Source organism: Crassostrea angulata, chromosome 2, assembly GCF_025612915.1.
Source record: "Crassostrea angulata isolate pt1a10 chromosome 2, ASM2561291v2, whole genome shotgun sequence".
NCBI classification, from domain to species: domain Eukaryota; kingdom Metazoa; phylum Mollusca; class Bivalvia; order Ostreida; family Ostreidae; genus Magallana; species Magallana angulata.
In genome coordinates, this window is record NC_069112.1 from 35,084,201 (window position 1) to 35,228,379 (window position 144,179).

General features: G+C 32.3%; 5 protein-coding genes and 1 pseudogene across 6 annotated transcripts in view; 1 reads left to right on the forward strand and 5 right to left on the reverse strand.

The window, feature by feature from the left end:
* Positions 1 to 1,000, reverse strand: part of LOC128174934 (uncharacterized) — a 4,750-nt gene extending 3,750 nt beyond the window's left edge. The window contains exons 1-2 of the mRNA XM_052840357.1: positions 943 to 1,000; positions 237 to 443 (exon numbers count right to left, since the gene is read on the reverse strand). Coding sequence (XP_052696317.1) covers positions 237 to 443; positions 943 to 1,000 — 265 coding nt within the window. The remainder of the gene's footprint in view (positions 1 to 236; positions 444 to 942) is intronic.
* A 3,201-nt stretch (positions 1,001 to 4,201) lies between these two features.
* On the reverse strand, positions 4,202 to 6,962 carry LOC128174256 (uncharacterized). Its single transcript, XM_052839851.1, has 5 exons — positions 6,941 to 6,962; positions 6,631 to 6,816; positions 5,053 to 5,274; positions 4,562 to 4,625; positions 4,202 to 4,322 (listed from the first exon to the last, which is right to left on the reverse strand). The coding sequence occupies exons 1-5, from the start codon at positions 6,960 to 6,962 to the stop codon at positions 4,202 to 4,204; spliced, it is 615 nt and encodes a 204-aa protein (XP_052695811.1).
* An 8,179-nt stretch (positions 6,963 to 15,141) lies between these two features.
* LOC128174257 (receptor-type tyrosine-protein phosphatase zeta-like) lies at positions 15,142 to 95,392 on the reverse strand. The gene is made up of 27 exons (XM_052839852.1): positions 95,231 to 95,392; positions 80,471 to 80,701; positions 57,209 to 57,454; positions 48,669 to 48,803; positions 42,256 to 42,387; positions 41,836 to 41,973; positions 40,558 to 40,695; positions 39,210 to 39,347; positions 38,643 to 38,749; positions 30,280 to 30,374; positions 29,926 to 29,990; positions 29,543 to 29,808; positions 20,797 to 20,905; positions 20,474 to 20,538; positions 20,337 to 20,373; positions 20,094 to 20,191; positions 19,859 to 19,987; positions 19,270 to 19,418; positions 18,356 to 18,491; positions 18,013 to 18,159; positions 17,440 to 17,533; positions 17,013 to 17,086; positions 16,754 to 16,885; positions 16,508 to 16,630; positions 16,271 to 16,416; positions 15,675 to 15,810; positions 15,142 to 15,333 (listed from the first exon to the last, which is right to left on the reverse strand). The coding sequence occupies exons 1-27, from the start codon at positions 95,298 to 95,300 to the stop codon at positions 15,253 to 15,255; spliced, it is 3,417 nt and encodes a 1,138-aa protein (XP_052695812.1). The 5' UTR covers positions 95,301 to 95,392; the 3' UTR covers positions 15,142 to 15,252.
* Positions 62,474 to 69,867, forward strand: LOC128173792 (uncharacterized). Its single transcript, XM_052839462.1, has 4 exons — positions 62,474 to 63,929; positions 64,617 to 64,684; positions 68,143 to 68,292; positions 68,499 to 69,867. Exons 1-4 carry the CDS (start codon positions 63,733 to 63,735, stop codon positions 68,834 to 68,836), a joined length of 753 nt encoding a protein of 250 aa, XP_052695422.1. The 5' UTR covers positions 62,474 to 63,732; the 3' UTR covers positions 68,837 to 69,867.
* Positions 69,953 to 76,900, reverse strand: LOC128173781 (putative nuclease HARBI1). Of its 2 annotated transcripts, none has more exons than XM_052839453.1 (4): positions 72,702 to 76,900; positions 72,074 to 72,168; positions 71,670 to 71,781; positions 69,953 to 71,172 (listed from the first exon to the last, which is right to left on the reverse strand). In XM_052839453.1, exons 1-4 carry the CDS (start codon positions 73,123 to 73,125, stop codon positions 70,778 to 70,780), a joined length of 1,026 nt encoding a protein of 341 aa, XP_052695413.1. In that variant the 5' UTR covers positions 73,126 to 76,900; the 3' UTR covers positions 69,953 to 70,777. The 2 variants fall into 2 exon arrangements, with proteins under 2 accessions (XP_052695413.1, XP_052695412.1); XM_052839452.1 differs by having other exon boundaries at positions 72,074 to 72,186.
* Positions 95,393 to 122,852: 27,460 nt separating the features above from the next.
* Positions 122,853 to 141,418, reverse strand: LOC128174258 (receptor-type tyrosine-protein phosphatase U-like; annotated as a pseudogene).
* Between the last annotated feature and the right edge of the window lie 2,761 nt (positions 141,419 to 144,179).

Sequence of the window (144,179 nt, forward strand, 5' to 3'; positions counted from 1 at the left end):
TACAAAGTGCCTGTTACATTACTGTATAACTGTGTTATTTTCCCCCATTTTTACTTGCAAACGGTTTCGCCCCGTCTTGAATTCGCCCAGACAGAGTTTTGAATATAGAATATCGTTTGAAACATAGGAATTCGCCCAGTGTTAAATTCTCCCGCTGTCAACTATGGCGGAAGGGGCAAAAATAAAACGGGGGCAAATATTTCCCTTTATACAGTATAAGTTTAGTTCTGACTTACCTTCGCTTCGGTAATAAATCTTAACGTTGTTTATGCTGTATTGTTCCCAAAGGTCGACCTGAAGCCAAGCTTTTGTTTGTTGTATAATAGTATATGAACAGTATTTCTCTGTTGTTTTGACATTGCCATCGTTAGCTAGATAAGCTTTGTTGTTTGCATAGCATGAACTTAATAAGATACTGGTCGTATTTTTCGTACAGAGGTTTTCTGTTAAAATTCAATTTAAAAATGTTTATAACATGTATCATCGTATGATTTACTTGCATATAAAGCACAGCTTTGTAGAATTTTTAGTGTCTTACATTTATTTAAGAATAAATTTTTTTCATGAAATGTGGATATCAATAAATAAAAAAAAGATTATATTAAAATAATATGCTGTATACATTTTAATTTATTTTTGATTGTTTAATCGATAACATTGTATTTTACCTACATGTAATAAAAACCAAAATATGTCCTATCGTGGCAAATACTGATCAGAAATTAGAGAGTTATATTAACGTCGGGAAGATGATGAAAACAACATTCACTCTCATAACTATATTTCTTGTAATGTTGTATGATATTGTATATATCATTTTACAGCTTTCAAAGATTTAACACATCATTTTTTTAGAAGTATTTCAATTTTAAGAAGCATGATGCATACAATATGCAATAAAAGTTTTTTTTTTTTTTATAGTTTACTATTAAAGCAACATACCAAAGCAATGCCAAACTTGAAAGAAAGATGTGAATAATATCCATCTCATTGCATTCATTTTTTCAGCTCAACGATCCTCAGCCGTACATTACATCTCTTTATATACATGATACTTTACATAACAACCAAATAAGGAAATAATCAACATTATTATTTAAAGAGGAAGCTTTTTACCAAGTACCTCGTATATTGCATGTAATTAAAATGCTTAGTAAATTAAAAATATTTGTTTTTAAGTGCTTTCAAGTGTTTTCATACCGGACCATGCAAACCTATTCTGGATAGCATCAATGCAGAAAGGACCTAACTGCATAAAACTATGCGATAAAAGATTAATCATATACATGTTAAAACAACGTTTTAATTTACTGGGTAAGCATAACTTGGTTGCCAAAGTTGTAAAACAATCGAAGCGTTTACTTAAACCAATGAATTCTCATGTATCATATTGTACTTCAAACAAGGGTCGTTCTCTTTGTACTGTTCGTTGTGCATAGCTAATTCTTTTGCCAGTGTATAACAGCTTATGCAGAAAGCTTAAAAATTCGAAATGGTATGCTTTTTTTGGCTTTTATAATCTTCATGTTTTCATGTAATAAACAAAATGTTAAGTTCAGCTATACACATCTGTAAATCCCAATTCAAATTCATATATCCAAAGGTTTTAAAATAAGATATGTTTGTTTGTACATGTACACTTAACATATGTTCGAATATAGATATTTGGTAATGTTTATAATCATTAGCGTGTATTGTGATTCCGGTAGGTGTATATCATATATGTTATTTTTATTTCTGTTTTCTGTATTTCTCCTTTCATAAGTGCGCAAAAAATTAATTATTCGTCAATGACGTTATTAGTAATTACATATTATGTATATATACGGATAAATTTAAAATTGATTTCCCTTCCTGAACTATAAAATCACTTGTGTTGTTAACTTTCATGAAATAAATTTCAACTTGTAATTTTTCGTCATTTGATGCCCATTACACATGGATGTGAGGGCAGTCAAATGTCAATAATATTCTGCAAACTCAAGCAAGCGTTTATTAATTACCAAAAGGAACAAAGCTTTAAACGAATTACTTAGCAAATTAAAGATATATTTAATTGATAAATGTTTTCAATTTCGACCTAGTTATGAAATGATGTATGATTTTATATAAGGCTATTTGACATTGCATTGTATTGTATCTAATATCGTGAAACTATCAGATAAATACAGCTATTTATGATCAATCATACATTGTTTAACGCTCAGGGGATCAATTTGACCTATATGCCCATAGAATATATGCTTATGTTTTTATGTTTATGTGAACGTAATGTATAGAATTTTCGCATAAATGTCAAAGACAGGAACATATTCAAGTTTCCATTTTTTTTCCGTGTTTGAAACTGTTTTTCTTCCTGTTAGTGATATTGTTATTGTTACATGTATAAAAAGTTCAAGAACAGTAACTTTTGATACAAATGCCTGTATTTCTAATAAATGCTCTTTCTCATCCTGTTTTCTATTTTTATAAATCAAAACCATAGCAGTTTAATTCAAAGGGCAATAATGATAATGATAGAACGTGCATCAAACAGGTTAGAAATACATATTAAAATCCAAAAAGCTCGGGTGCCTTAATAACAATGAATATAAAAACGAATAGTAAAGGAGAAGGAAAATTATGAATTTATAAAGAATTAATTTGTAACAAATTTTCGATATATATTTGTATTCTTATTCATTTTTATTCAGATCAAACTCCTGCTTTTTATTACTTGTTGTTTTATCATTTATTGAAATGTATAGGTTGTATGTTATTTTATCTTATATATTTTGTTTCATGGGTCGGGAGGAAGGTATATAACACTAATTACTTGCATCTTACATTACACATTTGATTTTTGCTAATACATGCACCCAGCCAGTGACTTGTTACACACAAGGTCAAAGCTTCACGACTCGGTGGCCGCGCTATTTTAAAATTTTTAATTAAGGTCATATTGGCAATGGTTGTTATTTAAGAGTACTTTGATACACTTCTAGTGCAGGCAAAAAGCACCTTTGCATCTTGGTCAACACAAATATGCAGTCAAATTTTATAAACATCCCTGCACTGTCTTTCTTAATTCCATATACACTTCTTATTTTGTTTCTATCCTTTTTTAAACATAATGGAAAATATTGAACTGTTGTGGCGCTCCTTAACCTCAGTCGTAAAAAGCAAAAGACTAAATCTTAAAAAAAGATTTCTCTTTGGATTTCAATACTATTGACTTCAAGCGGTTTTTATGCAATTAAATTAGCATAAAGAATAAATGATAGTAACATTCACCAGCATAAGCTGTGGAGAAAAATTGTCCTTCATTTAAAATGGGCGCAGTCTTTATGAATTAAAATGAAAGAAAAGAATTAAATGAATACAAAAAGAATTAAGTTTAGTTCTGTTTCTTCTGTTTAACATTTACTAAGTATGGTGTAAAACATTTTTTTCACATTTCAATCTGGTTCCTTGATTCATTCAGTAAAAAAAAGGTTTACCATCATATATCATATACGTGTAATAAATGTAATACTATATTTTTTAAGAATATTCTGAGCAAACTTTAATACCGTATATTTGGATATTAAGTTGTGTGACTTTACAGTAAGAATATCTGTATAAGTAACCAAAAACATAATTACTCTATACTATGCTATTGAAAAAGCAAAACATGACGTTTGATAGACACATAAGAACATTCCGGTCGCATGAGTTTTGATTTAACATATACCATTATTACCTACCTTTAAATTTTACTTTTTTGCAACAACATCACCTTCCTTTAAATTTTACTTTTTTGCTACAATGCATCAAATACGTTTGTTTATGTATCGTTATGTTTCGTTTATTAGAAACAAATATTGGCTTTGGAAAGATCTGAACTCGGGTCCTTTGGCATGCACCACTAGTAGCGAGCTCATCACTTTACCTGCTAGCAAGATCTAGAAGGAATAGTGTACAAGTTTGTTTTTATTTTTTGAACAAATTTGGGCCCCCAAAGGGGCAACAGAGATTAACAATCACAAGAAGGTAGATGATTCAAAAGATAAAACATATGAATACAAATATTTTTACAATCAAGTGTGAACACATATAGATACACTATAGCATAATTGTCTGGTCTTCATTCGCATGAAAAATTCAAAACACATACATTTGTGTAGATTTTTTTCAGGTTAAAATTTCATTTTATACATAAGGTTATTAAAAATACCCTTAATTACAAGATCTTGACCCTAAATTTACGCTGCAATACTCTCAGTGTTGACAAACTAAACATAAGAAACATCGCAATACCTAACAGTAAAGAGTTGTATTTTATTCTGTACTCCTCTGTGTCCCTGCCTGTGAAGAAAAAAATACATTTTTTTTTTTACAAAAAAATGAAATACTGTATGTTTTTTTGGGGTACGCTGATGAAGTATATTATTTTTCATATCAGGAGATATTATATAAACTTCAACACTGCTACAAATATATATTTACAATACTTCATTTTCCTTCGAAACTAGAATAGAAAAGTTAGAATAAGATGTATTTCTGTCTTTTTTTTAAAAAAAGAAATTGATTTATATTGCACTTACTATGCGTGACATTTTCATTGTATACACAGACTTGACAAAAGCTGAAATCAATTAAACATCCTGAAATAATAAAATAATTAACTTTTGGACCCGTTCAAAAAATTGAGAATGAAAGTAATCGTTTTAGATTGTTCATTTGTTGCACTATTTACTTAATAAAGCAATAAAGAAAATGTAATAGACTGACAAGCAGAACTGAATTGATACTTATACGTGTATCATCATCGTTTTGTTCAGTTTCTTTTTTTTTAAAAAGGATCGTGCAGACGATGAATCACACATAATTTGTTTGGTTTTTTTAGATTCTCGTTCTCAACATTTGTTATTTATCAAATAGAAAAAAGACCTTTTTTCAAGATATTTTGATTCTTACTTCGAACACATTATCTCATTAAGTCATAAACATTGTAGATAAGGATATAAAATGTCATTATAAAAATAGATGTAAAATAAATGTCAATTATGAAAGCGTTCGAATTTGTCATACCACAGATTTCACAAACTGCCTTAGATTCTGTCGAAAGACGGTCGTAAGAAGGTGTTATTACATTCGGTAATTTCGAAGACCGGTTACAAAGGATTTCTACTATACATGTATATGCAGGAAAGTATGGAACAGTTGCATTGTCAGTGTTGCACTTTCTTTTCTCTGTTGCTGTTGACAGAACGGATGGTTCTTCTAAGACATCAATAAAAACTTGTTGGGTTTCTACAACGATTTTTTTTAAGTTATAAGAAAAAATGGTTTATACGTCATTAAAGATATGTAAAAAGATATAGTAACTGATTTCTTTATTTAAGTTTTATTTCATTTCTGGCCAGTTATAGTTTAGAGATCTTTCAGTTGAATGGTCAAAATTTATTTTCTGTGTTTCCCTTAAGGACGTCGTTTACTCAGGGTTTGAGTTTTCTAACTCAGATTGTTATAAAGTTCAGTGTCATGAGTAAAATTTGTTCGAAACACAAAAAAGTATATATGAAATGAATTATTATTGACATAACATTCCATAATATTAATATATTATGGACAAAGGCTCAAACAAAGTTGGTCTTTTAGGAAAGCAGATGAAATTCGGACTAAATTTTTCAGGTTTTGTTTTTCCCTGAAATATGTTTTGTAGTGCTGTAATATTCAAGGTTAGGATTTGTTATTGGACATAATTTACATATTTTTGGTTGTTTTTTTTCTCAATTTTTCATTTAGATGATTATATGGCATACACTACAAAAAGATTGAAAAAGATTATAAACGATAAAGGACACCATATCTCAAAATTTTGAACATTGACCCCATATAAATTTTATGCCTGCAGAGTAAGGCCATTATACTTAAATTTATGCTATTAATGTTTTAGTAATTAATATAATTATTATTTAGTTTTTTGTTATATTGAATCAAATATGGGTAGGAATTTGAAATCTAATAGAAGAAATTCGAACTTGAATATTTATAAAAAAATGTAAATAAAAAATTAATGTTTAGTATCTATTTAGTTTCACTACCATTTATAAACTGTATATCAATTTTAAAAGAATTTAGCAATTTGAGTTAATTTCACAATTAAGAGAATCTCAATCATTCTGTAAAATTTTTAGGGATTTTTCGTAAATTTTCAACATATATTCAATGGCTATTAACTCAAAAAAGTAGGTTTTTGACATTAAAAAATAACACTTCCACGAAAGGTCTATAACACACAATAGATGGTTTTTCATTATCAACAGTGTTTTTTTTTCATTCCGAATAAACGTATACCTTAATACCAAAGAAATTGATGAAAAATATGAATATTTGCTGTGCGGCAAATACACACGTTTTTTTATTTCAAATTTCTATTGAAATATTTTTTGGCAAAGGATCACTGATCAAATACATACATGTGTACCAGTAGAGTTTATCTTAAATACTCTTTAAATAAAAGTGCCTCTAGAACACGTACACAGAATTACATGCCACGACAGATGAACAATTCTTGTTCATTTGTTGTAAAATTTACCCGATTGAATAAATGAATATAAGTCTTCATATATATATGGACAAATTTAGCTTCAAAATCCAACTCACGTTTACGATGAAAGTACAAAGTCACGTTCTTAAAGCCGACCCGACCACCATGATCCATTAGTACATGTACCCATGTTTTAAAATTGGACATGTCTTTGTCAGTACATCGCTGTATCGTGGGTTTTCTCCATCCATGCCATTTTGTGCTTAGATATACACTGGTTGCAATTTGATTTCTTGAATCATCTAGGATACAATTTTTTTTGAAACATTTATAAATATATTAATTTGTTTTAAACTGATGGTATAGTGTTATCACTATAACATTCAATAAAAAAATGTAGAAAAATAGATATTACTAGACTTTTACCCGTGCGTGCAAGGGTTGACATATTGCATATGGGACATTTACTAAATAAAAACTTTGAGATATTCATATTGTAAGGTACATTTGAAATAAACAGTGAATGTTGAATCAATATAATTCTGTTATTTTTGTTTTGTTTTGGCCCTTTTTTTAAATTGTTGCTTAACGGCATAGCACAGAATAGGTTTGAACTATAAATCAAGCCATGATTTCGATTCATGCTGGAGCTTACATCAAGGTAGCTCTAAACACTGCACACTTAAGAGTTCTACTGGTTCTACCTGGGCCCAAGGTAACCCAGTAGGTGCTTACGGGGTCTGACGTCATTACATGTATTGCTATATTGTAAAAGCCTACAATAATGCTATTTATTTCACTACACTTTCCATATTTAAAACAATCTTACTGTGTCTCGGGACAAGCCCACACCATAGTTAGAATGCCTTCCATATACCCGTAATGTAGTAGAAAATAGCAGAATCGCTGCGCAACGATTTTGGACAAATTATAAAATAACAAATATATATCAACTTAGTATTTTTTTGTTTGTTTTCTCTTTTTTGAATTCCAGCGTGATTTTGCATAAATGTAATGCGCACGCGCAAGATTATGAAAAAATCCAGATGATTTCTGGCATTTTTTTTGGAGAATTTTTCGTTGGTTATTAAATAGCGAAGATTAATTGAGAAAAGAATAAAAACAAATTGGCAATCTTTAAGAACCAATGATGTTTTAAATATATAAAACAAAAGACATCACTCTTCTGGTTTATCGGTATTAAATGCCAATAATTCGAGTCTATCGTTTTAATATGGTTGCAAAAATACCTGAATTTTTTCTAAATGCACACCTTATTATGGACTCGGACAATTCTACCTAAATAATCAGTACATTTTATAATGCATATCTTAATATCACTTCAATTTTTAATAAATCAAATAATCTGTGAAAATACGTCCTTGTTATTATGCAAATTATTTTTTGCGATGTGCAATAAAACAGTGTTTATTTGTACAAAAATTTAAAACAAACAGTATATGAAACACAAGTATTTCAATACAATTCAATGGTTAATCGGTTGAAATAAATTGGCAACAAATGAATAAAAAATTAAGAGGCTTCCCTAACTGCAGGTTAATGCTTTTAGACACGATTTAATTATCAGTGTTTAGAAGACATTGAACGAAAGTACCTTTACCACTTTTTTTCAAAATTTCTCAATTATATATAGATACAAAAATTAAAAATCAAATGTTGTTGAGTTTTAAAAAAGATGTGGTAATGACTTAAAAAAACTATATAGAAACTGTACCTACCGTGAACTTTACAGAATTCCACATACAATATCATCGAATAATATTACATATTGGACAGAGATACAAAGTTAGTTACATATGCTTAGTAATAAACAATTATATCTCACACTAATCTCTGCAAGAAAATCTTGAAGAGCATACGCCTCATACATTAAAGAAATTTATCGTCAATATCTTTATTATAACAGATTGATCAATGGTAATTTATGTATATTTTTCACAGATGGCGTATTATTGTTAGTAGTGTTACTGTGATAGTACGACTAAGTTTTTACATGATATTTAATAATAAACAAACCTCATCGCCTCACTTGCTTTGATTGTCCGAATTATGTTGATGTGGTTAAAATACTTTGATCCATGGAAGATGGTATCAGACTTTTCTAGATATTCATGAATTTAATATCGAACTCTTTTATGTCTCTTAAAGGGTATTCCCCCCCCCCCTTTCCCCGTTTACAACTGATTGTACACCACAAACATAGAGTTATACATGATGTGTCTGGATTATATAACAGAGCTGATCATCTGTAACTCTGATGTCATCATCGCTGCCGACTTCTCTAATTAGCAATCCAGAGGCTAATACTAGTGAACATATCTTTTTTTTTTTAAATTCAGTTTACAAAACAAACGTAAAGAATTACAAAAAATAATTTTGCGTAATATTTGAGAAAAAACATTGTATTCAATTAGAAAAAAACACCAAATACATCAAGACACCTCTAGTAACAGGCAAAACGTGGACAATGAATGATCATTAAGTCAACGAAAGATATACTGATTCCAACATATATCTTTTAATGTAGTTATTGTTGTTCAGGTATTACAATAACTTGTATTGACAGCTAGAATTAATTTAAAACACATCTATCTTGTTGGACATACATCAACTCCGAAAATATCCAATTAAATATATTTCTAAATACAAAAAAAAATGCCTCTTTATATCCCGAAACTCATATTGTGCATTTTCTAAGTGCTTGAATTATTTTGAAATATAAAAAAATCAGTGAATGCCATTGAACAATCATGAACCTACACTACCAAAGAATATTTTCTGGCCAATTGTGTTTTTTTTAAGAAAAAAGACTTTTAGAGCTCGTTTCAAAATACCATCGATTTTCCCACTTGGTGACAGTCTTGTTTTCCATCCGTCGCTTTGCCGGCATCAAAGACATGCCGTCGAAACTCCCACGCAGTATGACCGCAGTAGAGCTGGCTAGGTCGCATTGCCGGCATTAAAGAAGTATTCATTCACATAGATTTAAATAATGCATGCATGCGTTTACTGACAAATGTTGTTTGTATTTTGATTTCTTAAACAATGTAGGTCACAGATTATTTACATGTTCGCATTGTATCTATGCATTCCTTTCTTACTTTCATTTCTCTTCTCTCATTCAAGTCACGAGCGGTAAAATCTTAACTCCGCCTACTGCGGACCGATCGGACAAAGGTCAGTCACGATTTTTTAATCAGCGAAGATGCTACAGCAAGCCTTACATACATGTACAAGTACGTAGTTCACTAAACTGTATGGGGTTCAGGGTAAAACCATTGGTGTCAATTGTGCATTCTGATTAGCTCAATCGGATGCAACTATAATTAGCGACAAAAATTTTAGCGTGATATGAGAAGAAAAAAAATAAGATTTTTTTTTGAAAATCTGGCTCCACCGTCACAAAAATTTTAAATCAATCAACTCGTTCCCCAACTCAAATCCTTTATTTTTTAAATTATAAATTTGATACCAATACTCACACTTGAGACTGAGTATTATATTGACTCTAAAAAAGTTGGTGATGGCCGGCCTATCTCGCTTAGCCAGCTAATCTCTCTCTCTCTCTTTCTCTCTCTCTCTCTCATTATATTTGAATAAAGTCATTCCAAACAAAAGAATAATTTCAAATATTAGTAAATTTATGAGAATTAGTTGTTTTTCGATATGCAGTACTCTCTCTCTCTCTCTCTCTCTCTCTCTCTCTCTCTCTCTGTATGTTTATGTTTAAGCTACATTTTTATATAGTCATTTTAATGATGAATATTAATAATACTTAATATATATTATAATATAGTTCGGAAATAAACTATATTGTCATCTTAAATATGAATCCCAGTTCTTTTTTTATGCCTGCCTTAGTGTATTTCATTAATTTTCAATGTAAAGTTGAAAATGATTACACGACTAATTAGTCTTGTAATCATTTTCAACTTTAGATTGAAAATAATTACATGACATTAGTATACAAACCTATACAAAATAACATTACAAATATTCCAAAAATCCCTTTACTCAAGAAATCTGATTTTCATTTTTTTCAAAATTAAGAAAAAAACTGGTTGAAGGTTTTTATTTGTAGCCAACAATTTTGACTACTACTTGACAAAAAGTACTTTTAATCCCTTTGTTTTATTAAAAACTTCAATGTTAAGTAAATTCCACCTACACAAAACGTACATCTTTTTTTTTTTAATCCAACTTACTTTATTTTTGTGTTAATGTAGAAACCCAGATAAAGCTACATTCTTATTAAATTATCAATGTTTTTATTCTGGACAATGTCCTTAGGGATGAACATCTCTTAACATAATATCAAGGTATAAAGTACCAAGGTAAAATAACAAAATGTACATGTTCATTGTTGAAATATTATACGAAGCAAATTGATACAACACAAACATTCAATTGGATAGCCATGCAACAGCTTCTTTACAAAACATATTGAAATTACACGTAACTACCTGTTACCTATAGTTAGATTTTTTTTGCCATTTGAAAGCTTACTTTATCTGCACGTATATTGTACGATAAAGGAAACTGATAGGTAGAGCCTTAACATTTAATGTGCACGAGTCCATCTTGTCACATGAAGACATGTACCATCGCCCTTAGAATCGTTAGAAGGGGTTATTTTTTGCATTTTAGGAATCATTTTGGAGTTTCTAAACTTCATCCAAAACTCCTCTGACTGTTGTAACCCCTGCCATTTATAAATTGATCTTTTTTAAAAACATTTATTTATAAGAAGGCCATTAATAAAAGTCTTCGTTATAATATTCACAGTTTCAAAACAAAAACGTATAATTTTTAACAGACAACGCAATGGGTTACCAAAGTGTCACAAATGACCGAATAAAAGGCATGTACACTACATAGCCATATGTCACCCTCTCCTAATAAAAAGCTTAAACCCCTGCCACATGGGCAGTGAATTTCACCATTTAATAAATAGAAATTTTGAAAATTCATTATGTAAATCTAAAACGACAATGAACAGTTAAAAGTACAGAAGAACATATTTCAAATTTTAATAATTTTAGTTGATATTACAATTAAGGTATATGTTTTCATAATCATGCATTTAGTTTTTCTAAATTTCATCTTGGAGTAAAGCGGATTATTTTTTAAAGATCTTATACATTTTTACTATATGGTTACAGTGTACATCAGCCCAACCCTAGGACTTGACCCCCTGACCAATGGGGCATGTATTTTGGTTTGGTAGAAGATTTTATAGATATCATAGCCATGCACTTACGTTTTACTGACTTCATATTTGAAAATATGATTTTTGGGGCATATTAGGCCCTGCCTATGAGTCTGCGGGGGAGATAAAATCATGAATTTCACAGTTTAAATTCCTGTTATCATCAAGATGCTTAAAACTAACAAGAGACCCATAACACATAGTGACAAAAATGAACAGATCTATTGTACAAACAAAAAATAATCGGTCGAAATAACATCACCATACCCTATTCACTGTTCAGGCATTAGAACCCTGCCCCAACAGCAGACCCTCTGACCCAGGGGCCATGAAATTCAAACTCCTGACCCAGTGACAATTAAATTTACAATTATGGAAAATGCATTCTTCCTCATCATAACTATGTACCTAGTATACTGGCTTAATACTGTTATAAGGAAATTTGCCCTAAACTCGCTTCGCTGAGGTATACCAGGACATATTGGAACTCGACTGAACTTCAAAACAAAACAAAATGTTAAAGAAATCCAAAATATACTTTATTAATTTGGAAATAGCAAAAGTATATTTACCTTCAAAATATAACCAAATATTAAATAAAGCCAAATCAAAGTTTATTAATTTGGAAATAGCAAATGCAAAAAAGGTAACAATTTGTATTTGGCGTTTGGTTTTATTTCGTCACGCCCACAAAAAAAATTCTGGAAATACAAAATATAATTGGTTATTAAAAAACTCATGGGCGTGATTATAATGAAATGAACGATTAACAATCAATATAATTAATGTTAAAGATCCTTTTTTCGAATGTCGTAATTAAAACTCTTACAGCTGCCAGGTAAGATGTCAAAATAGGCTGAATTATGTACTTCAAATACTTAGCTGTCCTGTGAGGCTTATTAAACAATTGACATTACATGTTATTTGAAAACATCTTTAAGTTAAAGAAATTATATATTTAAGGATTTCGACAGATAAACTTATATTAATAAATTAATTAGTAAAAACGTTATTGCAACATTTGATTATTTAATTTTTTTCTTATTATTCTATAACGTATATAACAAGATATCTGTGAGCCAATGCTCACTAGTAATACCCCCGCTCTGATGTGAATATGCAAAATAAGCAAAGTCGACATTTAACAAAAAGCTGGCATCCGATTGGTACAGAAATATATCCCACAATATGGCATGCCTAAACGAATAGTGTGTTAAAATTTCAAGCATCTGCGATTAATAGCTGGTGAGAAATCTTTGAGGAAAATTTGTTTAAAAATTTTGGCTAAAAAAATAAAAAGTCGTCATTTAACAGGAAGTTGATGTCCGATTAGTACAAAAATATATCCAACAATATAACATGGCTTAACAAACACTGTGTACAAATTTCAAGCATCTGCGATAAATAGCTGCTGCGAAATCTTTGACGAAAATTTGTTTGAAAATTTTGGCTAAAAATGAACAAAGTCATAATTTAACAGGAAGATGACGTCCGATTAATACAGAAAATATCCCACAATATGGCATACCAAAAAATAGTGTGTTAAAATTTCAAGCATCTGCGATAAATAGTTGCTGAGAAATCTTTGACAGAAATTTGTTTAAAAAATTTTGGCTAAAAAATAAACAAAGTACTCATTTAACAGGAAGTTGATGTCCGATCGGTACAAAAATACATCCCACGATATAGCATGCTTATACAAATACTGTGTAGGAATTTCAAGCATCTGCAATAAACAGTTGCTGAGATTTTTTGACAAAAAATTGTTTAAAAATTTTGGCTAAAAATAAACAAAGTCGTCATTTTAGCAGGAAGTTGACGTCCGATTGGTACCAAAAATATATCCCACGATATTATATGGCTATACATATACTGTGAAAAAATTCAAGCATCTGCGATAAACAATTGCTGAGAATTCGTTGACAAAAATTTGTTTGAAATTTTTTTTAAAAATTAGCAAAGTCGTCATTTAACAGGAAGTTGACGTCCGATTGGTACAAAAATATATTGCACGATATGGCATGCCTTAACAAACGCTGTGAAAAATTTCAAGCATCGATAAATAGTTGCTAAAATAAATGCGACAGAAGTTTTTGTTACGGACAGACAGACAGACAGACAGACAGACAGACAGACGGACAAGGGTAAAACAGTATACCCCCTCTCCTTCGGAGCGGGGGTATAAAAACAATCTATCTACAGATTATAAGTTGAATAGAATTAATGGAATAACATATTACAAAACATATATAAAACAACAGATGAAAGAAATTAAATATACACAAAATATATTGTATAAAAATATACACAAAATACGTACACGGAGCTTAAAATGCTGTAACAATACCCAAAAGCAGAAGAGAAGATTTTCCAATAATAAATGTATTTTCATTATATGACAATTGGAGCCCCGCCCTAACGCCAGAACCCTCACTTAAGAACCATGAAAATCACAATTTTGGAAAAGGCATTGTTCTTCATAACTTTGTTCCGAGTTAACTTGCTAAATACCCAGGAGCAGAAGAAGACTTTTAAAGAATTTATTTATTTTCACTATATAATCATTAGAGCCCCACATTGGAAAAAAACCCCTGATCACGGGGCCATGAATTTTACAATTTTTAATTCTTTTCACCCATAGATGTTATATATGCCAAGTTCAATTGAATTTAGTTCAGTGGGTCTAGAGTAGAAGTTAAAAACGGACAAAAAAAGAATTGGTCACATAAGTGACTCAAAAATGGTAACTATTTGTCAATTAGTATTTAAGAAGAGTTAAAGTTGTTTTAAAAAAATGTTAACGCACGACACACAGACTCACGACAAAAGGTGACATTAAACGATTTAACTTGCAGTTAAAATATAAAGCATTGATGAATAACATTTCAAAGTAATGAAATATTGTGATTTTTTGTGAACTTACTGAGTGTCAAGAAAGTCTCGCTAGATTTATAAAGATTTTAGTCGTAAATATATGTATATAAAATTCCTGAATTCTTAAAGATCATTTGATATCAACCAAATTTTGCTGCAAGATATTAAAAGAAATAGAGCTATAAACACAAAACATTACAAACAAAACATTAGAAAAAAAAAAACATGAAATATAACACAATAACGAAAAAATGGTAAAAGATAAGAAATTGTCATGCCCTATTTCAAAAGAATAGTACAGTAACAGTTCTTTGTCCGTCATAGTATAAACTATGCTTTGATCGAAATTATATCAATATTTACACCTGTAGTACTTCTAGTATGTCGTGGCGTTCTATATTCTGTTAAAAAAAATAACAAACAAACATGCAACAAAGTATATCTTATGTTATTTATCTTAATTACGATTCAAATTAATAGTTAAAATTTTTATAAGAAATACATCTATTTGAATACGTCTATTTGAAAGCAGTCACATAATTTTTGTCTAAGCAACAAAGGAAATGTATATTTGCCTCGTTAAAAATTACAAGAAACAAGGAATTCCTCTATATTCTATTTTCAGTGAATGCAATCATTCATTGGCGTATGTATTTCCGTCTCTTCTCGACTGTATAACAGTCGTAATGGCGTGGTTTATTATTTCATATTCCTCCTGTTGATAAAAAAAATGTTTATGTGTTAGTTTTTAGCAATGATCTATCCTGTATTATCTTAAAAATATTATTTGTGTTTCATAGTAAGATGAATATTTTTAGAGCGGTTTTATTAACATTTTAGCATTAATATTTAATAAATAGTATTTAAATAATCAATCTTTAAATTTAATGAAAAAATACCACATTGTAATTCTAGTGACCACATTGTATATTCTATTATTACATTAAACAGGCGATTTTTACATTAATGTTTTTCATTAACTATCCTTTATTCCAGGAAGAAATAATAATTTCTTAGATGCGCATTTTGCTTTTATATACAATCTGATAAGTTTACCATTGTTGCACAAAGCTCAGGGCATCGTGTCTGTAGGAGTCTGACCACAGAGAACACGTCTATCTCCTCGTCCATTGTCAGTTGTTGTATCAAGTTGTATACAGCACAGAACACACCACACAGAACAGTTCCATCTCTAGCAAGGTAAAAAAAGACATATATTAGAAACAAATAACTTACTAAGTATTTTTATGCGAGTATGGGATGAAAACTGGCAAATCAATCATTCAGAAACACAGATCTTAGCGGATACATGCATGCGTTGACGGGATAGGATTGTTGTTCATATAAGTATGTACATAATTATTTGACTATATAACTAAATTTTATAATTATATACTAGTTCACGTTTGTTATTAATGTTTTTTATAGATTTAATTTCCACAAGAAAAAGTTCTGCCATTCAGTCAACTGAATCAAATATGAAAGTTGAAAAGGATGACCAAATTGCATTGTTGACTGAATAACAGAGATTAAACCTGTGTTTGACTTAAAAAAAGCACTACATTGATAAAGAAGCAGAAAAAATAAGCACAGTACGTTTATCGACATAGAAAGTTACAGTTTTGAAGTTTTACTGTATATACATTGCTTACTTGCTGACGACGATTATCGGACCTTCTCCCGTTGTTTTTTGCGCAAATGAAACCAAACCCAGAATTTGAGGAACGGTCTGAGCGTTATTTGGAGTCAGATCATGTGTTGGCTCCGCAAGGTGAACCATACGAGGTTTAAAATCAGTCTGTTCCAAATACGAGTAAATGAAGAATTTCAAAATTTATGTATATGATGAATAGTCCTAATCAAATAATTACAGCATCGATACTACTCACATTTTCTTTTGTGATTTCAACTTTGTGCCAATGATTTTCCTTCGTATTTTCTTGTTGTAGTTGAATTGTAAAAGGAGAAACACTTTTAGAACTTCTTGATGTTGTCGGTATCCATGTATCTGTCTGTAATAGTCGAATCGAAAATATTGCTACCTTATACGAGTTTTCAGTATAGGATCTTTATTAGATCGTTGTTGGTACAATGTAATGAATTTTTAACAAATTCTCAAATAACGAGATTCTCACAAATTCAATGTTGAGGGGTTCCATAAAAACAACAACTTCAGAGTCATATTCATTAATCAGTTCTAGGAAATCTACAACGTCATCTGCTGGTGGACAATGCGTAACAATAAACGCGTTCTGGTTGGTAAATGACTAGAAAATGTGATACTTATTATTTTTAAAATCTCATTTGAAAAAAAATTAATGGTTCAAGATGAAAACATATTTTAAGTTGATAACATCAGACTGTTGCTGAAAATGTAATGTCTTTTAAACTTACATGGATGAATATTCCATCAATATTACTTCCACGATTGGACACACTAGAAGTCCGTATAGTTACATTCTCATACCCTGTGAAAATCAAAATGAAAACGGCAATTTATTATGTATTTATTTCAAAACAAATGCTACCTATGTAGAACAAAATGAAGAAAAAAAAATTAACGAAAGTTGCTATATTTTATCTTGAAGATATTTAAATGAAATTTTTGAAAACATAATCGTAATGAAACATATTCGAACTGACGGGGAAAATCTTTTAACATTCAAAGGACTGGAATTTGCAGGTAGGAAACTAAATGGCAGAGCAATAGCTTAGGGTTAGTTATCAAATAACATTGGCCACCTTTTATTTGACCGAATGGCAGAGATTCGTATTATAAAATTAACAGAGTGATATTGGGTTGAAGTAAAGTTTAACCTACGTGGTCGGATACATGCAGTCGTAGACAGACCATCGCCTTCTGACGCCATGTTGTCATTGTCGTCTCTAAGCTGATGTCGAACTGTCATGAGCCTCTAAAATGTGTATCAAAACTTTCTAAGCAAATGACTAACGCTTTTTGAACATTTGCCAGTAACAATGAACAAAAGAAGCAAATTTTTTTTACAGTTAAGTATGCTAAGCTTGATGCATATTCCATAGTTCCCTGATTTTTATATTTCTAATGTAGTTACCGCAATAGCTATTGTCATTTCATCAAATAACTTTAATCAACCATACAAAGATCATGAGTATCTGTCTATTTACCCGCATGTTATTAATACCATTTTTTTTTAGTGTGAAAGCTAGTTTTTAGATCTCAAACAAATTATCACACAGTGACACACACACTATATTTACAACACTTTGATTTCGTTATTATTTTTACTATGAAAACACTTTCTGAAAAACACGATTGGAGGAAGCAAGAATAGCAAAATCTAAAGATATTTTTTTGTATTTTAATTGCATATGTGGGATTTAAAAAACATGCAAAAAAAAAATATATTTTAACCTGGAACTCATCTCTTAAAAAAGAAACGTTTGCCGAAGTATCCATTTTGGCTGTCTCTAATTTTTCAATGAATTCAGCCGGCTTTTGAGCAGTAGCTGGCGCCTTAGTTATTTCGTAGAGAGTCAGAAATATTGTCTTATATTGTTCCTGGAAGTAGAGTTGTGCATGTATTTTAGCTATTCATAGATATTTCTATATCTTATTATTTGATTTGTTGCAGTGAAAATTATTACCTAAAATCAATTATAATTCAATGATGTCGGTATTGTCAATTAACACTGTTTTAAATGAAAAGGGGTTCTTATTTTCTTTGTTCAAAAACCGTAACATAATTCCTATTTACGTAAGTTTGGACCATATTCATTCTTTTTTTTCTCATTTGCTGCACGTATTCTGCAATGTTGATTTTGTTTCCCAGCTGAACTTCCTTGTGCAAGGCATCAATTGCTATGTATGTCCCTGTTCTACCAATTCCAGCACTTAATATAAATAAACGAGGTCAATAGATAACAATGCCTGTTTTAGTAGCAGTTTCTATATAAATGTTGTTAAGTTTTCTCTTGTGTTTATTAATCTTGTCTTCTGCTTCAAATTCTGAAAAAAAACAATTAAACAACAGGCTGTCTTAGGAGCGCTAGAATGATTTAATCATTAAAAAGCAATGTAACGTTTAGGAATGCATCAATCATCTATGATTTTATGGGTTTATTTCCAATTGTTTTCGAAAAAACTATATTTCAGTATCATTTTACATTCATGGGAAAAATGCGTGTTAAGCATCTTGTTTCACAATGTGTTTTCATATACAATCAAAAAAGGATATTGTATAATCAGAATTTGTTTTTAATATTTCCAAAGGATATCATATGTTGAAATAAGATAAACTCTTCTTGCTCTTTTACTGGTTTTACAAGGTGTTTAAACATGTATTTACTTATTTTCTGAATATAATTTATTTCTTGAAATTATTATTATTTTGTTTTAGTTGGTTTCAATCATTAAAATTAGTCCGAACACTCGACAAAATGCACTTGATAAAAACAATTAACCTAGATATTCCCCTTTTTCTGGTTTGTTACATCGTATATCATTTAATAGTTAAAAATAATAATGATTAAAAAGTGTATTAGAAAAAAAAACCGGTTCACCATATGTTTTTTTTAAACCAAAAATATTGCGGATTGTAATCTATCATTTTATATAAATATATATCACTATGCAATGTCACAATCATGTATCTTAGGGTTGATGACATACCTGCAATGTACTAAAGTCGGGCTTTTGAGTGTAGCCGTTTTAGTTCTTGTCACATGATTGTGATAAAATAAAAGACAAAGTGGATCCGGGACGCCGTGATCCGGCCAAGCTTTGTAATGATACTGAGTGATTGTTCTTTGTCCTTTTTGCTGGAATTGAGAAATTTAATATGTTTGGTGTGGTTTAGTTATTGAATATGATAAAATATCGGAAAACGCTTATTAATTCATAAATGCATAATGGTATTTGTTTGTAGCTTTTTAATCGTAATCTTTCTTTTAAGGAAAAATGATAATTTTAATGAATTACAAAAAACCCCATTAAAGTGTTAATACTTAAAACGTACATTTAGTTTTTATTAATGCTCCATCCATTTTTGCAATTAAAACAACTCTGCTAAATGTAAATATTTATTTTTTATTATGTTGAGTCTAAAAAAAATATGCTTTAGTATGTAAGTCGTCGTTTTAACAATAATAGCAAATTGAGTATTCTTAATCCTTTTCCAGATGTTATTCTAGTCAACGGGCCTTGTGTCAGTATTTTGCCATTATATTTTGAGACTTTTAAATTCGGTTTTTTTAATTACCAATAAGTTTGTCATTTTCAGCGTACGAATAGCATAGTAAGCGTATTGCTTTTCGCCTGTGGTGTATAATGTGAAAATCCCACAATTCATCAATGTTTTTAAGGCTGGCCAGTATTGAGCACATTTTTTCTGAAAAACAAAGTTCATTTAAAAATAAGATTAAAAAATATGAGTACAATCTTATAATTTCCTTAATCTAGTTCACATAAATTAAACATTGTGTTTTGTTAATTACCCTGGTTCCCTCCATTAGATTTGTTAACATAACGATTTGTTCCACGTTTGTTTGCCAAACCATTGACCAAAAGTCATTAAAGGTATTCTCTTTAGGTCCTGTACACATAAAAAATTAACTATAATGTAACTACAATGTAACTCTACGAAATATCATGTAATAAAATGTAATCAAAAATGATAAACTATTAAAGAAACAACGAAACAGAGCAAAGATGGTTGTCTCAGTTAAATTGCATTTTACCTTGAGTTGCAATGTAGGCATGTTCATGTTCTAGCCCCTAAGAAATACAAAACAGGGTAGAAATGGTAACGACTAAATTTTGTTTTATTATTATGTTTGTTACAACCATTAGCGTATTTCGTTTGAATTATACTTACATCGATATAATTAGCGTTGATGTAGTCTGATTTACCATTCTTTAAAACAACTCTGGAGTGGTCATCTACAAAAATTGAGAAATATAAACCGTTTTAAACTAAAGTTATTTATTTACCCACATTATATTGTTTTATCCACATTGTATGAACTATTTACCGTAAAAAATTGTTTGATTTTTTTTCAAATTATATAGAAAAAATAATATTATATATATATATATATATATATATATATATATATATATATATATATATATATATATATATATATAATATTATTTTTTTAAGTTTGACATTATTCTAATATCAATAGTTATACATACAAGGAAAAGTGGATTTAAATCTGTTCTTCGAACCATTTTCTGGAAGTTTTCCAGCGTCACATTTTAATTTTTCTCCATATGTCAATTGCTGAAAGAAAGTATTCAACAACTAGTAGAGTAGACTAATTGTTCGCAAACAATAAGAGGTCTTTTTACCTAATTATTTTATTATGTTTTGTTTCAATATAATAATTAAAACATTTCTCTGCGTTACCCTATAAAAAACCCAAAAACTAAAATAAGCAATTCTTTTTCTTTGACCTTTGACTTTTATGTCATATTGACTCGTAAAGGTCAACATTTCAATTTAAAGTCCGATGTGAGGTTCAAACGTTGTAGGTGTTTTTAACAAACTTGAGAAACTTTCAGGGGGCGATAACTGCTTGAAGGGGGTACCCCGTATCAACAGACCAACCCGATAACAAACCCGATGGTATTAATACAAACAAATCCTGTCGATAAAATTGTCAACACAATGCTTGACACTATTTTACAGAACTTATTTGTTTGTTAGAAACACTAAATTGAGTTGTACAAGTAATGCACGATATAATTACTGTGTGGAAAACTGAAGTGGGACAGACAGACGGACAGACGGACGGACTGACGGACGCAAATGCAAGCTATAGTCCCCTCCGATGAAACCGGTAGGGGATTAATAATAAAAACGTTGGAAGTGATTTCATGGAAATTTCAATATTTCAGGGGCAATAACTACTTGAAGGGGGCATCAGATCCTCTCGGTATGAATAAATTGAAGAACCCTCTAAGTGTAATGAAGACATTGGTATAAATTCCTAGTCTTTATCTCTTATGGTGTCAGAGGAGTAGCAATAACAATCTTTTTGTACACAAGGACAATAACTTTGTAAGTTTGTGGGGTCATTTGGTAACATGACTTTTAAAGGGGCATGCTAACAATTTTAGTCAAATTCTATTTTTATGTTTTAATTATTTACCACACTTTAGAAATGCATTTCTAATGATCAAATAAAATCTGAGAGTCATTCGTAGAGTTATAAGCAAGATACAGAGCTCACATTTCTTTATCATGTAAACAAGGCTCGTGCCCTGTGTTTGTTTACATAGGTTCAATTTACCAGGAAAATATCTTTTTCCAGCTTATTTGTCTATTTTTTTTTATTTATCTTAAGCATAGATAAACAGTTCCTTACGTTAAACACATTCAATTTAGATTTAAAACTGAAATTTTTACTTTAACGTTCATAATGTAAACTAACGCTTTGTCTACATAGCGAAGAATTTCAAGCTCCGAAACTCGATTATAACTCAACAAATGACATTCAAATTTCGGTTGCCTATTAAAAATCACTTTCTGAAACATTGTAAATATTAAAATCGGAAAAATATTTTTTGAGCACAATCGTGACCATGCCCCTTTAATGGTCAATAACTTAAAGAAAAAAGTGTTTCCAATAACTCTAGAAAATAAAGCTGTCCCTGGAAAAAAGAGAAGAAAAGAAGAGAAAAAAACCCAGAAGCAATACAGCAGGTATTTCACCCGAAAGGTGGAAAGACCTAATCATTTTTAATGGTAAGTGCATTATTAAAACCTGCATAGGCGATCAACTATCGACATTTACATTTCCGGCGTCTTTCTTTGTGATAACTAACGAATTGTTTTGAAACGCATAGTATAATACATTTCATTAATGAAAATTTCAATGTTTATTTTTACAATTCCAAAACAAATCATAATATGGGTCATAATGAATCATTCTTTGAATATTATGAGGTCGCCAAATATGTTAGGGCATAATGAAATCCACCATTAAACGGGCATGGTCACGATTTTGGTCAAAACTCATTTTTTCCGATTTAAATGATTACAATGCTTCAGTAAGGCATTTTCAATAGGCAACAAAAATGTGAGTCTCATTTGATGAGATATAAGCGAGTTACAGAGCTTACAATTCTTCGCTATGTAAACAAAGCGTTTGTTTACATTACGAATGTGGAAGTGAAAATTCCAGATTTAGACCTAAAATAAATGTGTTAATCGTTAGGAACTGTTTATTTATGATTAAAATGAATAGCAAGATAGACAAACCAGCTTTAAAAAGTTGTTACAGGTATATTGAACACATGTTAACAAAAACAAAACACGAACTTTGTTTACATGACGAAGAATTGTGAACCCTGTATTTCGCTTAAAACTCAACGAATGGTACTCAAATTTCATTTGATCATTAGAAATGTATTTTTAAAGCATTACAAATAATAAAAACAGAAAAATAAAATTTGACCAAAATCGTGACCATGGCCCTTTAAGACCTTCGGGTTTGATTTAATGAACCCAAACCGCTTTTGTTCACCTTGCATATGTAATACCTCCCCCCCTCCCCTTTCAACTGCCAAACAAATATATATATATATATATATATATATATATATATATATATATATATATATATATATATATATATATATAATAAAAACTATTTCTTACTCCCTAATTATTATTCTTTGATATCAAATTTAAACATGCTAAGGATATGACTTTGACATCTTTAATGATTGAATATATTTACATGCATACATTTCTATACAACTATAAAATTACAAATTGAAGGCGATTGGTTTTCCCACATCATTATAAGATTTTTTAAAAATACCAAATTAATGAGTGTTAAGAATAGCTTCTTATGTATAGAGTAGGTGGTTTCGTCATATTTTAAAGTGAACAAATAGAACCATATTAATAGCGAGCGCAGCTCGCCGATGCGCAGCACCGGCGCGAAGCAAGCTCTACCGGCAAGGTGTGAGTGAATAGAAAATTCGGACTATTTGCACATTATTTTAACAGAATTTTTTGGCGTCAGTAAATCGACCAGTAATGTCTTGTATTAATCGTCCCAGTAATTCCATGTAATTATGGTTTCCCATTTTCACACTCACACGAGAACAAGATTAAAGACTGTGTACATGCATTGTTAATATACATCTGACAGAACACAAATTCCATTACATAAGACTAACGGAGTTATTGTCTTTTCGAGTGACGTCATAATGGATTTCTTACACATTGATCCGACAGAATTTTTCGGCGTCAGTAAATTTCGACCCACAATGCAATTCCTCAATGTCGGTCGATCTCACTAGACCGGATACCATCTCGCGAGGATCAAGGTAAAACTTTTAAGAAACAGTTAAATTGTGTAATTTCAAGAACATCCTGATTTTTAAATAAACAAAGCAGTATATTTCGCGCAGTTTTTTTTCAGAGTGTTATTCAGAGAAAATAGATACCAAACTATTCTCAAAATCTTGCAGAGCTAACGAATCGAGACATTTCTTCAGAGATAGGAAGCAGCTGTAACTTGCTCTCATTTGGACGAATGCTCACATTTATTTTATTCACTATATTTACGGTAATTTCAAGGAACTTTTATTAAAGGGGCGTGGCAACATCATTCAGAAATCTTCACAAGCAAAACAAAAAATTCTCAAAATCAGGAAATTTCTAATCGGGGTGAGGAATGGGGAGTGCGTAGTAAGCATTTAGCTCTTTAGCTGCTTAAAAGTGTCTTTATTTTCAGTTATATTTATTAAATGCTCCCGGGGGGTCCATTTTCCTTATATAATCAACAATTTTTTTTTATACGTATCTTTTTTTTTTTTAAACGGGGGAGGGGGGACTCTGTGATAAGTTAATATTTTATATGTAGTTTAAGAAAAATATCTGCTGCAAGAAAAGTGGAAATAAACCGCAATGTACATTATGTTAAAATCTTTATTATTAGGTCTTTCCACCTTTCAGGTGAAAGAACTTTTGTATTTCTTATGTTTTTTATTATTATTATTATTGATAATTAGGTCTTTCCACCTTTCAAGTGAAAGACCTTTTGTTTTCTTTTTGTTTTTTATTCTTATTATTTTTCTCTATTTTCCAAAGGACAGCTTTTTTATAATAAGACATATTGAAAGAAGTTTTCCCTCATGTAATTGACCATTTAAAGTTATGATACCAAATGACCCTGTTCCTGATAACCCCCAGAACTTACAAAGTTATTGCTCTTGTTTACGAAAAGCTTGTTATCGCTACTCCTCTCAAATCATAAGAGATAAAAACTTGGAACTTTTACCAATGTCTTCAGTACATTTAGAGGGTTCTTCATTCATACCGAAAGGATCTGAGGCCCCTTTCTAGTAGTTCTTGCGCCTGAAAGTATTTACATTTCCTTAAAATCACTTCCAACTTTTTTATTACTTATCATAGAGACTTCCGACCACTTGGGATGGAAGCGTCTACCTTGGCCAAACAAAATGACATTATGGTCAAAGGTCAAGATCATTTGGAAATCTCTTAATTAATGAGTTTTTTGATCTCCTTTGTTTAGCATGGCAGAGAAAAACTTTTTCATGGATATAGTAGGACATCATAAGACATTTCAAAATAGAACTATTTGACCCTTACCATGTAACAATTATAGAGTTATTGCCCCTATTGTACAAAATGCTTGTTATCGCTACTGCTCAATAAATGTTAGCAGTTATTGCCCCTGAAAGTTTCGAACATGAAATAAAAAAAAAACAAATACCTTTTGAATTGATTATTATAGATACATCGGACCACTTGGTATTGAAGCGTCTGCCTTGTCAAATCAAAATGACATGAAGGTCAAAGGTCAAGGTCAAGCAATAAAATCAAAGGCCTGAAGGGTCACAATGGCGTCGAGTTAAGGTTAATTTGAAGAGTAAAAACCTTAATAATTTTATAAACAAGTGAAAAGCTGTCAATGTGACAGCAAACCGGGTTCATTTTAATGCGAACTGTATCCATAATCCATGTCAACCCATATCCAGTGAAATGGAGTACCCCATATGCAATATTTTGCCAAAAAAGCTGGTATTTTTTTGTAATTAATCAGATTCTGAAAAAAAAATCCTAGCAATATGCATACCCATGACATATGTATAATTGTTCTGCAAAAGACCAACCTCTTAGCTTGAAAACTGTAGGAGGAGTTATCCGTACAATGAGGGTACACTATATGCAATATTTTGCCAAAAAATGACTAAATTCAAAAGCTGGTATTTTTTTTTTTTTTCATAAATTATCAGTAATCGAAATCCTAGCAATATGCACACCTCTGATATATGAATAATTGATCTGCAAAAGAACAATTTTCTATCTTGAGAACTGTAGGAGGAGTTATCCGTACAATGAGGGTACCCTTTATGTAATATTTTGTCAAAAAATGCCTAAACTCAAAAGCTGGCATTTTTTCATAAATTATCAGTAATCAATTTCAACTTTTAAAAAACAAAAATAAAAACAAATACATCAGTAAAAGAAATTAAAAAATGTTTTTTATCACATAAGTAATAAAAATACAATTCATTACAAATTTGCTTACCTAATTCTTAAAGAGTATTGAATTTCAATTGAAAATCTAAGTCAAGAAATATCTTCGGAGTTAAAATTGTTTTAGACTTTTTTTTCTCTATTCAAATAGAAATAAATATTAAAATTATGATAGTGTTTAATTCTATATATTGTATACTGATGGTAATTACTCTGTCTCTTATTATCAATTTCATCTAAAATTAACAAGGGTCCAAATGACACGGGCCGAAAAGATCAGGGGTAGATAAAAGAAAGCACCCATTCACGTTGTTTACAAAGTGAAAGTAGTGTACTAGTTGGTTTGAAATAACTTTTGGTTGTAGATGTACTCATCGCTCGATTAGGAAGTTGTCTTTCTACAAGATCAAACATTTGTGCATTGTCAATTTTCGATATGGATACAAAATAATCTTTTTTGCAGGCTGGTACATTTCATAACCAAATTAAGTATGTAGGCCCAGCTATCGCATGTGTCTCGGTGCTAGCGTATTCATCCGCTGAAACCCAGACATATTGTTTTCAATAAAATGTGAACATTTTCAAAGACGGCAACCATTTCGTATCTGCGAACTTGTTTTGTTGACGTACAGTTCTGTTCGAAATTGAAGTATGTCATCTATTTTTCTTCAAACACATAAGGAAACTTTGCACTCATTTGTGTTGTTTGGCTCCTTAAAATGTTGGCAATTTCCGGACGTACGATCCCTAGATGGCTTTCGAGCTTCGCTATAAAAATGCATACTTAATCTTTTGACGCTTTTTTACGAAGTAACACAGATTTTTAAAAAATTCTGTTGAAGCAATCTTATTTCAAACTTAAAACACAATGAGGTGGAAAGACCTCTAATTGTTCGAGAACAATTAGTCTACTAGTGTTTTTTTTTTTCTCTTTTTTTCCAGGGACAGCTTTTGTATTTCAAGAGATATTGAAACAATGTTTTCTTTATGTTATTGGCCATTAAGAGTTATGGTACCAAATGACCCTTTGCTTGATAACTCCCAGAACTTACAAAGTTATTGCCCTTGTTTATGAAAAGCTTGTTATCGCTACTCCTCTCAAACCATAAGAGATAAAAACTTGGAATTTTTACCAATGTCTTCAGTATACTTAGAGGGTTCTTCAATCTATGCATACCGATAGAATCTGAGCCCCCCTTTTAGTAGGTACAGTGGTAACAACGTTATTGTTGACAAGCCAATCGTGTTAAATAGTTCGTGTAACGTGGGTGATCGTTCGTGTAACGTGCGGGATCGTGCGTGTATCAGGAAAATTGGTTTGCGTTTTTTACCGTGCGTGATCGTGCGGTTTTTTCGTTTTGTAACCTTTTTTACGGAATGCCAGGTTTTATTCTTAAAACGTAGTTTTTGTAGAACAATGTGAATTTAAAACTTTTTTTAAATAAGAACATTGACAGTTGTTAACATTCATTCTCTCTTTCGTCGTTAAATACATTTTTTTATTTCCATAGCTTCATTCAATCCTTTGTTCGGTCGAGTTAGTTTTGCTTAATTTTATAATCAGCCTATATCAAGCATCGATCGTGTCTTGACAATTAATTTCATTCATATTAGCAAAAGCGACACGTTGAATGAAAGCGGCCAAGCTTACCCATTCCCCGTTTTAAACTAAACGATTATTCCCAACGTTTTTCTTTCAAATGAGAATACAATACGCATTATTATCTAGTAGATTGTATACACATTTGTTTGAAATAAAATTTATTTAGACGCTTTAAAACTTAGAATATATAGAAATAAATCAATTATGTACTGTAAATTATGAAAATATTGGATGTGAAATATCGAAATAATATGGAACAAAGTAACAAATTTACCTGTATACTGCATAGTTAAATCGTACGTAAGAGAATTAAATTACATAAACAGTCAACTCGTATTTAATAATTCCGTGTAGTTTATGCATTATCTTCATTTCTATTACACGTAATTTTCTTTAACTTATGATAAAAGTTAATATTCGTTATGGAGACAAAAAAATTAATTTTGTGTGTGAATCCTTTATATTTGTGTATGGATGTGTAAAAGTATAAACTCGTAAAATACAAAACAGTACATGACTAAAGTACATGCCGCTTTTCAATAACACACAAACATAAAGCAATACAAATTAAAGTAATACGTTTCCTTAATTCTAATCTTAAAAATTAATCTTGATTTTGCGTGTTTAATGGTGTAGAATCGTTCGGTTGCGTGTTTTATCGTTTTTGTTCGTGTATCGTGAAGATTCAGTAAGTTAGTGATCGTCCGTGTATCGTGCGTGATCGTTCGTGTATCATGCGTGATCGTTCGTGTATCAGAATCGTGCGTGTCGTTTGTCAACAATAACGTTGCTACCACTGTATTTCCCCTGAAAGTATTTAAATATCTATAAAATCACTTCCAACTTTTTTTATTATTTGTCATAGAGACTTTGGACCACTTGGGATCGAAGCGTCTACCTTGGCCAAACAAAATGACATAAAGGTCAAAGGTCAAGGTCATTTGGAAATCTCTTAATTAATTTACTTTGTGTATCTCTTTTGTTTAGGATGGTAGAGAAAACTTTTTATGGATGTAGTAGTACATCTTAAAACATTTCAAAATATCACCCTTTGACCCTTACCATGTAACAATTATAGAGTTATTGCCCCTATTGTACAAGATGCTTGTTATCGCTACTCATCATTAACCGTTAGAGATAGAGGCTTGAACATTTTACTAATGTATTCAGTATACTTAGACGCTTCTTCAATCTTTTCATTCCGACAGGGTCCAAAGTCCCTTTCTAGCAGTTATTGCCCCTGCAAGTTTCGAACATTCAATAAAAAACACAAATAACTTTTGAATCAATAATCATAGATACATCGGACCACTTGGTATTGAAGCGTCTACTTTGTCAGATGAAAATGACATAAAGGTCAATGGTCAAGGTCAAGTAATAAAAAATTGCAAACATAATCGTTTGACACTTTTTGTTATGAAGTAACAGAGAAAAAATACTTTATTCTATTGAAGCAATCTTATTTCAAACATAAAAAACAATGAGGTGGAAAGACTTCTAATTGTTCGAGAACAATTAGTCTACTAGTGCAACAACATTTTATTTTAGAAAAAATCTATACTAGCGTGCAACCAGTATATAAATATATAAAACATCTTATGAATTATGATTAATGAAAATTTACTAGAAAAAATAGAGATGTTTATTTTATTTTGCATTCAAATTTATTAACTTTACGTCACTAGTACTTTTTTTTATCGATTTATCATAGTTTATTTTTTTATCACATATGCTGCGCTCGTCCCAACGATCGGACCGTAATACATATTATATTTGTTTCATATGAATTGAGTATGTTAGTTGTTTAATGTAATTGTGCATGTAAATGAACAAACCGCATATTCTTCTTTAAATCCATCGTCTTTATTATTGGAGTGTTCTAGTATCTTTTTGTCCAAATTGTTTATAGCAAAATCTGCAATGGGTTTCATCTTTAAAGAAATATTTTCATATGGATTTTCCTTGTGCATCTTTTCATCATTATCGATGTCGTCATCCTTGATTTTTCCATCTTTGTTGTTGGTAACACTATTTTCAGGAAGAAGTACCTCTTCCGGTTGATCTGGTGTGTATGTAACAGCTACAAAATTATGTGAATCAGATAGAATGAAATTAGTTCGTTCTTCTTTATTCATATATTCATTTCTAAATTGAAGATAACCCGTCACCCCAACAAATACAAGTGATAAATACTAACAATCTGATGTATTTTTAAATTTCGTGTGTATCTTTGTCCTCTGTTTACATGACATTATCCTTTTCCTAAAAATAATATGTAATCAGTTTGTTAAACAGAAAAATGCATAAAGTAAACCAAAACAAGAACTAAGTGTCGGATCACAGTTTTTATATGAGATATAAAAATGCACTAACAGAACAACGACAGAAACAATAAATAAACAACGACACGAACAATCATTGTTCGTGCCCTTGGTTTTTTTTAATGCTTATATATATATATATATATATATATATATATATATATATATATATATATATATATATATATATATATATATATCTATATATATATATATATATATATATATACCTTTTCAAAAGAAATCCAAGGAGAACAATGGAAATAAGGAAAAGGAAAGCTCCAATACTTCCAAAGACGATGTACATTTGGTGTTGAATATTGTTCTACAATAGTTAATAAATCAGTTACCTCAAAGTGTACAAACACAGAAATCGTAATTGAAATAGTTTCTCAATATTTTTGTCAACGTAAAAAAAAACACTATTCAGTTGCATGATATATTTCAAGTTGCACACTTTGCATTTTTTAAATATATTTATTTTTCTGATCAAGTACGTTATATATTTTCTTCATTACACGAAATTAATATCATTATTTTAATCACAATAGTAGTAATAAAATATATAAATTCGATTTCACAATATATAAAGGCATGATTTGACTCAAAATATAAACTAGATGCTGTCATAAGACAGTAATACCCGCACCAAGTGTTTGCCCCTAAATAACACTGTTGTGTACCAGTTTTATTAAAAATAAAGGCCACATGCAAACTCCGGTAATACATTTAAAAATTATAATTCTCATAACTGAAGGATGAGATCCCTTCCCATATGATAATACACATGAGCAGCACTTAATGTGCAATTTGGGGTTGAACTGTTTGCAGTGAATTTTCAGTTAATCAATAATCTTAACATTTCATGTCATAGAAAGTATAACGGTCTATATACAGACCCTGAAACGTACTACTACACCAAAAAAGCGTGCAACTTTCGTGCGAGAAACGTTTCGTGTAAACCGTTTAACGTTTCGTGTAAACCGTTTAGCGTTTCGTGTGAATCGTGGAGCGTTTCGTGTAAACCGTTTAGCGTTTCGGGCAAAGCGTGCGAGAACCGTGTGAAACGTTCATCAGATTTTATTCGGAGCTCTCTGACAATTTCATTGTTTCAAAATAGCGCTTGTGTTAAACATTACTTTAAACTGTTTGTGATTGGCAAAACTCCTTTGAGATATTCTCGTTGAAAAAAATCTATAAGAAATGATATACTTATCTTTTTACAAAATTGAATTAATTTTTAACAAACAAAAGAAAAGAACGCGTATTGAAGGAAGACTAGTTACTGAGACTATCCGGCTGTGTACAACCAGTACACATAACCTCGGACATCGGGTAAGACCTGCACCTGGCTGAACCTGTCAATCAAACTCTTTGTATTCGTTTCATTGGATGGTCACGCGTCTTTTTTTTTGTCAATAGCCAATAGAAATTTAATGACTTTAAGGTAGTCAGAATCAGTATTTGATGATGCACACAGTTACAATGATAGATTATTTAACATTAATTTGAACAAAATTAAATGTAAACATTGAAAGAAAATATACTGTTCATTTCTTTGAAATGCAGGAAGTAAATTCTTCTGAATCCCGATTAAAATATTTCTACAAGTTATTATTTTAATTATTTAAACACTGATAACGGAAAACAGCAAGTAATTAACACTCTGAAATTTTCCTAAAATGTACACATGCAATCAATTATTATGGAAATCTATATGCATAGTACTTAATTCAAATAGATTATGATAGATATATTGTACGCCGTTATGCGGGGCGCCGATTATGTATACGAATATTGAGACAAAAATCTAAATCATTTTTTATTTTTTGTTCTTTTCGAAATCCGAAATAGTAATGACAACTTTCTTTATTGTTTAATCCATTGATTTTTCTCTGTGATATTATGTACGGAACATTTATACACGCGAATGATTCGACATAAAAAAAACTAACCGGTTGTTTTATAGCATTTTTCTAACTTATGTGACTAATTTTATTTTACATAACTTTCAAAATTATCAATGTAAATAATTACAGGTTTATTTACAGTTAGTATTTTTACGTCGTTTTCTCTGAAACCAATAAAAATATTAATGTGAGAAGAAAAAACAAATCCCGCCGAATACTAAAAAACCAAATTATCAATGTAAATAATTACAGGTTTATTTACAGTTAGTTTTTTTACATCGTATTCTCTGAAACCAATAAAAATATTAATGTGAGAAGAAAAAACAAATCACGCTGAATACTGAAAAACCGATTTCAGTTTGTAATCATACGGATTTTATTTTTGGTATTGAATATTGTGTTACGGTAACTTTTTTCTCTGGAATTTTTATTATTTACGGGACAAGATAAGAATTATGGATATTTCTTTTGAGCAATAAATATATTTATAGAAGTAATTATTTTGGCTAATTCTGTGAATAACTAATTTTTTGCTTTAAATATAAGTACCAAATTAATTTAATAATCAATTCAATACTTATGTACATATATGTTTATAATATCAGTATTTCTATTATTTCGTGTTTTCTTAAAATTAATTCTTACTAACAGAGTCAGGGTAAAATCCGAGAGGACCCGAATCGATCAGGATAAAAGCGTGTCCAAAGCGTGTGAAAAGCGAGCAAATCGTTTCGTGCGAGAATCGTTTCGTGTAAACCGTTCAGCGTTTCGTGTAAATCGTTTAGCGTTTCGGGCAAAGCGTGCAGCGTTTCATGTAAACCGTTCAGCGTTTCGTGTAAACCGTTTAGCGAGCGTGTAGCGAGCGTGCAGCGAGCGTGTGGTGTAGTAGTACGTTTCAGGGTCTGTAATTATTACAAACAAAATTAAAAATTAAATCATGCCCCCTCCCCTTGGCGGTTGCCGGTTTCAGATTTGCTTCTGTGTGCATACATATGTACATCATCGTGTGCACAGATTTAGAGAAGGGTGGGAGTGAGGGGTCCCGACTCCCCCCCCCCCCCCCCCCCATGAAAATTCATTTATATCAATTGTAAAATTACCAAAAATACACCTTAGACCCCAATGCTCTTACAGACATGAAAACGCTCTAACCCACTGCGCTTTAATGTTAGGTAACATTATTTGGGGGGTAAATATTTAATAAATATTTAATATACTTTATTGTTTATCTCAATAGGAAGTATACATCACAATATGCAGGTGTCCTGCACCACCTTAAAGTTGTTATTTACCTTATAAAATGTTGCAAGTGGATTTGAAGAATTTGTCTGAAGTTACGTACACAACACAGGTCTGCAGGGATCATTAGCGGGTACTAGTTTTATCCAGCTCTTCGATTAGATGGGTTCGCGTGTATACATACATGTCTGTGTTTTCCATATGCAGAAAAGGATTAGTTAAGATCAGCTAAAGGACTTCATTATTGTGTTTTAATTGGAATTATCATTATGACGCTGACCAATATAGGTAAGCATAATACATGTAGTAGCAGTAGCACAATATAATGAGATGCCAGCATTCATATATAAGTTCTACTTTCACTTTCTAAATGTGATCTCCCTTTGACCATGTTGACAGCATACTGTATCATCATCTTTTAATATCTAAATAAGCTTATCATCGTTACCTATCCTATCGCATTTGTAAAGTTCTGTCATTTTAGTTGCAAAAGTAATTTTTTTCATTTGTCAGACTTGCACTATTGAGTTGACCCCATCTTGACCCTGTATAAACAATTTCTTATTAAATTTGTGTATTACATGTAAGTAAGTGTACTAGACACTTAATTATCATTTTTATATGATTTATAATAGGAAGGAAGGAGTATTTCTTTCTTAATGTATTATAATGCATCAAATACAATGTAGGTCATGACCTGATGGGACTACCTGTTCTGACCCCACGAAACAGGAAAATACAAAATATCTTCTAATGTCATTATGATGCATCAAATGGTGTAAAGTACATTAATGACCCCCAGGTGTTGTTTGTTGGCTTTGTCCGAGTAAGTGCATAGGAGAGTTGATTAAAATCATGCAACTCCCAATAAAGTATTTTATCTTATTCATATGTTACAGTAGTGTTTGATCCATGTGGGTAATTCCTAGCCTAATGATGCCACTGCTTTGCTTAGAAGACTTTACAATTGCCCCAAATAGGCAAATACACATGCATATAACATTTTGTTTATAAATCTTAAAAATTGAATTAAGCAATTTCAAAATGTTAATGTGCATCAGGAGAGAAAAGGCAATCAAGAAATGATTTAAAATTTGCTACTGCACACATGTAAGATTGTATTCAGAAGACTGAATCTTAAGAACCACGTTAGATTGGGAGGGGGTGGGGGTGGGGGGGGGGGGGTGAATGTGGAGTATAAACATTTATAATTTGAATCATTTATTGTTATTAATTTTAACTTGTCAATGAATACTAGTTTAATAATGATCCCAAGGTAGAAATATGACCTCTGATCAATATCTCAATAGATCATTTGTCAATTAAGCATGGTGTAATGTAATTTTTTTTAAGAATAACATTTATATTTTACCAGTTTATAAAAGTTTTTAGACACCCAAATTATAGTTTGATTTAATAGATCATTCGACAATTAAGTGGTTTATATTTGAGCTTGTTTGGGGGTGGGGGTTCCAAGTCATATATTTGACAATTTTTTAAAAAGGACTAAGCCATACTACAGTCATGAACATGAATAGTATAGAACAAAACACAAACTAATACATGTACAATGTATATATACATAGGAAGTATTACAAAACATAGATGATTGATGTATATCTGGGTTCTTGAATCATATATCATGTACATATTATGTAATTGTTTCTTTGTTCAAGGCATTTCAGATGGTATGTAGGTCATGATCCCAAGTGCTCTTCCTGAAATTATCAAATATCATAAAAACTATTGAGATCCCCACCTTAATCCAAAGATATTATTCCTCCTTAGGTCATGGCGCATCAGATCATTATGGCATGTAAGTCATGACCCTAACAGGTGTCAAAAGGTGTGGGGTCTAACATTGAACCTTGTACAGTCAGTTCAAGCATATCTTTTACAACATACGCCATATCATAGCATAGCATTGAAATCTCATAGCATAGCATTGAAATCTCATAGCATAGCATTGAAATCTTATAGCATAGCATTGGAATCTCATACCATAGCATACAATCTCATAGAATCGCATTCGTCATACCATACCATAGCATACCATAGCATAGCATACAACATTATTTTAACTCGGTTTTAATTTTTTTTTTTTTGAAAAAATAAATGTGTACATGATAGATTTGTGGTAAACTTTGGCTTCTTGTTATTTTAATTCGAAATGTGTGGAACTCTTCTGTGTATGGAGGCGTTTTTGTTCAAATCTCATAGCATACCATAGCATAGCATAGCATACCATACCATATCATTAAGCCCTTCATTTCAATTTCTCATAGCATAGCATACATATCTCATAGCATAGCATACAATTCTCATAGCATATCATTAAAATCGCATACCATAGCATAGCATTAAATTGTAAAAGATATGCATGAAATGACTGTAGGAAGAATCGTAGACTCTATTTTAAATGGTAATTTGAAAACGGACAAAGATAATAATATAGAGTTTTCATAATCATATATTGACTGTTACTTGCAATATATAGGGTTTATTAGATCTGACCCCTGGGGTCATCTCTACCCCCAAGAATTTGAAATTACCATATATCTCAGAAACTGTTATAATCATGACCCCTAAACCATGTATATTCATGTTTCTGATGTCAAGGGGCATCAGATGTTATGTAGGTCATGGGCCCTGTGGGTGGTCCTGACCCCCTCAAACAGCAAGTACACGAATATCTCGAAAACGGTTGAGATCCCCACCCCTTAACCATATATATTCTTGATCCTTAAAGGGCATCAAAAGATATGTAGGTAATGGGCCTCAGGGTTAAATTTAATTTTTCAAAACCGTAATGCACATCTACATTGGTCTATGGAACAGTTCCTATCATATCCCAAGATATGATGTGTCAATCCATTAAATCATAAAAGGAGTTCTAGGATCTATGCTTTTTTGAAGTGTTTACGTCAATTTTCTGCTACTTGTTGACTCCCTGGATGAAATTTAAATTTTTAAAGCCTTACTGCACATCTATAGAGCAGTCCCTATCATATCCCAAGATATGATGTGTCTATCCATTAAATCATAAAAGGAGTTCTGGGATCTATGGTTTTTTTTTTTAGTGATAAACGTCAATTTTCTGCTACTTTTTGACTCCCTGGATGAAATTTAGATTTTAAAAATCTTATTGCACATCTATAGGACAGCCCCAATTATATCCCAAAAGATGACGTAGCTACCCCAAAAGTTGTAAGAGGAGTTCTGGGAACCATATTTTTTTTTGCCAAAAAACGTCATTTTTTGTTGCCTACTGATCCCCTTAATAAAAAAAAATTTTTGGAACCTGATCACAGTTCAATATGACACCCCCAATCATATTCTAGAAGATCATTTGGCTACTGCAAACAAAAAAAGACGTTTTTGAAACCAGTTTTTTTTTGTAAAAAAAAAACGTCTTTTTTTAGCAATTAATTGACCCCCAGGACAAAATTGAAAACTGCGAAACCGTATTGCGCATCTATAGGATACCCTAAAACATATTCCAAGAGATGATTTGTCCACTGTTGAAAATGTAGGAGGAGTTCGAGGAAGAAGTTTTTTTGTGAAAAAACGTCATTTTTTACCAATTATTTGACCCCAAGGACTACCATAGAATTTTTGAAACCTTTTTACAAAACAACATGACACCCAAAATCAAACTCTAAGAGTTCAGATTGCTGGTTTATAAGATGTAAGAGCAGTTTGAGAAAGTAAAACGTGACAGACGGACGGACGGAACAGAGTAACAACAATATACCCGAACTTTCTTTAGAAAGTGCGGGTATAATAATGAGGTTCCGCAGCACTATTAAGGTGTACTATGAAATATCAAGTAATTAAGACGTTCATTAAATGATGCATCTTTTATTACAAAATATTATGTAAAGTTATTTCATTATGATATAAATTTGATATTAAACGAAACAACATAGTAAATACACTTAGTATGACACAAAGTGTTGTCTCTTGACTTGACATTCACATAATAGGTGTTAATAATTCTTACCCAATTTTTGTCATAAACAATATCAATATCGCAAAGGCTATATTTTTTAGAAAATAAAAATATATGATAGATAAATTCAACTTATCTATAAGATTTTGAAAAGTTCTGCAACTTTATAAAAAGTTCATCTTTCATTTAAATAAATATCAAAGGAATAAGATAGAGTTGAAAGGACTATATATGTGCGGTTTGGTCAAATATCTGCCCCCAATTTTAACCAAATTTTAAATAGTATCGTATAAAAATCACATCTTCATAAATCATTGTACATTGACGCATATCACTTTAATCTTGATTTTAGTCGTCATTGTGCATTCGCTGTTTATCTATGACGTCATCCAAATGACCTACATGTAATTCTTGCAAATGTGTAAACAAACGAAAATATTCTCATTTTTGCTTTTTATTTTGCATTCGGAAATATAGAGCGCAGGTCTGCTCAAGTACGATTTTAACATAGGTTTGTCTTCAGATAATTATACACGTTATACAAAAAAATGGTACTTGAGCAAGCCTGCGCTCGATGTTTCCTGGTCGAAAAGCCATCGGAAAACACCGACATTTTGCTACAAAAATTAATTTATCAAAATAAGGCAATCTTCATGACGTCATTTCTACATTATGACATTATGGTGATAAACGTTTATACCCTCATTTTTCAATACGATTTTAACTATCTTCCATCTTATTTTTAAATCTTGTAATAAAACTTAAATTTTTGGGGCAAATGCATAATACATCACGTAGTCCTTTATATGACTTTAGCATTTTATATTACGTATGATTTATTCATTCTATATATTTCATAAAAGAAGAAGCACTTAAAGTGAAATAAACATCCCTTTATAAAATAAAGAAAAAGTGAATGCCCTTGTAAAATGCGGATTTATATAGACTTTCCGATTTCAAACAGATCGAATTTTTACATGAAACATTCTAGAAAAAAAAATTCCTCGCAATCGAAATAATTACATGCTGCATTAAAACAAACATTTTTTTTATAGCATTGAATACTGCAATTATTGTTGGAAGATAATGCTCCGCTAATTTATGAGATGTGTTTTCACATGTTAAAAAGAAAGAATGATCTACCTCTCACTACTTTAATAAGCGTCAAAGATTACCTTATCACGTCATATCGACAAGTGCATCGCTATCAGTTAATTGTTTATATTTAACGTTGCTGAACGTATTCGACTACAAAATTGCACGTAAAGGTACTATTTAATTTAATTTAACGTGTTTCTACAATTATAAATAACGAATAACGTTAATTTTTTGTATCATGTTTTGATGATTTATTGTTCTATGTGCTGTCATAGTTAACATTTCCCGTACTTTTGCGTCGGCGCGACTACATAGTAAAACTTTACTGTGCTGCGTTGTTACTCATTAAGAAAAAAAGAAAACAAAAGCACGACATAAACTTAGAGTAATTTACCTGTTCCGGACTAATACATTCCCCGGTCAAGTGATTGCATTCTTGGTTACTGCAGTTTATGCTGCATTTTTGGGAACAGTTTATGCCATAAAACGTTTCTTCACAATCTATATACATTTATATAAATTTAAAACAAACATCGACTTTTAAATACTTTTTTGTTTATCTTCATCAGGTAGGTGATGCCAACTATCCATTGGTAAACTCAAAACCTCCTGCATAATTAAATTACCAATGAAATATTAAGTAATATTTAATACCTATAACCAGATATCAAATATGCTTTGACCATGTATTCTGAATGACGATAAAGCGGTAAGACATGTTAGCATCATAGTTAGATAATTAAATGGTGTCAAATAAAACGTATATGTGAATGAAAACTTTACATGTATAACTCTAATGTGAGTTATTGATTTCATTGTCTGTTTATATCATTCAATGGCAGACAAAAAGAAGAATCCGAATTATTTTTTTTTAAAATTAAACCTTAGATGAATATAATCTCTTCGATATCAAGAGGTTGAAAAATGTCAGAAATAAGGATTATTTTAGATAGGTATTTACGATTAATACAGAGTGATCCATTGTATCCGTTAGAACACCCATCTAGACATGATCCATCCACTTTATTACATGGAAACCCGTTCCGACAAAAACCACAGTTGTGTAGGCAGTTAATCCCATACTTCCCGGAGTCGCATTCTAAATCGAAATGTTATTAAAATTATATGATATTAAATAAACTTATTAATACGGTAAAGATGTAGATAATGCTATCACGTGTAATACTGATTGACGCCTGTAAAACGCTAGTGACAAACATATTAAAGGTGCTACTATTCGCAAGGTTTCATTTTGATTACATTACTACAATGGTTTCCAATCGCTGATTCAAGAAAATCATATAAAAACATGTTAAATAGGGGCGTTCATCATAAGTTGTTTGATTCTTTTCGAGCAAAGCCCCAAACGCTATGTGTGTTGATATCGTAATCAGGATCCTTTTGGATAACTATTACAAACTTAAAAGGGCCCTTTTTTGAATGGCAAAAACAAGTTTAAAGTGGAGACTGAAGTCTTTTAAATCAGTATCTAAAAAAGTGAATTTACAAATGTTTCAGAATAGTGAAGGCTTTGTTTTTCTCGGGATTAAGATTAGTGCCTAAACAAAAGTACAACGTGGTACAGCAAAACTCGGTTATAACAAAGTCACTGGGACCAAAGAATTTACTTCATTATATCCGTAATTCGTTATAACCGTATAAGAAATTCATTAAATCTACATAGCTGGGGATCCAAGATGACTTCGCTATGTCCGAGAATTCGCAATATCCATGTTCGTATTAAACGAGTTTTACTGTACTTTTTATCATTCATGAGTGTACATTTAATAGTCATCGCGACATAATAGTATTTTGAATGCACAAGTGTAATTCATAGTTCTCTTGTCTCCGGTCGGTTTGTGCACAATGTATCGACCCCTGACTACTATTTTGGTGTTGAACATGCCAAACATAGGAATGTTTTATAAATAGAGTGCCAGATACACACCATAATAATCTTGTTCATAAACTGTATCTATCTATTCTATCAAATCAGTTCAAGAACCGAAACTTGACTTGATTTTTCATTTTAAGTGTAGTTTTAACAAATATCACTTATTATGTTGAGCGGACTCAAACTCGGCAAAACGATTTGAATCCTAATTTTCTCAATGCGTGTTAAAAACCGAAAATTACAATAGTGATTCTAAATTTTAAAAAAGTTCATGGTTTTATATGCGAATTCTATTTTTTTTTAAAGATGCTATTGCTTGTTTTAAATAAGTCTAGAAAAAAAATGATACATAAAACAAATAACTCATGACTCGACAAGGGTTGGTGCATAATTTTAAATGCGAGAAAATGTTTACCTGTTTTGCAAATCTTCCCCTGAAAACCAGCAAGGCATCCAGCTGAACATTCCCCATTGATGTGTGAACACTGGTTTGAGTCCCGACAATATCCACATGTCTGATTGCAGTTTAGACCATAAGATCCTTTGTTGCACGCTTTTTCAATTAAATATAGCTTTAATTAACAACATTTTTACATTTTGGGTTAATGTTGGGATAATTTTATTTTGTTTTGGGTTTATGTTTTATAAAATGAACAACCAACGGGCAAGAAACAGTTTATATTATTAAAAAAATGTTGACTTATACTTTTTAAGACACTACAAGTACGTCACAAGATGGTGATCTAAATGTTTTGTTAAACTGTTTATATCGTTCTTTTATGATGTATATCATCAAAGCTCAGTGGTTTAGGCATTGAGCTTCTGAAACGGAGATCATGCGTTCAACCTGCCTGGAGGTTTTGGGTAATGTTTAGTGAATTGAATTTTTGAAGATGTAATTTTCATCCAAAATTGCACATTTTTTCGCCTAATTGACTTAAATACTTCTTATCCATTTTGATATCTATAATAATTATGAAATGTTCTACTGACTTGAGAATATATTTTAAGACATGGTGATCCACCTTAAATTGATTTCATCTCTTCAACATAAAACAAGTGAAAAGCTGTAAATGTGACAGCAAACCGGGTTTACTTTTATGTTAAGTGTATCAATAATCCATGTCAACCCTGAATTGATAAACACCAGCTAGCGTATCCAGTAAAATGGAGTATCCTGTATGCAATATTTTGCCAAAAAAAATACTTAGTTCAAAAGCTGGTATTTTTTTCATAAATTATCAGAAATCAAAATCCTAGCAATATGCACACCTCTGATATATCTATACAATTTATTTTAAAAGAACAACTTCCTATCTTGAAAACTGTATGAGTTATGTGTATAATGAGGGTACCCAATATGCAATATTTTGCCAAAACTGACTTAGTTCAAAAGCTGGTATTTTTTTTCCATAAATTATCAGAAAACAAAATCAAAAGTCTTAACATAGCGGAGATATACGTCTTTATTCTCTCGTGTCGCCAGTTTATTTTTGTAAGATTTTAAAAAAATCTGTGCGAATATTTCTCCATTTGTCGAGGTACTGTTGTTGTCATATGGAAAAACCCATCGGGTGCCCTGGACCGGTAAATGTCCGAGTAAAAATAAACTAGTGACTTTCAGAGAATAATGACATATATCTTCGCTGATATTTTAATATAGTAGTATAGATTTTAGTGAAAATATACAGACGTGTTTTACACAAGTCCCCTTGGTAACCATCATCACATCCAGTTAAACACGACCCATTTGTATTGCTGCACTGCTCTACATCACTACAGTTCCCACATGTTTCATTGCATTCAATACCATACGATCCTGTAGAACATGCTATTGAAAAAGAATTTTCTTTTAAATTATCCGGAATATAATTTTTTAAAACTTTTTGGAACAGTCATTCTTATTTCAATTTTCAAAGCGTAATCGTATTATAATTCCAAATGTATGTAGAAAAAAGAATATGTTGTTAAAATGAATGCGTGTACATTGTCATTGACTTTAAAACAATTATTATCTTAATTGATTAACGTGTCACCTAAACAACGCGGTGCAAAGAATTTACGTCTTAATATGGAAACCTGTATTTAATTTTATAAAACAAATTGTTATAACCTTTATGACAACTGTCTCCCTTCCAGCCTGGAAGACACCCAAATTCACACAAACCATTTTCAGTGTTACATCCGTTACATGTGTCGTTGCATTTGTTGATACAATTTTGTCCAAAGAATCCACGCGGGCAGACTATGGAAAACACAACATACTGAATGAATCTATTAATCATCCATCTCTCTTTCATATATATATATATATATATATATATATAGAGAGAGAGAGAGAGAGAGAGAGAGGGAGAGAGAGAGAGAGAGAGAGAATATCTATATTGTGTGATTTTATATTTGCTTTATCCAACGAGTTGAAATGGTGTATATATTCGCGAGGCTTGCCGAGCCAATATAACCATTTTAACGAGTTAGTTTCTGAGATAAATCTAACTGTTTTGATGTAAAGTTTCACTGAAATAAACCTTGAAATTATTTTTTAACTCTAAATAATTTTTCTTAGAGCTTATTCATTTGTCAATGATTAAATGGAAATACTGATCAGAAGACTTGAATGATCAAGTTTGTTGACATACACAAAGTTGGTAATGCTCGTTAGTTTGAATTGACTCGAACGAGTTGTTCATATTTTATAACACAAATAACAGCTTAATGATTCGAGATTGAAAATAGTGAATAAGTATGCTTACTGGTGGTGAGATCAAAGTCTTATGAAACATTATTTTGGTAAGTTCTTGTATATAAACACAACCAGAGCGCTCTTTTTTCATCGCGTCGTCCCAATGAACTCCTTGATAGTTAACGTGATTTGCAGTGTTATACACTACACAAAGCAAACTGAAAGTTTGAAGGGGACTAAACTTATCAAAAATCTTGACAAACAAGAAAAAAGGCCGCCCCCCCCCCCCCCCAATAGCCCGGGTTCCGACGCCTATGCTACGCAGTTATGTGTTTGCCTTCATATTTGTAATTTAAGTCTTTGACAAAATCCATTTTAAATCAATTTTTGTAGTAGATATAGTAATGTTGAAAGTACTTTAGCAAATCTTCGAAAATAAGTCACTAAAGCGTTGAAGCGAGGTGATGTGTCAAAAATAGTTTGGACCGGAAGTATTTGATAAAGCATCAACCGTTTGATATAGCAAAGGTTTATCACACCGGTAATATACATCATCGTATGAGATAAATTTATATATATATAAAGTGTGTGCCCAAACATTTCAATAACTCTCAAATTAACATATATACCTACCCAAAGTGAATGATATAGATTTACATAAAGCACAGGGAAATTCACTATATAGGAGCTCCACCTCCGCCCCGGCCGAAGTTTGAACGCACAACCTCTGGAACCCACTCTCCGAGCAGTGAGCGGCCACCGCGCTAGCCATCTAGGCAACACAAACAAATCTTGCTTTCAACGACTAACGAAACCTAGCAGGCTGCTCACTACCCGGTCGTTTGTGATACTGGCGGAATACAGTTAAACGACAATTTGAGAGGATACACATTGCATATATAATAATATATACATATAGTAAGTATAAACATTGCAATAAGTCTCAAATTGACGTATACCAGCCCATAGTGAATGATAGAGATATACATAGAGCACATGGAAATTCACTATATTGGAGCTCCACCTCCGCCCCGTCTGGGGTTCGAATATATATATATATATATATATATATATATATATATATATATATATATATATATATATATATATATATATATATATATATATATATAATTTATCTATCTATCTATCGTGATCGATCCATCGATTTATCAATCAGTCATTGTCAATCAATCAGTCATCAGTCATTGATCTGTTATCTGTTCTTTTTTCTGCCTTACATCCTTTAAATATCTATTATCATATCTATATCAAAAGGAACGGTGATGCCAATAGTGTTAAAAGGACATGGTCATGATTTTGATCAAAGTTGATGTCTATTTTTATATTGTTAACAATACTTTAGTAAGGCATTTCTAATGATCAACCAACATTAGAGTGTCAGTTTCAAAGTTATAAGCAACATACGGGGCGAACAATTGTGTGTTATGTAAACAAGACTCGTGCCATGTTTTTGTTAACATTGGTTCAATTTAACGTTAACAAGTTCTTTTAATGAGGCCGAGTACAGATCGAGTACGCAGCGTTTCATTTGTATTGTGACGTCATCTTTTTGCCCGGTTGACACCATGGCGTGATAGTTTCAACTGCAGATTTTCAGCGAAATTTGTTAAAAATAGCTCGTTTGACGCGTAAAATTGATATTTTTAATTGTGAAAATAAATATGAATGTTTCCAAAGTATAAGCGATATTTGGGCTCGGGTCGAAAACGTGAAGAGGGTTCACCGAGCCTAGCCCTCTGCCTCGTTTTCTTAACCCGCCTAAATATAGCTTATAAAATTTCAAGACAGTAACCATGCATTTTATATTAATGACCCTTAATATGTGATGTTATATATTTATTTATTACTTAAATATGTCTGAATGTTTTCATAATACTATTAAGATCACAATTTCCGCCTTTGGCAAATAAAAAAATAGCCATTATCTGACAAATCTGGGAAATTTGGCATACAAAAAACAACTTTGATAAGACCCCTGGAACAGACCAGGAGGTAAAAGGGTTCTTTTTTTCCATTTGATGCATTTTAGCAATAACTTTAATATGTAGAAGAGAAAAACATATCTACGGCAGAAGTTAAAAAAAATGTGCAAAATTGATACATTTCAAGCAAAATCCCAAAGGGTCCTATGATAAAAATGAACAAACTTTGAGATGACCCCTTAAGCAAACGGTGTGGTAAATGTCTTATTTCTTTATCTTAAAATAATGATTACATGTATATCAGTAGAAATTCATGTAAAAAAAAATTCATAAAAAATTCTAGGGCAGAACAAATAAGACCCGGCCTCGTTATATTGATTTGTCTATCTGCTGATTAGTTTTGATAGTTAGAAAACAAGAGGACCAGGGGCCACATCGCTCACCTGAGCAACAATTGCCTTAATTCTGATCAAATTAGCATCACAGTTTCAACATATCTTGACAATTAAGTACAGTAGATCTTGCTAAAAAAGTGAAAATCTGCCAATTTTTATCCACCTCTTTTTTTTGGTTAATACAAAGCCCCTTTTGTTGTTGTACTTGTAGAAAGATTTTTCTCTATTCCTATATGCCCCCCCCCCCCCCATTCTGTGGCCCCACTTTTCTTTAGGGAATCATGGTTTCATTAAACTTAAATCTGCATAACCTGTGTTTTTACACTAAGTACTGAGTTTTGGACCGAAAACTTTCCCAGAATATTTTTAAAGATTTTCTCTATACATCCCTAAGTAAAAATTGAAACCGCCATCACGGCCCCGTTCTACCACTAGGGACTGTGATTTTGCAAACTTGAATTTACACTACCCGAAGATGCCTCTACATAAGTTTAAGCTTTTTTTGGCCAAAGAGTCTTTAAAAAGAAGATTTTTAAAGATTTTCTCTATATATTCCTATGTAAAAATTCGTCCTCCATTGTGGCCTCACCCTACCCCTGGACTATTATTTAAACAAACTTGAATTTATACGATCTGGGGATGCTTCCACTCAAATTTGGGCTTTTCTGGCCTAATAGTTTTGAGAGGAAGATTTTCTATACATATAAAAATTTATCCCCCATTGTGGCCCCGCACTACCCCAGGGACCATGATTTGAATAAACTTGATTCTACATTATCTAAGGATGGTTACACGCTAATTTGAGCTTTATTGGCCAAATAGATTTTAATAGAATTTTTTTAAAAAGATTTTCTCTAAACATTCCTGTATAAAATTTATCCCCCAATGGTGGCCCCACCCTAACCCCGGGGACCATGATTTGAACAAACTTGAATTTACACTACCTGAGGATGCTTCAATTTTAATTTGAGCTTTTCTGGCCTAATAGTTTTTGTGAAGATTTTTAATGATTTTCTCTTTATATTCCTATGTAAAACTTGACCCCCCCTATTGTGGCCCCACCCTACCCCCAAGGGCTATGATTTGAACAAACTTGAATCTACACTACCTGAGGATGCTTCCATTTTAATTGGAGCGTTTCTTGCCTAATAGTTTTTGAGAAGAAGATTATTAAAGATTTTCTCTAAATATTCCCATGTAAAACTTGATCCCCCAATTGTGGCCCCACCCTACCCCCGGGGACCATGATTTGAACAAACTTAAATCTGCATTACCTGAGGATGCTTCAGTTTTAATTTAAGCTTTTATGGCCTAATAGTTTTTGAGAAGAAGATTTTTAAAGATTTTTTCTATATATATTCCTTTGTAAAACATGATTCTCCTATTGTGGCCCCACCCTACCCCAAAAACCATGATTTGAACAAACTTGAATCTACATTACCGGAGGATACTTCAATTTTAATTTGGGCTTTTCTTGCCTAATAGTTTTTGAGAAGAAGATTTTTAAAGATTTTCTCTATATATTCCTATGTAAAACTTGATCCCTCTCTTGTGGCCTTCATATCTTTAATCTACACTACCTGAGGATACCTCCATACAAGTTTCAGCTTTCCAGGCCGAATTGTTGTTAAGTAGAAGATTTTTTTAAAAAATACCAACAAATTTTCAATATTTCTCAATTATCTCCCCTTTAAAGAGGGCGTGGCCCTTCATTTGAACAAACTTGAATCCCCTTTTATACCCTGTCACACCGGAGCTGCGTCCTCAAGGCGACCCCGCTGCTTCCTTTAATAGTGTAAAACGCCAAGGTGAACGCAATTGAGTCTCCAACAGCGCCGTAAAAACGCAATGGCGTCTTCGTCCGTCGTGCTGGGTCGCCTTGAACATTGAAAAACGCCATGCGACGGCGCGTACTTTGAACATGCACAAAGTACGTGCTGTGGCTCGGCGTTCTGATGAACACGCCATAGGAGCGTAGTGAGATCGCCGTGACAGCGCCGTTAGATCTCCAACAGCGCCACGAGAGCTCTGTCGGCGCGCTCCAGGAACGCAGCTAATCGCAGTGTAGACGCAGTGATACATGTAAGTCAATTGCGCTTGCACTGAGACCTCAAGGAGTCCTTTAGGATTTCACTGCGTCTCTATTGCGCTCTCACTGCGCATCCACATCGTTTGAACAAGTTGTTTTCCATTTGGCTGCGTTCACACAGCGACCCCAAAGAGCTGTTGATGCGTTCATCGCGCTCTCGGGACGTTTCTTCTGCGTTTATACCGCGCTCCCACGGCGTTTCTAGTGCGTTGTCATCAAGACCACGAAAACTCGAAAAATGGCTGTTGAACAATAGCAGGCGATGTAATAATTATCAAACTGGATGTAGATGACTATGTAAAAAGTAGCATTTGCTAATATTCCAACCTATCAATGGACGTAGGTAGATGGGATTCATGCCATTTGGTTCTGATGTTTTCAAATCAACTAATAACGGATCTTTTTTGTAGACCTGACTAGTAAGAGTTTAATCCTAGTCCTTAACAAATTGTTTAGAAGTAACTTTGTTTCAATTACAATGTACCTTTTCATAAAATCAAAACAATTTTTTAATCATTTGTTTACTTATTGTAAATTCTTGTTTGTTTCCCATACAATTGTACAAATTAATATTAACCTACCAAGAAGTAACGAACGTCTTGTTCACGCAGTCAGCGCACAGAGCACGCCGTGGACGCCCGGTAAAATCCCCTAGCATGCCATGAGCGCGCGGCGGAGACTCAGCGAGAGCGCAGTTAGTAGCCAAGTAGAACTCCGTGAAGACGCAGTTACACGCCGTGGGAACTCCGTAAGAACGCCTCGGTCGCCGTCAGGACGCCGTGACGACTCCACTTGTAAAATTTTCAAATAAACCTGTACATTTTTTTTATTCTCCTTGCAATTCTACGGCGATTCCATGAATTTTACAACGCCGTGAACACGTCGTGGGGACGCAGCTTGGTGTGACAGGGCTTTTACCTAGTGGTGCTTTGTGCCAAAATTGGTTGAAATCTGCCCAGTGGTTCTTGAGAAGAAGATAAACATGTGAAAAGTTTACAACGACGAAGACAACAACGACGACAACGATAGACAACGGACAAATTGTGATCAGAAAAGTCACTTGAGCCTTTAGCTCTGGTGAGCTAAAAAACAGTTTCTAGCATTTATCATAATCATTTTAAGTGTAAACTTGGAAGATTCAGAATGTACATAAAACATGACCTAAGCCTTGTTTACATAGCAACGAATTGTGAGCTCTGTATCTCTTATAACTAGACGAATGACACTCGACGTTTCTATATACACATGTATATTAGAAATGCCTTACTTAAGCACTATTATAAACATTAAATCAAGAAAAAATAAATTTTGAAAAAAAATGTGACCAGGCCCATTAAAAAACTATTATCCTTTAAAATTATAAATACATTACAATGAAAAGCCGTCGTTAATTTCGAGAAATCAATGAATTACCTAATTCACAGCGGTGACCTTGGTACCCAGGTTTACAGCCCTGACAGGTGCCCGTCTCTATGTGACAGTACTGACAGGTAGCGTCTGGACATGGAAGGGAACAATTAGTTCCGTAATATCCAATAGCAGGACATCCTTTTAAAAAGTCATTGCAAATGTAAGTTAATCGTCTTTTATTGAAATAACCGTTTTATATAAAACGTTCAAAAATGGATTTGTATTATCTAATATATATATCTTCTTTTTTTTTATTACAAAACATTGCTCTTGAACTCTTATGGACTTAAATATGTATAGTCTTTCTCAAGATATTTTTGCCGCATATTTTTCGATATTTATAAATACCTCTTGGTTCAGACGATGTTCATTCAATAGTATGAGAAAATATACAAAGATTTCCTTTAGAAACGCATCTAGTGTGTCGGGTTTCACTACAAGGCTAAAAATAAAAAGTCTACGGGGATTTTCCATTGCATAAGAGATAAGGGCACCCAGATGGTAACGCTGAAAAATCGTGCTAGGTATCCCAGGTGACTACCGAGTAGGGAAAAGATAACCCTTTATTAATCTCCTTAAGAAACTGTTTTCTTTCTTGTGAATTTTTAAGAGGAAAACACGATAATGCGTGAATGGCGTTGTCCTTGAAATTTTCCTTTTTAACGATTTCAATTGCTCTTCTTTTAAATGTATGTGTATTTTTATTGAAAATCGTCCAAATGTGCAGCATAAATATTTTGGGACAGACTGTAGGCTCTCTTCATATTTCAATTTATTTGACACACCTACCTTTATTTTATACATTTGAAAAAAAATAATTTATGCATACCATGCATCAGGAAATAAAAACTGAATTTTTGCTTTTTTGCTCAAAACATTATGTTCAGTAATATTCGGAAGAAAAAAACCTGTCAATGGGTTTGCATTGTATTATAATCGTTTTGTTGAGTCTACAACAAACAATTTCATTTCATGGGTGAAAAGCTTGATTCGTTCGATTGTTTTCTTGTGGGACTAGATACATTATTGATCTAGATCCAAACAAATTTCAAACATTAAGCAAAACTATAATGCATACAATGATACGTATTCCTTTATTTTTTTTTTTTAAATGAAAAAATATATCAATTAATACTAATAACCAACTTTATGTATCTGATTAAATCGATAACACTATATAAGTTTTACCAAATGACAAGGACGATTGTATATGAACATTTTGATTTAAAAATAACTATTCATCTCTGCTATATTTCTAGGATACTTATCACCTTAATAAATGGAATGGTTTTATTTGTATATAGGAATCAATTGATTTTTAACGGAATCAATTCCATCAAGTACATAAATATTCTCCTTCCTATGTTTAATGTGCAGAAGAGAAATTTAATGTCGTAATTTACATTTTAAAAAACCCAGCACTTTATTTATTTTACGCTGATTGAAAACAATTATGACGATTTCAGACTTACTTTTTCGTTTTGCTGAATATTAGGTTATCCTTTTACCCAACATAGATGTTTTACTTTTCGATAATAAAAACGGACACAAAAAGAACTACATGAAATTGTATCATAGTGAAGGTTTCACGCACCAAAAGTCGTTACCTATCAATTAACAAGTCGGACATTGCAAAAGTAAACAAACCGAGTTGTTTTTGACAATGGTTCATTGCCACTTGATTGCGGTTTCTGTCTAAAAATAGTTATAATGGGATTGACTCACTGTAAAAAGAATTTGAAACTATTTAATGACTGTTGTAAGAAATAGGCATTAATAGCAGATGCATCTTAATAATTGTATAGTTATTAAAAATATCAAGTTTCAATGAGAGACGTGTGGCTTTTGATGAATGCCACACTGCTGTATTTACATTCACTTGCGCTTGCGTGGCTATGAAGCGGGAGAAAAATTCAATATTTTCGTTTTGGCCCAACGCTTAATTCTAGTTTTTTTTTTTTCGGTTTAATTTGATTTATTTACTTTTGAACACTGTTATTCTTTAAAAAGTTTTTCTTTTCATATGATATATAAAATATGTGGAAATCGTGACGATGTCGCTTAAAACAGATACAATCCATTATAAGTTTATCACTGTTGAATATACGTTTAGTACATGTTGCAGTTGCCTATAAACCGTTACCATTGGGTTTTATTCTTTCTGTATTTGTATTGAAATAATTATTAATATTTATTGTTTTAAAGGGAAACCTATCGATAATTGATAAAACATAAACTTATGAATTGCATATATCAGAGACTTACACATAAAATTTCATTTTTTTAAATCATACTTGATTTTTTTCAATTTTTGTATTTTTCATATTCCTCTCAATAGTCATTTGCTGTTTCTCAGATGAACCTACATGACACAAGGTGCAAAAATATACATATGGTATAGGTGTAAGGATCTCAACCGTTTTCAAGATATTTGTGCACTTTATGTTCTAAGGAGGCCAGGACCATCAATGGAGATCATCCACTACGATGGTCAATCAAAAAATATAAAGACAAAGTGGTTTTATTTAATATATTTTTCCCAAAAGCCATAACATATATAAATCTATGCACTAATTTTTTTTTATTGTTATAGAAAGTTTTGGTTCAATTTATAAAACGGATCTTTTGTTACCCACTTAAAAAAAACATGTTATGTCATCACTGAGCACGCTGACGTTTGAAACATGGCGTCATGCAAAGTTTTTAGAAATACTCTCTCTTAATATATATACTCTCAAAATGGCACTATACCACTTCACATCTTATTTTCTCGAGAATCATAAAATAGATCTTAATTGTTTATCCATGTGTCTTACATATAGTTTACAGAAAACTCCGAACGTCAGATGACGTTATTAAATATTTTTACCAAATATTTAGAGATATGATTTTATATTTCGAGTGTTTGACGCCAAACATACAATAACCGCCCACCAAAAGTGTAATACTCAAATTTGCACCATTGAGCACTTTGATAATTTGTATGGGCGTTTTCCGAGTTAAATTCGTTTTGTGTGTAATTCTCGTTGCGCCATGGCGTCCGGCAGCGTCAACATCTTAATTCAACTTTTTAGAGAACTATCTGTCTTTAGTAACTGATTTTCGTTCAACAAAGCAGTATATCACGTCATTATTTGGTACATAGAATATAAAGACAGCATTTAATTTGGGGTTTCAATATTATTTTGGTTTTAAAGCTGACATGAATTCATTATTACGCATTATTTTTCTTTTATCATCTACGACCGCCATATTAGTTGTCAATTTCTACTGTTCTGCTCTTTGCTACACACCCCCTGAACAAAAGCACTATTCATGCTTCACCGCATTCAGGTATTTCATACACACGAACACAATATATTGGGCAAAACGACATGTTGAAACGCGTTTTGAACAAAAAAATGACAACCACCGCACTGGTAAGGAATATTCAATGGACGACAAAACAAGGCAGGCTAAAATCCAAGCACACATATTTCAAAAATTCTCGATAATTGCAGAACGTTTTCGTGTGTATGTTAAAACAACGCGCATGGGCAAACCCTACAGTATGGCAGATTGAGAAATGTCAATGATCACAACAAGTTGCTGTCCTTTAAAAAAAGACTACAATACGTGGACCATTTGCATGTGTTTCCAACGAAAACGTGAAAGCCTTAAAATTATCAGAGATTCAACAGAATCTAGCCCTCTGCTTTTAACCACTTAATGTGTACGTTGTATTGCGTATACATGCATGTATAGCCCTGACTTTTTATCTCAGAATTTAAAGGATTCATACTTCTAATATATAATAATGATTTATCTATGAATGAAGTTTGCATGTATGGTATCAGGCATTCGGTGAATTCTGCTATTTGTACACACATTACGATTCGCTTTACTTTATTAACTATGCAGTGACAGCTTTGTGTAAATTAAAAAAATTCACATTTTGATGCATTTTTCTTGAGATTTAAACTTTTATAGTGACATAATTATTCAATCATACTTAAATGCTTAAAAAATTTAATCGAGAAGTTCTCTAGTCTCGCCTACTATAAATGTAAAGTTAAGTTACATGTGTATTCGGAAAACAACAAAACATTGCAAATTATGCTATTTGATGCATGTTGTAGTTTCGGCATAACATTAACTTATTTCATAATACTGATAGTTCATACCACATGCCAATCATTTCTTTAAAAGGAATACCTTGTCTATACCGTTTACCGACAACTTTACAATTACAGCGCCTTTAAACTTATATGTGTCATATGGCACGGAATCCCGATCCCGTTTCAGATAAACTTGTGCTAGCCTGGTTCCCTGAGCTACCCATTACGCACAGAAACCAAGCTAGCTCTTGCGCAGGCTGAATTTTCCCCCATAGCATCCGGTTTAACCTCGCTTATATATTTTCTGCGTGGACCTCAGGGTCCACGCAATTAACGGGCGTTTTTGTAGAAACCGATGGAAACGATGTTACGTTGTTACTTGTATTGTTGTCGGGGTTTTAAAAAAGATACAGACTTAATGCACTCTGTTTGAACAACACACTTAAAGTGAGGCAGAACTATATGTACAAAATAATGTAGTGGAATTCATTTATCACATAAATTGCGCTCCATACATGCGAGCTAGAATTATCTCCCTTGTTTTTTGATGCATCACGTGTCAACACACTGAACAAGAAACGTTCCATTTTGAAGCTTGTGGACCACTACAATGTATGTTTTTGTTGTTTTATATGTGCTACTCAGTTGTTTAAGCTTATGAATACCTTAAATGATAGTTTTTTCTTTGTAAACTTTACTTATCATGAAATTAACGGTCAGCAATGATGTCAATATATTACTAGGATATAGTATTTCCTTGTGCAGTTTTGAGTATTGTTCCCATATAGTTCACCATATTAGACTGTCAGAATGTTAAGAATTACACATATGTCAAAGTTGAAGTAGGATTTGTCAGTTTTTCTAATCCAAGTATTTCCCATTTTTTTTATGTATGGAACGGCATTCTTGTCATCAACAGTACTTTCGTGAATTTATAAGACTACTGTTTAAATGCGATTTTTGTTCTTTTGTAGCTTTTTACCTGCTTTATTCAATAAATCATGAAACGAATAAACTGGTTAAAAACTTTCTGTAACGGAGACAGATCAACAGTTACCTTGGACATTCTTTCAAATAATAAATATTTTTTTGTATTATTGGTTGTAGTTCCTTTATTCTTTATTACAAACATTTTACTACAATGTGTAGTTCATGCATTAAGAAGTCCGTGCAACCCGATTGCCTCGATCGGAAGCAACCGACCGTAAATTTCTCAACCGGTATATATATCCCTGTGGCAGTAGAGGAGCAATCGAAAGTAATATGTCGATTAAATTCTTTTATGAATTCATGTCAGCTTTAAACCTAGTTTATAGAGATATTACTTACCACACTATATGGTTAATTGTTTACAAAACACAAATTTTGACCCTTGCCGACATTTTTGCTAGATTAATTTCTTAATAATTCTTATATATAAAGGAATATACGATTTTGTTCAGTTCAAATTCTTTGAAATTATTGTCTAATATACGATTTTGTTAAGTTCAAATTCTTTGAAATGATTGTTTAATTGTGGCTTCCAGATTCAGTAATTATATGACGTTAGGTAAAACAGCTATGGGGAATGTCCTTGAATTTCTTATTGACCTTCGTACAAACCATTTGATGCCCCTTGACAGAAGGAACAATAATATATATATAGTTAAGAGTGGGTTTAGTGTTTAAAATATTTGGGCACTTCCTGTTCTGGAGGGTTAAAATCACCATCGGGGCTGATAACCTATTTACATACCATTTTATGCGCCATGACAAGGAACAAATATATATATATATATATATATATATATATATATATATATATATATATATATATATATATATATATATATATATATATATATATATATGTGTGTGTGGTTTAGGGGTAGGGATCTTAACATGTTTTGAAATATTGGTCATTAACATTTTCAAGGGAGCTGGGATGACCCTACGGGTCAGATTGAATTACTCCAAACATTGCATGTAACAGTCATTATGATTCTGACGACCATATCTTATTATCTCTAACCGTGTTTAAGTTATAATCATTTGCAATAGAGTCTTCGATTTCTCCCATAGCATGCTGTGTTAGATCCTTCATCTCTTTGTCCCTTCCAATTTGTAAAGCAATATGAGCTGTATTTTTTATAAATCAAATCATTAATTTTTACAAAAAGAACAATTTCTCTTCTAAAGAATATATAGCAAATCAATTTTTGTACAGGACGACAATTCAATTTTGTTCCAATTAAAGCCTCTCAACGCCTTTTCGTACAAAAATATGGATAACAGAAATTTACAAGCCATGATATGTTTTGAATTTTAACTATACTCTATCCCGAGTTTTTGCTTCCACCACTTTATTTGCTTGATATTTCAATAATAGTTACATGTAATACCTTTGTGCTCAAACTACGTTCAGATTAATGTCCAGATTAGCTGTTTTGAAACGCCCCATCTACCGCTTCAGGTTTCAATACACATCCAAAAATTGAAAGTTTACGGAGATTTTGCATTACATCAGCCATTAATAAGCCCAGATGATAACGTTAAAAAATTGCAAAATGTATTCCAAGTGTATTCCGAATGATTTATGAATTATAAATCTCCCTAAGAAAATTGTTTTCGTTCCTGTGAAATTTTATGAGTGAAAAGGGATAATTGTTCAATGAAGATATCTTGTATATATATTTTCTTTCATCGATTTCAATAGTATTTCTTTCACAGGTATGTGTATTTTTAATAAAATCATCAAAAATTGATGGAAGCAGAAGCAATAACTTGGGACAGACAATAGAAAATAACATTTTCGTGAAAAAAAAAATGTTAAACATGAAAATTGCAGCTCATATTGCTTAAATGAATAAAACCAGGGAACACAACTAGATATGCAATTTTATATATCCTAGAATTTTGATAATTTCATTTTGCCGTCTTTGAGATCCGCAATGGACGAATTAAAGAAAAAATGTAAGAAATGTACAAACAAAAAAAGTATTCAAAATTTGTTTTGGAGACTTGATAATACCTATAACGGGTAATTTTTACGGCTGTAATTTTTTACGAATGTGTCATAAAATAGGGTAATTTGAATTTTTACGCGTTATTTTTTTAACGAATTGGACATGTCCGTAAAAGGTAAATCATATGTGGTAAAATGGGGAAATATCACCATGACTTTGTTACAGTTGACACATACATATACAAATCAGAAAATTGTTTTTCTGTTAACGATTCCTTATATTTATAGCTAGGGATGTCAAATTGGTCAAATTTTAGTACTCGGTTACTCGGACGTTTTCCGATCGAGTGTAAAAAAAAAAAGAACAAGTACATTGATAACTGTTAAAACTAGGTCACTTTTGTAGAAATTCCTCCTTATGTTTATGACAAATGTGATTTAACATGTCTGTCGTTCCCCCCGTATAGAATAAACAAGTTTACCCGCACAGCTGATATTTTACGTTTTTTGAATCTTCAGTTCTTTCCAGACCATTGAAGTTTAGGTCTGTTCAATTTCTCTACTGTGTGATATCTAATTTATATAATAGACTATATGAACAACGATGTTCAGTGAAAACAAATCATTAAAGTAAGCCAAAAAAATAAGGGTCGAAGACAGCCAAAGGTGAGAAAAGCTAGGTAACAGGTGCTTGGTCACGATAATTACTATATAAACACTGCCACAGGCAATAACGGTCATTTAGCATATTTAGAGGCGTAGGAAATCCTAATAACTGTATGTACAAGTGAAATGGACGTTTTGAGTTTTAAAACCGATGTTTTAATGCATTATTAAATAAATTTAGAAATATTAAAAAAATATACATCCGAGTAACCGAGTACCGATTTTAGTATTCAATACTCTGACGTTCGATCGAGTACCCGGTTAACCGGGTACTCGTTGACATCCTTACTTTATACGTTTACCTTTATTTCATATGTGATATACACCATACTTATTCTTATTTATCTGGGTATCATCATTGATGTACACCATGTTCTCGTCTCAGTTCGATTTACCGGGAAAAAAAGAAAGATAACTCCATTTCAATAAAAAAAATTCTCTTTCTTTCTCTCCCAACCAAAAAAGACATATAGCTACTAACGTGGATTTATACGAAGTTTTAAAAAATACTCAAGACTGACTGAAAGATCTGAACTGTTATCACCACCTGACCAAAAACGCCCAAATATACCTACATGTACATGTACATGTACAGTCGTCAGGGACTGAGCTGAAGGTCATGAACATTACTCTCATACGTACGATGTAAAAATTTTCGTGCGGTGTTTTTTTAATTCTGTGAAAATTTACGTGTTTAATTTTAACGGATTTATATAACTCGTAAAAATTAGTTAAAATTAGCAGCACTCAAAAAATAGCCGTTATACGGTATTCAATTACGTGTATGTTATAGCAAAAAAAAAAAACTAAAGAAAACAACAAAACAATGCATTTACCATACACTTCAACCTCGCATAAATTGTTTTCGGCATGTGCAGAATAATCTGTGGGATATTTGACATTCGACAATCTCTCGTTGTAATATATGACGTATTGACCATGTACAGGGCATGTTGTGGTGAACACAGCAGGGATAGTGCTTTTATTAAAGTTGTTGTCCTTGAAACATAAAATTCCTTGTGATTTATCTGTTGTATTGGATATATACACTGAAAACCCCAGAAAGGACGATGCGTAGGGTCCTGAAAAAAAGCAGTAAATAAATAAACTACCTATATAAGATTTTTGTAAAATACAGTTTAGATAAAAATAAAACAAAATGTATAGAATATAAAGCAAATAAAATTAAAAAAACAACAATATTGTTTGTTTTTTTGTAGCAGCTTATACTTCTACAGTATATTGTATAGTAAAACTTGTTTACGTCACTATTACTGACATTTAAAGCGTGGATATCCACTTGACGTTACATTTAAATTTAACAGAAGTACAAGCGGTGTTATGCATTTTTAGCCTCTAAATTTAAGATTTAAAGAAAGCTTTAAAAATTTAAAGATACTATATAATATCCCCATTTTAAAAAATGATACAATGCTTAATGTATATGACCTCTATTCTTTTTTGTTGCAACTGACTGAAAAAAACCCCCTGAAAACCTATTATATTTTATTTTAAACCAGGGAGTGGCTTTGGAGTGCGCCGTTTTTTTTTTCTTCAAAATTTTGTTCATCAGGTCTTAAAGCCAAATTTCACTATTATCACTGTCCCAAAAAGGTCTGAAAAAAGACTGTAACCCACCCAATTAAACTTCCAGTTTAATGCATACACCATCTATTCATAAAGACGAAGAGTTGTTAACAAGATTTGCGTTTGTTTCACAAATTAATGTATATGGTATATACTACAAATCCGCAGTGGTGTAAAATGTTTGTAATTTAAAAACACTAGATAAGTTTAAACATATTTTTTGCATATCTTAAACTTAAGTTGCCAGATCAAACATTATTGCCCGATAATTAACTCGCCCTATACTTTCCGCCATGACGTTGACCAGCGTTCTTGGTTACAACGTTCTTGAAAGTTTTATCCATCAACACTAAAATTGCGCATTCAAGAAACGAATAGACTCATCTTATCTATTCAACATTTGTCGTATATTAATTTTTATGTATACTTTTAAGTTCCCGGTAAAAAACTAATTTTATTATAAATAAAATCATTTTTGGCAATTTTGTAAAAATATACTTTTGTGTGTTTTATTTATATCTCTTTGTAAGTCAAGCTTGTAAAATAATGTCTGTGTGCCTGTTAGGGGGATGCTCATTAACAACTATGGTCAAAATACTATGTCATGTTACAGACGGTAATTTGCATTTGTGCACAGCAGGGTCACAGGGGGTAGATTTCAAGATTGTTAAACATAATAGATCAATTAACATGTCCAGCATCCAATCATTATTTGTAATAAATTATTGTCTTATCAGAACCTAGCACATGTAAATTCTCCCTTTCTTATTTTCTCTGAGTTTGCTGCTGGATGTAAATTTTTCCATGAACTTTGTTTTATCTTATCCTTTGTGATCTCCACCAGACCCAAACTACAAATTTGATGTCTTGGATCGCAGGAGAAATTGCAATACGTAGAAGGTATAGGCCACCTATATCATCTACCTAAATTTTATTTGTAATAATGGCTTATCTAGTTCTAATTGTGGGTCACTCTTGCATTCATCGTTTAGAGTACTTTCAATTTCAAAATCGTAGGTCTGGTTGGTACAATTTAGGTTTCGATGGTACAAATATCAAAGTTCAATTTGCGGCTTTTGGTGTATATCAACCAAATTCAGTTTTCCTTCAGATTGGTGGTAAGGATTTGTGTTGAGAAGAAAATCCAGAAAAAATAGTGCGTGATTTTAGTTCGTTGCTGAATCCTTGCTAGTTGCGCATAGTATTTCTCATGTTATAATTGGTCAGTTACTACCGAAGCATTCCAGTTCGTTACAAAGTCAAGGTCATAGATGAAAACGGCGATGTTCAAGGAGCGAAACAATATCTCCTTTTGGAAGCATCGAGGATTATGGGAAAAAATTGAGTCTTTGCTAACGGAAAAGTGCATATTAATAGGTTGGTATGCGGATATATGCGAAAAGCACCCGTGCAGCAATCGGATCGATCAAAATAAGGTAGAACACATTCGGGTTAGAATGTTATGTCGACATCATTTATGTTTTATCAAACTATGTAGTTACTATATGTTCGTATGGTAGTTCAGTCAAGTTATATAGTTTGTAAGGTTTGTTTTTAATTTAATAATACAGAGCATCAGTCAATTCTGGTTACACTCGGTCATCATACCCATTACACTGTCTGGATCCTATTGTTATAACTTATATATGCATCATAGTTTTACTGTTAACCTGGTCATAGGGTGTTTATATGTCTACATACATAATACATATACATTACTGGACTATGTTTGCATCATTATGCATATGGTCTGTTTATGCGTACAATATATGAGCATATATCATACACATACAGTTGTGTATTTACATTTTATTCATTTATTAGGAGCGTATATGTTGTTATCTGTACTTGATGGTCACACTCATTATAGTGTGTTTATTTATCTACATAAATGGTTTATCATTGGTTTGCATCATTATGCATATGGTTAAAGTATGTTTGAGAGCATATAAGCCTATGGTACACATTCAGTTGTGTATTTACATTTCACACATTTACCAGGGGCATATATGATGTCTTCTATACTTAAAGGTCACACTCATTATAGTTTGTTTATATACATGTTTCATAATGTAATTTTGCATGTTTCATCATGTAATTTTGCATCATTATGCATATGGTTTAAGAATGCTTGAGAGCATATAAGCCTATCGTACGCATTCAGGTGTGTATATACATTTCACACATTTACCAGGGGCATATATGATGTCTTTTATACTTAATGGTCACACTCATTATAGTGTGTTTACATACATAGTACAACATGTACCTTTTTGCATCATTATGCATATGGTTTATTTATGGTTGATAACATATAAGCCTATCGTAGGCATTTAGTTGTGTAGTTAAATTCAATTCATTTATCAGGGGCATATATGATGTGTTCTATACTTAAATGTCACACTCAGTATAGTGTGTTAACATACATGTTACAACAAGAACCTGCTTTTGCATCATTATGCATATGGTTTAAGAATGCTTGAGAGCATATAAGCCTATCGTACGCATTCAGGTGTGTATATACATTTCACACATTTACCAGGGGCATATATGATGTGTTCTATACTTAATGGTCACACTCATTATAGTGTGTTTTTTTATCTACATACATAGTACAACATGTACCTTTTTGCATCATTATGCAGATTTTTTATTTATAGTTGACAACAGATACACATATCATGCACATCCTGTTGCACGTACATGGGTGTAATTCTTTATGCAAGCGTGTACATTGCTGGTACATATTTTCATTTTCATATTTTCATTTTCATTAAGGTTATCATTCATGGTATAGCCATTACAATCTTACCAACGAATCCTTATACACAGTATTTCAATAAAGTTGTTGTGCACATTTTGATTACGATTCATCTTGCAACTTATGTATACATTGCCTATGGCTAAAATAATGGTCAAGATCGCCATGCTCTTAATAACATCTACATATTTTAAATGTTATGGTTATTTATTTGAAAAAGGGTTTGTCGGTTCTATTCAGTTCTTTCATAAGACATCATTATAACCATTTCATAGTAGAGTTATATTTGTAGTTGACTAGCATGAAGGTCGCTTCCAATTATAATGGTATTAATGAACGTGTTACTGTTCAAGCATCATTATTGCAGATTTATACAATGGTCTCTCTTAAGATAGAACTAAAACACTGATATAATAAAACTATAAAGCCTTGTATCTATTTATCAGTGAATAATTCAATAATCATCTGCAACAATTAATATTTAAAGTATACTGTAAAACGAGAAAATTTGGCACATACGTATTTTAGCGCAAACGCAAGTGCCAGTGCATTAGCGCAATTATATTTAAGCGCATGCATCTTTTCTTAAAAAAAAAATACAAAAAATGTTGTTGTTTGATAAACGATCACGCCCAAAACTTAGTAATGTGTTCACTCAAGCACGTGAACACAACGACTTTGATTTCTATCTCGCATGCACTGTAAACTGTCGTTGAGAACAATACATTTACTTTTGTGTAAATCGTCAGTAGATAGATATGAAAACTTCATTTATTGGCGATGATGTGTAATTTTTGTTGGTAAACAAATTTGAATTATCGGACTTTGAATTTAACGTGTCGACTTGGACAACACTAGAAGAGTCCCGAAACTAAAAGTGAAATCGAATGCTACATTTACCATGAGTTTCGATCACCATGAGAGAATCTTTTTCACAGTAATTTTACATTAAAAAACACAAAAATAGTTATCGTCTTGTTATCTTTATATCCACTAATCAGAGATCAAAGAAAGTATGATCAATCATGTATTGTCAGCGTTAACGATCGCCACGCTTAATCACATTTTCACCTCGAGGCGCTAAATGGAAGTGGCATGAGGAGAAGCCCAATTTTCAAGGTGCTAATGAGAGATATTAAAAAGCAATTAAAACTGAATTAATAAATCCATGTTTAGGAACTTATACCCGATAACCCATACCGTTTACCTGTGTAATTGTTTAAACAAACACAACAGACAGCATCTGATATTTAAATGAACACTTCTATATAGCCTTAAACATGGACTGACGTTATTGTTTTGCAGCTTGAAGAAATTTAATACATATGGAAAATCGTTGGCGCACTATTAATTTTAGCGCTCAGAGGCAGTTACGCCAAAGGCGGTAAAATTTGTAGTGCGCCATATTTTCTCGTTTTACAGTATTGTATCCCTATTTGTAGAGAGAAGTGGCACTCTGTAACATCCAAATTGTAATGGTTATTATGGTAACGTATACAATATTTATCTGTAATCTGTACATTTAATTTCTACATATGTTTTACGAGCATAAAATAAACTGTATCGAGTAATGTCATATCGTGTAACATTGGTACATTCATACAAAAGCCGTATAAAACTTCCTCACTTTAAACCATGGTAGGTAATTATTCGCTCATATGCTTCAATACGCAGACACCAAAATATCTATAAAACTGTAACGTGTTTTTTCCTGGGTTCTCAGGGATTATATATGAAATCAATTTTTCTCTAACTCTACTTGAGTTAATAATGATTGGTACAATTTTTTTTCTCTAATTGGGTAATGTTCAAATCATTATCAATATTTTATAGGCTGATGTATGAGGTGGGCTTTCCAAACTGTGTGTCTATACCCGATTCCTATTGAGAGAGAGGTACTTGGTATCTTAATCTTCTTCAGAATTACTACACCAAGCACCTTACCTCAATTCCCTGGGTTTCCCTTGACACTAGTCTCTTCTTGACTCTACCTCTCGACTCTGTTCTTCCTTCTTTCTATTTTTCTCTTTATAGTGTCCGCTCTAATCCGCTGTTCACAGGCGACCCTCCCAGATTCTACAGCACAGCTGTTTATATAACCTTGGAGTAGTCCACGTCAAGGGTAGTCAGGTTATTCCATTTCCCAATCCAAATCTAATTTATCACAACGTTTATTGTTATAAGAAATATACATCACATTACCCACGGCTCTTTTATCATGCGTCCCGCATGTCAACTGATTTCCAACATTTTTTTTAAGTTATTTAAAATATATATCATTCAAATATAAAAAAAACAAAACTAACGCGACTTCCTGTTATTGGCTCGCTATAAACCAGTTACTGTTTTTCGGGGGATTTCTTTTCATTTTACTTAATCAAACCAAATTTTTCAACATTTTCACCAATCTCGTGATACTTTCTAATCACTCTGATAATCTTCTGGTGGCCTCTTTTCTTCTTATCATCGACCTTCAAGTTGGTCTGTGTTGCAACGTCTACTTTTTCTCTACCAACAGCCTTACAACAAGAGCAATGGCTCTCTTTCAGTGGTTCTTGTTACGTCGTTTCACAGATCTCTGTTTCTACCTAATGTTCTTTACCCTGTTCCTCTGACAATATAAGCTCTTCTTCTACAGCTTTGCATTTGATACCTGGCAGTCTTGGGGTGTTTATTTTTCGGTTTATTCTTCCGTCCTCCACTTCGTCAAATATCAACAATCCTAAATCTTTATCACAATCTTCTCCAACACCCTTTGGTATAGATTTAACCTGGCTCCGGGATCATGAAACTGTCTTAAATTTAAATTAGAATTTTGTCTGAAATCTAAGATTTAGACTTAGTTAAGATTGCTTACTTAAGTGGATCACAAAATGAGCTAAGAAAAAAACTTAGCTAAGATTTGTCGTAGCTTAGACGTCATAGTAACGCACGCGATTTTTCGACCGAATTGTTAAAAGTTGAACTCTTTTTCGTTTGAAGATTCCTATCGTCTGCATCGTAAACATTATCATGGATAGCATAAGCATTAGCGATAACGAGAAAGCAAAACGACAGCGGAAGATGAACTGGGACCACAAGGAGGAGGTAGTTTTAGTGGAGGAGGTGTCCAAGCGAGAACAGTTGTTGTTCGGGAAGCTGGACGGGCCAGGGAGAACCACGGTCGATAAGGGAAACGCCTGGAAGGAGGTCATGGATTTATTGAGTGCGTAAGTTTTTTTTCTTCTCATCATGCCTATCGAAATATGTTAGATAAGTTATAAAGTTATAAAATCATATTTATAAGATGCTTCAAACAAATATTAGTATAGTTTCTTACTGGATAACATGACAGTTATACATACGTGTTTACACTCTTTCACTTTTACAAAGGGAAATAACTTCAATAGCAAGTCCACAAAGGGAAAAACCTAGACTATAAATAGAAATACATGTATTTACATGACCAAACTCATATAATTTTATAACTCGTCTATTTTCATGCCATTCATATATAAATTGATATATGCATAAGTATATAGCTGTAACACTTCAATTAGAAGATTTGCAACCCAAAACGATATTTTTTTCAAGGATTTTAGAATTAAGATTTATAAAATAAAATTTTCTTTACAACATACTTTGCCATAATTTGTATTTCAAATATTATAGTTTCTCATCATTGTGATAAATTATTTAAGATTTGTTTGTAATTTGACATGTATATTTTTTATACATACATAAAGAATATAAATTAATTTATTAAACCAAATGTGAATAAAGAATGAATAAATTAAATTAGGGCCCCTAATTTGGGGAAATAGATTGATTTGATTTGCATAAATATGTTTTCTTCATTAAATTGCAGTAAAATATGTGTATAATTGTTAGATAAATTCATTGCTCTTTTTTCTTAGCGGAAATGTAAATTCTCAAAGAACTGTTCCAGAAATTAAAAAAAAGTATCAGAACATCAAGCAGAAAGGTAAAATACTAGTATATCTTGCTAAATTTAATTGAAAGTTTTATTTACATTATTTATACAGTATACTGGGGTTTCATCAATATTCATTGAATACCAATTTTTCGTGGATTTCGTTGTTAAGTTAAATTGATCCACGATATTAAATGTTCATTGAAGTTCAATTTCAACTATAGTCTGTCCCAAGATATTTATGCAGCACATTTGGACGATTTTTATTAAAAATACACATCCCTGCGGCACGTCTTTTAACCCCAAGGAACCCCAAGGAACCCCAAGAAAAACCCCAAGGAACCCCAATTATAGAATGTAATTACTATTAATACCCTAGGGGGTCTCATTAGAGTGCAAGGGTCACCCCTCGGCACCCCAAGGATACCCCATGGATACCCCAAGGAACCCCAAAGATGCCGAAATAATACAGATTTATAACTCTTGATACACCATAGAACCCAAAGGAACCTCAAGGATACCCTAATGATAAAACAATTATACTCTTGGTACCCCTGGGGACTCATTAGTATCCAAGACCCGCCTCTCAGAACCCCAGGGAATCCCATGGATATCCAAGGAACTCCAAGGATACCCTAATAATACAGATTTATAACTTCTGATACACCATAGAACCCAAAGGATACCCTAATAATACAAAATTAAAACTCTTGATACCCCTGGGGACTCATTGACTTTCCAGACACACCTGTAAGAACCACAGGGATATCCCAAGGAACTCCACGAATACCCCAATAATACAGAATCATAATTCTTGATACACCATAGAACCCCAAAGATATCTCAAGGAACCCCAAAATTACCCCAAGGATACCCTAATAATACAAATTTAAAATTCTTGATAACCCTTGGGACTCATTGTTATCCCTTACACATCCTACAGATACTTCAAGAAACTCCAAGGATACCAGTACACCAGTAATTTAAATTTTATAACTTTGGATATCCCAAGGAACCCTAAGGATACCCTAATAACACAATTTTATATCTCTTGATACACCTTGGGGTCTTTTTGATATCCCAAACACCATAAGGTATCCCACTGAACCCCATGGATACCCCATGGAACTTAAATGATACTCTTTTGATACAGATTCATAAAAGTTGATACCCCATAGAACCTAATGGAACCCCCAGGGGACTCATTGGTATCCCATACTTACCTCTAAAAAGCCTAGGGAACCCCACGGAAATCCCAAGAAACTCTAAAATATACCCTAATAAAACAGACTTACCGGTATAAATCTTTATACACCATAGAAAAGGATACCCTAATGATACAAATTTAAAACACTTGATAGGTCATCACTAGGTATCCCAAGGAACCCTTTGGAACTCCAATGATACATCCATACATCTATGACCTTTGATACACCAGGGCACTTAGTGTATACCATTAATACTCTGTGTAATTTGGTTCAATTGGAGACCATAATACATCATATGCTTCTGGCATACTCCGAGTAGTGGAGGGATCGGAAACCCTTGACTTAGGAAGATGAATTCATCTATTCTCTATATTGCTTCAAAACAGTTTGAATTATAAGATGGTTTATACCTGATGTGTATACACAACTTGCACAAGCATTGTTAATAGTGTTGTCAAGATGAACAATTTTTAATCATTGATCAGTTAAAAAGGTCAATTTACATAATCGATTTTGATATTAAGATCAATTCTATTCAAGAATCAAAATTCGGTGGCCACACATAGTCACCGATTATCTTCGTACTTTAAAATTTGATAGATTTTAATAAGTAATAAAGCCTAACAACATTTATTTGTTGCTATGTGGTCCTGTTGTCATGGTAACAGAGCATAAAGATATAAAAATGACATTTTAATGCTTATTAGAGATATTATTGTAAGTAATGAACATAACCTGGGGCTTTTAGGAATGAATAAATTATTGAACAAAACAAAATTGTCATTTTTCAAATAAAACACTTATGGGGAAACACATCTTTTAAAAGTGTTTCCATGGTAACTAAAGAGAAATTTCAGAATATGATTTTATCTTTAAATATGAATAATAATTGTAAATCTCTGTTTTTTTGGTACACACTATCATGGTTTTTCAAATCAGAATTCAAAAATAAAAATTGAAAACCGTTGCTATTGTAACAAGCTGAAAAATAAAGTATTTTTAAGAATAAGGTTACCCAGAGATGTTTTTATGATATTCCATTGAGTCATTCGGTATTAATCAGAAATATGTCTTACAGTAAAACCATTGGGGTGGTTATTAGATTCTATCATTTGGGTACCTTGGGGTTCCTAACTTCATACAGGTATCATTGGGGTACCAATAGTTGACCCGTAGACTCCAATGAGTATCCTTGGGTATCAATAGTTATAAATTCTTATCATTGTGGTATCCTTGAGGTTACTTGAGGTGACCCTTGATATCAATGAGATTCCTGGGGTATCACTTGATACTAATTTCTATTATTGGGGTTCTTATGAGTATCCTTGGGGTTCCTAGGGGTATCCTTGGGATACTTGGAGGTGACCCTTGGATTCCAGTGAGATCCCTTCGGTATTAATAGTTATTAATTTCTATCATTGGGGGTACCTTGGGGTGAGCCTTGGACTTGAATGAGACCCCTGGATTTTCAGTGGTTAATAATTTCTATCATTGGGGTTCGTAGGGGTATCCTAGGGTTTCCTTGGGGTACTAAGAGGTGACCCGTGAACTCCAATGAGACCCCTTGGGTATTAATAGTTATTAATTTCTATCATTGGGGTTCCTTAGGGTATCCTTGGTGTTTCCTTGGGGGTTCCTTGGGGTTAAAAGACGCACCCCATACCTGTGAAAGAAGTGCAATTGAAATAGTTGAAAGGGATATTTTCCAAGATAATATCATTGACACATTATCATCTTTCACTCGGAAAAATTCACAGGAACAAAAACAGATTCCTTACGGAGATTTATAATGGGGAGTGTTAACATCTTTTCTCCATTCGGAATACACTCGGAATACATCGCGCAATTTTTCAACATTATCATCCGGGCTTGCTGCAATACAAAATTTCCGTAGACATCACAATATTTAGCATTGTATTGAAACCTGATAAGCTAACAGGGGCGTTTCGACTGAGAAATCTTGGAAATTTTTCATACTTTTGAATGAACATCGTTTGAATCCTGAGGTATTTATAAATATCAAGCAATTAAGCCAAATGTTAATCCAGAATATCTTGGGACAGAGTATAACATTTTGTGTTGATAGGATCATTGGCCAGGATATTACGTATCCTTGAAACTGTGGTTTTCAAAAAATCCACGAAAATTGAAAACCACGAACATTAATGAAACCACAGTATTGCTTACACAAAATAATGATTAAATCATATCCAATAATCCAAACATAACTTAGGTAGGTTTGTTTTATATTGTTTTAAATAATTAAATTGCATCAATTTTGATGAACTTATATAATTGCAGCAAAAGAAAAGAGAAGCGCCATCTTGCATCCAAGGACTGGGGGTGGGAAGAAGCCCTCCTCTCCCAACCTAAGTGAACAACTTTTGTTGGATAGCTTGGAAGGCAGACCAAGTTTATGTGGCCTTCCATGTAGAATAGACAGTGCAAGTGGTAAATATATATAATTGATGATACATGCATCAGATTCATAACTATGTTTAATTTGTTTATACACCAATCAAGGATCCTTAGGAAACACACACACACAAATATATCATGATTATGACAAATAGTGGTTGAAATTTATGGAAAGAATGTACAAATCCAAAAAGCTAAATTAAAGGATAACTCAGTATCATATGTTTTATGTTTTTTAGAGCCAGCTAGTTTACTTTGTCTGACACCACAACTGACACCCGGCATAGAGTGTCCTACACAGCATCCTACCAGCTCAGTGAATCAGCAACCTGGGCCATCGTCAGCATCCACTCTGCCCTCTCTACCAACTAGACCGACGCCTTCATCACAGAAAATTACAGCAGAAACGCTGCTGCATGAAGAACTTCAGAACATCAGAAAGAGAAGAAAATTGATCAAAGATCAGCAGCAACTAGTTCTTCTCCAGAAACATTACCTTATGTTGAAGATCAAAGAGAGAGACCCATTTTTTGATTTAGATTTCTTAAATGAAATCTTATTTTTAAGGGTAATTTAATCATATTGTAATTAACAACTTATATTCATGTCCCCACAGTTTAGCATTTTGTTTATCAAACTTTCAGCTGTTCAATTTGACTTAATTCTCCTTTGAGCTATGGACTTTTTGTTTTGAATTTAATTACATGTATATTTAATTTACCTATATACCAGTGATACTTAATCTTAAAGATTCATGCAGTTCCTTAGTTAATGTTGATTGACTTACTGATATTTTCCTATTTTTTAGTTAAAAATATATGTGCAGGGCCAGATGCTGTTGGGGGCATTTACTCTCTCTCTCTCTCTCTCTCTCTCTCTCTCTCTCTCTCAGAGAGAGACACTGTTAAAAAAAACTTTCTTCTCTCACTGATGTTCGATTTTATCTTGAAATTTACCATATTTGTTTGATAGACAAATTAGAAAGCATTTTCTATATTCTATTCTGTTGAATGTGAATTGCATTTTATTAGGCCCTCGCTCAGCGGATGCCCTATATAAGTGATCAGTTCGTTTGTTCCTCCATCTATCCTTCCATCCATCCATCTGTCCATCCTACATTTCTTGTCCGGAGCATACATGTACCTTCTTTCCCCTTCGCCCCATCAGGCTCATACTTCTAAAAGCAGGGCCCTTTGAGATGGCCACCATCTCAATGATATCTAGTTCTAATATATCTTATATATGTGTCAATCGCAAAAATACATTAAGCCTTGTTACTAGGGTAAACCTTTTATGTGTAAACTTTTGCAGATTTTTAATGCTGAAAATGTAAAAAAGCTTACGGTATATGTAATTTGGGTAAATTAATTCACTTTAGTTTGAAAATAAGACAAGATTTCCATAAACAGTCAAATTAGTTCTTAATCTTATATGTACACTTTTGTAATTGTTCATACAATAAGAAGTTTTTTCCTGTGAGAAGAAATGAACTTAATAACAAACAAAACTGATTGAATTTGATTAAACTTCATTGATTATTAAGGACATGTTTAATAATTCCACAATTCAACAGATTAATACAATTATTTAACTAATTTGTTATTATAAGATATATATATATATATATATATATATATATATATATATATATATATATATATATATATATATATATATATATTTTACTGTGAACTAATACATGTATAAGTAAATTATTCAATGTTACATTTCATTACATTTGCTTTCAAATGAAATTTAAATGACACAATGTTAATACAATAAATTACAAGCGTTGTTATCAGTTAATTGTCTTATTTTCTTTTTTTTATGGAATCAAATTACAAAGTACTAATTATTAAATTAAAAATGAAGATATTGAAAGTTATAATGTACATGTATATAAAAGACAAGTACAACTCATAAGAGACAATTAATTTACAACATCAGTAAAAGTCAGCTAGAGGATGACCACAATGATTGATCTGATAGTAATTAATTTCTACAGCTTTCACATTACAGAAAAACAGGAAGATGGGTGATTTATTTATATTGTTATGGAAATGAGAGAGAGAAAGAGAGAGAGAGAGAGAGTGCAGAGAGAGAGAGAAATCCAAGAGTGAGAAGAGTAAATAGAGTAAACAGAGAGTATAATAGATAAAGAGAAAAAGTATAAAGAAATTTAGGAGAATGAGGAATAGATATATAAAGAGCTAGTGTTAAGAGAGAGAGAGAGTTGGAGAGAGAAAAAGAGTAGATAAAGAGGAGAGATAGAGAGAGAGAGAGTGTGTGTGTCTGAGAGAGAATAGTAGATAGAGATAGTATTATAGATAAAGAGGAAAAGTATAAGGAAATTTAAGAGAATGAGAAGATAGAGAAAGGGTATAAAGAGAGAGGAGTGCATGGATAGAGAGAGTGGAGATCTTTCAATTCGGAATAAACTAATAAATGGAAATAAACCTAATTAATTATATTTATTTTGTCACTGATAAATGTTTAGTCAGAAATACTGGTAGTTAGATTAATGATCAAAACATTGCCTGGCAATGAATTCACGGTAACCAAAGCCGTTGTTGTTCGCTGGGTCTCCAATCTCCTGGATGTCTGGTCCAGCTATTGTCAGGTCATCTAGACTGAGAGTTACAATGTCCTGTCGCAGGATGCCGACATTATGCAAAACCACACAAGCGACAACATACTGACATGCTCTACCTGGGTCTGTCCGCAACCCAACTGCTAAACAGGGGAACCTCCTCTTGAGAATTCCGTATGTTTGCTCTATGAGTACGCGGGTACGGCATAAGGCTGTGTTGTACCTCTCCCGATACCTCATATCGTTGGTGGCGGTGAATGGGGTCATCAGGTATGTCCTGCAGGGATATCCGGAGTCGCCCAGGAGTAATCCATCATGCTGACCTGAAATTATTTAAATACCAAATTAAACTAACCAAAATTTCATAAAACATGTACTGCATGCTTGGTTTAAGTTTTTTATTCATAATGCCACAATTTTATCATTCAAATCCAAGAATGATTATGTTGTGACTTGTGAGGAAGTTAATTATATATATATATATATATATATATATATATATATATATATATATATATATATATATATATATATAATATATCTCTCTGCTGCATGTAAGTTATTTAATTAAGTCATTTTGGTCATCATGCACATCAAAACTTCCTTTAATTAAGCACATATAATTTTACATGTATATACATTTGTATTTAATTTTGAATGACTACAAAGATTTCTGAAAGCTGTCCAGCAATTGGACAAAAAAAGAAATGCATGAGGACTAGCTGACATTGAGTGTTTGACTGAAATTAAAGATAGACTAGCTGTTGAATGGGTCAAAATATTATAACCCCTCCCCCATAATTTATGTTTAGGCACCTACCATTTTCAAACTGATGGCATAAAGTACTCTCTCTGAAGACCCTTGAGTCATGACAAGATCCTGGCCATTTTGCCACACAGTTGGTTACCAAAAAATTGGTGTCACATGTCATCTGAAAACAAAATCAAATACTGATTTGTTTTTATTCCATTTCTAAACAATATTTTATTCAGTATAAGTTATTGAATATGATAAGGTAGCCAACACAGCCTATATTTAGCCTTGTCCTGTGGATTGGAATTATATAATTTAGCACCTGTTTTGTCATATATGTTGTTCAAAACAAAAAGTGAGATCAATACACTTATCAAAATAGATATATATGTCACTTGTTAGTGGTCTTGTATTTTCATCAATATATAATCATTTTAAATTTAATGCCTAGAACCAAAATTAACATTTACCATGACATTTAGGGAGTGGTATCCCTTTCTATTGACATAATCCGGCTCATTTTCAGAGGGTGTTTGAATCCTGATGAAAGTGCCATCCACACAACCTAGCACATTTGGAAATCCTACAATATTTAAAAAAATTCATTATAAATACCTAAGTATTAGAATTTAAATTTCTGATTAATAGCTAGTCATTTATTATATATTTCCTAACAATGCAACTATATGTATGCATTTATTTGACACATATGATGCGTTTAATTTGAACAAAAGACAAAAGATGATCTGAATGAACTGTATATAACTACATGTAGATAATTAGGCCTTTTATAAAGATATTTTTGCAGTTACCCCCACCCCCCCCCCCTTTCCCACTCCATTGAAGAAAAAATTATGCACACACATCTATATTATGTTTACAAATAATATGGTTGGTAAAAAATATAATAATTTTTTTATAGGATTGATTTTTTTAAAACGTTAACATTAAACTATTAAAAAAAAAAAGGTTGGGACGATAAGTATGGACCGAAATGCCTATGGGCTGAAAGGTATGGACCATATCGAAAGGGGGCGCTATTGTTTGTCTACAATGTGAAGGTCACATCTTAGTTGAGGAAATCGGGATAATTCTTACCTGCGATGGCATGGAACTTCCTTTTCACGTTTAATGCCTCCTGACCGGTCGGAAAGCGGATGAATCTTCCGACAGCATTGGCGATAGCCGAGGCAACTCTCCGGATACATCGTCCAGCCGTGGCCTTTGACACATGCACGGTATCTCCAAGGAGCTGGTGGAAAGCCCCAGTCGCCACAAACCTCTGGAACACCAAAAGTTGAAGCATTGGTGGGAGAGCCATGGACCTCCTCGTTCCATGACTCACCGTATCGGCAATCATATCACAGATATATATTATAGTGGGCCGACGAAAACGATACCTCTCAAAGAGTTCGTCGTCTGTCCGTAATTCTAATGGATTGAGACGGTCTCGAAACATGCGCGGACGAGGGAGCCGCCTTCTCTGATCATTTCTTCTTAAAAATCCAACAAGTGCCGCCATTTTGAAGTTACTTAGTAACAATCTTTATTATACTTAAGTTTGCCTAATAGCAGTCTTAAGATTTAATACAATATTGAAGGCTTAACCCTAAGTCATTTTTTTGTGATCCACAACTTCCACAGAACAATCTTAAAATTTAAGTGCAAATTTATTGACTTAAGTCTGACTTAAGATTTAAGACAGTTTCATGATCCCGGAGCCCGGTCTTGCGTAGCCGTTCTCACTTGGTCGTCACCGTGGACTTTTTTGATTTGCATGTTTGATGTGCCTAGTTAAAATTGTCTTTTTCCCAAAGGCTTGATCACAAAACTTGCATTCAAACTTCCGTTTGTACATGTCTTCCAAACTACAAGCCAACAAATGGTTACTCCACTTATCTTCAAACTGAAGTCAAAACAAGGATCTTGAACTCATCAATTTTTCATTATTTTCTGTCAATCGTATATGGGAACACCCAATGTGGCCTTGTAACTGTAATGCATGCTCCACCCTTTTCTAATACATCTCACTTTGAGATACGTCTACTAGACACTAACTGGATTTAAGGAAATCATGACCTAATATTCCGTCGGCTTTCATGTTAGCTACAACAGCCGTACATGTAAAGTTGGATTCTAAAATTTCCTTTTTCTTTAACTTCCGAAGGGGTTCAATCTGCACCCACTATGTTTTGTGTAACTGGTTTCAAACACAAATGCCCAGCTTTCTCTATCTTTTCAAATATTCCATCACCAAGATCACCAAGATTTGATAATGTTGCACCGGTATCAACTAGCAAATTGCATGGAACCATGTCAGCGCGTTGATAAATAAACCAAATTCTGTACCGACTGTATCTTTTGTTGACCCAACCTCTCGACTATATTCTTCCTTCTTTCTATTTTCTTTATTTCTATCGTGTCCGCTATACTCCGCTGTTCACAGGCGACTCTCCAGATTCGACAGCATAGCTGTTTATATAACCTTGGAGAAGTCCACGCCAAGGGTAGTCAGGTTATTCCATTTTCCCACCCAAATCTAATTGCTAGCGCTCTCGAGCGCTAGCAACTACGTTAGTCTTTTTCACTGGAATACGCATGCTCGACTCCATAGTGGGGGATTCTGGGAATACTGTACTACTGTAGATAAACTGTACTATTTGAATTTCGTTTTATCATCCTCACATGAAGTTTTGTGTTTTATTGAAAATATCAAAAAATAACAGTAGCTTAGGTCTTAATGCAAAGTTATTTTAAATATAATAAATAGCTGGCTTTATCTTAAATTCCTTCAAGCTCGGAAAACAACCTCGCATATGTTTTCCGAGCTTGCCGAAAAGGCCCGAGAAGATACGATTGCTACACAACAGCACCAATGGTTCTTGAAAATTTTCACCTCGAAATTGAAATAACAGTAGAAACATAATGATTTAGTCACAGTCAATGAGCTATGCCACTGCCGATGTGAAGCCCACTCTAGATTCACAATTCTAGTTAAATTGAGACACTGTGCCTTCTTATTGTTTATTAATCGATTCAGGAATTTTAATCAATGATTTAGAAATCTGATTCTTGTTTTAGGGAGGCTACGGCGCTAGCTTACCAATCTTTTTAAAAGATAAGCTTGTTTATCACAACGTTTATTGTAATACCGCATAATCATTACAAAACGATTATATTCTAGAAAATGCTAAATTTTCACCTGAGTAATAAGACAATAGGAAATAAAGGGTGTGACAGCAATCTGCACGACGTGCTCTTGTATTTTTAGATATCATGTATCTGTGACAGATTTGTTTTGTACTTCACACATCTTGTCTAATTGTTTATTTTTCTTTAATTTCAGGTTCTGTAATTTAACTATGAGCGTTTAAATGAAATGGTCACATAAGAGGTATTGCAAACTTGGCATTATATAAAATATAGTTCAACATTCCCAGACTTTCCGTTTGCTAAGTTTAAGATTCTTTTCTTTTTTATAATTTTATAATGGTAATGACTATTTGTCCACTGTATTGTTCATAAAACAGGGAAGGTTTAGATTTACCGTTATTGGAGTAGAGTGAAGTTGCTGCATTGATTTAGTTTTACACATGCGTTTTTTTGTGATGCAGAACAGATATGTTCTAGTAATGTATATTAACAGTTTGTTTTAAGCAATTTTAAACAGCCATGCAAATATAATTGTCATTCAGTTGTTAAGAACATTGTAATTAATAGGATACATCTCTGTCATTCAGTCAACTGTCTGATTGACAGAGCTATGTCATTTAGTCACATTAAAGTAACATTTCAATGGCAGACTTTATTATGTTTACATTTTTGTTATCTCAGATTTGTATTAAATTAATACGAGTAGTTTGTGACGGGTTGTTATTCGGGGTTCAGCCACCCTACCCCATTTTTTAGTTGGGTTAATTGGTATGTAATGTAGCAAGGGAGATACTTTTTACAGCTGTGGAATTCCGGAATAAGGGGTGATGGGTTTTAAGTTTTATATCTGATAAATCCCGCCAAATAAAAATAATTGTTCACGGAGTTCTCTTCTTCTTGTTTAGTTAAGATATGGGTTTTATTACCTCAATTCATGTTATTACTATTTTCTTGATCTAGTTATGTGTAACTATGCGTATCAACAGAATTGTTGCAGAAGCTTTTGTTTCTTTGTAGATGAATTTTGCGAAAGTAGCATGTATGCATGTACCTAGTCTCGTGGTGTAACGATTCTGTTGAAAAAAATAATTTGTTATTTAAAAAAGTATCTACGAAAGCCGAGAAGGATCATTCGAGATACGAGATTCAAAATACGAGATTCGAAATACGGGATTCAAGATTCGAAATTCGAGATTCAATATCAAATTAACCAATCAAATCAAGGATCTGAAAACACGTATCCTAGCGACATCAAACTGTTCTAAATAAAGATTATTAGTACATGCTCTTATATACAAATAAATGCTATATTTACTTCTCCCTAGCTAACTAACTAATTTTACATATAGAATATTCAAGTAGACTAGTAATAATGCAGTGTGTTTCGCAGATCTAAGTGATTTTGTTTGCCCTGGTGCATTTCAACCTGATGCGTTTGAACCCTGGGGTATTTCACCACCGATAGTTTAAACCCCGACTTTATTCACCCTTTTTGTGTAAAAATGTGGTTATGATAGAGAGCTTCACAAGCAGAGGCAGTTTTTGTTTCGGTAGGGGGGTCCTGGGCCAATTTTCAATAATTTTTTCTATGTTAATTAAATAAGCTTCAATTTTCCCGAGGAAAGTCCAGACCCCCTGACCCCCTCCTTTATAGAACCCCTCCGCGCATGAAGATTAGTATCTAAAACATGTTTTAATCTAAATATAAATAATTAGTCAAGGTTTCACCAATAAATAGAAGCATTAGTTATCGTTTTTTATGTATACAGGCATACACTAGTACTGTAATGATTATAAACTAATCATTGAAATATTATCACATCATACGGAATTATTAATTATTACAAATTGTTTTTCCCTTTTCTTGAGTAAACAACTTTTTATGAGTCTTACTTTTGGCATTGTTTTCAATATAGAAGGAAACATATTCTGTACAATTAAAGGTAGGTATAATAGGGTGCCAATTTGTTCACATTGCCGATTTCTTGTGCAGAGAACAGTACAATTTTAAAAATTTGATTGTGCTTGAATTTTTCAAAATCTATTGTTGTAGTTTGTTATAAATCATTCATTGATATATCAACAAGAAAAAATAGAAGGTATAGACAAGCATATGTATTACACCCAAGTTAAGTGTCTCTGTAGTTTCCTACCCCCCCCCCCCCACCCCCCAACGCATCAAAATTGACAATAATTGCATATAAATCATATAAAAGTTTACTCTGTATGTAAGTAACTCTATAAAGATGTAAATAAGCATTGCAAAAATGTGTATACTTAATATGCTACTACATTACACTTGCCAGATAAAATGTTATCAGGGTGAAGCTACAAGGGACGAGAAGTGCAAATTTACCAATTTGTCGCCATACACATAGAACACCAAATAAAGAAACTGTGTGTGGTGTGGGGAATGCATAGAAGATGGCGGCAAATTATCTCAAATAACCAGTGCGGAAACCAACAAATAGGCTGTTAGTTGTTACCTATCCTGCAAATACATTTATAAAAAATGTAATCGTCACATAACATAGCCGATTAAGTTAATGTTTACATATGGTCAACGTACATGTAATTCCAATGTACATGGAGGTGGACGTATCAGGCGGGGATCCAGAAAAATTATCTCCAAAAATGATCGGTTGAATTACATTAAATGCTTTGAAAATTGTTTTAAACTATCGCGCGGGTCAAAATGCATGATAGAAGCTATGTACAGTGTAATTGAAAACTTTCATTTTATATATATCTATATGTAGTATTACCTATTATAACAAATGAGAGTATAGCCCAACTGCCACAAACAATACATGTCTTTTACCGGCACCACCCTCTCCCCATAAAAATGAAACAATTGTCGTTTTATTTGCTAAACATGTGTGGGGTTCAATATTTTTTTCTAAAGGACATACCCGATTAGAATTGAAAAATGAATCGTTTAAAACTAATTTTTTCAATTTTTTTTAGATTCATTTAGTTATATTTTGGTCCATTTGGGTCAATAGATGCATTAGCGCAGCTCTAATTTATATATAATCAGGCCATAAATTCGAAATATTTTAAAAAATTAATAGCTTTAAAACCAGTGGATAAAAAAATGAAAGTCGAACTCGATGAGTGCTAATAACTGTGTTGAATGAATGGTACAGTAGGAGAAGTGCAAAAAGGTCCCGTCTACTCTTTCCTAACCTACATTTATTGGAACATTAAATCCGATTATAAGAGTCAAATTTAATCAAGTACGGATATATATATATATATATATATATATATATATATATATATATATATATATATATATATATATATATATATATATATATATATATATATTAAGCCTCTCAATACATTTTTTGTATCCACTGATTTTAAAGCTATTAATTTTTGATAATATTTCAAATTTATGGCCTGATTATATATAAATTAGAGCTGCGCTGATGCATCTATATATATTACTTTAGAGCGATCGGCGACAGTAGCAACACCTTCTTTAAGAATGTGAACAAATGTTTATAATGTAGCTGTTCTTTTTTATAGTTTCTTAAGTAGTTTAGTAGTAGCTTTAGATTTTGTTTTCTTTGTTTTGTACTCATGTAATTTATTTTTTGATCCTGAAGAAGGGACTGGTTGTCCCGAAAATTTGACAATTTCTATTGTTCGTGTCGTTAGCCATTTTTAGTGCTTTATATATATATATATATATATATATATATATATATATATATATATATATATATATATATATATATATATATATTATATATATATATATATATATGTTTATCAAAAGTAAAACTACTCATAATTTATCTATAGTGCATCGTTATGGAGCTACACAGAAAGTTTGAAATTAATTTGCCGAGCCAAATCAAAAAAATAGCCTGGAAAACGAAGAGAGTACGAAGTGGGGACAGAATAACTGACAAATTAAATAAGGACTATATAGCCCCCCCCCCCCCCTGAAATTTATATACTAAAAACAGATTATTGAGTACAACATCCCCACACAAATCAAAGAAAATTTCATGTTTTTTTTTTTATCATTTTCGCTAGCTAATGTAAGACATCACAATTACCCCAAACCCCTCCACGGAAAAGGAAATGCTAGGTGGTGAGAGAGAGAGAGAGGGAGAGAGAGAGAGTCGATGTAGATCACACGTCAGCCCTACCCTAGCTACCTCCTTTTTTCTCATTTGAGAGGCTTAATTGTCTGTATATGCTTGTATCAAATCAAACAATTTCAAATTCTAAATCAAAATTGAATATGACACTACAAAACTCTCTCTCTCTCTCTCTCTCTCTCTCTCTCTCTCTCTCTCTCTCTCTCTCTCTCTCTCTCTCATATCGACAATGACATTGATACCCTACAATATACTATTCCTATCTGGATTGTTGTCGTTGAGGTTGGAAATCATTATATCTTCTATGGTTTAAAAGTTTATCATAACCTATATTTTGACATGTCGATTATTTCATTGAATTTCGTTTCATAGCTAAAACCACACTCAGTTTTAATTATTTAGATTTAACAGATCTTTTTTCGCGAGCCGATTTTTACACAGTTGGGGCGAATTCACTACCATACAGGAAAAACAAAATCAGATAGATTCGCAAAGCCAACAATGTTATCACTAATTTAATTGTTTATATTGTGTGGGGTTAATTCAACCATTTTATAACTATTACATAAGAGCCATTAATGCACTTATTTGTAGGAAAGAGCATGTACTAATGATCTTTATTTAGAACAGTTTGATGTTGCTAGGATACGGGTTTCAGATCGGTTGATTTAAAAATTGAATCTTGAATCTCGTATTTCGAATCTCGTATTTTTAATCTCGAATCTCGAATGATCCTTCTCGGCTTTCGTAAGTATCGTCGATCTTCAATGATAATGTAAATTATAGAATAGATACGGAAATAATTGTGGTAAAGGCTACTGTTATATCTTTCTTGAAAATGTTTATTGTAAATTTGTTTCCGGAATTTTTGGAGATTTATCGTGTAGGTTTAGGTTTAAGCTTGTGTAATTTGTTTCAAGTTTGAGAAAAATGTACACAAACAAAAGAAAATCCATATTTTATGTAATGCTAATTAGTGTAAATGATCAGACATAATGACACGATTGTTTAATTTGATTAATACAGTTAATATGAATATATCAGTAAATCATACAATTATTCTAGTCATTTATTCTAGTCAGTTTATTTCGTAACTTCCCTAAGCAAACTGACTTCATTGTTTACAATTTAAGTGATTGTTTACAATCAGGTTTAAACTTTTATATCTGCTAAAACCCGCCAAATGAAATGAATTGTTCACGAATTTCTCATCTTCTTGTTTTTACATCAGGACCGGGATAATAAATTCATGAATAAATAGTAATGGTGTTATACCATAATTGCTGTGCTTTGGTCTTTGGTGTTTTTGATGATAACATTTTTATTGAAATGAATCAAATAGTTGAATCCTGCACTATCATTACTTATCTTATATAACACCATATTTAAACGTAATATGCCAAATATCGTACATTTGTATACGCCATTGTTACAGCTAGAAATCATCATTGTAGTGGATGAATCCAATTTGACTGTGAAATCAAAGATTTTATTAAGTTTTATGGTACATTACATGATTTTATAGAAAAGAAAAAGGAAATAATAAAGCTGTTATGATAAGTACAAAGAGATAAAAAGTCTTAAAATAAATACCCCATGGATACCCGTCTGTCCTAAAGTATAGTGTAGTGTGATGGATGCTGTGAATACTGGTCAGATTCACCCACAAGGTTGCAGTTTCTTTAGAATTTGAATAGACACACTGACCTCCGTTCCAGTTCAGATTTGTTTTTAATCCGTCTACAGCATTGCTTGAGTCATAGATGTCGTCACCTGGCTTAAATGGGTACTGCTGGTATGTTGGTTTGTTTAGGGCAATATTAACTGTAATGATATATGTATAGTTCACAGAACGTAATTCTTTTGTTTTAACAAAGAAATAAACAAAAAGATATGACATGTTTTAGCACATGCAAGCTCTTTTATGTCCAATATTGTAAATGTAGGACACAAGAAAGGGGGTGTTAATTTTATTTTAAGAATAACATATATTTTAATCGTTAGGTTCACCGGTACCAATATAAGATAAAATTTCAACAAAAAAATTGTTATAACATTGTTATACGTGTTTTAAAAGTATGCACAAAATATCTTAATATCATTATCGACGAAAAGATAGCAATTCTTTTAAAATTAGCAACTGTTTGCATCAAACAATAGACATACGTATATACAATATATGAATTCATATTTTTTTTTAATTTATCTTGTTTGAAGTACTTACAAAATGCAAATAAATTATTTAGAAGAATTATACTGAGGATCGTGCAGAAGCTTTTGGAAGACCTAGATCACAACAAGCACTACACACAAGTGAACTGAAGGGTTGCTTCAACACATTTCAGGTTTTTTTTTAATCAATGCCATTAATTAAAACACGAGAAATCATGGGAAAATGGGAATTGGAATATACATGTAAGCTGAAGTGAACTTAACTATTTTTTTTAAAAATCTTATATATCTCAGTATTATTGAAAGAAAAAGTAAGCAAGCTTACATACCCCCCGAACCCCATCATTTGCTAGTGCTACACATTAAGACAGACAGAGTGCCCATTAGATACACAAATGAATAATTACAGGGGCAAAACTAAAAAACTCAAAGTACTGAAGTACTTAAAGCCGGGCTCTTTTGGTGTGTAATTTTACATATTGTTTACTACAGATTGGCAATATCTCTCTCTCTCTCTCTCTTCTCTCTCTCGCTCCCTCTCTCTCTCTCTCTTCTCTCTCTCGCTCCCTCTCTCTCTCTCTCTCTCTCTCTCTCTCTCTCTCTCTCTCTCTCTCTCTCTCTCTCTCCCTTCTCTCTCTATAATAATATTGATACATGTATTGATCTTTTCATTTTTTTATACTTGAACTAGTGATCGTTTAATTCAGGAAGTAGGACCAAATTTCAAAGCCCCTCCCCCCCCCCAAAAAAAAATCCCAAAACAAGCAAACAAACAAAAACAAAAACCAAAAAAGATCACCTCAATGGGAAAAAAATGATTAAACATTTATTTGTTGAAATGAACAGACGATTTTTTAAAATGTGGAAGTGGTGTGGAACCCATTGCCAATGAATGTCTATCACATTAAATAATTATGGTAAATTTGGTAATTTTTTTGGCCCGACAGTATAAATGATTGAACTTTTATTGTTTGAGGGGTGGAGGGACCCAATATCAATCCTGAAAAATCGTTAATAAAAATATAATACATATCAGCATTATATAATATAGAGACACATTTTATAACATGTAGCATTTCATTTTTTCAATTTTTTTAATCACAAGACAATAAGAGAGTGTAAAAATTTTGACTTTTTTTCTAAGACTGTTTCATAATTCTGGGACCAGGTCCTCTTATGATGGGTTATGATTAAATAACACCCCAACTAACAATCCCACAAAAACAAGTGATGATGTCTTTATTTATATTTGGGATAACTTTTTTATAGTTTATGTTAATATTTATTGGGTTTTCGTAGGTTGAGATCCCCAGGGGAAAGGGTAACTTAACACCTCTTTTTTTCCCTTTACAACTATATTTCAGTTTTAAGAAAAGGTACGAACTTTAATTTTTTCCAAGAGGAGATAAACTGCTAATAGAGAGGTAGGTCTAAGGGAGTAGAGCGTTTTACTTATTTCAGATGTACTTACTGTGATACATTCTCTGATTTCTCAAGAACTAAAAAAAAAACTGGCCCCCTCCCCGTCATTTCTAGATTCCATGAATAATATAACCTAGAAAAGAGTTTGGTTCATAAAAAAAAATATGTAAAAAGAAGGATCAAAGAAATGACTATAGCTTACATTATAAATTCTTCCATCAGGCGGATCAAAACTTGCAATGATACTGCGTACAAATATAGTTATATTTGATAAAAGTAATTTAATTAGGATTTTAAAATTTAAATGCGAATCACATTGAAAAGGGGTGCAACTACTCACTTTAATTTAACAGTCAAAATCAATACTTATAAGAGTGTAACCTTTAAGTTAACATCTGCACGGTGGTTTATAGATGGCCAATGAAATATACACGTACATAAATGTGATGTCTATTGCAACAGACTCCGTTGATAACGATGAAAAATTGCACGAGGCATTCCTAGTGAATTCCAAATGATTTCAACATAGAAAGAATATTCTTACCGTGACCAGGCTACGCTCAGGTCAAACCGGGTCCGTAGGACATCTGTCATTTTAACGATATATCATTCTATATAATTTTAACATACCCCATTATAAATTGAATCTTTGTAAGGCCTAAAAAAGAGTTGTGTGTTTAGGGGAAACCCGACCTAACCTACAAAAATGCCCCGATCCTACCATCTTTAGATGTCTGTTTGTATCCGATTGTGCATTTTTATTATTTTTATTTAAAAATCTGTTTTTAAATGTGACACAAACAAACATTCTTAGGATTCATGCAGAAAAAAATATGATAAAATTAAAAAAAAATCCCTAGCTACCTAACCTAATTTTTTCATCAGTGTTACTCTAAACACAGATTTTTTTTTATAGGCCTAAGAAATCAGTTCTCGTTTTTGTGGATTTTTTTGAGTAAAATATGATAATCTGTGAATGATATTATCTTAGAAAATTTCTCTTACATCTATTTTAATTGCACTTCTATCACAGGTTTGTATATTTTGATTAAAAAATTGAAATCGTCTAAATGTGCTGCTTAAATATATCGGGACAGAAAATAGCAGTTTATAGACTAGATACAACTTTCCATCAAACTTCAATATGTGATATAATGAATAACACTAACAAGATGGGGCAATTTTTTTGCAATTAAAATCATTCAATATCATAATATATATTAACAACAGTTACACTCACAACATTTCTCAATACTTTGCCTGAACTTGAACTTGTATAGTTTTGTCAACATTCTAAATAGTTTACCTTCTCTACAGAAGAGAGCAACAGGGGAGACAATTCTAACAGTAGTAATGAAATGCACATGTAATGAATAAGAATTATATTAGAAACAATGGATACTACTATTTTTTTTTTAAATCAAAAGCAAAATAAGGTGTTTCTTTCATGTTTAATTACAAATTTTGACTTCAGTGGATTAAAATCGCTTGTAAAATAAAATTTAAAAAACCAACAATTTTTTATTTAATTTGAAAATGAGATGATTTTGTTAATTAATTACTTTTTAATCCTTGAGAGTCCAAAGATGGATTTTATATATTTGTAACAATACATCAGACAGTTTCTTATTAACTCAAAATTTCTAAAAATAATGCGCCATTTTCTGAGAAATTCTTTCTGAAAAATTGACAAAAATGTATAATTATCATTTCTTGGCATCCTGCTAACATTTACACCCTTGGCACTTCATGGTGTAAAAAGAAATATGAAAATAAATATGCAACGATTAAAGGTTTGAACTTCCTCTCTAAGAATATAGTCTTATTTTTTTCAAACATTGTTTATACATTTTGTAATTAATTACTGAATTTGACACTTTTTCTCTTAACTTTTCTGGATTTTAGAGGCAAATTAACCAGAATGCAATACTGGCCGTTACTATAAATAGAAACATCCAGTGCAAAAACAAACATCATATATCTGACTCTAGATGGGTATCCTTTAAATCTATGATAAAATTCTGTTCATTCTTGAGACTTGCTGCCACAGCTTTTTTCCATATTTGCATGGTTCTCTCGTAGACATGCTCTTAATGAATTAATTAGATTTATTTCAATGAGAACTTTGTAATTTTCTGAAAGTTTATACATTCATGAGTAGTACAAAAATACCGAACCCGGTCGGAAAAAAAAAATTAAGTCGGTTTTTTGATAAGATGCGCCGGACTGTCTATTTAATGCAATGGCAGTGAGAGTAAAAACTCACACAAAAAATGAAAATCATTATCCTTTACTACATCAAATTTATATAATAAATAGAAATGTGCTGGTCCGTGGTAAGTAACTTTACCAAAACTTGTATGGAAGTTGTCTTACCTGGCAAGGTTTAATTTTTTGGAAAAAATAGATTTAAAAATCATTCCTGTGGGAAGGAAAGTCAAAATTTTTTTATATTTAACTATTAAAGTGGTTTAAATAACTACACTTGGTCATACTGTTTTGGAGCTAAACTACACAATTAAGCTCAAATGCACGGTTAAAGTTATTGAAATTGCTTCTATTTACTGGACGGTGACATGGTGTAATTTTGTGTGCTGAAAATCAAATACATCAATCATTTTGACGTCACGCCATCTATTTCGGTTTACATATACACACCATTTCGGTTTACATATACACAGTGCTTCTGCTTTGGATTGAAAGCTTTTTATGCCTTTCTGTTACTTAAGTTATTAACTGAACATAATTTATGATTTTTATGTTAATATGTCAAGCTAACGAAAGGAATTTTTTAAGCCTTATGAAGTTTTCCATCACTGACGATATTGACAATAAAGTGAAAAAAACAGCGCGATAAACCGTACAATGTGCTCCGGAAAAAATATCTTTCATTTAAGTTTACTCTATGTTTACTGTGATCATTCAAACTTCCGGTTTAGAGTCAGCTTGTAAACCATACCCATGGACTCCCATCCCTGCCAATAAACCGTGGTAAGACCAACACAGACTGTCATGAAGTCAAACAATTTTTTAGTTACACTTTATTTTGTTAGAATGTGTCTGTTTATGAAAGGACTGTATGAATGTGAATACCTATTTTTCTTACAAAGCACAGGTGATGGCTGATGATATTAAAATCGCAACGGTGAACTCAAGGGTTAGCAACTCTTTCAAAACGACAAGATGTCCTTAATTTTTACAAAACAAAAAACTACTCTATACTCCGTCTGCAAGATACACATTTTATTTGAGATACTGAACCATATGCTGAAGCACAGTGGGGTTACAAGTGTTTTAATCCCTTTACTTCAAATTCATGAGGAGTATGCATTCTTTTTAATACTAACTTTGAATTTAAGATTCTCATAGGAAAAAGATAATGATGGAAACATGTTGGCTTTGGATCTTGTTATTGAGGGAAAAAAAATAACTCTTATTAATGTTTATGGACCGAGCACTGATACTCCTGGTTTTTAGAAAAAAAAGTCAAAGAGACTTTTCTTGAATTTGATAATGACTACTTTGTTCTCTGGGGGGATTTGAACATTGCACTTAATGATTCAATTGATACTTACAACTATTTACATGTTAATAATCACAAAGCAAGGGATAAAGTGATAGACATTTTGGAAGATTTACATATGGTTGACTAATACAGAATCTTGTATCCAGATAATAAAACTTATATTTGGAAGAAAAAAAAATCCCTTGAGACTAGTTCGCCTTGACGACATACTAATTTCTGAGAGTTTATCAAATGTTGTTATCAACATTTCCTGAAAGCCAGGTTATATATCAGATCACTCCGCTGTGATTATGGAAATAAAATTAAATTCGTTTACTAAAGGGTTAAGAATAGTTTATTACTGGATGAAGTAAAACCATCTATACAACTAGTAAAGGAAACTTTTCTAAATTAAAACTCCAACAAATTATTCTGATAATCTTTATTACTTTGATAGCACATTCCGTGAAGTTCTTCTTATTGAAATAAGGGGAATAACTATCTTTCATGCATCTTAATGAAAAGGAAAGAAAAAAACAAGAAAAACTATCATATCAAGAAATAGTACAATTATTATTGGAACAGCCGTTAAATACGTCTATGCTCGAGGAGAAAAGGTTATCTTTAGAGAAAATAATAAATGAAATGCAAGGTCAAATAATAAGGTCACGTACAAGATGTGTGGAAGAAGGGAAGAAACCAACCAAATACTTTTGTTACCTAGATTCTCGTAATTTTCTTAATACAACAATAAAAAGAGTGAAGGTCGGGAACAATACAATTGAAATACTTAAGCAAATAAATCCCTCTATGAGACGTTGTTCACTGATTATGATGCAGATCTGATTGATATTGACTGAAATGATATTATAGATAATACTTATGTCAATAAATTAGATAGCCATACTTCTGAACTATTTGAAAAAAAATATATCAGAAAGTGAAATTCTTGAGGTGATAAAAAAGCAAAAAAAAAATTAATAAGTCTCCTGGAAGCGACGGCTTTGCTGCTCAGTTTTTCATTTTTTTTTTTTTTTGGAATGACTTAAATTGTTTTATTTTACAAGCAGTCAACTGTATATTCACCACAAAAAAACACCAATTACCTAATACACAAAGACGTGGTTGATATTTTGTTTACCCAAAGTGGATAAAGCTTTCCAAGCTTTCCGGCAGTTTCTTTAAAAATTGGAGGCCAATTACGTTACTAAATGTTTTTTTTTAGGTTTATTTCCGGCTGTTTTAGTCGTAGAATAAAACCTATAGTTGATTTGATTATCTCTGATACACAGCCGGGATTCATCAAAGGTAGATACGAGGGTCTATCAAAAATATGAAGACTTTTGTCATAGCTATGTTACTTAACGTCATATCATTACTAAATTTGGTAGACATAACTTAGCAATAGTTTCAAACAATTTTCAACTCAAATTATTTCCAAAACATTCTAAAAACAGGTCTTCCATCATACTAGATGGAAACTAGTCTGGGGTTTAAGAACGTTTGTTTTGCTTGAAATTCATTTTTCAGTAGATTTTGAAAACATCACTTAATTATTTTATAATATTATTCTGCCAAAAATTAAATCACTGAACCAACAATGGCATAGACGAATAATTACGCCAATTGGCCGTGTGACAATTGTTAAAACTCTTATTTTGCCAAAACTTGATCAGATATTTATTTCTCTTCCTTCTCCAAAATGTTAAAAAATAACCGTACTATGTAAAGATGTATTAGAATTTATATGGAAATCAAAATGTAATGAAGTTAAAAGAGTTGCTGTATCTCAAGGTTACTTGGGGGCTTAAAAATGGTTAATGTAGACTTTTTCCTCAAGTCATTAAAATGGTCTTCGATTAACAAATTAACCAAAAACAAAAAGCCATGGTTGGATATATTCTTAACAATTAATGGTAGAGACTTTGTAAATAAAATATTTTATTGTAGTGATGCATTTATCTCAGATATTTTGATACCTAAAAATAATTATTTTTGGAATGATGTTTTTACCTCACGGCTACATGTCATGAAGAATACTGAAAAAGAAATGTATGCGGAAGAACAATTTTTAATATGTTCAGTATGGTTAAATTCTAATATAAGGATTAATAATAACAGTGTTTTCAACAAAAAATCAAAATGGTGTAAAAAATGTTGGTCATTTTTTATCAAATGACGGTAACTTTTTTTTTAATCGAAAAACATGTATCAGCAAAAGTTCAATATTTCAAGAATATGTATAATGCAGTATAATAGTATTATTACTGCTATTTCCAGTTTTTTTTATGTATGTCATTGAACAAAAAATATTGTGGAAAGTTAATATGGTCCATATCTACCTTTTAATTTTGAAAATATTTTATTAAATGAGAAATGTAAAAAAATGTTTTATAATTGTATGAAGAATTGTGAACCATTTCAAAAATTGTTTAAACGAAATACAAATTCAAAGCAGAGCAACACATGCCTCCAAATAGATAAAGGTAGGGTCAGGTGCCGAGAAGGAGTGAGCATCCTCTGCTGACCGGTCACACCCGCCGTGTGAATAACAAGAACAATATTGTTCCCATTTCAGTATACAAATAGAATGGTTTGTTTTAAAATTACAATGGATTCCTTATTACAATGGTTCCAGTACATAATCCTTCATAGGATTCTCCCTGTGTGTTATATAAACCTAAACAGCTTTAATATGTTAAACTACAGATCAAGTTTACACTTTTGTTGCGTCTGATACACATTTATTTGAAAAAGAAAATCTTATTTAATGTTCGGGTTCGGTTTTTATTGAATAAAGGAGGCCAGTATGTTGTCAATAATTAACACCGTTACTTATAACCTTCCTTTGATTATTTCAAATAACTAAATACGTTCTGTACAATAGAGTCAAGTATTGTGTTGTAAATTTAATCAGGTGATTTTTTTTTGGTATTATAACAATCGGATTCGTTATTGGTTGGACTGCTTAACTGTTTGGTTTGATTCGGGGAACAGAAGACGGTTAGAAATGATATTCTGCATAACAGTGCATTTTTTCACTAATTTCTATCAGCAAATACTTAATTGATCCGGCGAAATTACAGGAGATAAAATAAACAGTATAATTTTACTCACTTGTATTTAATTTCTGTATCAACAATATATTTTGAATTTCTTCTGTTCTTTTAAATCTTATTAAAGCATGACATCTCGTTTATAATAGTTCTGAAATAATTGTATGCTTTGACGCTTTCACAAAAAAATAACAACCGGTAGGGAACGTGTACTGGTAATGCAATACTCCCAGAATGCTTGTTTTTATTATCATTAGTATATTTTCTACCAGGATGATTTTACAGTCGTAACTCATGTTGAGCATTATATTTCTCCAATTGTTTATGTATGGGATATAAACCTACATTAAACTCTGATCCCCTTGTGAGGTAAAAAATTGTACAAATTCGCCAAACTCTATATACTCTAAAAAAAATAATCTCGCTGATTACTTTAAACTTTAATTTATTACATTTGACTGTGTTCTCTATTTAGTGTTTTACAGAATGTGGCTTTCGCTAAATCAAGTACATCCCTAAACTCCATGCATACATGTATAAGAATAGTCACATTACGGAACCCACTAATTCCAAACCACGCCCACTTGTTCAAAAACTAATTTCCTCCAAATGTCGTACACGCCAATTGTTATATATTAGTAGTAGTTTTTAAGAATGTTTTTTTTTTATAAAGATTTACTCTTTATATTTCTATGTAATGATTCTACACCCATTGTGGTCCCCACCCTGCCCCCAGGGGTTATGCTTTTCTTAACTTTGCATTTACACTACCTTAGAATGCTTCCACACCAGTTTCAGCTTTAATGCCTAATTAAATTTTGAGAAGAATGTTTTTTTTTAAATTTACTCCATAAATTCCTTTCTAAAAATTCGACTCCTCCCATTGTTGAGCCACCATAGCCCTGGGATTTATGATTTGATATGTACATTACCTGAAGATGCTTCTACACAAGTTTCAGCTTTTCTAGCTATTTAGTTTCATAGAGATTTACTTCATACATTCGAATGTAAAAATTCTACCCCCATTTTGGCCCTTTCCTAGGCTTGGGGGTCCTGATTTTCACAGCTTTGAATGTACACTACCTTAAGATGCTTCCACACAAGTTTCAGCTTTACGAGCTTATTATTTTGAGGAGAAAATTTACTTATATTCCAATGTAAAAATTCGACTTCCCCCATTCCGGCCTGACCCTAGCCCCATGGTTCATTATTTTCACAACTTTGAATTTACACTACCAGAGGATTCTTCCACAAAATTTCAGCATTCCTGGCTGAAGAAGACGGATTTACTCTATTTATTCTAATATACAAAGTCGAACCCTTAATGTGGACTCAATTCTAGTCCTGAGGGTCATGATTTCCACATCTTTGAATCTACACTATCTAAATATGCTTTACTGGCTCATATATTCCTGAGGAAAAAAATCGACCCCCCACACACAAACATGTGATAAAAAAAAATATCTCATGATTTAAATACAATGGCGTCACGTTACCCCGTGGGTATTGTTTTTCACAACTTTAAATCAACCCTACCTGAAAATGCTGCCCAAAAAGTTTCCGCTTTCCTAGCTAGTAGGTTTCATACAAGACGATTTTTAAAGAGCTACTCTTTATATTCTTATGTAGAAATAAATCGACCCCCCCATTGTATCCCTACCCTACCCCCATGGGTCATGATTTTCACAACATTTAATATGTAATATGTTTTACGGTGCGACCGTCGGGGCGAGCGCATCAGGTGATCAAAAATGAATTATGATAAATCAATTAAAAGAAAACTAGTGACGTAAAGTAAATGAGTTTAAATGCAAAATAAAAAAAATATACCTTTTTTTTCCAGTGAATTTTCATTATGCATGTCATAATTTATTTATTTATATAACAATCTGATTAAAATCAGATCTTTGTAAAATTCTGATAGTTGCTGATCAAAGTGTAGCGACATCAGAATTTGTCGGAGCGGATCAAAGATCTGATTTTAATCAGATTGTTTATATACTGGCCGCACGCCAGTATAGAATTTATCTCAGATAAAATGTTGTTGAATAATAAAGATTTTAACATAATGTACATTGCAGTTTATAATTATTTCCTCTTTTCTTGCAGCAGACATTTTTCTTAAACTTACAAATAAAAATTGACTTATCACAGATCGAAATCCCCCCCCCCCTCCCCGTTTAAAAAAATCAAATTTACGTATAAAAAAATGTGTTGATCACATAAGGAAATGGATCCCCCGGGAGCATGTAATATCGTAAATAGTAGTGAAAATAAAGACACCTTTGAGCAGCTAAAGAGCTAAAGGCATACCACGCACTCCCTATTACTCACCCCGATTAGAATTTTCCTGATTTTCAGAATTTTATTTTTCTTTTTGCTTGTGAAGATTTTTTGAATAATGTTGCCACGCCCCATTTAAAAAACGTTCCTGGAAATTACCGTAAATATGGTTAATAAAAAAAAATGTGAGCATTCATCCAAATGAGAGCGAGTTACAGTTGTTTCCTGTCTCTGAAAAAATGTCCCGATTCGTTAGCTCTGCAAGATTTTGAGAAGATTTTGGTATTTACATTTCAGCAGATTTACAATAACTACTTAGAGTAGTTTCCCCTTATTGTGACGTCAAAGTTCACGTCGGTCAAGTGTAGTCTGTCTCTTTGAAACTAGAAAAAACTACGCGAAAAATACTGTTTTGTTTACTTGATCATGGTGTTCTGGAAATTACACAATTTATCTGTTTCTCAAAAGTTTTACTTTGATTCTCGCGAGATGGTATCCAGTCTAGTGAGATCGGCCGACATTGAGGAATTGCATTGTGGGTCGAAATTTACTGACGCCGAAAAATTCTGTAGGATCAATGTGTAAGAAATCCATTGTGACGTCACTCGAAAGGACGATAACTCCGTTAGTCTTAAAAGTAATGGAAATTGGCGTTGTGTTATTTACAATGCATACATGTACATAGTCTTTTATCTTGTTCTCGTGAGAGTGTTAAATGGGAAACCATAATTACAGGGAACTACTGGGACGATTAAAACAAGGCATTACTGGTCCGATTTTCTGACGCAAAAAAAAAATCCGTTGAATGAACGTGCAAATAGTCCGAATTTTCTAATCACACACGCCTTGTCGGTAGCGCTCGCTTCGCGTCGGCGCTGTGCGCCGGCGAGCTGCGCTCGCTATTAGCATAGGATACTTTCACACAAGTGTCAGCTTTCCTTGCTTATCATTTTTTAAGAAGATTTTTAAATATGTATAACATATATACCTTTTTCATCCCCCGGCAATTGTAGCACTTACCTAGCCCTGGGATCAGTATTTACACAACTTTGAATCTACACTACCTGAAGATGCTTCCACCTTTCATAGCTGATTAGTTTGATAAAAGAAGATTTTTATAGATATGATGTTTCTCTATATTTCTTTGTAAAAATTCGACCCCCCTTGTGGCTAAATCCTACCCCCATGTGACATGACTTTCACAACTTTTAATCCACACAACCGTACCACCCATGTTTCAGCATCGCCGACTGATTTGTTTCTGAGGAGAAGATTTTTAATATTAACTTTATATATCTCAAAGTAAAAATTCGACTCCCCATTGTAGCTTCACCCTACCCCGGGGTCATGGTTTTCAAAACTTTGAATCTACACTACTGGAGGATGCTTCCACATACGTTTCAGCTTTTCTGGGAAAATGGTTCAGGAGAAGAATATTTTTGAAAAAAAGATTGCCTAAGGGTGCCTTTTGCAAAGTTTTGTTGAAACCGAGCAAGTAGTTTTTTAGAAGAAGTCCAAAATGTGAAACGTATACGGATAGACAGACAAACAGACGGAAAGACAGACGTCAGACGACAGACAAAATGTAATCAGAAAAGTTCACTTGAGCTTTTAGTTTAGTGGAGCTAAAAATCCTTGTCACATTTGTCTATCCAGCTTCAAAATATTCATTATTCTTTTATATATATATAATGAAGGTGATAAGACCTCATTAGAAATAAGCTAATGAGTGTAAATGATAATCGATGAATAAAAGACTATTCCGTCGATATTAACTTAAATATACCCCATATTCCTAGGACTGTAAACTATGCAAAGTCACTCTCAATAAGACGTGCGAAAATGCTTGCAAGGACGCACATGCGATAAAATGCAAATTAGGGAAATTGCTATGCGTGTACGTAATTATTATTATTAACTTTACTTTTAAAGTGGTAAAAACTGGATTTGAAATACTGAGAGAGTTAAATATAGTTATTGATATGTGTATTTTGTAAGCTTTACAGCATTGTGTGAACTTATTTTATTATAATTAAGATGTTTCCTTCTGGAGAACAAATGTTCCCTGTCTTATTAATGATGCTGTTGTAGAAATGTTCAATAAATATGAATAAATAATAGTTGCAATTATTGAAATACGCGCTTGTTGATTTTAAAATACACATTTCATGCAAGAAAAATGATATGCAGATTAATTTTCTGGATATCATTCTAAGAATGCAATCGTTGAAAAAAAATTCCGACTTCAACCGATATACAAAACATAGCTAGACCACCCTGAATATACACCTTGGTTATATTAAATTTGGAATTATATAAATAAAAAGGGACAACATTTTACAAGAGCACCTCTCATATACAAATTCACATCATTTACCCATAAATACATTGTTTGTTTTAAATTTTACCAATTACGGAATATTTACGCATCAAATTTTAGAAAAAAGGATAGCCTTTAGACTTTAGGACATATAAGACAATTAATCTTAACAGTATCTGTTGAAATTAAAGTGCTAAAACTATTCTTTTCTGCTAATTAAACTGCTTTCAATCATAATGTTTAACACACGGAGAAAAATGTCACCATACTTCCTTGTTTTAGGGCAAGTTTTTACTCCTCGGAGGATTACAAGAACCATTTAGCATTGCTTTAAGTAACCCCCTAACCCCCCACACCCCTATCAACAAGAAAACGTTTCTGGATTTTTAACAACTCCCACTATATTAAAATGATACGCATTTTGAAGCAAAACTTTTAAAAATATATGACACATTTTAGGTTTTATTTAACGAATTAGAAACGGAAATTTAACTTCAGTGATATTCATATCATACAAATTCATATTAATAGTAATTATCACAAGGAATTTGGATCTTTATATATGCCCATGTTTCGTTCTATTTGCATGTTATTTACGTGTATATTTTAGACACATGATCACTTTGGAAAATATGTTGTAGTGTTACATTTTAATGTATTTATATGCGATATTCAATGTACTATATCAAACAGAATATTCTCTCAATTTTTCTATGATAATATGTTGGACTATAAGGCCTGTGGTTTTCTCTAATGAGTATCCTAAAAGTTACTTTACCCTGTTCATTGAGCTTCGGTTTATTCCGCAGACTTTAAATCTGATTTATATTTAGTAAAAATATAATTAATTCTTACTCTAAATATTATACTGGCGATGTCTTATTCGGGTCAGACGGAAACAAAACCAGATCTAAATGCCTGCTGTCTTATACATAATATTAATTGATATAATTACATGTGTTCCAATCAAATCAGCTAAGAAGACAACAACTACGGCTAAATTCTTCGTAGATATACTATGATAACCCAAATAATTGTTAAACCAAAAGTATCATACAAAAAGGATAACCTCCTAGTGACCTTACAAGAACACTAAAAATTGTCACGAACGAATGAGTCAAATATTAAAGGTGAACACCGCTCGTAAATAGGCACCGTCACAGTGTTTAGAGGGTTGTCCTTTATATATGGGTTGTAGGGACATCAGTGATGAACGAAAAATATGGCTGACAGTGCCTATTTACGAGCGGTGTTTAGCTTTAAAACAAAACCGGTTGTTCCCCAATTACTCATCTTCTTTTCTCCCGCTGACTTGTAAGCAGCCGACATCTGAGTTTCCGTCATATTAATAACACATTGTGACCACTTGATATAAACACACAGCAAACAAAACACCCCTATCTTTAGTCCAGCGTATATAATATTATGAAATATGTATGCAACTTGAATAAATTATATTTTATACTAAATAAAGGTAACTTTATGTAATGTAGTCAGTTTTTTAAGCTTGCTCAGGCAAAACGCACCCTGTTTGTTTAAAAGGAGTAATTTTATTATTACTTACCGCGTTGTTGATTTAAAATAACTGTACTCACCGTAGCCTTGACACACTTCCAGGACAGTTAACACCATGGTCAATTCTATCAGTTCGCTAGTAAAATGCATTTTTACTTGTCATAAGGACATGGTTTAAACTGCAAACATTCTATCCAGAAAAAAAACAACACTTCCTTCTATCTTCAAACAGGATACATGCATTTCGAATAAGCGTCATGAGTGCAGCTCGTGATGTTTTTTTGAGTATGGCTACAAATAGTTTTCATGGGTTTTTTTTAAATAGTAATTGTTGAAACAAATAAATTATTGACTATAGTCTGTCCCAAGATATTTATGCTGCAGGTTTGGACGATTTTTAATAAAAATACACTTACCTGTGAAAGAAGTGCAATTGAAATAGTTGAAAGGGATATTTTCCAAGATAATTTCATTGACACATTATCATCTTTCACTCGGAAAAATTCACAGGAACGAAAACAGATTCCTTACGGAGATTTATAATGGGGAATGTTTACTTCTTTTCTCCATTCGGAATACACTCGGAATACATCGCGCAATATTTCAACGTTATCATCCGGGCTTGCTGCAATGCAAAATCTCCGTAGACATCACATTTTTTAGCAATGTTTTGAAACCTGATAAGCTAACAGGGGCGTTTTGACTGAGAAATCTTGGAAATTTGTCATACTTTTGAATGAACATCGTTTGAATCCTGAGGTATTTATAAATATTAAACAATTAAGCCAAACGTGAATCCAAAATATCTTGGGTCCTAGTATAATACACTGTAATGCAGCAAATATGGTTGTATCTTTTATGTGTGTCCTGTGTTTTCCCTTAATGGAGCAATTGTAAATATACGTGAAAGTTTTTTTTGTTTAATTTATAAAAGGAATAAAAGTATTTTAACAATGTTATATGGTTATTGTTGATGTATTTATGTTCTACATTATAAAATAATTTTCGATTAAGATTGATCAATTCAATACATTTCTATCAATTTAAATATAAGCTGCATTTCGGGAAATCAATACTATATAAGAAAGAGGAAATGATGGTTTCAGTAAAAAAAAAACTATAACTGATAAGTTAATCAAACAGGACGGAAAGGTATATTCCTGGTATTCATTAAATGTACCAGACTGTTCAGTTTAAGTTTTAAAAATTGTATATCACAAGTTCATCTCGTGATCGAAAAAAAACACACACTATATTTTAGGCTCTACACTTTACATCCTTGTGTATCACTATTTCCGTCAAACTATCCGAGAGGGTGAATTTTAATGCAATGCATACTTTACATGTATTTGTGTGGTACTTTATTCATTGCATTGAATCAATTAAGCTTATTTCCAATGAATTATGGGTTAAACGATTTTTTTTAATTTCAGTCGCTTTTTAAACCACGTATATTTCTCACAAACATCTTTCGAAGTCAAGTGCTTCTGTTCCGCTTCGCTCTACATTAACCTTTGCCCAAATGGGCCCAGTTTAACAGGGTTAGAAACCCTGTTATCTGGTTTGGACTCATTGAAGGATGCATGATACATTGAGCCGTTTAAAAAAAAATTGACTCACTTCTATCAGATTTAGTCTGAGAAAGCAATTTGTTCTAAAATGTTGATTACAATAAAGAGATTACCCATTAAAACAGCAATATTGCTATAGTTTTTGTTTTTAAAGCGCATTTTCTGATTCGTCAGATCAAGAGGTCACAAAAGTGAAACAAGTACTCTTGCTAAATAGCGCAATTTAAGCCCCCATACGTTTAATTAGTTCGGTCAAAGGTTCATGAGCAGAGAGCGGAGCGGATCAGGCACTCTTGACATGAGAGGGTGTGTCATAAGGTGCCTAAACACTTTTTACGTAAGAGTTGATAATACAAGTTCATTTTCATATAAAACAAAGCACATATATTACTTTGTAAAAATCCATTCCCCTACTATTATATCACTCTCTATATCGTTATGCTTTGCTTCGGAGTGGTTCCACTATTTTTACCTTTACCTTCATTTAGGTTTTAAAGAGAGATAGTATTATCATTATAGGTCCCCTATTTACTTTTACATTTAATCTCAATTGTTCAGTTTGACCCAAAGTTCCTGAGGATATTTCTACAGAACCTTTTTAAACTTGTCGTATGCTGAAAGGAAGAACTTCTTAATATTTATAATTAACCTCTCTTTTATACCATATGTATTAGCTTAATCACTCATTGTCAAAGCCTTTCATAAGGGGAATCATTATATTAACAACATAAATCTTCATTAACTATAAATGATGTTTTTACTGAAAAAAATTAAAATATTCATCCATAAAATATCGAGAGGAACAATTTTAAAGTGTAAACTGAATTCTATAAATTCGTATGTTAAAAACATGATATTCTGTTGTAACCCAATCGTATTCATAAGAATCGTGATTCGGAAAGAAGTAGAATATATATACTACCCTAGAATGTGTGTATTGTGTATGATACAGCTAATGGTCTATAAGAAGAGAATTTGAGATATCCAATAATTCTAAATTATCTTCCTTTGAAAGAACTTTTTGAACACCTTCAAACAGTGATGGTTTGTAGTAAGGTTGGTTGAATTTGGTTTTTAAAAAGAAAGTAAAAAACGTTTTAACTCCTTTAAGCAGTCGGACCGGAAAAAGATGGGACATACGGAGGGGCGCATCATTAAAAAAGCGCATCTCTCATCTCAAGTGAGCTTTAAAAAACATAAACTTGAACTGTTTACACGTGTAAGTCACATTTGCGATTGACATTAAGGGTGCGAGGTTTAACTTTGGAGACTAATCGAAAGACTTATTGAACATAATATGTAACCAATTGTGTCACAGCTAAGTTATTCTTTAAAAAATCGAACTGTTCAGTTTTCAATTACTTAATCTAAAGTTTATATCACTGTACACAGTTTGGTTTTCCTGTTGGGTTCTATTCCTATACTCTAGAACAAGGACGTTTTATTTATTTTTTTCCTTCTCTATTTGTATATCTCTGACATGTTCATGCAAGATCACGTGATCAACGAGATATATTGCACTGCACTGTTACATGTAAATGTATTCCTATGCAATATTCAAAGAGTGAATTTGCACTAATATAAACAGTGACTTCTCAACAGATAGAATCTATTGGGCTAACAGGCCTTTGATTTTCTGTCTTCTTTCCTTAAGGTAACTGCACCCTGTTCTAAGCAATTTTGAGCTTCAGTTCAGTTCATTACGCACACGTTCAATCTAATTGTTTTTTTTTTTTAATAAACATCATTAATTCCTAGTATAGATACTATACTGGTGCTGCTTTATGCAAGTCAGACGGTACAATACAACAGCTAAATCTTACCGTTCTAAGATTACAACACACACTATAAGCTACCTTTTCAACACGGAAAGTACTATAATACTTAGTCCAAAGACAAACAATGAGCACAACAATGTGGGCGGCAATCTATTCAGTCGGTGATTAGGTGATCTTACATGTACATTATAAGAGATGTATACAAATAGAGAAATGAAAATATTTTTTGGATGAGAGATCCCCCCTTCCTTTGTACACACACCAAAACCGATATCATGTGCCTATACAGATTTTTCTTTTTACGTAATCTCGACAACTTAGAATAAGAACATCTTCTACTATCTTAATACCCAAGTTATAAAATATAACTAAACACATAGTTAAGATTTAAAAATCAAAGTATTTTATCAATATTAATTGGTTAACGATTTATGTTCTATCTATTTATATATAACCTGGAAATATTTTCTGCATTTTGGGGACTCAATACCATAAAAGAAAGAGGGAGTGATGAAGTAATGCGTGATGGTTTTAGTCAAATGAACTGTAACTGATAAGTTAATCAAACAAGACGGAAAGGCATTGTCAGGTATTCATTGAACTTTCCGTACTGTTCAGTATTAAGTGACAAAAAATTGTATGGCACAAATTCATTCTGCCATCGAAAAATAAAGCACACAAGCTTACAATTACCTCTTTTACTTTACATCCTTGTGTTTCAGAATTTCCGTCAAACTTTCCTAAAGTGTTTTTTGTCGGTGCATTGCATAATGTATCTGAATGATGCCGTAAAACATTGTAGTATGAACACAGCTTTTATTTCTTTACGTGACATTACGTAATATACATGTATTTAAAGAAATTAAGAAAGAAAAATAAACATACATATATCGATTAAACACACATTATATCCATTAACAACTGCTACTTTCACTCTTATGTTCACTCAATGTATCCAAGTGAGCTTGAAATAAGAACACACCACTGATTCGAAACATGTTTCATATTCGAATATTTAACCTAAAAAAAAAGGTTAATGGTAACCTAACAACAAAACTATGTGATAAACGTGATGGTTTTATTTTTTCCGCCGTCAACTTCCCTTACTTTTTTAGCAATTTATCATCATAACCTGGTTATGGGGTTAATATATTTCAGCTTATTCGTTATGTAAGAGCAGGCTCTAAATACGAACAGTTAATTAAACGAGGCATGCGACTTATAAACAAATTGTTAGAACAAGAATATCAAGAACCTCGTTTAAATCATCTTTGCTATTGTACGCATGTTTTATGGTCGCAACAATGACCTCTTAGGCACCTGATCCCACCTCTATTTAGAAGGCCGTTATGCTTTGCATGAAGGGGGTGTACGGCCATCTTGTACATTTGAGGATAAGAATGTAAACATTTCTTGAACTGGCTTGTTGCTGTCCGAAACTGGCAAACAATGTTGCCAGAAGATATAAAAGCAATAAATACGAAGTCCTACATGTCATTTTTGTTTGTACAAAATGGCCGCACATGTAATATTCGACTGGCTAGGTGACATGCGGGAACCAAAACCCTGTTGCTAACATCCGTTACTAAATTTGGAATAAGGAAGAAGTTACGTTATGCATAATTATTCCCATTTTACATCGTAATATAGCATTGACAATTAAAAAAAAGAGTATTAAGGACATTGTTAACTCAGGATTTTAGTTTTCAAATTGGGATTGTTATTAAGTTCAATGTCATGTGTGTTCTAAACACTAAAAGTATTTATGAAATGAATTATTATCGACAAACTGTTCGATATTTTATGGAATTGGGCTCAAACGCAGTTGGACTTTTAGCAAAACGAAGGAAATTCGGACTAAAACTTTCAGATTTTGTTTTTCACTGAAATAATTTGGGTTGTACTGCAATATTCAATGTAAAGATTTTAAATGGTAGTCAACATAATTTTGCATACCTTTTGCTAGTTTTATCTCACTTTTTCGTTTAGATATTCGAATGACACATCCTACAAAAATATTGTAAAATGCTTAAAAATGATAAAAGGCAACATATCTCAAAAGTTTGATCATTGACCTCATTTAATTTGTATGCCTGCAGAGTAAGGTCAATATACCTAATTTAATGCTATAAATGTTTTGGTATTATCATCATTCAGTTTTTTTGTAAAATTGAATAAAAAAGGGTAGGAATTTGAAAAATGATGGAGGAAATTTGGACTGGAATATTCATAACAATTGTGAATGAAAACTTAATACTTTGTGTCTGTTGAGTATCTCTGCCATTCATAAACTGTATTTTATTTTCACAAGAATTTAGCAATTTGTATTATTTTCGCAATAAAGAAAATTTCGATCATAATGTAAAATTGTTATGGACTTTTCTTAAATTTTCCAAATAGATCCAATGTCCATCATCTCAAAAAGTAGGTGATTGACCTACTATTTTGAAAGTGAAAAATAACACTACCATGAAAGGTCTTTAACACACAATAGATGGTTTTTCATTATCATCAGTTGACTTTTTTTTTTCATTCTGAGTAAACGTAAACCTTAATGTAAAATACTGTGATCCTTCTGTTGGTATTCTTTAGACTTTTGAAATCATAAGTCAGTTGGAGTTTTATGATATTTATTAAGCACTGTAATCGTATAGTGGTATAAAAGCAATATATAATCAATCTGCTATCAATCCAAAATCCATCTACTGATTATTAATCAAATCATAAGTATATAAGTCAGTGAAATAAAATAATCAATTGTTAGAACATCCTTTCGGGTCACAGTTCATAAAAGACTTATAACGAAGTCCATTGTTAAAGGTTAATTACAATTAAGAGTCTTGCATCCGTCGACCGCTTTCCAAAGTCCAATCATCATCGAGAGTTTTATTCTTCCTGGTCATTCCACTAACACCACAAGTTCTAACTACGCAGTTGTCCCTTTCGGTCAATGACCTTTAACATTGTTCACTATACACTTATTTCGTATCGAGTGCACAACAAGCTAATGACTAATTAACGTAAAGCAGAATACAATCATAAAATTATATTTCATATATTTACGGCTATCTGGTTACATACGTCCCCCTAACAAAAGAAATATCCCCGAGGGAGATTTCTTTCGCCAGGTGCCCGGTGTGAGAAATTATCCTTCAAACTCTTCTAGGTCAGATGAACTTCCTGGTGAAACACCGGTCAGAACATCTATGTTAAGAGGTTGAATGAAGTGACCAATTTCCCATACCGGCTTGAGACACAATAATAGTCTGTCAACAAATATGTATACCTCACTCATGACAATATATAATTGTTTAGCAATTCATGCAAAAGTCAGTAATAATCATATATACTTTTGACAACAATATTAATCAATACAAAATAATCAAAATCAAATATAATCGCATTTAAATGCAATCAGAATTGTCCAATGTCCAACGTTCCACACAGGTAACATATAAAGTCCATTATAAAATGTTAATTCAATCATAAGGGCCGCTAGAATTATAATAAAATACATAAGCATATATAAATGTTATACAGTCCAGCGTACATAAAAGTTTCACACTATTGTATCCATTTCGAATAATCGGGACGATAATCAAGAAAAACGTTGTGTAATTTGGATTCGAAGAATTCCATTCGCAGTTCTTAGCTCAACACATTTTGATTTCGAATATAACATTTCATAATAATTTCAAAAACATTTTACATTTTCCACAAATTGAAACATATTGAATACACAATTTTTTATAAGCACACCAACGGCACTTCCTGCGCGGATGGCGAGTTTGCTCCTCGCTGAACATCGACTGCGTTCCTCTATTTCTTACGACATCAACGCCCTTTCTGCAAGGTATTCGCGTGCCAAGTCCGGGTCCAGGCCTCGGATGATCGGAGTTCATATTCTCTCCGGTCAACTGGTATGCTAATTCTTCAGTGATTGGTCCAATAGCGTGAACGTCTGCAATTGATCATAGTGGTTTTCCATAACTGCGAGGTTTCTTTGGGGTTGTAGTGTCCTTTACTATGGGGTTCATTTCAATAGTCTCTTGGGAATTTCGTTGATCAGGATTAACACCAGACAAATTGTCTCTGCCAGAACTTTCCTCATCCCTGTCACCACCCCTTTTTCGACAACCCGACCAGCAACCACGGCACTTATATCCTAACTTTTTGATAGTTTTACATTTCATGATACAAATTCCAAATACAATTATTATTGCCAAAATCAAAAATACATAAAACCCAAGACTTCCCACCCAAGGTAATGATTCCATAGATTGTAACTCATTGTTTACTGGCAATTCCGCCATTAGTGTGTCCATAAGGAAAAACTTTAATATCCTTTAATTTATCGGGAATCTTAATGTGTCCCATCCCCGGAAATTTGATGTTAAGGGAATCCCAAAGTATGTATGTGTTTATGCCATCAATAAAATTTTGAAAGGAGTCCGACATATTAAATTGACTTTCTCGATTATAGTAAGGGGGGAGTAATAATGAACCATGAAAACCAGAACATCCTTGTCCCATATTTAAGATGTTTATCCCAATATTTTATTATTTTACCAGTAATTTTTAAGTTTCTTACTTGCTTAGTCGCGGGTTCCGATATTTCAAACGTGTTACGTCCGCGATATTTCATTGTCAGTCAAAATGTCAAAGGGGTCACAGTATTGCACTTATTCATAATCCTGCAATATTTACAAAGCAAGTTTACTCATACTTATTTATATTTACAACACAATATACAATTGCTTTAAACGCTTCAGCCATAATGGCAAAACAATTTTCTATGTGCTGTTGTTTACTAACAGCTATACTCTTACGAGGTTTAGGGACTGGTTTACGCAGTTTTGGGATTGGTTTACGGGTGAAGCCTAGACCTACTTTAGAATGTATTTCACCAATTTCCATATCCTCGTCTAAAGGTATAGCTGGGGTATTTAAGGGTATCTCATAATTTTGATCATGATATTCACTTTGTTCTGACTCAGGGTTCTCATCCGATTCCGACTCAACAGTCTGTTCATGCTCGTCCTTACTCGGTCGACCATCCATGATCTGTTTAGCTCTTATGCGTCTCTGAAGTTCAGCTAAGGGTATATCTTCTTCGTATGAAGAATTTTCTCTCTCTTGTTGTTTAAACCGAATAGCTCTTTCTAATGGCTCTGGCTGCACCTCGCCATCATCTTCCGAAGATGATTCCTCCTCAGGTGGTACCACATAATTGGTTTTTCTCAGAGTTCTTCCACCTTCTTCAGTATCTTGCGAGAGGGGCCAGTTCGAAATATCTGCCAATCTCAATTGCCGTGCATGGCACTTGGTGATAGATCCAGTTAATTGATCCTTCACCACAAAACTGACTGGTCCTTTCTGTTCAATAATTCGGTAATAGGGGAGCCACTTTTTATCTAGTTTATTTTGTCTCCTGTTGTTCTTGAGATAGACTGGATCTCCCACTTGGAAATCTTCATCTTTGCTCTTTTTATCAGCCTGGGCTTTCTGTTTCTTCTTTGCTTCTTTCATATTTCGATGTACTTACATAAACGCCTTGTGCTGTTCTTGAAGGGCGATCTTGTGTTGATCTTCTCCGGCATATCTTCGACGAGGTTTCAGTAAAGTATCAAGAGGTAATACAACGTCTCTATTGTACATCAGATAGTATGGGGAAAACTTTGAAGATTCATTCGGGTGAAATCGAATGGCTGCCAAAGTCTGGTTAAGATGAATATCCCATGTTTGAGCGTTGTCTGTTATCTTCTTAGCCATTACGTCATGAAGAGTGCGGTGGAATCTCTCTACTTTGCCGTTGCCTTGAGGACTGTAGTAAGATGTTGTGATGTGGTTAATGTTTAGTTCTTTCAAGGTTTCTTGTACCTTTTGATTTACATTTTCCGTTCCATTGTCTGTGAGAATTTGAAGAGGACAGCCATATCTGGGGTATAGTTCTTCCAATATAAGGTGCACTATATTGTCAGCTGACTTGTCAGGAACGGGAAAGGCTTCCGGCCATCCAGAGTAAATGTCAATGAAAGAAACTATATACTTGTTTCCTGTCAGTGAAGTTGGATATGCTCCTGACAAATCGAGTCCTACCTTAGCCATTTGAAAAGGTGGTATGTCTGTCTCTTGAACTGGAGGTTGAGTTCTCTTATTGCTCTTTGTTTGGCATATTACGCATCCTTCTATATAAGAGTATAACCTTTTGTATAAGTTTGGCATATAATTATTTTGTCTGATTACATCAAACGTTTTGTCAACTCCCATATGTCCAAGTCCATCATGGTATTGTTGTACTACCAAAAGTTCTAACTCACGTGGTATATACAGGCGCAGTCTCGGACCTTCAGAATCTCCATCTGAGAGATAGTACAATAAGCCATCTATTTCAAGAAACTTCTTTTCTTCGGTCGCCGTTGCTTTTCCTTTACTCAACCTATTCCTCAGCTTTTTGATCTGCTCATCATTTTGTTGGCTTTCCTTTATGTTTATTTCTTCCGGTAAGTCGATGAAAGGCTTGAGCAATTCGTCCTGCTGTTTAACTTCACACCTGGCTAATCTTTTAGGTGAGAAAGCATTTGAGTTTAGTACGTTTACCTCAAAGAAATTGTCTTTAACATCCGGTTCATCACATTCAGATTTTTCTTCCTCTTCATCATCAGAGATAGCGGACGGTAACCTGGATAAAAGATCCGCACAGCAATTGAACCTTCCTTCTATGTACTCTACCTTGCAGTTATATCCAGCGATACACAAAGCCCATAATTGAATCTTCTTATTCTGCATATGGGATTCTAAAATATATTTGAGCGGTTTGTGATCTGTCCGTATAGTAAACTCAGCACTGTGAAGGTAATGGTCCAGCTTCTGGAGGGCGTAGTGGATTGCAAATGCCTCCTTTTCTATGGTTGACCATTTCACCTGGGTTTTACTCGGCTTATGGGACAGATAGTATATCGGCTTATCTTCTCCTTCGTCAGTCTTTTGGGTGAGGCAAGCTCCTATGCAATTGTCGCTGGCATCGGTGTACAAGATGTATGGCTTATTAGTATCTGGATAAGCTAATAAAGGCACTACTGTTCTTGACAGCATGATGTCCACTTGAATCTGGCATACTTCCTGGTTAAGTCGATCAACGGCTCCGCAATCTTTGAGAAATTTGGTATAAATCTTCTATAATAACTGCACATACCTATAAAACCACGGACTTCTCGAACTGTAGTGGGGGCTGGTAATTTTTTAATGGCTTCCACTGTCTTCGGATCCGGTTTGACGCCATGTTCATTGATAATAAAACCAAGATATTCAGTCTGCTCTTTGAAGAAGCTACACTTCTTTAACTTCAGTTTTAGTCCATGCGTCCTTAGACGATCAAACACTTCCTGGATATGATGGAGGTGATCTTCCGGTGTTTCTGAGAATATGAGTATGTCGTCCAGGTATGCGATAGCAAACTCCTGTTGCCCTTGTAGAACGATGTTCATGAGTTCTTGGAAGACTGCTGGGGCATTACTTAATCCAAATGGCATCCTATTAAATTGAAACAATCCCTTGTGGCATGCAAAAGCTGTTTTTTCTTTACTCGAGTCTTCTAATTTTACCTGCCAATATCCACTCTTTAAATCTAGTGCAGTGAAGTACCTGGCCTTACCGAGCAAACAAAGAATGTCATCAATCAATGGTAATGGGAATGATACTGGTCTTACTATCTTGTTTAAACTTCGAAAGTCTACGCACATCCAGTCTGATCCGTCCTTCTTCTTTACTACTACCAGAGGAAATGACCAAGGCGACTGTGATCTTTCAATAATCCTTGCGCTCATCATCTCCTTTATGGCCTTGTCGATTACCTGTCTTTTATTGAGGGGAACTCGATATGGTCTGTTCTTTATTGGGTGATGGTCTCCAGTTTCTATCTTCATTTTGACGGTGTCGGTCACTCCAAGGTCGCTGTCCTTTTTAGCTAATAAGTCATTGTTTTTCCTCACAAGTCTTTGGATGGAATGTTGGAATCTTTCAGGAACATCAATCTTTTCTTCATTGTCCTGTTGGGTTTGGATTTCCGAGATTTCTTTTGGTCTTAATGCGGTGACACGTCCTACAATGTAGCCTTTAGGGATTTTGTAACTTTTGTTGGTTTGATTAACGAAGATCATGGGAATTTTTCTGTCTCTTCGGATAACACAAACTCAGTCTTTTAAATATAGTCCTGGGTCCTCCATGATACAATTATTGTCTATACTGTTCACTTCCACTAAGTCTTTATCTTCAAGGGGAAAATTATTGTTCACTTTTCCATAAAATACAGTCACAGTATTTGGTTTCACCATAAGTTTCTTGGGTGTTCTTACTATCGTTGAAATGTGTAGATCCTCCTTTAATTCAGCATAAGCCCTGCCATCAATGCGCATGAGTCCAAGATCAAAATATAGACGAACATTGTTTTTCTTGAGCCAATCACGACCGAGAATCGGGTTTCGGTTGAGTCCCTTTGTCACAAAAAGTTTATGGTCTAAAGTTAACCCTGCAATCTTAAATGAAATATTTACATACCCTAACGCGATTAAAGAATTGCCATTTGCAGCTTGAAGACAAGGAATATCATTTTTACACAATTTGGGGCGGGGGAACAAATTATTATACATTTTTTTACTAATCAAGGATACGGCCGCGCCAGTATCTACTAACGCTCTGAATTTATTTTTACCAATTTTTAATAAACAGCTACTGGGGTTGTTTTCAAATGTAGGTCTTTTATGAACGTTCTTCCTTCGGGCTTCAACGAAGGAAGAACATCTTAGTTTTCCTGATTTTGTTTCTCAAAAGTGGCGCGACGGGTCCAGATTTTGGGTGATCTCCAATCATTTTGGTCTTTAAAATCACGTGATCGATCTTGACGATCAGCTGACCTACCTCTATTTTGCTGCGTTCTTGAAAACCTGCGTTTGCTCCAGCAATCTGCACGCAAATGTCATATTCTACCACAATTCCAACACTCAATCGGTGGGCGGGGGCTTTGCTCAACATAATGCACAGACTGAGTATTATGAAGTCGTTTATTTAATTGAGGGCGGGGCCTAACCTGGGGTTTATTTAGTGGACAGAATCTGGCCCTATGACCAATTTTCATACACTTAAAACACCCTTTGTTCCTCGTGTGGTCAACCTCCATGGGTTCTTCCTGTCTATTGTCTGTCGAGGACAAGTTAACCAATCTTTCACTTAATAAAGGCGTTGTACTGTCAAACCTTAAAACAGTCTGTCTACTGTCATTCGGCGTAGTACTTGTTATACTTGACCCCCTTATAGCTAGTCTTTGTCTTAAATTTTGCTCGCGCATTGCTACCTGAATTGCTGACTCCAAGTCTTTGGGGTTTTCTCTAAGGATTGTCTTTACTATACGCGTCTTCCGCGATTTGCAACAACCGTTCCGCGAATAACTGTACACTTTCGTTTGAATTTTGCCGCGTCCTGCGCATTACTGCTAACGCGTGTTGTGAGTCGGACATCTCCGCGAATCTGTTTTTTAAGGATTCTTTTAAATCGTTCCACGACGGCATTTCTTCCGACGCGTCTGTTTCGTCCAAATATCTTTTGATAAAGTCCCCTACCGAACCTTTACTCGTAATATACGCGAGCATGGGGATATCATGACCCTGTTTCCCAGACAATAAACCATATTTTTCAATTTCCTTTATCCACTGCTTGAATTTACTAGCATCTCCTTCGAAAGGAGTTATCACAGAAGATAGGGGCACTGAAAGCGCGGATGTTATAGCTTTAACCCGACCAATGAAAAAATCTTTATCATCATCCTGATTTGGGACTCGGTGTCGAGGTTCATTAGTTTCATACAACCTTGCATCATAATATGTGTCAGTTTGTTTTTCAAAAGTGTTTTGTTTTACCTGTTCTTGTTCTGAGAATTTTTGACCTGTTTCATGCCCTTCCTTTTCTTTACTTTGACCCAACCCCGCAAATTGTTTTTCCAATTGTTCCATTTGGTTTTTAAATTCTTTTCTATCATAACCATTTCCAATTGCCATATAGGTTGCTGATCAGAGTTATTTCCTTTGAGATAGTGAACAGAGATATTGAGAAAAAGTTCTTACCTTAACAGTTCAGTTTTTCTTTAGCACTTCGTTTTATCCTGGTCACGGCACCATAAAAGTCTATGTGATCCTTCTGTTGGTATTTTTTAGACTTTTGAAATCATAAGTCAGTTGGAGTTTTATGATATTTATTAAGCACTGTAATCGTAAAGTGGTATAAAAGCAATATATAATCACTCTACTATCAATCCAAAATCCATCTACTGATTATTAATCAAATCATAAGTATATAAATCAGTGAAATAAAATAATCAACTGTTAGAACATCCTTTCGGGTCACAGTTCATAACTGACTTATAACGAAGTCCATTGTTAAAGGTTAATTACAATTAAGAGTCTTGCATCCGTTGACCGCTTTCCAAAGTCCAATCATCATCGACAGTTTTATTCTTCCTGGTCATTCCGCTAACACCACAAGTTCTAACTACGCAGTTGTCCCTTTCGGTCAATGACCTTTAACATTGTTCACTATACACTTATTTCGTATCGAGTGCACAACAAGCTAATGACTACTTAACGTAAAGCAGCATACAATCATAAAATTATATTTCATATATATACGGCTATCTGGTTACAATACATTATTTATGCGGGTCTATATAAGCAAAAATGTATGCTATAGCTACGATTTGGAGTGGGCGTAATGCCGTGAAAGAAAGATTGATAACAAAATATCTTCTTAAACAAAACACGAAAACGGATTCAATCCGGTGTAACGTAGAATAATGACCCCCGTAGAATCATTTTTCGACGTAGAATCATGACCCCCCCCCCCTCCCGGGTATTATTCTACGCAGAAAAATGATCCTTTGCCTGAGAAATAAATGTCATTTCATTAAATGAGCACACTTTACATGAAGAAAAGTGACCCTATAGAACAATGACCCCCTTATGGATTAAAGTTGTTCAGTATATTTTTGTTATTATTGTAATTTTAACTGTAGTTTTGTCACATTTAATGTCCAAACTGTTAATTTCAGTTGCAATGACAGCTAAGTTCCTTTTTTGTGTTTTTGTTCATTTGTTTCATAAAGTTGTTTTAAACTTACCATATTGTTTAAGTACATAAAAACTGGTAATTTTATAAAGTATACAAAGTAACTGTAAAGTAACAATGCTCCGTAAACATTGTAAAAAGTGTGCATAGTAATTGCGTGAATTCAGTGTATAAGTAAACATGCTATTTGTATAATATATATAGTATGTGTAAAGTACAAGTATAAAATATATAAGTAAAACATGAGTAAAAGTATGCATGTATAATATAAGTAAATACATGTAAAGTATATGTGTAAAGTAATGTATATGTATGTGGAAAAACGTGCATAGAATATGACCCCAATGTATGGTATATACAGTTATGAAATGTATACTATTAATAGATCCCAGTATTGCAGTATTGCAGTATTCAGTATTCAAGGGAGTCAGCCTTCAGAAAAATGGAACCACCATAAACATTCATCATTCAACAATTCACTAACTTTGGCCTGTCTTACACGGATACACGGACGGATGGTTTTGTGAGCCCGCCGAGGCCGCCATTACGGACCAGCCAATAAGTGACATACAAAAAACTTAAATATATTTCTCTGTAAAAAACTGAATTACAAGTATAACCAAATATATTGAACAGTATTAAAATGTAGTTAATTATTCAACTAGTTATTCTTTCTGACAACCCGCACGGCCAATTTGTGACAAGTTTACAGAAAGCAACAAAACTAATAGTTCATATTCCAAAAAAAAAAACTTAAATTGAAAGAAGGGGTATGTATCTTAGAAAATGAAAAAAAATCCTTCTATAACAAGATACTGACGTACAGGGGTATGGTTATCATCCTAACGAGTAACATTTACATGTATATATCTCTTTCATTAAATCCAATGACAACACATTAGAATAATTTTGAGATACAAGACACTATAAAACAAAATTCTGATTATTGGCGATAGAAGAGTAGACTCGATATTGTTCATGAATCATACTTACATTGACGATTTTCCCCTACTACAAACTACTGGGTATGCAAGTGTATAACCCAAAATTCAATGATGAAACCAAAATTACGAAAAGTTTACTCCATTATTAGGCATTATAACAGTTAGCAACCACTTACAGCAGCTATTAGTAAAGGAAAATCGTTAAAGGACTGAGCATACTCGGACAGAAAATATATTTTACTTTATCATCGACATACCTTAATTAACATCAAGATTATTAATACTTCAATAGTTTTTGACAACTTCGGAAGTACTAAAGATCGTGCGATGAAGATCAAGGGATATTTAAACCCCGAGTTTGGGACCAGGAAATATTAGCCATATAGATCTCCTTCACTGCCCAGTAACTCGTTTGATGTACATTATAAAGAAAACGGAGATAACGGTCCACCATTCACCACAATAGCGTTGTGAAGAGTTAAAAAGACAAAGTTCTATAGTTAGCTAAATGGACACATTTATATATGATAGAAGCCCTGAGACCCCTGTTATTAATATAAAGAAACTTTTTCTACTTAACGCGTGTGTTTCTAAGTTCGTGATAAAAAATCAATGTGGATTTAAACCTACAAAATGAGATCTTAACCCCCTATCAACGCTTTTAGAAATAATCACTTATTATATCCAACCAGTGCTTATTATTTATTTAAGATTTACTATAGTCAGGTACTCTTCACACATTTGCTCTAAAAGATATAGTCATGATCACAAATACAACATTACAACAAATGCTTAGAATATCGATGAATATTTATTACATGTACATGTTCGTAGAAGAAAACAAAACTAACGTAAACACTTTTTAAGATGTAATATCCCTCAGCTATTTGCAATTATTTTTATTAAAAAAATCGTTCTGATTTTCATCAAAGTCAATACTAAGAGATTCCAATGAAACAAAGTATAAGAGATTAATCATGATATGGAAAAAAGACAACGTGATTATAAAATAAAACCTTTATTATCGCAGCATAAAATTAAAAATATTAAATACACATGAAAATAATAAAAAGTTGTATAGAATATCAATCATCTTACAAAACGTAGTGGAGCGCTGCTTTTTAGTTCAGAAGAGTACTTTGATGTTTAGGTTTGAAGCAAAAACTGAAAGCTATATACAGTGCTGCTATCCTGAAAGTTGACAAGGATAGGATAGGATAGGATGCAGGATGCACGATACATGATAGAAATATAAAAGTTAAGTTCTATCCTATCCTATCCTATCCTATCCTGCATCCTGTAGCCAATCAGATTCGAGTATAAATTTCAGAGTTATTTTGCGAAACGAAAACTGGCTTAAAAATGTATTTGCAATGTCAATTTAATACGTTTTACAAGTTAAACCATTTAAGAATAATTATTATATCAAGAACGCGGTGCATAATATTGATGCGCGCTAAAATTTCAGCGCTACATCTTTGTCAATTCGTACGCAAGTACAGAGTTACTGCGAGAATTCGATGCAATATTTGACAACGTCAGAAATAGATTTCTGTATTTACTTCATTTAAATTCTGCAAAAAAATAAAAGCTTGAATTTATAAACGACCAAATCGGCAGTTTAAAAGATAAACATGTATACAAGAAACGGACATTGCTTTACGTTTCATATAATTTCTTCGATGCCCAATAACAGGGACGCATATTTCTGTCCGATATTAACCTGAACATATCGAATTAATAAATGTTAGCTATCTATAAATGCTTAAGAATTTATACTTTAAAAATAACTCCGAGTGGTTTCACTATAAACGATATAAACTTCCTAAAGGAATTATATAATTCCAGATCGTGTTTACATTTATCGCCGAACGAATCGCTCGAATGATGATAATTACGCTCAGTTATATGTGAAAAGAAAATAATTTGATAAAAATATGTGACTAAACAGTTCCTCAATAGGTGCATTGAAGTTATTTATCTGTTTTTTATGCATAAATATAATAAAATCAAAACTCGAATCGCTTACCTGTTTGTTTCCGTTATTGTGTCCATCCCGCGTACGATTTAATTTTACCGTAGCACAGGTAAGTAAGTTATCCCGCTCGAAAAATATTCGGTTTTAAGATTTAATTATTCATTTTGAGTACTACATTAATTGATAAAATCATTTAATTTTTAAATTTCGTTTCATTTAACTTGCATTCCTATATTTTGAAGGTATGGGATAGGATAGGATAGGATAGAGCTTATTTACAGGATAGGATGCAGGATACAGGATATAGGATAGGATAGGATAGTTTTGTCAACTTTCACGATAGCAGCACAGTAATAAGTTGTTAAAAATTATTCATGGTAAAGAATCAGGTATAGTTCAGCAGATTTTTACACAAGTGCAGCGTTATTTCCCGCCATATCTGGACGAGAGAAGAGACGTAACTGTTAACAATCAATTTGTGGCAATGTAAGTGTGTTTGTGGGGGTGATAGCTACGGATATGAAAAACTGTATACAATGATTTCTTTACAAGTTCGGTGTTTATAACTTCAAAATCAACTGAACAGAGTGAAAATTCCAGTAATTGAAAAGTCCGATACCTTTTCGGGATACTGGATAACCAATTTTTATTCTTGTTTACAGCGGGGGTCTTTTTTACGGGGGTCATTTTTCTCTACGTTTAACATTAAAAAAAATGACCCCTGTGTCTGTTTTCTTCAGAAAAATCCAATTATTCTACATCAAGGGGGTCTTTATTCTACGTCGTAAATTGACCCGGTTATTCTAGGGGGGTCAGTATTTTTCATTACATGAATTTCTGATAGACAAACGAAAATTAACAGTTTTAAAAACACTCAATCTTCTATCATGTCATTCATCATCATATTCATCATCATTCTATACTTTGGAATCCTTCCACTTGTTTCAGTTATAAAGTTGAAGACTTTTATAAACGTTCTTCCTCAGACAGATTCCAGTTCTTACCAAGTTTTCTGAAGTTACACTCTGAATGATTGTAGTTTCTCTAATCTCAGTCTCATTGATAAGACATTGTACTTCATGCTTCCACGTTCTAGAAGTAATGCCACCTTTTAGTGTGACGCCTGATTAGGACATCATGTGTAAGATTATTAACTTTGATTTCGATTTAAAATAACGACCGAATTTTTTTTCCTGAAATTTATAATACATCAAGATTGATTTGTGTCACATTTCATGACTATGGGTACGTTTATTTTTTATTGATTGCTGAATAAAACTAGGAATGAAACAAACGAATAAGTCTGGTTTTTGTCTTGTATTCTGCTTTATATATCATGATCCTATTCTGTCTTTTGTGTGGTCTCTTTGTATTACAAAAAATACATCTTATGATTGAAGTTACTTTAAAACGGATCTTTAAACATTGCATATTGCAAATGAGCTGATTTGTCTTTCAGTATAACATACTCGGAGATTAGTACCTACTCTATATCCGTAGTTTGTTAATGAGGCTGGATGATGCAACAACACAATCCAATTTCTTGAGAAAAAAATGTCAGTTGATCATGCATGTAGCATACTCATCTACAAACTGTATCAGAACTTTTTCCTGGTTAGAATCATGAACGCAAAATGGTGGTTAATATTACAATATCACATTTTATTAAATGTACATAAATAATACTGCAGAAAGATACTTGTGTGGGTTCCTCAGTTTCTGTCTCAGGCGATAGATGTTAAGTATAAATATTCAAAGTAATAACGTGGCCTCACTTACAAAATGTATTTAGTTTGCAACTCATGTGATAAAATTAAAAAGAGAAAACTCAAACTACCTACTTACAAAATAATAATTCTGGTTATTTTAAAAGCTTTGAACAATTATTATCTGGGAGCAGTAGATAATATTAGACATTATTATCAACACATCGGCCAAGAGGAATTTTCGCGAGCCCTGTATGCGTTTTGTTAATAGTAAATTTGCATGTGTAATAGTATAGATGAGATGCATATATTCATGGACCATAAATAATTATAAATTTTAATGAAATAATCAACTTGATTTATTGGATTATGGGTAGTTGAGGTCGGTTGTTTAATAAGATGTGCCGTGCTGTCTATTTGAAAACATAGCATTACATCAATTGTGTACGCATTTAAAGACTAAACAGATGCTTTTTCCTAAAAAAAAAAGTATAATAGCTAGCTAGTTCGTTGTAACAAAAAAATACAAATATGCCAACAGTGGCCACTTTATAATTGTGCAGAAAGATCTAACATCTTTACTATGCCACCCTATTTGATTTGAATTACATCGATTTTTTTTACACGTATATTCAATACCTTATATCATTATTCATTACTCACAATGTATGTGTACTTTATAATTCAATAATTTACATAATGTTTTCAATCCAGCATGTTACAGAAACAGTATTATTTCATTAAATATCAATAAAAGAACACGTACAATGAAAAGAGAGAGTTGATAATTGATTTATTCTTGATATATTATTATGGTTTTTTTTTTAATTCTAGATTGTTCCATGAATCCAAGATCACTACATTCAATATATTGATGTATCAGTAAGCGATTAGCAATATACAAAAAGTTGATTTTTAGCAGTACACATTCAATTATCATATAGGCAGTTTAAAGAGTTTAAAGAGTTAAAATACCTTGCAATATCTACAAACGAACATAATGTGTACAATCTGTTTTCATTCCTTTTACTATGTAATCAACAATTTTTATTTACAAGTATATACAGCGACAGTATAAGAGAGGATATGGTTTTTAAGTGTTATGTTCTAAATTGAACCCGGAAGATATGACAAAAAAAAATCTAAAATGAACTACATCTTTAGCAAGAACTTCCTGTTCTAGCGCGTGTGTACTTATAAAACCACTTAGCAAATGTTTTTTTTTTTTTTACAAATCAGGAAATGTGAGAAACGTCGGTGTTGCTCTTGAAAATATTTTGCAAAGTAATTTGAACAGGAGGCTTACATGTACATTCCTTTACATTTACCCCTTTTCAAGAATCAAAATTTGAGGGATTGCGACGAGAGGTGGATGTAGGCTCTGCCTGTCCATTTCTCAAAAGAAAATATAGCAATGCCTGCTGCCCAATCCAATTATGTTTATTGACTGATGTAATATTTATAGGAATACAACACCTAAGCTAATATCTCCGAAGAGATCCCTCTGTTACAGGCCAAAACAATCAATTACTTATATGATACCAAGAACAAAACTTCAAAATAATCTTACAAGAACACTCAGAACTGTCAGGAACAAGTGAGTAAAGTATTAAAAAGCGACTATTGAAAATAAATATTTCTCTCGTTGACTTGTACGCGGCGACGTCTGACTCTCCGTCATATTTTTTACACTATGTGATCGCTTGATAAAAGAAACCAGAAACAGAAAAAACGTAATTATAGTCCAACCTAAGCTATGATGAAATATTACAAATGCAACTTTGATAACTATATGAAAAATTGATATCGATTTCAAAGAAAAGTAACCATGATAAACATTAAACAATTTATTGTGTTTAATGCAATATGGTTTATTATGGATTGAAATATATAAACATGAACTGCACGCAAATTATCAAGTTATTTTTAAACTTGCTACAGTGTGCATGTACAATATATCCTGTTTGTTGAAATGGAGTATTTTTTTTTTAAAAACCTACTGTGCAGTAAATCTTCATTATTGTATGTACCGTATCATCGACAACATTCAAGGACAAATAAGTGTAACATCTAGCTCAATATAATCAGGTTTATAAATCGTTTTAAAGGAGAAACACTCTAAATAACCTTCACAACAGGCATTTAGCATCAGAAGAGGGTGGCATTTGGAGGGGGCGAGGAGTCACCCCCCCCCCCACCCACCCACTTTTCGTCGCAGAAAATGTACATAAAATTTGTAATAATTTAATATTAACATTTTAGGATATAGGGGCGTGATTTTTGGAATTGGAGTCCCCCCCCCTCCCCCCACACACAACTTAAGAAACGGATGATATGTGCCTACACAAATTCCGCAGATTTTTTTTTTAAATTTCCTCTTTGTTATCTAATCTCGACAACTAACACTACGAGCAAGTTATGCTAACGTGTTATTTTCCCCGGTTTTTTGCGATAACTCATATAAAACAATTAAGGATGGGGGACACCTTGGGATTTATTAAATGTAGTTGTTGAACCAATACAAAAACAATTAACACAACAATACGGCTAGAACATTGTATTTTTTATGTGTGTGTTTGTTTTAATTTAGTATAATTTGTACATATAATTAAAAATTAACTACGATTTTAGTAGGTACTTTTTTGAAAATTAAAGTATTATAACATGTTAAATGGTGAATGTATTAATGTTCTACATTATAAAATTAGCTTAAATGGTGAATGTATTAATGTTCTACATTATAAAATTAGCTATCTTTTTTTTTGAAACGTTTTCAACACGGTCTCTATTAACATTTGAATATATCTATCAATTTAAATAAAACTTAAAAATACGTCTTGCATTTCAAATAATCATTACCAGATAAAAAAGAAGGAAATTATGAACTAATGCGTGACGGTTTCAGTCAAATGAACAGTAGCTTATAAGTTAATCAAACAAGACTGGTATTCAATGCACTTTCCAGCCTGTTCAGTATTACATGTAAGTAAAAAATTGTATAGCATGAATTCAACAATTATCTTATACATTGTACATCCGTTTTGTGCAGAATTTCCTTCAAAATGTCCTATAGGGTTATTTTTATTGCAATGAATACTCTATATGTATGATAATGTTTTGCGTTGTAGTATGAACACAACTTGTTTTCCTTCATGTGACTATACATAATATACACTAAGACACTGAAAAAAAAATAAACACACATTTACATACCTGACAAACATATCTTTTTTCGAATAATTTTTCACAACTGCTCACTCGATCAGTATTGTTATCGGTGTTTAGTCTATCATGACGAAGACTACAATACATGTAGTTGTCGTAAAACCTGATTGAATATTATACTTAGCAAAACTTTTAGAAATGTTACTAAAACACAAAGCTATAACCAATTCAATCCGGTATTAATATTTCTGATAGCAAAAGGGTAACAAATCTATGTTGTAACAATACAGATACAATATTTATTGCATTGAATTTATGCAGTTCATTTCAAGTTAAAGTTTGGTTTTAACGCAATATACAATTTCATTTTCTTATCAAAAGATGTACAAGGAAAAGAGAGGAATGATAATTGATTTATTCTTGATAGATTGCAGTGGGTTTTTTTTAAATTATAGATTGTTCCATGAATCCAAGGTCACTACATTCAATATATTGATGTATCAGTACAATGTAAGCGATAAGCTATATACACAAAATGTTGACTTTTAGCAGTACACATTCGATTATCATATTGGCAGTTTAAAAAGTCACAGTGTCTTACAATATCCACAAACGTAATAATGTGTACAATCTGTTTTCATTCTTTTCACTATATAATCAACAGTCTGCACTACATTTAGAGACTTCTTATTTACAAATATATACAGCGATAGTATAAGAGAGGATATGGGTTTTGTGCTATGTTCTAAATTGAACCCGGAAGAAATGGCAAAAAAAAATATCTAAAAAGAACTACATCTGTTGTAAGAACTTCTTAGACTAGCGCCTGTGTACTTATAAAACCACTTAACAAATGGTTTTTTTACAAATCAGGAAATGTGAGAAACGTCGGTTTTGCTGTTGAAAATATTTTACAAAATATTTTGAACAAGAGGCTTACATGTACATTCCTTTACTATCTTTTTAGGTCAAGTTTGTCATGTAGGTGACCTATTGCAATATGTTTTTGTCCGTTGTCGTGAGCCATGCATCTTCCGTAAACATTTGAATTTTACAGCTACTTATCTGATGTTTCTCTGATGCTACTAGGGTTATCTTGACCGAGTTTGGTGTGTATCATCTTAAGGGTAATTAGGTGTTTATTATCTAACTGTGTAGGTAAAAAAACATAATTGGAAATCCCAACCCAGGCTAGAAAAAATTGTAGTCAAACTAAACATCTGTGGACATTAAAATAACAGGGAGTTAATGCCATTGTATAGGGGTAATATGGCCGTTTAGTAAAAATTGTACTAAATCATATAATATCTTTTTCTCATGTCCCATATACAATTTAGACAAACTATATGGAATTAGCAATTATTGAATAAAAACTATATTCTATAAGCTCTTCTTCTTTTACTGATCTGTTAAGACAATTCAGAGAAACTTTCTGCGAAACATAGGTCAACGAGTAAACTGTCTTTGGTTTTGACATTTACACCTTTCCAGAATTAAAACATAAGGGATTGCAAAAAGAAGTGGATGTAGGCTATGCCTGTCCATTTCTCAAAAGAAAATATAGCAATGCCTGCTGCCCAATCCAATTATGTTTATTGACTGATGTAATATTTATAGGAATACAACACCTAAGCTAATATCTCCGAAGAGATCCTTCTGTTACAGGCCAAAACAATCAATTACTTGTACATATATGATACCAAGAACAAAACCTCAAAATAATCTTACAAGAACACTCAGAACTGTCAGGAAAAAGTTAGTAAAGTATTGAAAAGCGGCTATTTAAAAAAAATGTGTTTTCCCGTTGACTTGTAAGCGGCGACATCTGACTCTCCGCCATATTTATTACACTGTGTGATCGCTTGATATAAAGAAACCTAAAGCAGAATACACGTATGTATAGTCCAACCTAAACAATACGAAAATATTACTGATGCAACTTTGATACCTCTATGAAAATTTGATATCGATTCCAAATATTTGTAACCATGATAAACTTTGAACAATTAATTGTGTTTAATGCAATATGATTTATTATAAATTGAAGCATATAAACATGGAATATCACGAAAATTATCATTTTTTTTAATTTGCTACAGTCTGCATGCACATTATATCGTGTTTGTTTAAATGGAGTAATTTTATTGAAAACCTACTGTGCAGTAAATTTTCATTTTTAACCGGGTTTTCCAACGGAAAATCCGGTTATTAAATAATGAAAATGGCGGGCGGGCGGGCGGCTGCCAAAAGGGTACCCTCATTGTACGGATAACTCCTCCTACAGTTCTCAAGATAGGAAGTTGTTCTTTTGCAGATCAATTGTACATATATCAGAGGTGTGCATATTGCTAGGATTTTGATTTCTGATAATTTATCGAAAAAATACCAGCTTTTGAACTTAGTCATTTTTTGGCAAAATATTGCATATAGGGTACCCTCATTGTACGGATAACTTCTCCTACAGTTCTCAAGATAGGAAATTGTTCTTTTGCAGATCAATTGTACATATATCAGAGGTGTGCATATTGGTAGGATTTTGATTTCCGATAATTTATCGAAAAAATACCAACTTTTGAACTTAGTCATTTTTTGGCAAAATGTTGCATATAGGGTACCCTCATTGTACGGATAACTCCTCCTACAATTCTCAAGATAGGAAGTTGTTCTTTTGCAGATCAATTGTACATATATTAGAGGTGTGCATATTGCTAGGATTTTGATTTCTGATAATTTATCGAAAAAATACCAGCTTTTGAACTTAGTCATTTTTTGGCAAAATATTGCATATAGGGTACCCTCATTGTACGGATAACTCCTCCTAAAGTTCTCAAGATAGGAAATTGTTCCTTTGCAGATCAATTGTAGATATATCAGAGGTGTGCATATTGCTAGGATTTTGATTTCCGATAATTTATCGAAAAAATACCAGCTTTTGAACTTAGTCATTTTTTGGCAAAATATTGCATATAGGGTACCCTCATTGTACGGATAACTCCTCCTACAGTTTTCAAGATAGGAAGTTGTTGTTTTGCAGATCAATTGTACATATATCAGAGGTGTGCATATTGCTAGGATTTTGATTTCCGATAATTTATCGAAAAAATACCAGCTTTTGAACTCAGTCATTTTTTGGCAAAATGTTGCATATAGGGTACCCTCATTGTACGGATAACTCCTCCTACAGTTCTTAAGATAGGAAGTTGTTGTTTTGCAGATCAATTGTACATATATCAGAGGTGTGCATATTGGTAGGATTTTGATTTCCGATAATTTATCGAAAAAATACTAACTTTTGAACTTAGTCATTTTTTGGCAAAATGTTGCATATACATGTAGGGTACTCCATTTCACTGGATAAGGGTTGACATGGATTATGGATACAGTTTGCATAAAAGAAAACCCGGTTTGCTGTCACATTGACAGCTTTTCACTTGTTGTATATACCGTAGCATCGACAGCATTTAAGGACACATAAGTGTAACATCTAGGTCAATAAAATCAGGTTTATAAATAGCTTTAAAGTAGAAACACTCTACATAACATTCACAGCAGGCATTTCGCATCAAGAGAGGGGGCCATTTGGAGGGGGCGAGGGGTCAGCCCCCTCCCCTAGCCACCCACTTTTCGTCGCAGAAAATGTACATAACATTTGTAATAATTTAATATTAATATTTTAGGATATTGGAACGTTGCGTGATTTTTGCAATTGGAGCCCCCCCCCCCCACACACACACACACGCACAACTTTAGAAACGGATGATATGTGCCTACACAAATTCCTCAGATTTGTTTTAAATTCCTCTCTGTTATCTAATCTTGACAACTCACACTTCCTCTTTGTTATCTAATCTCGAAAACTCACACTAAGAACAAGTTATGCTATCGTGTTTTTTTCCCGGTTTGTTGCCATAACTCATATGACAACAATTGAGGATGCGGGGACACCTTGGTATTTATTAAAAGTAGTTGTTGAAGAAACAATACAAAAACATGTACATTAACACAGCATCAAGGCAAGAACCTTGTATTTATTATGTGTGTATGTGTGTTTTATTTTAGTAGAAATTGTAAATATAATTAAAAAACTAACTAAGATTTTAGTAGATACTTCTTTGAAAATTAAATTATTATAACATGTTGAATGGCGAATGTATTAATGTTCTACATTATAAAATTAGCTATGTTTTATTTTTGAAACATTTTCAACATGGTCTCTATTAACGTTTACAAGGTTCTATCAATTTAAATACTAGTATAACCTGCACATACATCTTGCATTTCAAATTATCATTACCAGATAAAAAAAGAGGATGTGATGAACTAATGCGTGACCGTTTCAGTCAAATGAACTGTAACTTGTAATTATATCAAACAAGACTGGTATTCAATGCACGTTTCAGCCTTTTCAGTATAACATGTAAGTAAAAAATTGTATAGCATGAATTCATCATGCGTCGGAAAAAAAACACTCCACAGGCTAACAGTTATCTTATACATTGTACATCCGTTTTGTGCAGAATTTCCTTCAAACTTTCCTATAGGGTTATTTTTAATGCAATGTATTCTCTATATGTATGATAATGTAAAGCTTTGTAGTATGAAAACAGCATTTATTTCTTCATGTTACTATACATAATATATATTTAGAAACTTAAAAAGAAAAATATACACACATTTAAATACCTGACAAATAGATCGTTTACGTATAATTTTTCACAACTGCTGACTTGATCAGTATTTATTTTCCATTGGTGTTAAGTCTATCATGACGATGACTATAATAGTTGCTGTAAAACTTGACTAAATAAAATACTATTCAAAAGTTTTTAAAATGTTATAAAAACACAAAGTTATAACCAATTCAATCCGGAATTGAAATGTCTGATAGTAAAAGGGGAACAACTCTATGTTGTAACAATACAGATACAATATTTATTGCTTTGGATTTATGCAATTCATTTCAAGTAAATGTTTGGTTTTAACGTAATGTTCAATTTCATTTTCTTATTAAACCATGTCTTTTTGTCAAAAGTTTCCTAAATATATTTTTTTACTCGGCGTCTTAGATTTTATAAAGTTTCCATTTTCAATCAAAACATAGCATACATATTCTTTTGTCAAAAATCAATCCCCTATTATGGCATTTGGCTTTTTCAAAACTGTGCTTGTTTTTTTTTATCTGATTAGCATTCAGCATTCCTTACATCAATTACCGTCAGATGGTGCAATGAAATAATACCGTATACAGTTTATATTTCATTAACTACTCTTAAACACAGAAAGGCTTATAAGTTTACCTGATGTTTTAAACGTTTAACAATTGAGGCAAATATAAACTCAGCATATATTATACTTTTTATAGAGATTCATAACAATAAGAAACATATATATCGAATATTAAAACATGTACAGATAAGAAATAAAAGTCATAAAAACTAATTTCACAAACTAGAAATCTATTAACATTTTCTGATTTTGAGGGCAATTCTACGATTGTGTAACTCCTTCTTCTGACATCATTTTGTAACCGTTTTCTTTGTGTAGTGAAGCCAAACGGGATGAAGCATCTCTAAAACATGACATATAGAATAAGCGTATTGATATACAATGCATGTACATTTTGTAACTGTTTTTTTTTCATCCGGAACTGTAAAATGTTATGTAAGTGGGTTTTGTATGTACTAATAATATTATGTGCAATGATTTGTAATTTGAATGACACTTGAATATAATGTTTATTTAGGTACAAAAACTAATTTTGTAATATTATTATCAAATTATTATATAATAAACAGTTGTCCTCTTAAAACAGGGATGACCATACAGGAAAAAGTCTCTGTCAACGGATTTGATATTTATGTTTTTTTTTAAATTTTAATAGATATTTTTATTCTGTCATTTGTTTGGTGAGAGGGACAATCAGTTCGGTTATTCTGAACGTGTTTTATATTCTAGATATTCTAGATATTCGGGATAGTCTGTATCAAACCAATGCGTTCTGTATTAGTTCCGGAAAAGTTCCAACTCATTCGAACAATATCCAATTTATAACGAATCTGTGCTTTAATTTAAAAAATAAAATTACAAACTAATGTCAAAATGTGTTTTTATCTATTAAAAAAGGCAAATTGATCAAACATGCTAAATATAAAAGTAAGAAAATGATAAATTACACTAATGGAGGATGGATTTAAAGAATGCAATGATTCAAGTGTGCAAATGATACATGTAAATACAATACTGACCTTGAACCTCCTTCTAACTCACAATACATCGTCCTAATTGTATTCTTAATGGTCTGGAGATGTTGAATGCTATTTCCTGTATTATGACAGGTACTTGGTTCTTTAAACATTTCATATAGGGTCAGATATATTGTCTTGTATTGTTCCTGGAAGCAAATAATGTTTTTCGTATTACATTATATAATTTGTGCAAATTATGTTATATATTCTTTCATTACTAGAAAGCGTAAGGTATTTGTTTACGCATTCAACGAATGAAGACCAACAAGAAACAAAATTAATATGTGTAGCTTTCACAGATTTCTTATATCAGAAAGTACATTAGGTGTTTCAATGTTGTTACTCTAGAAAGATTCTCTTAAATGCGTAAATGACTGAGTGAAATGTAATATTAAAATATCTTGCATATATTTACATAGGTTTGGACCATATTCATTCTTTTTTCCCTCATTTTTGTCACGTAATCTGCAATGTAAACTATGCCTGTCTTTTGACCTTCTTCGTACAGGGCATCGATTGCTATGAAGGTTCCTGTTCTTCCAATTCCAGCACTGGAAAGAAAAAATTATAATAACACCATTACTAGATTTAAGATCTTCTATTAAAATGTAAACATCTCATTATCTGTTCATGCTATTTACATTACACACATTTTATCAGCATGAGTCGTAAAAAAAAAGAAAATTACAAATATTTTTTATATGTTCATATCTGTATTGAAATTTGCAAAACTTAGAAGACATTATGCTTAATTATACATTTTCATCACCAATGGCTACTTCTTTGTTAAATGCAAGCTCAATAATGATAAATGAAAATAATGCAAGCTTAGTAGTCATAAAAGTAACAAAAGAATAATTTTAAACCAATGTGTTTTCTATTGTCGAATTATACTTATGATTATCAAGATTTACCATTGTTCTGAACAAGGTCAAACTCGCCCCTTTTTAAAGTCTTCCGTTTTAAACGGAAGACCTTATAGTGATTGTTATGTTTTTTCTTCCTTTTCTTTTTTCCCCCTTTTTTATCGGTAAAATTTCTCAGAGATGGCTTGGTCGATTTCCGTGAAATTTTCAGGGATGATAGAGAATGATAATATCTCAAGGCGTTTTTTCTCATTTTTTGAAATTCATTTCCAGTCGTACGTTTCCTGTCCCGCGTCAAAAAACCTTGTTTCCTCGAGATCTCAGAATCGGCAAGCACTTGGACATCCAAACTTAATGGGATGATAGACCTATAGCTGTAGATGTGTTTAAATTATTTTGTTTTGTTCGGCGTAACTTCCGGTTGTCACTGGAAGCACTTCAAAAATAATTATTTATACGCATTAAATTCCTTTTCCATATAATAAATATTTAAGTATAAATCTATACATAGGTTATCTATGCGATTTTATATCAACAACAAAATTCTACTTCAGGTGAGATATCTCAATAATCTCAGGTATCTTTTTTAAATCACATGTTGTACCCACGAGATCTCAGAAACTAAAAGTGATCAAAAAACGAAACTTTCACGAATGACAGACATTTGATTGAAGATGTGTTTAACCAGTTTCATTTTGTCGACCGTCACTTCCGGTCCACACCGGAAGAGTTCAAACAAATCAAGCTGTTTATCCGTTTAACTGTTTTCAATCAATAGTTTCAGTTACTTTGATAAATAATAATGTGAGATAGGAAAGTAAACAAGAAATAATAAATTGAATTTTCACTGAGCACTTCCGTTTGTCCGTTTCCTGTCCTGAGACTAAAAACCTTATTTCGACGAGATCTCTAAAACGGTGACGACTTAAACAACCAAACTTTGTAGAATGATAGATTTGTGTTTGTACATGTGTTAACGCTATTTTTTTATCCGGCGTAACTTCCGGTCGACACAGGAAGTACACCCAATTTTGATTTTTTAAAAATATCTTAGTTATTTAGAATGGAATAACATTTAAGCTATAAAAATACAAAAGTCATCTACAGATGGTAAAAAAAAAACAAAAACAAAAAATCTTCCGGTGAGAACTCTCAAATATCTCAGGTAGCCTTCTTTTTTAAAAACAAAGTACCAACAAGAGCTCAGAAACTATGAGCAATGAAAACACAAAACTTGTATGGATAATGGACATTTGATTGAAAATGTGTTTAAGGGGTTTCATTTAGTCGTACGTCACTTCTGGTTCTCACTACGAAGCGTTCAAGCAACAGACATTTTTATTTTTAAGTTTAGATTTTTTATAACATTTTACTCAATGTGATGAACAGTAACGTATCGTAGGTAAATGTACTAAAATATGTACTTTCAATTTCTTTCATCAGTTCCATTTGTTCGTTTCCGGTCCCGAGACAAAAACCATTTTTCAACAAGATATTAACAACAAATTGACAAAAACTTGAACATCCAAACTTTGAGGAAAGACAAAACAATGTATGAAGATATGTTTACTATGTTCTGTTTGATCCGGCCTAACTTCCGGTCGTCACAAAAGTACTCAAAAATTGACACTTTGTCTTTTTGTTTTGTTTATTTTTTGGAAATTCCTGTACAGTCTATATTATATTCATTTTCTGTTTACAAGATAAATGGATGTTTTGTACAGATTAATACATGAAGAACGGAAGACCTTTTTGTTGTTATAGCAACAAGAGTCTAGTTTCTTTGTATATTTTTACATCGATCAATTCGTAAAAATTTTCCTACAGTGTTATCAATAAAAAAAATAATTTCTTGAAATTAAATCCTAAAAGCTCCATTTGATAATCTTTGGTAAGCTGACAAACGTTTATGCCGCTATTGACTTGAGGCACCAGCATACATGACGTAATGTCATGTTGAAGTGTCCTCGTTTATTTACAAGTTTAAGAGCACTTAGTCACTTAGGTGACTTATTGCTATCTGGGGGGTTTTCGTCGTCATTCATTGTACGTCGTTCCTCGTTCTTTAACTTTTGAACATTTTTAGCTTTTCCCTTCAAACCACTAAACCAATTTCAATTACATTTTGCATAGCACTTCTACAGGTGAAGAGAATGAACATTGTGAAATTTATGGCTCCTGACCCCCTTTGGCTTTAGAAGTGGGCTAAATCAATCTAAAATAATGCAGTATTTAAGAAATCTTCATTTTTTTTACTTCTGAACATCAAGCAGTCAAACTTTGCATAATTGTAACAAGCATTTAGGTCTCTGCCTTAATTGAGAAAGTCATAGCCACAGGGTCAGGGGATCTGAAGCTAGGGTGGGGCTATAATAATTGTAAAGTGGGAATGCATTTATTACGTAAAAATCTTCTCCTTTGTCATGTAATAATCTATATGTATTTTACCACATTGTTCAGATATATTGTAGTACATTTGTATGACTACATTAAGGTGATTTTATCATACTTATTTCTTAGGTGAGCGACGTGGCCCGTGGGCCTCTTGTTTACGATATAGAAAACGGACTATAACAACACTAAACTGTAAACATTGAACCTCATACTTAACACGATTTTAATATTTTGACAATGCTTAATATGAAGAGTACTGTTAGAATTCTGTGTTTTGTGTTCATTTGATGAAACATATCGTTTTCCCTGAAAACTGTTAAAAAGTTAGTTAGGTTTTTTGAGACCCGATGATTCACAATATAATCACGGTGATTGTTTGATTCTAGTAGCAGTGTTGATATAGCTGAGAGGTTTAGCTTTCACTTGATATTTTTTATTGTTTTCTAAAAAGTGCAGGATAGCGTTGTTTTATCTCATTCTCTGTTAAGAAGTATGCGCAAGATGTGTATTGCTATCACCTGATAATGCACCGATATGTGTTTCTTGTGTAATTTAAAACAGCTTTTTTAATATTACAGTTTTCTATATGAAAGTCAAAATAAGACGCTAAATTGTCCCTTTGTTTCTTTAATATCCCCGAGAAGGGTGGAGTAATCTCGACCGATTTTAAACATTTTAACTTAAGGTTTGTTAAAATATGTCACTGTATGAAATGCTACAATTTTTGAAAATTTTTTTTGAAAGTTTATTTGATTACACAGTACCGGAATATTGAAAATGTTTCATTAGACCTGAAATAATAATATGCATGAATATACATTGCGAAAGCCACACTCTAGTTAATCAGGTGACCGATGAGGCCCATGGGCCTTTTGTTAGTTTATTAGTCCTTTTCCACCGAGTTAAGGAAATTAACGTTTTGTGTTCCCTATATGTCTAGTTATTTTGAAATTATTTTGTATAATTACTTCCTAATATCCAGATTTGAACAATTGTAAAACACTTTCCGTGATGATTGTATAACCCTAGACGTTATGCCATGTGAAATAATATATAGTCATTTGGTTTCCGTCCTTACATTCTGGTTTCAAACAATTTGATATTGAAACTATTAATATTTTTAAATACCGGGATTTTCAGAAATTTAATTAATGTCCGTTTTAAAGACTAGGTAAAATTCGTTACATTGTCATAGTCAGGTGTTTGGCCTTATTAATCACTACATGTCCTTAATTTAAAAACCCACAAAAAGAATAATACAAACTTACTAGACAGCTATATTTTAATGCCTATATTACTGAATTCGAATATGCCGGCAATACATACAGTAGATATAATATGTATTCTTCGTGTGTATGGTTCCACTGACTACCTTAGTTTTCTATCTTTTTTTTATTTACCATTTGTAACTTGTGTATTAGTTGTTTAAGTTGTCATTTTAATCAATCGCGAGAGAGAAGATATAATAGTCGTGTCTAAGTGACATATACGTATACATGTACGTAACAAAACCTGCAAATTGTGTCATTTCTTAGAACTTCAAGGTATTTCCCTTTAAATAGCGGGTCTGTGCTCAATACTTTTCTCATAGTCTAAATAAGTATAATGGAAAACAAACCGATTATAATCAACAAAAACGTGGAAAGATGACCCACTATACATTAAAAATATCATTTTATATTCCAACAATTGAACGTTTTGAAAAAATAAAACAAGTCCATAAAATCGTGGCCAAAGTCACACATAATATTTAAACAGCCTACTTTTTTGTGTCTGAAATGGCTCTGTGGTTAGAGCACATGACATAAACAAACCTTATATGTATAGGGTTTTTATGTTATTGGTTTGGTACCACCAAAATGTTATGATATATTTTTTTCGTATCATTTGTTTAATATATTTAAAACTGAATATGGTTATAAATTGCGCTTTTGCAAATTTGTATTATAATATATTTAAATGGATTCAATTGGGAAAATAATAAGTTAAAAATTGATTTTACGACTTAATCGAATAGGCATGTGTGCGATCTTACCCCCCTCCCCCTCTTCTATTTAAAAATGGACAAACGAAAGCAAATCAGTAATACATAAAGTGACGTAGAAGGGAAATACCTGCAATGAACTAGAATTGGGCCTAAATTCCTTGACGTGTTTGTTCTTTTTAGACGGCCGTGGAATGATAAAAGACAAAGCGGATCCGGTGTACCGTGATCCGGCCAGGCGGTGTAGTGATACTGGGTGATCATTCTACTTTCATTTTGCTGAAATAAGCAAGTTATATTTCTGATAAATGTTAAATGCGTGTTAATACACTCATTAAATAATGAAACATTTCTTTTGACAGTTGTCTTATTGCAGACATGTAACTGATTTTTGCAACGAAATCATTATGTTAATTTTTTATAATGTTATAGATTCTGAACATTTCAGAAAATATTTTTTTTTACATGTACCTAGTCCTACCTTTTCATTTTTTAAGTAAAAAACGAACAAAAAGAATGACTTTTATAAATGTCGAAAAAAGGATTTCTATTTTTTTTGTTCTATTAGCTCGTTCTATCATTTTGTTTTTTTCTAATTATGCATCAATATTTTATTTGGAAAGTCGTCCAAAAATTAAAAGAAAAATAATTTAGATAATATAACAGCTGCTAGATATACAAAGGCATGGTTTATTCGTAAAGTTTGTCCTATCATTGTTCAAATATGTTCTAGTAGTTGTACTTTTAAGATTTTGATTTTCAAAATAAATTACGCTATACCCTTGCGTGTGATACTTTTAGTTTTCGAATAACATAATTGTCGTAAAGACATTCCTCAGTGGTATATAGTCCGAGAAAGTCACAACTCATCTCCATTTTTAGGTCTGGCCAATACTGGACACATTTTGTCTAAAATTATACAATGTTTTTATTATTATATATACTAGCAGTATTTATTATTACACATATTCGATTTGATTCAAATTCATTGACGAAAAAGGGACATTATTCACCCTTGCTTTTTCCTTGAGGTTAGTTAACATAACTATCTGCTCTATGTTTTCTTGCCATATCATGAACCAAAAGTCTTCAAGCGTGTTTTTCTTAGGTCCTTTTCGCAAAACATTAAATATGCAAAATTCATTGCTTAGTCAAATAATGAATAATTTGTGATATGAAATAATTTGACCAATGCTACTTAGTTTCGTTGATTTTCGTGTAAGAACTATTATTTTTATACCTTGTGCTGCAATGTAGACATCCGTTTTTTCCGTTCCCTTAGAAATATACAATATAAGATAACTTGTAGTTTCTCGATGTATCAGCCACTTAAGCATTTGTTTTGAATTATGTATTACTTACGTCAACGTAATTAGCGTTGATATAGTCTTGTTGTCTGTTAGTTAAAATTACTCTCGAGTGGTCATCTACAATTAGCATTTGTTTATGAAAAAAAAACAGTCATTAGCAGTGTAAATTGGAAGCACACCGATTTCATATACAATAATACCGTAATGTATTACGGCTCCGTAACAAAAGAGGATATGTTCTTAAAAATATATCATATTAATGATCACTATGAAAACATGCCGTGTCATTTCTTGAAATTTGAAATTTTAATATGACCTTATTAGATACATACATGTGTAGGTTGTTTTGAATCTGTTCTTTTGGACATTTTCAGGAAGTATTCCCGTCTTACATTGATATCTTTCTCCGTACGGCAATGACTGTGAAACAAATTAAATCAATATTTTTCTTCTTTCTTTTTTGGGGGGTTTAAAAATAGTATTATCACTATCAAAGTTACAAGTTAACTGTTTGTTCACTAATTTAGATATTCAAAAGATACATTTAGATGATGTAGATATTTTTATTGCATATATGTACCAATTAACAGAAGTATAACCTTTAATGAAACTATAAAAGCATTATTTTCTGCAACTTATTCTTATCCATTTGAAGTTAACTAGCAAATATAGTTATAAGCTAAAATAAAGTCATGTGAAAATTATGCATACAGGAAAGAAAAAATGATCAAAATGCTGCATATAGGGTACCCCTATTGTACGGATAACTCCTCCTTCAGTTTTCAAGATAGGAAGTTGCTGATTTGCAGATTAATTGTATATATATCAGAGGTGTGCTTTTTGCTAGGATTTTGATTTCTGGTAATTAATTAAAAAAACCAGTTATTTTTGTCAATATTAATATTGAATATAGAGTACCATATCTCTCCGGATAGGCATTGTTCATCGATTATGGGTTAACAAAGAGATTATGGATACTCTTCCCACAAAAGAAAACTCGGTTTGCTGTCACATTGACAGGTTTTTTTTCTTGTTAAAAATGGTACATGTACGATACAAACAAAACTTTTCAAGACTATATTTTTCTGATTTACGTGAAGATAATAAAGTGTCATGCATGTAATTTGTTTATTGTAAATTGGTCTGGTTTATCAGCTAAGTAGCCTCCCTAAGTAGGAAATTTTTTTCCGTTGTACAGTGATAGTATTTTTGGTGAATACATCGAACAGAAACTGAAAATGAGTAAATTCATAACCCATTATGAAAAAATATCAACAGTTATTAACGTTTGCGTAAAAACATACCTCATATTCCTTTTTAAAACCATCGTCATTATTTTTCGAGTTTTCACCAATTATCTTTTCGAAGTTGTTAATATTAACACCCGGATTTGTTTTGGCTCTCCAGCATATATCCCCATACATAATTTTCTTTCGAATGTTTCCATCAAAATCCATGTTGTCGATATCAAATTTTGATTTTCTGACTTCTTGAGTTGAAGTGTTACTACAAACTTTAACCCCGTTGGTTTTGTTTTCTTCTACATTCTGATAAATGCATAAATCAGCTTGTTCTGTGTTATATGCGGCTACAAAATATTAAACTCAAAATATTACTTATGCGTGATTAGTTTAATCCATCAGTAAAGAAAAACATTTAGAAACTAAAATATTTAATCGAACACCAACAGTAGTTCATGCAATCTGTTGCGTCACCAGTTTCACAAATGCTGACTTTTCTTTGTTGGATTTGTGCTTTTCTTATTCTGCATCTGATAAAAAAGGTATAATAAATAAACTATCCAGAACGTAGAGATCATAAAAAAAACATAAAAGTTTCACATAAACATTTTGTTATAACAATATGAGTTCACGCCACCTTTTGTAAATAAATGGTCCAACAATAACCACAAATATAACAACAGCAGCTGCAATGCTTACTCCAACCAGTGGAATGTTAGGTGATATGAAGGAAGTTTCGTCATACGCTGAAAATCAGAGCAGAAAGTCGACTTAATATCGTTTCCGTTTAGATATCAGATTGAACAAATTAATAAAAAACAAATATAATAATTTCCAAATAAAAAGAAAGAATTAAAAATCACTTTCTAAGAGCTGCATAAACATGAATTCGTTCCTCTGTTTTTGTGAATTGAACGTAAATACCTGATTCTGACTTCATATTAATCTGCATAATTTATTTTTTCGAAAGTGGGGATCAAAAATAAAGAAACTGTTTTTTTGTGAACCATTTCTGTTTGACTAAAATAACAAGATATCAACAACAGCAAAATGAAGCAGTATTTTTGTTGATATGAAATTGCCAAAACCGTACCCCTGCGTATTTTACAAAGTTCTCCCAGATAACTTTCATTACATCCAGTAAGACATTTTCCATCAATGTGAAAACAGTGGTTAATTTCACGACAGTATCCACATGTTTCGTTGCAGTCAACACCATACAACCCTTTGTCACATGCTATCAAAAGAGAATATATTATCCTAAGAACACTGATACTGTGGAGAGGTTTTAAACATATTGTTTTTTTTAATATCCAAACTTGGTTTATCCTTAAACAATAGGTATAGTTTAATTTAACCGCCAATTCTACTTTGTTTAAAACAACCGTCTGATTTAAGGGCTGTACATAAAGAACAAACAAAAAACAGGTAATTATTAAATACAACTGGCATAAACATATGATATATTTATCCTTACGCTACTTGATGAAAGGAAAAAAAATCAAACAAACAAAAAAGCAATTAGTTTCTTGATGTTTTAAAAACGCGATTAATATACGTTCGACCCCCCGACCCCCCCCCCCCCCCCCCCCACCAAAAAAAAAGAGATATGAAAACGCATTGAAGTTCTCAAAAGACAACTTTACTACCTTTATTACAGTTATCCCCTGTCCAGCCTGATTTACATCCATAATCACACAGACCATTTACAGTGTTACAGCCATTGCATTTCTCGTTACATTTATCAGCGCATCCTTGTCCGAAGAACCCGTATGGACACGCTATAGATAATGAATCACTGATAAATTACATAATCGAGGTGTCATCTTTATTATTTTCGATGAAATATGAGGTGTACCTTTTGTTGAATGAAGAAGTCATTGTGTCTCTATTATGTTTCATATTTATAAAATACAATGTATTCAGCCTTATCTTTTTAGATACGTAACCGAAGACTAATGGAAGCTATATTTTTTTAACGTTCACATCTTAAATATTTTGATTTGATCATTTCATAAAATTATACTACTATATGTGTGAGTAGTATGTTCTTATCAGAATAAAGTAAATACAGTCATGGGTAAGGAAGAGCTATGTAGACTCCAGACTAAGGCTGCATGCAATGTATACCGGGTTAGGAATTACCAACTTCTAACATTCAACTTATTATATGAATGGAGCTACATGTAAAATGAATTGGCTAAAACCATACGTCAAAAAAATTTAAAAGAGCGTCAGTATATTTTCCAGCAATGTATTTTCTTTAAAAAATATTATGAAGGGGTCTTGTTCTGATAATACTTTTTAATGAAGGAAATGGGATAAGAAGGGAGGAAATGTAGATTAATTGTAGTAAATAAAAGTGTACCCAATTCACATCGGTGACCTTGGTACCCAGATTTACAGCCCTGGCAGGTGCCCGTCTCTATGTGACAAAACTGACAGTTGACATCTGGACAGGGAATGGAACAGTTAACTCCATAATGTTCACCAACTGCGCAGCCTGTGAAAGTCAAAAAATAACTCAGTAACAATATCATACCACTGTATAGAAACCAATGCAATTTAACCTCTCACTAACAACGTTGATGGAATACATAGCCTTTCTTAAATGATAGAGCTTAGCTCGCGGGTTTGCTGACGTCACAATAGGAATCGACGTGAAGAGTTGACTGTCATAGTAAACTCATATTTTTTTTTAAAAATGACAAATGAGATATTTAGAAGTATAAAAGAAAATATTTTAGAAAGCTTATATGCGGTTTATGACTGTTTATACAGAGATTTATAATATCAAGTGCTGAAAATTTAAAGATGTCACATACATTGTCACATTTTGTTCTATATAGATAAAGAATGAGTGTGCGTTAGAACTCTTCCATTTAAAGTCATGTTTTAAAATAGAATGTATGCATTAACTTCGCTTTTTTTTACAATTATAACTTTCGTAATCTGTACTACCGATTAAATTCTTAAATTTCTTTTGGCTTGAGATAACTGTTTTATTCGATTACTTACTTATAATGTCAGTAGTTGCCTGGCATTTTTTTTTTTGCATTGATTGACTCAGAGTTTCATAAAAACAAAAATAGCAATTTTCTGTACATGTATCTTTACAGCCTTACATTAATTGCATTTGATAACATTCACAATAATGTCTAATAAGCATTTACATGTTCTAAAATGTGTTAAACAGCTAGTCTTGTCAATAAATGCATTTCAATTTTGGTGTTCTAAGAAGTAAGGAAATGATGACGTCAGGCTAACGTCGTAATGAAAATATAAGGTTTTGAAAAATCTTTTAAATTTTTAAAGTTTTTTTGCCAAAAATATGCCGAGAACACATACTGATATTTTTTTATGAATTGATTCATAGTTATCTCCTCTGTTTTTGTGTTGAGTATGATTAATTTCGTCTGAATCGTTTAAAAGTTTGGAGCATAGTTTTGTAATGCGGTTCTCGGTTAAAATGTGCATTTTACTATATAGTTCATTGAAATGGCGTTGCTTGATTTTATTAATGACACTGTATTTGAAACACAATAACATAATTACCGCGCAGACGAATCTTAAATAAATTTTAGAAATAAAATTATAAAACCTATGGATCACGTGGACAAATTTTCAAGGTAGGTTTTCTCACAAGCAGGTAAACCCGCGAGCTACCTTAAACTGATATGGACTGTTTAATGATATCAGTAACGACTATCAACACAAAGAAAATTGTTATAGATGAAATTTCAACGCTCAACATTAACCACTGCTTCATGATATACATTTTTGCTTCTTTTTTCAAATGAGTTGATGTTCGTTTTACTTTATTGCGTTCCATTAAGAGCAGATACAACAATTTCATTAATAACTTTTACAATTTTATGAAATGATTTGGTATGATATATAAATGATATGCTATGAGATTTAAATGAAATACCTTGAGATTTGTATGCTATGCTATGCGAACTTGAAACGAGGTGTTTAATGATATAGAATGCTATGGTACGCTATGAATTTTCAACAAAACGCATCCATACACAGAGATTTTCTAACATTTACTAAGTAAAATGCTATGAAGCAAAGGTTGACCACTAATCTGCAATGTCAACATTCATTCTTCTTAATAAAAGCATTTTAAACCGGGTTAAAGTGATATGGTATGCTATGGTATGGTGAGCTATGGTCTGCCATGATGAATGAGAATCTGTGAGATTGTATGCTTTTGTATGATATTCCAATGATATTGTATGAGATTCCATGCTATGCTATGAAATTTCAATTCTATGCTATGCTATGTTATATGTTGTAAAAGATCTGTTTGATCCGACTGTACATTCTTTTCTAAAACAATTACTTTTTTAAATAAGTACCATTTGCACAAAATTAAAGTGCTGACGTGGGATGGTGATAGTCGGGCAACGTCAATGACCTCCTTACGTATTTATTATTTTTGCTTTTTAGAGCAAAGTTTTTTTAGTGCTCTGACACTAGATTTTATAAATGCACTACTTAAGCTATTACCTTTATGTAATTTCTTATTTTCACACATTTTTAAAACTATTTAAATCCCAATTTTCAAAGATGACACGAATAAGGACGACGAGGCTAAAATAATTCAATACTAATACAAAAATCAATAAACTTTGAAACTGATGCGTAATTAACCCCAACTGTGTCCTTTGTTAACGTTGAAACATTCACGAAAGAACACTCTTTTGATGCAGAAAATTCAAATATTATGCCTTTTTTATATTTTATGATAATACAGTAAGATAAAACTAAACGGACGTCTGTAGCTTTTGAATCGTCAATGTTTTGAAAGTTAGTGAAAACCTGAGAATATGCCTGATAATCTACGCACCTATAATGACATAGAATATAAATTATACAAATACAATTATGATAGTTTATCAATAAAAGACTCACCATATACTTCAACCTCACATAAATTGCTTTCAGCATATGGAGAGTATTCTTTGGGATAGGTAAGCCATGATAGTCTCTCGTTATAATATATTACATATTGTCCATGTACAGGACAAGCAGTGGTGAACACAGCAGGTATTGTGTCTAGTGTGAAGTTGGTGTCTTTGAAACACAGCATCCCTTCTAATTTGTCTGTTGTATTGGAGACATACACAGAGAATCCAAGGAACAGCGGTGTTAAGGCATTGGAAGAACCTATGTAATAATTTAAAAATATTAAGAAAATTATGTGAATGACATTTAAAATGAAATTGAAATTTACGTATGAATAAATTTTCTGAAAGTGATTACACAAACGACTGCAAAATATTTGCCATTTCGGATTTTTACGCCATGTGTTTATTACATGTGGTACCATTTTCTTTCTGAATAACGTTTGATTATTTTAATTGTAAAATTAAAATCAGTGCTTTTTCATTAATGTTTTTGTTGTAAATTTTCCCTTAACAAATCTCACAAATGTTTAAACATTCTAGACAAATTAAAAGAGAGTGTGTGAATTAAAGCCCGTTTCTCTTAAGACTGTTTGCCAAGTTAATGAGAAACAACACCAGCTGTATAGACCCCGTTTTATCAAATTTTATGCAAATAATCGATTGTTTGATCAGTTGTTTTTTTTTCCGTAGGGTATTTTTGGCATTATGTTTACTCGTACAATTTCAAACAAGAGGCCCATGGGCCACATCGCTCACCTGAGGAACAATAGGTATGGTAAAATCAGCTTAATGGAGTCATAATACAAACTATCTGGACAATGTACAATAATACATGTAGATCCTGTATAAATAAAATCCATTTTCCCCTGGATATTCTTATGTTTATAATCATTGGTCCCTTTTCTAACAGGATGATTTTATAGTCATATCATATGTTGAGTATTGCAGTTCTCAAAAAGATCCTTAACAATAGTTTATATATGGGATATAAACGTACATCAACCTCTGAACCTTCTCGTGAGGCCAAAGAATTGTCCTGGGGCCAAAGTCTTAACAATTATAAAGAATCATCTGGCTGATTAGTTTCTGAGAAGATTTTTAAAGATTTACCCTATATATTCCTTTGTTAAACTTTGACCCCCATTGTGGCCCCACCCTACCCCTGGGGATCATGATTTTCACAACTTTGAATCTACACTACCTGAGGATGCTTTCACACAAGTTTCAGCTTTCCTGACTGATTAGTTTCTGAGAGGAAGATTTTTAAAGATTAACTCTGTTTATTCCTATGTAAAACATCGACCTCCCATTGTGGCCCAAACCTACCCCCAGGGTTATGATTTTCACAAATTTGAATTTACACTACCTGAGGATGCTTCTACACAAGTTTCAGCTTTCCTGGCTAATTAGTTTCTGAGAAGAAGATTTTTAAAGATTTACTCTATATAATCATATGTTAAAATTCGACCCCCATTGTGACCCCACCCTACCCCCAGGGGTTATTATTTTCACAACTTTGAATCTACACTACCTGAGGATGCTTCCACACAAGTTTCAGCTTTCATGGCCGATTAGTTTCTGAGAAGAAGATTTTTAAAGATTTACTCTATATATTCCTATGATAAACTTCAATCTCCCATTGTGGCCCCACCCTACCCCCGGGGGTCATGATTTTTTACAAATTTGAATCTACATTACCTGATGATGCTTTCACACAAGTTTTAGCTTTCCTGGCTGATTAGTTTCTGAGAAGAAGATTTTTAAAGATTTACTCTATATATTCATTTGTTAAACTTCGACCCCCCATTGTGGCCCCACCCTCAGGTGAGCTAAAAAGGTTAAGTTTACAATAGGTTGGTTTCTGGAAGAACAGACTTTGAAAATTTTCTTAATAAATATTGACAAATTTTTTACTTTTTTAATCTTTAGTTTTTAAGATATGTGTACAAACATAGAATTGTGAGCAAATCTTTGTATCTTGCTTATAATTCGAAGCTTAACACTCAAATATGGTTAGTAAATAGAAACTGTAAACAATTAAACACAAGAAACATGCACTACATGGATAACAAATAAAGAACACAATTTATTTTTTCGAAATTATTCATATATATATTACATGTATATACCTACATATTTCCGTCAGCGATATCAAACTCTATTTAAACTGAATAAACTCGAGAAAATGCCGAGCATCTCAACAAAACCTATTGCATTAATCTGCCATTACGCAAAAGATAATGCCGAATTACCGATAGAATAAATTGTATTTCAGTAGGCACCTACCCCTACATCAGATTTTGCTTAATTTGCGCAGGTAAACAGTTAACTGTTTGATTTAACGAATTCTCTGTTTGATTTAATACGTAAAAATCACGAAATACAGACGATAGTTTCCAGGTAACAAAGCATAAATAATGAAAACGAAACGAAAATTAGAACAAGCTAGCACCAACGTCATGTGTGAAAACTGTCAACGCATTGAAATATCTAGCCTCAATTTATTTCACAAAATCGGCACCAATATATTTTGCATGTTTCAAAATTTCCCTTCATACGCGAACTGTTGCACAACAAGCAAATTCATCATAGTCAGATCGAACCTTTTTCGTATAATGTCATGGCTGCTTTAAACAAAGAACCTCGTTTTAGAAGTATGGAATACGAGTCTTGGTAAAATGGGTATGCAAACCCGGGCCGTGGCAAAATAAAAGCCGGGGCAGATCGGCAATCGTCAATTCCAAATACGCATTATTTTGCAGCAATATTTACAGCGAATACAAATATACTAGTCCATCAAATATCCTGAAATTTTAATGAGATTGGCAGATTAATAACTGCTAATATTTTGTTTTACCCAGGCCAAGTCTTGTCTGCCCATTTTATTGTATGCCGAACCCGAACCTATTAAACTGATTGAAACACGCCTTTCCTTTATTATTATTTTCGTAATAACTCAGATTTGAAACAGAATTACCACTTAATTTTTGCAATTTATATTTTCCTTCCCATAAGGATAATTTATGCTGAACTACGTTGAATTTGCCTCGGTAGTTCTTGAGAAGAAGATTTTTAAAAATGCACCCCCCTTTTTCTACAATTTCAAGGTTTTCTCCGCTTTGAATACAGATCGGACTTTTATTTCTGCAATTTATATTCGCCCTCCCATAAGGATGCTTTGTGCCAAATTTGGTTGAAATTGGATAAGTGGTTTTAGAGAAGAAGTTTAAAATGTAAAAAGTTTACAGACGGACAGACGGACAGACGGACGGACGGACAGACGGACAGACGGACAGACGGACGACGGACAAAAGGTGATCAGAAAAGCTCACTTGAGCTTTCAGCTCAGGTGAGCTAACAAAAACAAATTATCAAAAAATATTATATCGAGATAAAAAAAAAAATGTTTCTTCCTCGTACTGTTTTGTAGAAAATGGTTTCATTTTTATTTTTCATTTATTTATTTAGACACACTGATTTTTAATTTTTTACGAATTTTAAATAATATTAAATATCCTTAGACACCTTGTATAATTATTTATGATTATCTGAACTCAATGATAGTTGTTCCTTTTCAATTAGGCATTCGAGAATTGTAGCTTCCTTTAAATACATGTATTTCATTTATCTGACAGTCCATATTTTAATTTTACCACGTGTTAGATTTGGCAGGATTGGTTTTTTTTCACATCAAGAAATGATGCATTCATTTATAGAAAAAAATATCGTGGGCCGTTTATCAACCATTACTATTGATATCACTATAATTAAAAGGTAAAAGAAAAAATGCCCAATCGTTAAACTGCACATGGTCCATGCAGCTTTTTTTAAAGACAGTGTCTTATATTACAAAGACATACTTCAAAAAATGTATTGGTTTTGTCAATAAGGTTAGTTTGGAGCTACATGTAGCTGTATATTGTATATTTTTTTGTGACTTTAAATGGGGTAGAATTTTCAAAACTATCGATAGATAAACCCAAGATTTTTCCGAATTGTTTTCTATAACACAGTAAACAGTCTCTTATTCGTAAACAATGTTAGAGTTAGTATAACTTTTCTTTTTAAATGACTTGTTTTTATGAGATTAATTTTTATGATTGTTTTTGACAGCCTTACTTTCCATCATATAAAATTGATAATGTAAATATGTTTTTAAACTGTAAATTTTTATGATGTTGATGAAATATTATAAAAAGTTATGCTTGATACTGGAAGGGGGGAATATTTACCCCATTTATTATCGTTTGTCATAAAGTAGATCGTTATGTGATGGATGCTGTGAATCTCAGTCAAATTCACCCACAAGGTGGCGGTTTGCTTCGCTGCTGAAATTGCGCATTGACCTCCATCTCTTGTCAGATCTGATCTCAGTCCATCTACCGTATTACTGGCGTCATATTTGTCGTTTCTTGCGAGAAATTGATTCTGTTGATACGCCTGTTTAATAAGCGCAATGTTATCTGCAAAAAATGAAAAAAAAGTAAACCTCACACTTTAGGTTTATTGTTTTTTGTCGACGATTTTTTCTCCTCTTATCGTATGTACAAACATATCAAGTGGTTTGCAAAGAATGTTCATAAAGATCTCCTAAATTTCCTTAATATGAATCTTTTCCTTGACATCAACTTTGGCACAAGTCATGAAAGTAATTATATGTGAGGTGTATAAATAAGATATGCTAAATTCTATAAATGTTAATCTTAACACTCTACAAATACACCGATTCAGTTATCAAATGCACATTGCTATTATTACAGAAAAAAACTAATGGAAGATCTATTACATTGTTATTTTAAAGCTGACTCATTTGTGCATCAACTATCTTTTAATTAGCAAACTTTTGTTTTGATAATAAATAGAATCTATAAACTTTTATACATTGGTCTTTTAAATATAAAATGGTAGATAAAGATTGGCTTACCATAAGATCTGGAAACTGTTAGCAGACAAAAAAATCCGGTGATGAAAATAAAGTGATGTTTAGTGTGCAAATACAGAAATAACATAGCGAATTGATCACCTATGTATCTTTTAAAACAAATTTTATGTAATGAAACATACCACTAAACATTTGTATGAAAATACTCTCGCTTCAAAATTCATGTTTTAAAAATAAAAACAAACGAGGAAGTTTTTAGTTCAAGGATCCTGTTTGAATCCACGGTCGTTCTTTATTTTTACTTGTCAGATTTAATAACTTTGTATTAATTTCCTTGGGTTTGAAATAAAATTAATTAGTACTAACTGTTCTCTGGAAAGAGCCGTCAAAATACGAGCATGGCCCACGTTTAGATTTACCAAAGTTTATTTATTTATTTATTTGCATTATGTAATATATATATTTATCACATGTTTATCTCAATATGCGGTGGATATCACTCATGGGATAAAATGTTGATATTGCATTGTGTGTTCTTTCGCGAGGTGACGTCATAATTGAACATATCGTAGGTTTAGGCAGTTGATTGACGTAGAATGAAAAATTAAATAATTAATCCAGTTGAAAAGTGTTGAGTAGTAAATGTTAGGTATTCAATGTTGTTTTAATTATATTTCATGAATTCATAAAAAATGTTTGAAAATAGAATGTGTGTTTGTTAACCTTAAAGGAAATCTATTTCACTGCGTAAAGTTCTTGACGTCTTGTATATAATTTTTTGTGCGGTGCACAATTTTCATTTTTACGGAGAAAGTTGAGATTAACAAAATACATGGTAGAACATATGATAAAAAGGTTCTCTCATAATTTGCGATGGTATATTATTTTTACCCAACTTTTTCTATCAGTTAACCCTCTTTTAACAGCAGCTTTAAGGATATTTCTTTTCTTTTAAATGAATGTGGACTAGTATATTTTCGGTAGAAAAATTAATTACAGAATACATGTACATCAATCTCAAATACATATATTAACAGTTCTTTTACATAATATAATTTATTGTATTGTAACATACGACCGGTTCATGCAAGCAATTTATTTAATCCCTTTCAAAGTCGTTAGCAGATAAAAAATAATTATATAGGTTAGTTCCCTTTCTTTAATTTTAAGATCAGTGCTATCAAATTAGTCTGTTTTTTTATCTCAGTAAAACTTAAATATTTCATTCTTTAAACATGTTTTAATTTCACAAGTGAAATTCCACTGCTAATTTTGTCTTATATTCTATGTGTTGATACATGCACGCAGTCGTGAAAATATTCTAAACTCGAAACATTTTAGCAAAAAATTCATGTCAGAAGACATTTTTGCGCTTCCACCGAATAATTGACAACTCTATATTTATCATTCAATATTGTCAGTGTTGATAATTTTTGACAAATATATATGTTAAAGGACGGGGCCTCCTCAAACATGGTATCTTATTTGTTGCTTGGTATAATTGAGTATATTAAGTTTTTTTTACGTACATGTATTTGTTTTTACAGTAAATGGCTTTCTGGTATTAATTAGTTATCTATATATTTTCTATAGGCGACAAATATACTTTACCAGAAACACATAAACAGGAAGGATTCTGTGATTATGAGATACATTGTACTTCCTTTAATCACGGAAAAGTAAAATCTTTCCTCGATTGTAACACATATCAAATTAGTAACACTCAAAGTTATTAATTATTTGGTTTGTGTTAACAATTTAGTGATATTTTTTTTCTTGTTTCTGTGTTTAGTTTTTATTTCCTGGGAATTTTTTTTTACGCGTATCTGAATCAAGTAAAATGATGCTAATCAGTAGATTTTTGTTAAATAATCGTGTTAGTGTGCATATCATTTCCCATTACAACTGAATCCTACTATCAAAAAAATAAAAAGGATTAATTGATACAGAATGACTAAATTAAAGGTTCAGTTGCAAACGTTAAATATATATGCATTAAGAAAATAATAAGACTCCACAATGAATGCAAGCATACTGTTTATTGTATTTAACACATATAAGAAATGAATGATTATATACACATGTATACAGTGGTAACAACGTTATTATTGACAAGCCAAACGTGTTAAATAGTTCGTGTAACGTGGGTGATCGTTCGTGTAAAGTGCGGGATCGTGCGTGTATCAGGAAAGATGGTTTTTTCGTTTTGTAACCTTTTTTACGGAATGTCAGGATTTATTCTGAAAACTACAAGTAGTTTTTTGGTTTTTTTTAAATTTGAATTTAAAGCTTTTTTATAGAAGAACATTGATTCTCCTTTTTTGTAGAAGAACATTCATTCTCTCTTTCGTCGTTAAATACATTTAGTAAGTATTTCCATAGCTCATTTAATCCTTTGCTCGTCGAGTTAGTTTTGCATAATTTTACAATCTGCCTATATCAAGCATTTATTGTGTCTTGACACAAAATTTTAATCATATTAGCAAGAACGACACGTAAAATGAAAGCGGCCAAGCTTACCCGCCCCGTTTTAAACTATACGATTATTCCCAACGTTTTTTTCTTTTAAATGAGAATACGATACGCATTCCTATCTGGTACATTGCATAATTATTTCTTTGAAATAAAATTTATTTATACGCTTTAAAATTTTGAATATATAGAAATAATTCAATCATGTACAGTAAATTATGAAAATATTGGATGTGAAAAATCGAAATTCTATGGAACAAGGTAACAGTTTAACCTGTATCCCGCATAATTAAATCGTACGTTAGGAAATTGGATTTCATAAAAAGTCAACTCGTATATAAATAATTTCGAGTAGTTTATGCATTGTCTTCATTTCTTTTACACTTAATTTTTTTAACTTATGATAGAAGTTAATATTCGTTATGGAGACAAAAATAATAATTTGTGTGTGAATCCTATATATTT

Excerpts from the sequence above, each read along its gene's own strand:
- LOC128174256 (XM_052839851.1), bottom strand. The coding sequence starts at position 6,962 with ATGTCAACCCTTGCACGCACGG. Across the intron at positions 5,275-6,630 it reads TTTGTACTTTCATCGTAAAC|AAACCCAACAAGTTTTTATT; the intron begins GTGAGTTGGATT and ends AAATCGTTGTAG. Across the intron at positions 4,626-5,052 it reads GGCAGTTTGTGAAATCTGTG|GATGTTTAATTGATTTCAGC; the intron begins GTATGACAAATT and ends TTATTATTTCAG.
- LOC128173792 (XM_052839462.1), top strand. The coding sequence starts at position 63,733 with ATGGATAGCATAAGCATTAGCGATAACGAGAAAGCAAAACGACAGCGG. Across the intron at positions 64,685-68,142 it reads TCAGAACATCAAGCAGAAAG|CAAAAGAAAAGAGAAGCGCC; the intron begins GTAAAATACTAG and ends ATATAATTGCAG. Across the intron at positions 68,293-68,498 it reads TAGAATAGACAGTGCAAGTG|AGCCAGCTAGTTTACTTTGT; the intron begins GTAAATATATAT and ends TATGTTTTTTAG.
- LOC128173781 (XM_052839452.1), bottom strand. The coding sequence starts at position 73,125 with ATGGCGGCACTTGTTGGATTTTTAAGAAGAAATGATCAGAGAAGGCGG. Across the intron at positions 72,187-72,701 it reads GAAGTTCCATGCCATCGCAG|GATTTCCAAATGTGCTAGGT; the intron begins GTAAGAATTATC and ends TAAATATTGTAG. Across the intron at positions 71,173-71,669 it reads ATGCCATCAGTTTGAAAATG|GTCAGCATGATGGATTACTC; the intron begins GTAGGTGCCTAA and ends AAATAATTTCAG.
- LOC128174257 (XM_052839852.1), bottom strand. The coding sequence starts at position 95,300 with ATGCATTTTACTAGCGAACTGATAGAATTGACCATGGTGTTAACTGTC. Across the intron at positions 39,348-40,557 it reads GGGGAAGATTTGCAAAACAG|AATGCGACTCCGGGAAGTAT; the intron begins GTAAACATTTTC and ends ATTTCGATTTAG. Across the intron at positions 15,334-15,674 it reads CTGAGCTTTGTGCAACAATG|GAGGAATATGAAATAATAAA; the intron begins GTAAACTTATCA and ends TTTTATCAACAG.